Raw genomic sequence first — 144,179 nt, 5'->3', positions numbered from 1 at the left:
TATGAAAAGGAGGCAGGCAATTGATCAGATGTAAAGTTCAAATGGTAATAAGGATGCTCAACAGCATGATACAGGACATAGAAACAATTAAAAAAGGACCAGTCAGAAATGAATAATACAATATCTGAAATGAAGAATACATTAAAAGGAATAAATAGTATATTGGATGAAGACAAGAATCAAATCAATGATTTGGAATATAAAGAAGAAAAAACACCTAATCAGAGCAGCAAGAAGAAAAAAATATCCAAAACAATGAGGATAGTGTAAAAAGCCTTGGGACAAATTCAAGTGTACCAATATTTGCATCATGGGGATGCTAGATGGAGAAGAGAGAGAGCAAAAACTGAAAATCTATCTGAAGAAATAATGACAAAAACTTTCCTAACCTAGTGAGGGATAAAGAAATGCAAGTCAGGGGTGCACAGAGTGTCTCAAACAAGAAGGATCTGAAGAGACCCACATCGAGACTAATCATAATTAAAATGTCAAAGGTTGAAGACAGAGAATCTTAAAAGCTGCAAAAGACAGTTACCTACAAAGGAGCTCCATGAGACTGTCAGCTCACAGAAACATTTCAGTCCAGAAAAGGTATTGACATGAAATACTCAAAGTGATGAAAAGCAAAGACCTACAACCAAACTGCTTACCCAGTAAGAGTACAATTTAAAATTAAAAGAGAAATAAAGAGCTTCCTAGGCAAGAAAAAGCTAAAGGAGTTTGTTACCATCAACCCAGTATTACAAAAATTGTTATAGAGGCCTGGCTGGTGTAGCTCAGTGGATTGAGCGCTGGCTGCGAACGAAAGGGTCGGTGGTTCTATTCCCAGTCAGGGCACATGCCTGGGTTGCGGGCCAGGTCCCCACTGGGGGGCGCATGAGAGGCTACCACACATTGATATTTAAAAAATTAAAAAAATAAAAATAAAATTGTTATAGAGAATGTTTTGAGAAGAAGGAGAAGATGATGAAGATGAAGGACAACAACATGAAAAAAACAGGAAAACATAGTTAAATTAATAAAATGGCAATAAATACATGGGTATGTATTCATCAATAATCACTTTAAGTGTAAATGGCTTAAGTGCTCCAATCAAAAGACATAGGGTAACTGATTAGATAAGAAGACAAGACCCATATATATGCTGTCTACAAGAGTCCTATCTCAGAATAATAGATACACAAAAATAAAAGTAAAAGGATGGAAAAAGATATTTCATGCAAATTGAAAAATCTAGGGTAGCAATACTTATATCTAACAAAAGAGACTTTTAAAAACAAAGTCTATAGTAAAAGATAAAGGACACTACATAGTGATAAAGGGAATAATCCAACAAAAGGATATAACCCTTGTAAACATTTATGCACCCAACATAGAAGCACCTAAATATGTAAAGCAAATCTTGATGAACATAAAGAGGGAGATTGACAGTAATACAGCCATAGCAAGGGATTTTAACACCCTATTGACATCAATATGTATAGATCTTCCAGACAGAAAATCAACAAGGAAGCAGAGGACTTAACTGACATACTAGATCAGAGGCTTTAATTGATGTCTTCAGAGCATTTCCCCCCAAATCAGCAGAATCTACATTCTTTTCAAGCATACATGGAATGTTTTCTAGGATAGTCCACTTGTTAGGACACAAAAGAAGTCTCAATAAATTTAAGAAGATTGAAATCATACCAAGCATTTTCTCTGACCATAATGGTATGAAACTAGAAATCAATCACAAAAAAAACCTCTGAAAAACACACAAAGTTATTGAAGCTAAATAATGTGTTACTAAATAATAAATAGGTTAACAATGAAATCAAGGAAGAACAAAAAGACACCTTGAAACAAATGAAAACAAGAACACAACACAAAATCTATGAGACACAGAAAAAGCAGTCCTAAGAGGTAAATTCATAGCATTACAGGCCTATGTCAAGAAACAAGATAAAGCTCAAATAAACAATCTAACTTCACACTTAAAGGAGTTTTAAAAAGAACAACAAACAAAGCCCAAAGTGAGCAGAAGGAAGAAAATAATAAAGATTAGAGCAGAAATAAAAAAAATCTAAAAGAAGATACAAAAATCAATGCATCCAAGAGCTGGTTCTTTGAAAAGACAAGGAAATTGGGTTGCTGGCCAGGTCCCCAGTGAAGGGTGTGTGAGAGGCAACCACACATTGATGTTTCTCTCCCTCTCTTTTTCCCACCCTTCCCCTCTCTCTACAAATAAGTAAATAAAATCTCTCAAAAAGAAAAGAAAAGCATAGATCAATAATTACAATAGAAGAACCCCCTTTGCAGGCCATTGCAGGTATGAGCAACCACCCTCCATGCCAGTTCACTAGCCATTCAGCAGGAGTGGATCCCAGGTAGCCTCTAAATTAAAACCCTCAGGATTATCATTGCCAGTAATAAAGGCAATAATTACACTCCAATAATTAAAAATAGTATCATAGGTAATTTAACGTAACAAAAACAATGAGAAAAATATAGTCCTGTTGGGAAAGAAAAATCATTTTTGTCTAAATTTCTTCACACACCAGACATTTGCAGAAATGTTTTAAATTGTGTAGACAGTCATTTAAAATGCTCCTTTGGAGTAGGCATTGGGATCAGAGTGCTGCTTAGAAAACCAGCCATTTAGAACTGTGGCGACTTGCTGAGAACTTCCAATGCAGCAAAGAGCCCTCAGTAGTTCAGGTGAAATTCCAGACCTGAGGTCACGAGTGTGCGCTGTGCACGTGGTTCCTGCCCAGAAACAGTCACAGATGCGACACTGTCCTGCCCTTTGCCCAGAGAAGCTGCCCACGGAGTGTGGAGTTTTCTCTTCTCTGGATCCAGCAGAATTCAGTCCTGAGTTCACCTTCATAGGGCACAATAGAGCCTTGTTCAGTGAGTCACAATGGGGAACTTGGTGGCAAACCTCGACATCCTACTGGGGTTTCCTTTTGAAATAGTTTTGGGGTCTGAGACTGAAAACAGGCATCAATGAGATCTCTGGGAGCAGGGGGATGCCACGCAAAAGGCCTTTAGAGACCTACACTTATCTTCGCTGGCCTCCATCTGCACCCTTGGATGCCACAGAGGCTTCTCCAGAAAGAGCATCTGAGTGGCACTGGGAGCCACTATCTTCCCCTTTGTTGTTGTTCCAGCCTGGCCCTGAATTCCTCTGGGCTCAGTCTGAGGACGTGAGATTACCAGCACAGACCGTGCAGTTACCCCTTCCTTAAAGCACATTTCTGTACATTTCCAGAAATATGTTTATATAGAGTTTACCCAAACCATCATCCACTTCTCTATATGTAGAATATTCTGCATCTACTCATGCAGACCTCAAAGACAGATGCTGAATGGTAAAGAACAAGATATCATTTTTTTTATAACCACTCCCTACCTCCAGCCACACTTCACACAAACGTCTCATTCAGAGGACAGCATTCATTCAGCATCCTTTCATCCAGCCGCCTTTTTTGGAGATACTGTGTTAGGCACTGCCAACTCTACCTGGAGGGAAGCCAGCTCTTCGTGAAAATAAGGTCCTGACAAGTTATAGGGTTAAAGGTGCCATTAGTTTATACAGGTATACCTAGATAAGTGTGTAACATATTTTGGGGCAGTAACCAGCTTGGGGAAAAACAGGCAGGACATTAATTATGAAAAAGAATGGAAGCTTTTAGCTAAAGATTGAAGAGCAGTTTTGTATATTTGTTTTTAAGAAACTTGTAAGGTACATATTAGATCCTAGAGACTGAAGCTGGAAATCTAAATAATGGCTTAATGATAATCTAAATGGCTTCATCCCAATTACAAACTAAACAAAACCAAATGAAACTGGAAGAAGGGCATTGAACTTGATATTTTAAAAAGCATCAAAGTTATCCTCATCAAAAGTCAGAGCATTCCCAGTCCTTGCACTGACTGTACTATTCAGTGTTGCTTTTATTTTGCATCACCCATGAGCAGGGAGGGGTGTGGCATTAGGTCCTCTCAGTGACTTGGGGGACTCCTGTGGTCTTAGTCCAGGACCTATGGCAGAGATCTAATTTCAATTCATTGTCCCAATTAGTTAACTAGTTTATTGGATAAAAATATCCACTTCATCAGAATATAAATCCTTCCTTGCTCCATGTGTTGAGTAACAATTGCCAACCTGTTTCTGAGTTCGTGATGAGGGGAAAGAGGGTTTGCAGCTTCAAGGAAAGGCTGGACAACTCAGAAGAACCAGAGTCTCCTGTAGATAGAGCAGAAGTCCTGTAACAACACTTCCCAGCTGGAGGGCTTTATCAGGTCTACAGAGACCCGGCCAGCTGTCAGCCAGCTGGTCACCCAGGAGGAAGCCCAGGGAATAGAGAAGTGAGAACATTCAGCAATGCAACTAAGTGCACAGCCACCCTGACCGAGGCCGGAAAACCACAAATGGAAAAAGAAAAAACTGCCCTGAGAAACCTTTGAGAACTTGCAGTAAGGGCACAGTATCAGTACTAGCACTTGATTTCTTTACTGGCATGCAAACAGACACACTTTTCTTTTTAGTGGCAGAGACCCCTCTCCCTTGCTAGTCCAAGGTTCTGAATCTCACAAAGGGCTCAGTTGAGAAAGGTGAGGTTTTGTAGGTCCCCTTCAGTTCAGTTTTCAGGGAGGATGTAGGTTAGTTTGGTGATTGGTGTCAGCCCAGCTGAGGAGAGCATTGGGGTTCCTCAGTTCTCTCAGCCTGAGACCTAGATTTGTTGTGCTTGTAGATGGGTCCTCTGATTCTGTGTGACCCACCACGCTGTAGAGTGCCCCTGAGCTCAGTTTTCTCAGCTGAGGAAAGTGTAACCAATGGTGGCACTTCTCTCTCAGACCATTGTGAAGAGTAAATGTGATTAGGTCCAAGAAAATCATTTTGAAAAGCCTTAAAGTACTAGTTCATTCTTTGGTTAACTATTACCTAAAAGAATATCTCAGAAATGTCAATGTCTACCTCAAATTAACTTTCCCCCTCTCTTTTCTCACTTCTTCTTTTTCATAGAATGAAGTTACACATTTTGTTATTTGAGTAGGTCAACAAAAGCTCTACAAGGACACTGAGCTAAATAGGTTTGGTTTGAAATGCCTCAAGAACCTTACTATCTAGTTGGGCAAAAATATGTAAACACAGAGATTTTGAAATGATTCTCATGTTAAATTATAAAGCAACAATGGAAGAGATCTCTCTACCTAGTGAATGATTAATTACTCAATTAGTTTGCTGGGGTAGGGGGCTTTTAAATGACAGAAATTAATTTTCTCACAGATCTGGAAGTCCAAAAATCAAGGTGTTGGCAGTTTTCTTCTGAGTCTTCTTTCTTTGGCTAGTAGGTGGCCTTCCTACCCCTGTGTTTTCACATGTTTGTGTGAATCTATGTTCTACTCTTTTCTTATAAGTCCTCTTGGATCGGGGCTCACCCCAATGACCTCGTTTTAACTTAATTACCTCTTTAAAGACCCTCTCTCCAAATGTGATCACATTATCAGGTCCTGGGGACTAGGACTTCAACACACAAATTTTGGGGAACACAATTCAGACCAAATGAATTGTGTAGACTAGGGGTCCAGATGTTGCCAGGGGAGTTCTTGATGAACCACAAAGGGGCTTCTTACCAAAGGCTCAGACAGATCCAAACATGCAAATTACTCTCTGGTTCTTTCAGTGATAGGCTGCTTGCAAATTAGTGCTATTTATCTATCTTCTAGTTAGATAAGTCCTGGTTATTTTCATGTCTCCAGGGTGTTGTATAAAATACACAAATGAAATAAAAATTGAAATAATCATTTGAATAAATGATGATGCTTGTGAAAAACAGTAAATAATTTTGTTGCAATTTATTTATTTTGATCTTTGTCTCTTCTTCTTACTACTTTAGAATGAGAGGGTACAGGCTGTGGTGACTTGTGATTATAAGTGGGCCATGGTAACAACAGAGGTGGATAATGATGCTGAACTACAGGGCAGGAGTGATTGTGGGAAACTTGGTGGTATGGAGCCTCTTTATGGAGGAAGGGGATCTTAATATATCAAAATCAATATATCAATAAATCCAGTTCTACCAGATTGTCCTACTGGCTGCACAGAACTTCACTGTTGAGTTTTACATAGTAATTTTACATAGTTCTGCACAGTTTTAAGTAATATCACTCTGTGTATATGTACCACAATCTATTTAAAAACTCACTGGTTTTGGACACCCAGGCTGTTTTTAGCTCTTTACTCAAAAGAACACTGCAATGAACATCATCAATATGAGTTTTAATTTTCCATTTGAATTTTTACTTTCCTGTAGCCTGACTTTTTTTTAGTACAAGCAAAATTATATGGACCTATAATAACATTCACGGCTTGGTTCTAGTGCTTAGTCATTGGGATGATACTTGGTTACTGAGCTGGTGTGACTATTACACACATTCTTTCTTTCCTCACACACACACACACACACACACACACACCCCAACTGGTTTCTGGCTGGAAGGGGACACAAGCAGAAGGAAGGAGTAACAAAATCAAAGGCTGATGCAACTCTGGAGCCTGGAGTTCAGTAAGCATTGAGAATCTTATAAAGAAAAGCCTTTGAAATTCTAGGCAACATTTAATCTAGTTAGTGTAACCTAGATTGCCTTGCTACCGAAGTAAAACAGAGAATTAAGAGAATTATTTCACACCTCCTGTTAAAATCTTGAATAATTTAGCTGAAGTCTGTAATTTCATATTCTACAGTATCGATTTCAGCTTAATTCCTATTCTAAAACAATTATTTCTTTTCTTTATGAATAAATACTTCAGACAATCATAAGATAGGAGTGCACACTTGGTTGATAGAATAAATACAATACCTTTGTCATGTTTCTCCTTCTTTATTTGGGTTAATTACAAAATATTTACAGATTAAGTTCTGAAATTAATTCTTGACTTATAGCAATACTGAAAAATCAAAATTTGCTATATTAAAATGGAAACATTTATTTTTTATTTATTTTTGTTAACCTGATTGAAATGGAAACTTCCCAAGTCACAGTGAAGCTCTGCCCTTGTAGTTTGAAAGCAGCCATAGACAATATGTAAATTAATGTGCTGTTCCCATAAAACTTTATAGACATGGAAATTTGAATTTTACTTTATTTCCATATGTCATAAAATAAAATATTTTCTTCTTCTTAAATGTAAAAACCATTCCCATCTGACAGGTCTTACAAAAAAAGTGATGGATCAGATTTGGTTCATGGGCCAGAGTTTGCCAACTCCTGAGCTAGCAGAACTGAGATATTTCAAATATTCACCGCTCTCCTTTGGTTAGGTGTAGGAAAATGAAGGACAGTTGGTTCACATAAGTAAGATGAGGTATACCACACAAGGACTAAAGTGCTCTTACTGCAATGATTTCTAGAGACTGGCTTCGGCTATATCGGTTTAGGATTGTGTTCCCCCACGACTCCCAGTTGCACTGGGTGCTCATTGCATGATGGCTTTCATCAAGGGCTCACAACATGTTTTGAATGAAAAACCATCTGCTTACCATGTTAACCAGCCTCAAAGGCAGAAAGCATAGCTAATGAAATCTTTCCATCCAAGCAGGCTTTTCCGGTAGTGAAACTGAAAAAGCAGCAGCATGTACTGATGAATCTTTTCACATTTATACTCAAGAGCACGACACGGTGACCACACCTGGGAACTCTCTTACTCTGAGCTGCTGCACAGTGGACACCAGCTGACTTCCCAAGTCAGGGAGTTGTCTCATGAATGTTTCATGGAGTGAGACCATAACTCCTGTTGGTGTTGAATCCTAGTTGTTTAAGTGGATTTTAAGTCTTATTTTTAAGAGTTGTTTAGGAAATAACAAAAATAATAATTTGTATTTTCTTAGGACTTTCACAATACCTGCAACATTGTTATCATCAATGTCCTCATGATCTCTCTTACACTTTGAGTAAGTGTACTGTCTGGCACAGTGCTAGATGTTGGTTTGGCCAAAAAGTCTGTTTAGTTTTTCTCTGTAAAAAGAAGATATATTTTTCATTTTCACCAATAACTTTATCGATTTGGATATTTTGAGTTTGTTGTCTCTCTCCTGCTATTGGCTTCTAGTGGGTGGAAGCTAGAGGTGCTGTTAAACATCTTCCAGTGCATAAGACAGCAAAAAGAATTATTTGGCCAAAATGTCAGTAGTACCAAGAATCTTTGCAAACCACTTTTGACACATTCAATCAGTCAGAGCACCTTCTCCATACACTGTGTAAATTTTTTTTTTGAGTTTCAGTTGTGTTTTTACCTATCTTAAAATAATAAAGCATAATATGCCAAAAATGTTGCATATTTTCTTCCATCTTCAATATTGAAATGGTTGCACAAAAATTCACCATATTTGATAAGTTTTTAAAAAATGCACACTGATATAACAGCAGTCATAGTACAATCTAAAAAAATTTTTCAAATGGAGTTAAAGACAACTAAGCACTACTAAGCTATCACATGGAGAAAACTAAAGGAACTTTTTGGTCAACCCAACACTTTAAGCCCTACAGCAACCCTGTGAGATCCACTCACCTTCACTTAATAGTTAAAAAGCACAGGAAGTTCAGAGAGATGCTGGGCTATAAACACAAGTGTGAGTGACTCTAAGACCTTTAACCACTGCACTACTGTCTATTAAGTTATCCTCCTGATTATTTTGTGAAGCCAGAATTATTTTCATTTCACTGAACAAAGTGTCAGAGATACTGCATGACTTGCCCAAACTGGATTATATTACCATCTTACGACCACAGGCCCAGTCGTCACAATTCATGATTAAACAAGATGAACAGGAAGGTGAGGGTTTTAAGGTGAGGAACAAGAAGATATAATACCTCTAATATTCATGCCTCTAACTTTACTCATTTGTAAAAAGAAGAAAATTCACAAAATTCTTCAGAAGGTAGTTTTTATGTAACAAAAATGAACTAGCTGCCAGTTGTAAGTGTCATTGTTGAGAGGTCCAGGTGGTGAGGAACTGCAGGCAGCCTCTGGCCAACAGTCAGAGAGTAGCTGAGGTCCTCAGTCCAACAGTCTGCAAAGAACTGAATCCTTTTAATAAAAACACACGTTGGAAGTAGGTCCTTCCCGTTAGGCCTTTGATATGACCAGCCCTTGTTGACATCTTGAATGTAGTCTGTGAGAGACCACGAGTCAGAACACCCAGATAAATCACACTCGTATTTTTAACCCACATAAACTATGAAATAATAAACATTGTTTTAAGTAACTAAATTTTGGGGAAGGTTCTATAAAGCAGGGGTTCCCAACTCCTAGGGCCGTGAACCCGTACTGGTCAGTGGCCTATTAGGAGTTGGGCCACACAGCAAGAGGTAAATAGCGGGCGAGAGAGCAAAGCTTCACTCTCAGTTACCACCTGAGCTCTGCCTCCTGCCCCCAGCCCCACCCACAGAAAAATTGCCTTCCATGAAATCTGTCCCTGGTGCCAAAAAGGTTGGGGACTGATGCTATATAGCAATAGATAACTAATCTAGGCTGTCTGTATTTAAAACCCACCCCTTATCAGCTACGTGATGATGGGCAATTAACTTGAATTGCATGTCTCAGCTAACTCATCTGTAAAATGTAGACAATAGTAATAACACTGTATAAGGTTATTGTATATGTACACACACATATATGTAGAAATTGAATAGTGCTCGAAACACAGTGAATATACAGAAAAAAATAAAAAATCTTTCTCATTAATGCTGTAACAACCATCTTTCTGTAAACTGAGATACAATAGACATATAGCATGGTATTAGTTTTAGGTATACAACATAATGATTTGATATATGTATATATGTATATATTGCAAAATGATTACCATGGTGAGTTCCATCACCACACATAGATACAAAGTGTGATGAGAACTTTCTTTTTCTTTTAATTTTAAAAAATTGAGATATAATTGAATTATAATATCATTTTCAGATGACATGATTTGTTATCTATATATACATTGTGAAATGATCACCACAATAAATCTAGTTAATCTATCACCATAGTCACAATTTTTTTCTTGTGATGAGGACTTTTAAGATCTACTCCCCTAGCAACTTTTACATGTGCAATATAGTATTGTTAACTATCATTGTATATTATAGCCCCGGGACTTATTTTTTAATTGGAAGTTTGTACCTTTTGATCATTTTCAGCCATTTCACTAGACCCCTATCCCTCACCTCTGGAAATCATCAATCTATTCTCTGTACCTATGAGTTAGATATTTTTAGATTCCATATATAAGTGAGGTTATGGAGTATCTGTCTTTCTTTGTCTGACTTATTTCAGTTAGTATAATGCCCTAAAGGAGGTCCATCCATGGTGTCACAAATGGCAAGCGTTCTGTCCTTTTTTATGGCCGAATAATATTCCAGTGTGTGTACAGGTGTGTGTGTGTATATCTCACATTTTCTTTATCCATTCATCTGTCAGTGGACATTTAGGTTGCTTCCATGCCTTGACTATTGTAAATAACACTGCATTAAACACAGAGGTGCAGATATCTTTTCAAGATAGTGATTTCATTTGCTTCAGAGACACACCCACAGGTGAAATTGCTGGGTCATATGGTAGTTAAATTTTACCTTTTTTGAGGAACTGTCATAGTGTTTTTCATAGTACCTGTACCAATTTACAATCCCACCAACAGTGCACAAGTGTTCCCTTTTCTCCACATCCTTACCTGTACTTGTTATCTCTTGTGTTTTTGATAATAGCCATTCTTACAGGTGTGAAATGATTTTCCATTATGATTTTGATTTGCATTTTCTTGATGATTAGTGATGCTTAGCATCTTTTCATGTACCATTGGGATTTTCTCATTTGAAAAAATGTCTATTGAGATGCTCTGCCCAGTTTTTAATCAATTTTTTTTTATTGAGTTTGTATGAGTTCTTTATAGACTTTGGATATTAACTTCTGATCAGATATGTGATTTGGAAATATTTTCTCCTATTTGGTAGGTTGCCTTTTCTTTTTTTTTTTTTTTTTTTTTTTTTAAATGCTATTTCTTTTTTTTTATTATTTTATTTATTTATTTTGTTTTTAGAGAGGGAAGGGAGGGAGAGAGAGAGAGAGAGAGAGAGAGAGAGAGAGAGAGAGAGAGAGAGAGAAACATCAATGTGCGGTTGCTGGGGGTTATGGCCTGCAACCCAGGAATGTACCCTGGCTGGGAATCGAACCTGAGACACTTTGGTTCCCAGCCCGCGCTCAATCCACTGAGCTACGCCAGCCAGGGGTAGGTTGCCTTTTCTTTTTGTGGATGGTTTCCTTTGCTGTGCAGAAGCTTTTTAGTTTGTTATAGTCCCACTTGTTTATTTTTGCTTTTGGCATAAAAATCTTAAAAATCATCACCAAGACCAAAGTCAAGGAACTAGTCTATGTTTTCTTTTAGGAGTTTTATGATCACAGGACTTATAGCTAGATCTTTAATCCATTTTGAGTTGATTTTTTGTATGGGGTAAGATAGTGGTCCAGTTTTACCACCAGCATTTATTGAAGAAATGGTCCTTTCCCATTATATATTGTTGGCTTCTTTGCCATAAATTAATTGACCATATATGTGTGGTTTTTTTTTTAAGATTTTATTTACTTATTTCTAGAGAGGGAAGAGAGGGAGAAAGAGAGAGAGAGAGAAACATCAAAGTGCGGTTGCTGGGGACCACGGCCTGCAACCCAGGCACGTGCCTTGACTGGGAATCGCACCTGCGACACTGGTTTAAAGCCCATGCTCAATTCACTGAGCTACGCCAGCCAGGGCTATATGTGTGGTTTTATTTCTGAGCTCTTATTCTGTTCTGTTTATCTATATTCCATTTTTGTGTCTGTTTTTGTGCCAATACTATGTTTTGATTATTATAGCCTTCTAACAGTGTGAAATCAGGGAGTGGTGCCTTCAACTTTTCTCCCCTCAAGATTGTATTGCCTATTTGGGAGCCTTTTGTAGTTCATACAGATTTTAGAATTATTTGTGTTATTTCTCTGAAGAAGGCCATTGGAATTGTGATAGGGATTGCATTAAATCAGTATATTGCTCTGTGTAGTATGGACACTTTAACAAGGTTAATTCTTCAAATCCATGAGCATGAAATATCTTCCCATTTATTTGTGTTTTCATTTTTTAAAAAAACAATGTCTTTTAGCTTTCAGTATACATATCTTTCACCTCTTTGGTTAAATTTAGTCTCAGGCATTTTTTTAAATCCTCACACAAAAATATGCTTAATGAGAGAGAGAGAGAGATGAGAAACAGTTTTTGGTTGCCTTCTGTACTTCTGTATGAACCTTGACTGGGGAACAAACCTGCAACTTTGTGCTCTGATCAGGAATCAAACCTACATCCTTTTGGTGTGTGGGATGATGCTCAACCAACTGAGCCACTCACCCAGGGTGCTGAATATTTTATTCTTTTTGATGAAATTATAAATGGGATTGTTTTCTTGGTTTTTCCTTCTGATAGCTTATTAGTGTATAAGAAATGCAACTGATTTTTGTGTACTGATTTTGCACCCTAAAACTTTACTGAATTGGTTTATTAGTTCTAACAGTTTTTTGGTGGAGTCTTTAGGATTTTCTATATGTAATAAATATTATGACACCTGCAAAGAAAAATAGTTTCACTTCTTCCTTTCTGACTTGAATGCCTTTTATGTCTTCTTGCCAGATTGCTCTAGCTAGGACTTTCAGTACTATGTTGAATAAAAATGGTGAGAGTGGGCATTCTTGTCTTGTTCCTGATCATAGAGGAAAAGATTGTAGCTTTCACTGTTGAGCATGATGTTAGCTGTGGGTTTGTTATATACTGCCCTTACCATTTTGAGACATATTCTTTTTATATCCAGTTTGTTTTATATCATGAAAACTTTTTTGACCCCTCATTTTCCCTTAGGAATCATAATAACCAATAGTAGCTAGATCTTACCACATGCCAGACACACAGAACACTTACAAACATTAACTCTCATAATTCTCATGATCATCCTATGAAATAGGTGTTACTAGTATCCACTTTTCAGATGGAGAAACCAAGGAACAGTGAGGGAGTCTCTGTTTCTAGACTCATCTCTATCTTGATAGATCTAAGGCATAGAGGATCTCCAGTTTCTTAAGCCTCATTTGGGCAGAAGAACACAGTAATTCTGGAGACAGAGTACTTAGGTTCCAATACCAGCTACCTAACTTACTTACTAGCTCTTTGAACTTGGGATAAATTACTTAGTCTTCCAGTAACTCAGTTTCTTGATTTGCAAAAATGAGCAAAATACCATTTATTTCATGGAGTTCTTATGTATGTTGAGTTAATATAGACAAAGCATATAGAGCAGCCTTTGTCTGTCATGAGCACTGCATTATCTCGTTTTATCACGGTTGGAGTCAGTTGGTTTGCCACCACTGACCTGTTTCCCAACACTGATGATAACTTGTGCTGATTCATCCATTTTCTCAGGTCTGCTTCCTATAATGATCAAAGGCTGGGCTGGTGAGTGGCTTAATGAGAAAGTGATGTAGGTAAGGCCACACTAAAATTCTAGTTGTATAATTATGTAATAAATACTACATGTTGGTGGGTACAATGCATATTTTTATATACATTATATTTTTATTGTTGGTAAAATATATGTAAAATTTAGCATTTTAAAATGTAGTTTAGTGACACTAGGTAGATTCACATGTTGTGCAATCAACAGCACTATCCATTTTCAGAACATTTTCATCATTCCCAACATAAATGCTTTACTAATTAAACAATAATTCCCCATTCCTCCCTTCCCCCACTCCCTGGTAACCACCATTCTACTTTCTGTCTCTATATTTTACTAAACTAATTTTACTAAAACTTTACCTACAAATTCTAAGCACCTGACATAAATGGAATCATACATTTATACATATATAGATTGAGCACCAAGAATTATGTACACGAGTTAGAAGTTATCCATATGTTTTACTTTTTCCGTTCTTCCTCTTATTCATTTACAAAATAAACCATCTTTCTTTGTTTTTTTCATGTGAAAAACAGACCTTCAAAATCTGGGGTGGGAGAAGAGATACCCAGACTTTGGGGCAGGGAAATAATAACAAAGGAGAAGGGTGAGTCTCATAAGAGAGGAAAAGAGGGTCATTAAGACATAAAGATCACCCCTGTAAGAAAAAGAGTAGTATGGCAAGAAAGGTAGAAATCCTTTATCCCTTGGTAAGCCCCTCCATTTTCTCACATTTTATTTTTTATCTACATTTTTCTGGACTCTTTCCATCTCAGTGGAAGTAAGTAAAGCCATTGATAGCTGTCTTTAGGTCTTTACTGTTGAAAGGCAGTCTTATGGATAGGGACTTGATGGCCACTCTGTATTTAACTTGTTTTAGTTGAGATGCCTTCAGTTATAAGAAACAAAAATTCTGACCCAATTGGCTTTGATAATAAAGGGAATTCATTGCTAACATAGAGTTCATCAGAAGTTTGGTTTCAGGTATAAACGAACCCGGGGATTTGTTACTGTGGTTTACTCATGATGACAAGATGGCTGCCTTATCTCCAGGGGCTATAGCTTCTAATTTATCCCACAGTAAGTCTATCTTCTGCTGATGGTAGTAACTTAGGTTGTGGGTCTACTACTAATCCAGTCATTGTGATGTGGCAGACAGTACTATACCAATTGACATTGGCTACACAGGGCACACCCTTAGAATGGAAGTTAGGTCCATGTACTCAAATCACATGGCAGTGAGATTCAGGATCTTTTAGGAATGACTGATAGATTGGCAACCACTAGTAATATCCTCTGTGATAGCACTTGGGTTATTAACACAAAAATATGTATATTGTACTTCACATGGCAATCTAGAGAATGTTGTTTGAGTTTAAAATACTCCAAGAACAACTCGTCCTCATCATCGGTTCACTTGGGGTATTTTAAATCAAGTGCTGACTTGAGAGCTTTTGTCCACTTCCTATGACACAACCCTGCTTCAGTGGCTGAGTATTGGATCCCAAATTACCTTAATAACAAATCTGCTTGTAGAGCTGGACCCTGTATCCCATATTTTGGAGGGTGCCATATACCACCAATACTGATATACTGATATCATCAATACTGATACACTGAAAGGCACACAGTATGTGGGCCTCTGTTGGTACTCTTGCCTTGGCTCCTACAGATGGTAGGGTTCATTGAAACTCTCTCAATCTCTGCTCATGTGTAAGGGGTGATCAGAACTGCCAGACTGGCTGACCAGCTGAGATAGTTAGCTATGTGGAGGTACATGCTGACCTATGAAAGCACCACACACAAAGATTAATTGCTACAGCACATAGTTGCTGCTACCAACATTCTCTGGAAACACACTGACTGCTTTACAGGTTTTGTTTTTTCTAAGTGCCAAACCATTTAGTCTTGATTATATATTTTTTTAAATTTGAAAATGGTTCCCTTATTCAACTGAAATAAGTTCCTTTCTTCTAGGATTAATGAGAGAGAAGCAAGTTTTAAAATTTATCACATTGTAGGATTTCATAATTAAAAAAACTAAAAAAGTGAACTTCAAAAAAATTTTAATGTAAATTTTATAATCATTTGAAAAGTAGTAAATAGTAAAATTTGATCTTTAGAATTCTCCTTTCACTTATGAACAATGAAAATCTGGCAGAGCAAGATTAGAAAGTGAGCTCATAATTGGCACTTTAATATTGACCACATGATACAAATCTCACTAATTTTTTATCACTGTTTTCATCAACAGAATAGGAAAAGTGAATTCACCTTTAAGAGTCCTATTGGATATGAATTTTTCCAATACGTTTAAAGTGTTCATGTAGACTTACTGATGAAAGGGTGTCTGTGGCACATGTAAATGTGTCCTAATGTCGGGTGAGTGTTGCTTTTCTCACGGGCAGAAAGGGGAAATCAATGGATAAGTGTGCATGAGTAGAAGGAGGAAGTATTCCTACAGTGCTCACTTAGGAACACTTAGTGCCTTTTTGCTACGGGCAAAAGGCTCAAGTTTCAAGAAAAAGATGCAGAAGAAGAGATACAAGAATTAGATGTGCTGATTTTGAAACTGATTATGTGATTGTGGGTCAATTTCTCTAAACTGAAAAGTTAGAAGACAATACAAATACTTACCATGTATTGAATGAACTTGCGAGAAGAATTTTTTGTCATCTTTCCAGTTTGAAAGTACGAAGGATAATGACAACATAACTATTCTAGCTAAAGATATATAAGGCTATGGTTAATAAAGGGTTTTTGCATTTTAGCAGAGGTTTTCTGCTCAATGCTTCAACTCAAAGTGGTCTACAAACTGTCACAGGACAGTGTGAAGGGTCTGTGGGTAAGTAGTGCAGGAAGTCACAGGAGTTCGCAGGAAAGAGGGACTGATTCATGGAGAATGGGAAGAAAGGACTGAAAGACCTCCTGCAGAAGCAATGTCTGAATAAAGTCAAGTGAAGTGCCGTGTGTTGGGGGAATATTCCAGCTGAGGGAACAGCCTGGGAAAAAGCAGGGAAGAACTGGGAGCAGTAGCATTAGGTCTGGATGGTAGGATGAGAGGACTGGAGGGTCAACAGTGTGGCTGGGAGATAAGCAGGAGCCATATTCCTCCAGATTTTGTTTGACTCCACTTCTGATTAGCCTGAGATAGATATTAACATTTGGGAAGATGAGGAAACTGTATATCAACATTTTTTTGTACTAGTTTTTCAACCCTTTTGTGACAAATTATTAAAAATGAAAAGTTAAAGAATGAAAGCAAATATCACAGATTATGTACTAAAGTTATACCAATAAGCGAAAATTTAAGTGAATAGATATTTTCCAGGGAATTATAAATTATTTTAAAAACCTTAAGAAGACATTAAAAACTCATATAGAGAGATGATTTAAAAAAATGCTATAGAGCTCCCAGTCAAGATGGTGGAGTGGGTAAATGTTATTCTTGCTTCCTCCCAGGACCACACCAAAATTACAACTAAACTACAGAACAACCATCACTGAGAACTGCCTGAAGAGAAGCTGAACAGAAGTCCTATAGCTAATAATATACAGAAGAATCCACATCAAGACTGGCAGGAGGAGCAGAAATAAGCAGTGGGCTGGTCCCACACCCATGTGTGGCAGTTAAGAAAAGGGAGAGTCATCTTGGCTGTGGAGGTCCCCCCTGAGAAGCCAAAGGTCCCAGCCCTGTACCAGGCCCCTCAGCCTAGGATTCCAGTGCCAGGAATAGAAGTCTCTATAACTTCTGGCTGTGAAAACCAACAGAGGTTGTGACTGAGTGAGACAGAGGGCTTCTGGGTTTCTAGGGGTTCCTCTTAAAGGGCTTGCACATGGATTTACTGCTGACAGATGCCAGAAAAAGAACTAAATAAAGTGGGAACAAGCAATCTAGCAGATGAGGAGTTCACAAGACTGCTTATAAGGATGCTCAGTGAACTTAGGGGAAGAGTAGATGAACTCAGAACTTTAACAATGAGATAGGAAACATAAAAATGGTGGTAGAAAACATAAAAAGTAACCAGTCAGAAATGAATAATATAATGATTGAAATGAAGAATGCATTATGGGGATCAATAGTAGATTAGGTGAAGCAAAGATCAAATAAGTGATTTGGGGGTCAAAGTAGCCAAATACAACTGATCAGAACAGCAAAAAGAAAAAAGAATCCCCTCAAATCAGGACAATTTAAGGGGCCTCAGCTCCAGGACAACATCAAGCATACCAACATTCGTATCATAGGGGTACCAGAAGAAGAGAGCAAGAAATTAAAAACCTATATGAATAAATAATAATTGAAAACTTGCTTAACCTGGTGAAGGAAGAGGCATAGAAGTCCCGGAAGAGTGGAGAGTCCCAAACAAGATGAATCCAAAGAGGCCCATACCAAGACACACTGTAATGAAAATGAGAAAGGTTAAAGACAAAGGGAGAATATTAAAAACAGCAAGAGAGAAGCAGTCAGTTACCTGTAAGTGAGCTCCCATAAGACTGCCAGCTGATTTCTCTACAGAAACTTTTCAGACCAGAAGGGACTAGAATGAAATATTCAAGGTAGTGAAAAATAAGGACCTACAACCAAAATTACTCTATCCAGCAAAGCTATCATTTAGAATCAACAGACAAATAAAAAGCTTCTAAGACAAGGAAAAGCTAAAGAAGTTTATCACTACTAAACCAGTATTATAAAATGTGTTCAAGTATAAATAATAAAATGGCTGAATAAGAAAACAACATCCATACATATACTGCTTACTAGAAAACCATTTCAGATCATAAGAGACAAACAGACAAAGTAAAGAGATGGATAAACATACTTCATGCAAATAGAAATGAAACAAAAAGCTGGGGTAGCAATACTTACCTGAGACAAAATAGACTTTAAAAACAAAGGCTATAAGAGACAAAGAAGGACCCGTCAATTCTGCAAACTGGGTATATATCCAAAGACCGAAACACTAATTTGAAAGGACATATGCATCCCTATGTTTATTGTAGCATTACTTACAATAGTCAAGATAGAGAAGCAACCTAAGTGTCCATCAATAAACAAATGGATAAAGATGACGTGGTACATAAATACATTGGAATACTACTCAGACATTAGAAAGAATGAAATCTTGCCCTGACCAGCATGGCTCACTTGGTTGAGTGTTGCCCTGTGAAGTGAAAGGCCACCACTTTAATTCCCAGTCAGGGCACATGCCTGGGTTGTGGGGCAGGTCCCAGGTGGTGTACCTACTAGAGGCAACTGACTGATGTTTATCTCCCTCTCTTTCTCCCTCCATTCCCCTATCTTTAAAAATAAATAAATAAAATCTTTTAAAAAATTTATAAAAATATAAGTAAAAAGAATGAAATCTTGCCATTTGTGACATCATTGATAGACCTTGAGGGTATTACGCTAAGTGAAATAAGTCATAGAAAAGACAAATATGATTTCACTTATATTTGGTGTCTAAAAACCAAAACAAACACATAGATAGAGAATGTTTTAATGATAGCCAGCTGGAAAGGGAATTGGGTGAAAAAGAGGAAGGTTTTAGGATGTGCAAATTGCCAGATTTGAAAATAGTCTTGGGGGTATATAATACAGTAAGGAGAATACAGTCAATAATATTGTGATAACTATGTGTGGTATCAGATGGGTACTAGAATTATCTGGGTGATTACTTCATAATTACATAAATGTCTAATCACTATGTGGTATACCCAAAACTAATATAATATTTTATTTCAATTATAACTGAAAAATTTAAAAAATATTACAAAAATAAATTAGAAATGCTTTAATCAAAATGGCTTGCTTAAAAAGACACCGGGCCTAATTTTCCTGGAGTTCCACCGTGAGTTCAATGAATAGATACCACTAGAGTTATTTAGGACACACCAAAAAATGGAATACTTTCCAAAGCATTCTCCTGGAACAGCTGAACTGATACCAATACTGGGCAAAGTGCATACACAACAGACATAACTAACAAAACAAGTTAAACTAATCAAGTGAAATATAGTAGTAACTAAAACGATACATTATAATAAAGTAGGATTTAATGATAAAATGCAGATGTGATTAAATAATGTGAAATATTAAAAGTTATTCAGTTCTTTTTTTTTAAGATTTTATTTATTTATTTTTAGAGAGGGAAGGGAGGGAGGGAGGGAGAGAGAGAGAGAGAGAGAGACAACAATGTGTGGTTGCTGGGGGCCATGGCCTGCAACCCAGGCATGTACCCTGGCTGGGAATCGAACCTGCAACACTTTGGTTCCCAGCCCGCGCTCAATCCACTGAGCTACGCCAGCCAGGTCAGTTCTTTATTAAATAACAAAAATTCTAGGAAACAAAAGAATATCTTTAATTTTAATGCAAGCTACATTAACATTTAGAAGTGCTTCTAACTTTTCATTGCAAAATAATAAAAAGCAAAGAACAGGTGCCTTTATCATGATACCATTCCTGTTGGTCCTAACCAATGCAGTATGAAGAGTAAGAATTAAGAGGCATACTATTGTCAAAAAGAAAAACTCGTATGTGCATGTCACTGCCTATTAAGAAATCAAAGTGAATCAACTGAAAAACTACTAGAGCTATTGTTACAAACAATACCTATGTTAGAAAATGTAGTAACAAAAGGATCCCATTAAAAATAAAACAAAAATGTGAAATACCAATCAATAAGCTCAGAAAAAATATGCGAGATTTATTCAGTGGTCCCTTCTTATCCGCAGGGGGTATGTTCAAGACCCCCCATGCATTCCTGAAACCTTAGCTCATCCTGAATACTATGTATATACACATTTGTGTGTTTTCTGTTGGTATCTTCCACCCACAAATGTAATGCCCTTTGCACCTTAACTAAGCCCTTACCATGTACTGTGGCCTTAACTTTTGCACTGTGAGGTGCAACAGCAAAACTAGCATGACTTCCTTTTTCCTCCTTCACAATTTCATGACTAGAGTATTTGCTATCTTAGGTCTCAGATACCTCAGCATACAATTCTTCCCCTCCCCCCCTGACCTCCCCTTTCCTTATTAAGAACTTTAAGCTTTTCACTTAGAGAAATCACTTTTTGGCTTCTATTTGGCACATCTGGACTGCTAGCTTAAACACAAGCACTGTGATACTGCAAGTCCATCTGATAACTGAGGTGGCTACTAAGTGACTAATGGGTGGGGGTGTACAGTGTGGACGCTGGACAAAGGGACGATTCACATCCCAGGTAGGATGAAGGGCATGGCCTGAGATTTCATAAACGCAACTGAAACTTATGCATTGTTTACTTCTGGAATTTTCCATTTAATATTTTCAAACTACTGAAGCCATGCACAAAGAAGGACTACTATACAACTTAAATGATGAACCTTGACAAAGCTGGAGGGACATTATCAAGTCTTTGGACAGGAAGAGTCAATGCTGTGACAATATCACTCTTCTTAAACTAAAAATTTTAAATCCAAAAGGACTTTAAAAATAGAACTTGAAGCCCTGGCTGGCATAGCTCAGTGGATTGAGCGCTGGCTGAGAACCAAAATGTTGCAGGTTCGATTCCCAGCCAGGGTACATGCCTAGGTTGCAGGCCATAACCCCCAGCAACCTCACACTGATGTCTGTCTGGCTCTATCTCCCTCCCTTCCCTCTCTAAAAATAAATAAATAAAATCTTAAAAAAAACCAGAGCTTGATAAACTTAAGCTCATTTAATAAAGTAAAATTACTCAGGAAGAACCAAGAAAATTCTGAGAGACTAAAGACAGGGGGATTCACAAGTACCCACACATCTAATAAAAACTACAGTGATAAAAACCATGAGACACAGGAATGGATGAGTGATCGGTGGAACACAAAGCATTCCTGAAACAATTACACACACACACAGGTTCAATTTCAAATTCATGGAGAAAGGTTAGTTTGTTTAATAGAAAATGATGTAGGAATTAATAATTCATTAGATAAAAATTAGAGGACTAAGACATACATTTGGATAATAAATACATGAAAAAATGCTCATACCTCACTAGTAATCAGAACATGCAAATTAAAATAACTATTGTTAATGAGATTGGTAACACTAAGTGACAATATGCAATGTTTTTGAAAATTTGGGGAAAATTGGCCCTTCAATGAATAGTTGGTGAGAATGTTTTTGGAGGGCAACTTGACATGATATACCAGATAAAAAAATAAGCATGACCCTTGATGAAAAATTCAATTCTAGGAGCCCACTCTACTTAGAAATATACTCAGCAGTACTATCTGTAACTGCAAAATCTGGTAACAATTTAAATGTTTATAGTTGGGTAGTGTTTAGAACATTCTCATACACTTGTACTATGTGACTGTTAAAAATGATAGTGCAGATGTATATGTACTAATGTGGACAAGTTTGTAAGATTCAATTAAAAAATCAAATGTCAAAATAATATAATCATGTTTCATCGCACTGTGTGCTCACAAAGTTTCACTGCACACTGAAGTGTCTTAAATGACACACACTGCACTGTTACCTGTGGTTGCCTTTGGGAAGGGAAATGGAAACATGGGAGACGGGGTAGAGAGCAAGGAGGCTGAGGGTGAGGGTGAGGTTGTTCATTCTTTGAGTTCTTTGCTTTGGACTTAAATTGTTAAAATACATATTCATTTTATTAAAATGGCTTTAAAACATTTTGCAATTTAACAACAAAGAGTTGGACTAAAACAAGGACTGTCAGCTTCTTCACTTGTTTTATCATGAGCAGATCAATGGGCTTTACTTTTTATCAATTTTGCATATTTGACTTCTCGATAAAATTGTATTTAAACACAGGGTTGTATAATAGTTTTTTTTGAGCACTAATAACCTGTAACAGGCTTAAAATCAGTTATATCTGTGTGTGATTTGTGTGCAGGAATATTTAAATCTTGGTCAGGCTTCCTGTTCTACTTGTATAGTTACGTGTGTTCAGGAAGACAAATTAATTTTAGTATTAACAATATGCAAGTAAGAAAATGTATTGTGAAAAAAGTATATGCAAAGTTTAAGTAACAAAAACTAAAAAAATAACCGACTTTGGAAATCTGCATTTACCCTTCACTTCCAACCCCAAGTGGTTAAGTCATGTCATATTCTACTTCTAGGGGCCACAGATGTAACTGTTTCTGATCAATGCTGCCATTATTTTAAAAATGGTGACAATTTTACGATACATATACTAATGTTACATGATAAAAATGTATAAAAACTGAGAACACTGACTTTAATCTTGTAAATAAAAATTTAATTTAATCCTTAATGGTTAGTGCAACTGCTACTGTATTGCAGAGCAATCAGGCCTACACTGTAAAATTTCAAGAGACTAATATTAGCATTGCTTTTCTATTCTCCAACAAAGTGGATGCACTAACTAAAAATAACTAAAGGTGTAGTTATTTTTCTGGTATTTACTGGAAATTCCCCCAATTTATTCCAATTTTCCCAGCTCCATCCCAGCTCAAACCATTTTTGTTTAATGTTTAATATGCTCACACTATTAAAAGACAAAGGGTCTAGATCTCTAATAGCTAGAAATTCTTGTCTCTTCTACCTACTTGTAAAAATGACTGAACACAATTTTAGATGAATAATGAAGCAACACATATTCTTCCTCCTTTCATGGCTATTTTAATAGAAAAAATACAAACCATGATACAAAATATAGTTCACATTCTTTTGTAATGGGCATTTTAAAAACACTAACTTTATAACATAAAAGCAAATTCCAAGTACAGCAAAGACATGAAAACAAGAAAGTCCTAGAAAAAAGGTTGCATAAATGTATTTATATTTTGGGAATGAAAAGGATCTTTCTAAACGGCATAAACCCAAATACAGGGGGTGGGGGGAAGACTGCTAAGTCTGAGTGTGTTAAGATTCAAAACTTATATATGGCAAAAAAAAATCACAAAATAAGTCTAAAAGGCAATAACTGGAAACACATATTTATAATACCTACTAAAAACAAGAGGCTCTTTAATTTACAAAGAATTCATACATATGAATAAGGAAAAGAACAATCCAAAAGAAAAACTGGTAAAAGATAGAAGCTGTCAATTTAAAAGGGAAAATCTATTTTAAAAATACCAAAATATATGAAAATATTGTCAAATCTCATTCATAGTCAAGGAGGCCCCTCACAAACAGTAAGGTACCATTTTTCTCACACAGAAGATGGCAAAGATTAAAATGCTTGATGATGCCTAGAGCTGGGGACGTGGAGGAAAACATGTACTCTAATCACAGCACAGAACAGTCAATGATTGCAAAACAGCCTAAAATAGGAAACTGGTTAAATTACAGCATATGCGGGAGATGAAATACAAGATAGCCACTAAAAGGAACAAGGCAGACCTGTATGTATGCACTGATAGGAAAAGGTCTCTAGGATATACTAGTAAAAAATACAGTAAGTGAAAAAAAGGGGGCAGGGGAGTAATGAACAGTGCGTCATCGAGGGGGAAAAAGTGTATTAGAGTCTCCTGCAATTCCTTTCTGTTTTCCAAAGGAATTTAAAATACTGTTATCTCTAGATAGATGAATGAAGGGTAGGGGTAGAGGGAGGAAGACTTACTTTTCATTTTGCACCATTCTATTTCTCTGTTTCTACCCTTAAAAGTGTAACATTACTTATTTCAAAAGGGGTTAACTGGGTTTTCTTTGTATCTTTCTGTATTTAAAGAAAACCACACAACTGTTTTTTACACAGTCACACACAAAGATGTTAAATCAAAACATACAAAATTAAAAAAAAAATAAAGGCAGAGGCACATACATACAGAGAGCTGCAGGCTGACAGTAAACACAGGAGAAAGCCTACCTTTCCCATTTCAGATACTAACTATCCTAATGTATAATATATTGGGTTGGCCAAAAAGATTTTTTTTTTTTTTTCTGTAAAATAAAACTTTTTTTTTATTTTCACCAGTAACTTTATTGAATTTTTGGAATATGTCACCTATCTCCTATCTGGCATAACGTTGACTGTTCTTAATTAATGTCTCGATTTGATCGCTATCAACTTGAACTGGTCTACCTAACCATGGAGCATCATCCAGCGAGAAAACTCCAGCATGAAACTTCGCAAACCACTTTTAACACATTTGATCAGTCACAGCACAGCACCCCTTCCATACACTGCACAAATCCTTTTTTTTTTTTTTTTGCATTTCAGTTGTGTTTTTACCTTTCTTGAAATGAAATAATAAAGCATACTATGACAAAGCTGTATATTTTCTTCCATCTTCAATATTAAAATGGCTACACAAAAATTCACCAAGTTTTTTTTAATGCACACTGATACGACAGCTGTCACAATACAATCTTAACAAAATTGTTTCAAATGAAGTTAAAGACAACTAAGTGCTACTACAGTCACTTTATGGAAAAAAACCCTGGTGTAGCTCAGTGGATTGAGCATGGGCTGTGGACCAAAGCATTGCAGGTTTGATTCCCAGTCAGGGTACATACCTGGGTTGCAGGCCACAGCCCCCAGCAACCGCATGCTGATGTCTGTCTGTCTCTCCCTCCCTTCCCTCTGTAAAAATAAATAAAATCTAAAAAAAATTTTAAAAAAAATTCATCAGTCTCTATACTTAAAATGGGTGAATTAAAAAAAAAAAAAAAGAAAAAAACCCAAATTTATTGGTCAACCCAATACATAGTTAATGTCACCCAAAAGTCTCTAAGTAGTTCATTAATACTCATCAACCTTCTGTAAGTTTCTGTTTTACATGGTGATTTAAGACAATGGGTACAATGTATATCAGTGCATACACAAATTTCAAGTCTCTCATCTGAATAAGGTTCTGACCACTCATGATCTTTCTGTCCTTGTACCACCTCACAGTTATGACTCAGAGACTGGTTTCCGGATCAGGTTCCCAAAATAAGCAGTGATTGTCTTCAATTTATTATTAAGAAAGTTTTGTTCTATTTCCACTTGCCCTCCAGGCCCAGCTAAGGATGCCACCTAAAAAAATGAGCAGAAGAAAAGTCACACATTCACAATTATGATTTCAAAATAAATTTTTCATTCTTATGTTTCATCAAATAATAAGACAGCTCATCTTTTTATTCAAGTCTATCCAATAAATGAGGCATCTCAAATGTTCACTCTTACTTTCCAGATATTAAAGCACCATGTGCTGGCAGAAATACCTGTTCTTTCAGACACTTCTGATATTACAGGAAAGACCACAGTGCTATGTTATTATATATGACCCAATCTCTCCGATGATGGAAGCTAAAGAACTCAGAGGAAGAGAAAATGAACACATCCTCCCCAAACATCAGGTTTATTAAGATAGAAATTTAAAGAATAACTCACTTTCCTGAATATTTTTGTCCTGTTTACCTTAGCTTTGGCGTCTTACCCTTTCATTCATTCAACAATATTTACTGAATGCCCATGACATGATACTAGGAACAATACCTCAGAGAGCAAGACAGGTACAATCCCACCTTCATAAGTTCTAGTCTCTACTACCTACTCTTTCCTTTGCTAACTGGTCTCTCCCAACCTGGACCACCCCCTCCACCTTTTGTCCTTTTGTGTGTGTATTTTTACCTCCTTCCCATTAAAAAAATATATATTTTATTTATTTATTTTTAGAGAGAAGGGCAGGAAGGGAGAGAGAGAAACATCGATGTGTGCGAGAAACACAGATTGGCTGCCTCTCTCTTTTTATTGGGGTAAAATATAACGCTCTTTTTGAGGTCTAGTAGAGTATAGTCAACAACCCCTTCTTTGGGATGCTAAAAACACCCTCTCCACCTCTACAGAGTTAACATCAAAAGGATGCTTCAAACTAGAAATGTTTTACCCTAAGTTCTTATAAAGTTTTTAGTCCAACATTTATTTATCCAACTTCTTGGGTCTTTTAACTATCAAATATATTGCCTTCTAACCCACCATTACATCGCTGAAGATCAGTTTATGGAGGCAGCAGTGAGGAATAAAGGAAAGGAGAATGCAGTGGGAAGGGCCCTGAGAGTCACTGAATAGAAAACCCTGAGTGGTGGAGAAAGGAAATCACAAAGTACTATCAGGGACAGGTACAAACAATAGGAGACCTGCTTTTCTGTAATTAATCCTGTAACTGAAATTGGCAAAACTGTAGTGTATTTTTGCAGAGATGTGCTGTTGGTCTAGTTGGTTTGGAGGCTGAAAAGATCTACTGTCAGTGGCATTACACATAATATACTGGTCCTGGGCAGAGAAAAGAAGCCACAGATACAGAAATAGGGAAGAAACAACAGGTCAATCTATGGTACATTCTTAAAGGGAAAACAAGTCGTCCCACCAAGACAGTAACAATGCCAACATTAACCTTGGTCTGCACAGGGAAACAAGAGATGGCTGTTTTTATCAATAGAAACACATGACAACAAAAGTCAAACACAGTATCTATTAATAATGATAAAAAGCATATATACATTGTACTATTTGCTAATAAAAATATAATAATTAAAGTAAAAGTAGAAATTAAAAATAGTCAACTCATCTCAGAGTGGCAATTATTAGGAATAATTATTTTCTGTTCTGGCATATTATGTCAGTCTGATTTTTCACAAGGGCAAAAATAATTTTGTCTAGAATAAATGGCATTTTGACTAGTATATCTAAAATATAACTGTTTCACAAAATTTTTCTATGTCTTTAGGTATACACTAAGTACAGCATTCTCCCATTCCTTTAACAGTGATTTACTTAAAGAAGGTGAGATTAGCAAACTGAAGTTCTCTGGAGAGGTAGTAGCAGGGGTTGGGGAAAGAGAGGGGAAGACAAAGGAAAGAATAGGAAGGGTAAAGAGGACCAAAGTAGAGCTGAATCAACAGCAAAACATCTGCTACGATGGGTCTAGCAGGAAAAAGAAAAGTCAGAGGGAAATTTTCATGCCAGTTCCACCAGTGATTTGCTGCATTATGTTAGAAAGCCATTAAGATAGGCTCCAGCTTTCTAAATCTAAAAAATGGGAGTACTACCTATCTCCCTAAAAAAAAGCATTTTGTAAGCCAAAAATATAAAATTACATTAAAACACATCTTGCAAAAGGTAGTTTCTTTTTTTATTCCTCCCTCCTTCCCTTTCCCTCTCTCTCTCCCCCCACCCCCATTATTTAGAGGGTTATTTGAACTTAGGTACTTGGATAAAAAAAGGAATAATGACATGCTTACATGAGAGTTAAAAAATGTAATAAGTTATTGTATTCACGAATCTTACACTCTAGCTGGGAGAGTCAGATAATGGACAAATAAAACAAGTATTATTCCTGAAACTGGAGAAAAAGGTGAATCTATGTCAAAATATAATGAGAAGACATATCTATTTGTGCTTAAAAATAAATTTACAAAAATGTATTTAATGTTACTTTCAAGTGTTCTAATTAAAAATAATGTTTAACTTTAGCCTTTTTTGGTACTTTTTCACATTTTCACAACTACATGTATTTGAAGTTAGAATGTTGGAGTTGCAAAGACTATAAATCTTTATGCAAACTTAATGCCATCAATTTCCAGCTGTCTTTACTTTTCACAAGCAGGTTTAACTGACAAAATGTTATCTGGTTCCTTCCCCTTTCTTAGTTAAAGCTTAATAAATTAGGACAGAAAGAGAAATGGAGAGACGGAAGGTGCGAGGGAAAAGGATAGGTAGGTAAACAGACAAAGATTAGCAGTTCTGGATTACATGCTATGTTTTTGGAGATACACACATACACACAAATTTATTAGATTTATTAAAAGAAATCTCAATTAGTTTGCACTAGAAGTAGCACTAAGAACTAAAAGGACATCGGGTCAATTCTTCTATCAGGCAGTAAAGTTGCTTGGGGAGAGGGTAACAAGAAATGGGTCAAGATCACAATGAAGGTGGTAACTTTAGAAACAGGTAAGGCATAGCAGATTTAAGAGCCAAACATTCAAAACTGCATTGTTCTTCAAAAGCAAACCGATTTAAAGTAAAAATGTATGGTAACTGAATAAATGAGAGAAAATAACTTCAAAACTGGATCTTAATGGCAAAATATATAATATATACAAAGGACAGGAACACTTCGTAATAAAGTGACAGTGTATCAGAGCAATGGAAAAATGTCCTTTCACTACAAGGAAATTACACCAGGTGAAAATGAAGAGTATTTTTTTTATGGGGCCCACAGAGCTGTTAATTACCGTGACAGGAGCAGCAACCATCTGAAATATTGGCTGTGATTAGAAACCTAATGCCAGCTTCCAGTGAAGATGGCAGCATAGGTAAACTGGGCTCGCCTCCTTGCATAACCACATCAAAATTACAACTAAACTATAGAACAACCATCACTCGAACCGTCAAAAATTGAGTTGAATGGAAGTCTGACCACTACAGAATTATAAAAATCACATCCAACCAGACTGGTAGGAGGGGCAGTGACACAGAATGGGCTGGTCCCACATCCACATGCGGTGGATAAAAATTCAAGAGGAATATCTTGAGAATGAGGAGTCCAAGCCCCTTACCAGGTCCCCAGCCCAGGATTCCAGTGCCAAGATGATTCCCCACAACTTCTGGCTATAAAAACTGGAGGAAATTGAGTTGGTGGAAGAAACTTCTGGAGTCCCCAGCAGTTCCTCTTAAAGAACCCACACATGGACTTACTCGGACTCAATCTCTGTGAGCTCCAGCACCAAGGTAGCAGCTTGAAAAGCACCAGTGGCACACAGGGAGAAACTGAAGTGTCTGGCATCAAGGCGAGCAGAGGCCATTATCCCTTTTCTGAGTCCTCCCCTGCAGAGCTACAGAGCCACAGAGCCTGCAGGGTGGGGCCACATCTGAGACTCCATCAACCTGGCTAACACTGTTTGTCCCACCCTGGAGATCCCCAGAGATTCCATTTCACCCAACTTATGGGCCCACCCACGCTGCTGTTACATATGAATGGCTGGTCTTGGACCAGGCTTCACAACTATGTAAATTCTCTCAAACAAGCAACAGCCAGCCTCAGTGAGCCTTCAGCCCCTGTATCTCTTCCTAAGTGGCCCAGGCCTGACACTAGCAGCAGGGAGCCTTGATTCACAGCTTGGCTTTGTCTGGGAATTTCTAAACCCAGCACAAGCAGCAGCCACCTTAGATTACTTTATAGATCAGGCAGGGCGGCCCCAGGCAAAACACAGGTGGGGGCTGACTTTGGCCAGCACCACCCTGAAAACCCCAGGGTAGGTACATCCAATGGACAGCTACAGACCACAGCGTAGCATCACCACCCTTCCCACATACACCTGTTCTTCCAAGGAAGGCAAAGGTTGGTGGTCAGTGGTTACAGCCAGTCCTTGCAGCTGAATGGCCTGGGTAAACCCCTCCCATTGACCTACCAATAGCAATCAAGGTTCAACTATAAGAGGGTATACTCAGCCCTCACAAAAGGCATACCTCGAGTACCCAGCTTGGGTGATAGGTGATGTTGTGCCAGAGGACCCAACAGGACACCTATTACATTGGGCCATACTATCAAGACACAGAGTCAAAGTAGCTCTACCTAATAAATAGAAACAAACAGGCTGCCAAAAATGAGGAGACAAAGAAACATGGCCCAAATGAAAGAACAGATCAAAACTCCAGAAAAAGAACTAAACCAAATGGAGATGAGCAATCTATCAGATGCAGAGTTCAAAACACTGGTTACATCGCTCTCTTAGGGGAAAGCTACCAATAACAAGGTCAAGAAGTCTTGTCCTTTACCTGTTTTCAGAGCCAGATACTAGAAACATGGACAAATGACATAAAACACAACAGACCAGAGTCAGGAAGTCCTTAGCTAATAGCAAAAGTCTTGTATGTAGCACTGTGTGTGGCATCCTTCTATTTTTTATCTACACCATCTACTGAAAGAGTTTACCCAAAGGTGTGAAGAAAACATAAGCTTGTGTTCAGAAGCATTTGTGCCTTTCCAATTAGACTTACAAGGCCAGTTTTATAGCCCCAAGCTGATCAACTGTATCCTTAATTGCAATGTATCATTACACAGTAGATTTACTAAGATAGATGATCTAAAAACCTAGGTACCAGTTATTAGAAGATAAAGCTCAGCAGCAGTTGTCTTTCATTTTGTGTTGAATTTTTAGCCCTTTGTTGTCTTCCTTATCAATCAGGAATATAACAAATTGATTCAACTGAAATTCTATACAATTCTCTTTGCTTCTATTGTCACAGTTTCTATTCACTACTCCAAACCTTATGGTGGGCACTCCGTGATAACAGATGAATCTGTTCCTCACCTCTCCACTCCCCACAGTAATGAATACCTTGTCAGTGGGTGGCAGCAAGGCACTCTAATTATGCCACTGTTAGTCAAAATGACTAGGCAAATCACTAAACTTCCTAGTTTTACTCAATAAAATCAGGCTCATAACCTGACTTGCTTACTCCCAAGTTGTTATGATGATCAACGAGAATGTGAAGAGACACCCTACAAACTCTAAGGATACCATTAAGACAAACATTTATTAGGCTCTGACCTTGTATATAAATGTGGCATACTAGTCTTTTCCAGGATGAATTTACTTTTGAGTTTGCTGAGTTTTAAATGCTGGGTATTTTTCAGCTTAAACAGTTGTAGAATTTACTGTTCTTGCATGTACTGAAAGCCCAATCCAGTCCTTAGCCTCCTTTTTACTCTCTCCTGCTTCTGGTGTCTACATCTGGAGTAAGGGCCCCCCACTTGTTGGGATGACTTTATTACTGAGCACATGGATAGAGTTTTGCCATTAGAGCAGAATTTGACCATGGAAATTTCATTTGGAAAAATTTGACACAAGTTTTAATCAAACCTAATATTTATAAACCAATAAGGCCCTGATTTAAAAAAAAATACTGATTAAATAAATAGTATTATAGGTTAGAACAAATATAGGCAAGGAAATTAGTGGCAAATTTTTATTGTATTCAGCCAAAACCAAACACTAAAAATGCTAATGAACTGAATTTAGTTGTATTTAAAATGATTCTTCCAAATACTATTACCTAATAGTCCCTATATTTAGTTTTCATTATTCAAATGCATTGAATGCATTCTTTTACATAATAACAGTATTCTTTTATATAGTAAGTTTAAGAAATTTTACCTATAAAATAAGTCCCCTCTTTCTCCCTGCTTCCTTAATAATATTAGAAATGTGATTAACTACAATTGGGAACTTTTCCCTCCCTAGTCATTCCACATTGGCTCTAATGGGAACCTCAAGACCTCTACCAACTAGAAAGGAGATATCTCTTGATTAAAGCTAACATCAACTTCTATACTCAAAGATACAACTTAATCACAGGATAAATTTTACCTAAGATATTGGATCAATTTGTAAATATATCCCCACTTTATCAGGAAATAAAATAGGTAGTATTTTGCCTATTTGTTATCATGACACCTATCTGAAGGTGGTCATGGAAGGGTGGGGAGTGTCTACCAGATGAGTGCCAGTAATTACACGCTGCAGGGCCTCCTAGTTAATTTTTCAACACAGTTCTTAGAGATGATGCTCAGTGTTGCTCTGCTCTCTGTACTGGTGTGAATAAATTATTTTTAAACAGGCAATTTGAATTAATTTGACCTGAAAAGTACAAGTATTATCGCTCTCCTGGGGCCAGACATTATAGTTATGAGATCAAACAAGAAAAAGGAGGTACTGTATCAAATCAATCAGGAGTCACTCCTCTCGCCCTTCCCAAGTCTGCCTAGGGACAGACACCTCCTGTCAGAGATTCCATTCACAGGGACTTCATTCAAATATGGTGTCTGGTTACCACTGCTGTGTAGCTTCCTTGGGGAGACTGAATCATTCTACTCTGCTCAGAGACCTCTATCCATGTCATATGTGTTAATTACTCAAAAGAGAAGCTTTCATGGTTGGAAAGCATGATAGATTGGAAGTTAATATTGGCTGTAATTTTATGGCTGTGAAAAGAAAAAATGAGGAAAGACGTTAAGATTCAGGCATCGAGTAGAAAAAAATACATTTACCCTGGGCTCTCTGAATTGAATTTAATCAGTTCCCAACTTTCCATAGTGAGTACAGGGAGATATAACTTCCATCCAAAGAGCCTATTACAAAAAGATTTCTAAATCATTCAACATGTGAGTTTGATATGAAAAGTTTAGATAATAAGAGAGATACATGTCCTCAGAGAGAAAAAGGGAATAAGACATCAAGGTAAGAGTGAACCTAGAAAAATATTTTACTAGATACAGAAAACAATTAGGCTCATCTCCTACATGGAAAGATTGATAGACAAGTTATATTCATAGCATCCAGAGTTGGTATAACCTCCCTAAATATAAATATTATCCAGAGTACAAATCTTCCTGGAGTGGAAACTAATGTTCTTTTTATACATTTCTATGGGAGAAATGTAGCCTAAATTTTAAACTGCAGACTCATAAATTTTGGGAACATGAGTTCCCAAACATGAATGCCATGTTTAAGTTTAGGTTGTTGTGAAATTCTAAATATACTGTAACAAAAAGTTGACTTCTCTGTAACTGCTCTCTCCCACATTTAAAAAATACTACTTATAAGCCCTGGCTGGCATAGCTCAGTGGATTGAGCACGGGCTGGGAACCAAAGTGTCCCAGGTTCGATTCCCAGCCAGGGTACATGCCTGGGTTGCAGCCCATAACCCCCAGCAACCGCACATTGATGTCTGTCTGTCTGTCTGTCTGTCTCTCCCTTCCCTCTCTAAAAATAAATAAATAAAATCTTTAAAAAATACTACTTATAGATATTCTTAATTTAAAGGAAGTTATTTCCTACTGTAATTTGATCCGAATTCAATATAATACACTTGAAATCTCAAGGTTCCTTTTTTACTCTTACTGCAGTATTTTCTAGTGTCATTACGCCCTCTAGAGGTAGGAAATGTGAATGAACCACCAACAGTAATTTGGTAGGCTTTTGAAGTAAATAAAAAACACCTGTCAAAAAAAAGTTAACTTTCTCCTTGGGCTAGAGTTCATTTAGAAAAAAATTTACTTACTGTAACTTTTACAATAATTTCCCAATGTTACTGAAGTACTCAAATCATCCCACCTAATATTTAATATCAAGGTAATATAGCTTCTTATGAGACTAGTTACAGAGCATAATACTTACATATGAGAAAAGTAAGAATTATGGAATCAATGGGTTCATCCTTACCTGGGATTCTAAAATGCATTTCTGAGTCACAGATGTGAGTAGCAGATATTAGGTTTAATATCAAATTTGTTACAAAAGTATATGAAGCAAGGGGCAGTGCTTTTTCTTGTAACTGGTACAACAGATAGTGTTGGAGACACCTAACGTTCAGACACAGTGGCTCATAAACGGGTAACACAGTGACCAGAGGGGAGACGGGAGGGAATTTCAGGGGAAAAAGGTGAGGGGATTGCAAGAACAATTATAGAGGACACATAGACAATAAGGTTGGGGTGGGGGAGAAAGGGAGAAAACTGTACTTGAACAACAATTTAAAAATATTAAAAAAATATAATGATTGAACTAAGAAATACAATAGATGAGGTAGATAATAGAATGACAATTCCTGAGGAACTGTCATATACCCAAGGGAATCATATACTCGAGGAATGACAAGGTTGAGGTAATCTCTCAGAAGGAAAAAGGAGACACAACACCAAGAAATACAGCTGAGGAAGACTAACACTCACAGAAGAGATGTTCCAGAAAAAGGAAAAAAAGATAGTAAGGAGAATATAGTTGAACAAATAATAAAGATATTTCTCTAGAATAAAATGAAAAAGCTCAGAATGACAGGGTTGGTTCTCAGAGTATCAGACAGGAGAGAAAGGAAAAACCCACACCTAGCAACACTTGTAACATGTAGAACATGAAAGACAAAAGATTTGACAGGTGCATTGCACTAGGCAGTAGGTAGTAAGTGCTTATTAAAAATTCAACAAAAGCATGAAATAAAGACATCATCAGATCTTTATGAGGCAGTTATTACACTGAATCCAATTCTATTGGGGAAAAAATATAATTAAAATAAATGATTATGGTAAGAACCAAATGAGGACATTATAATATTAGTCAAGTGTCCTATACCCCAAGACAACCTACCTATAGTTGAAATAGATCCTGGCCAAATGAAGTTTTATCTGTCTCTATATTTCTACTTAGGTAACTACTTTCAGGTATACCTGAAATATCTATTCTCAAGGTAGGTTTCAGTAAAGACAGATCTTGGCTAATTCAGGTGTGCGTGTATGAACACAACACACTGAATCACTCTTTCAGCACACGTTACAGGCCCAGCATGCTGTTTATGTTTATGCATGCCAGGAATGGTGGAAATGAAGGGAATGAAGTAAGTAAGGATTTAACTGGCAAACACTTCTAGTTTTCTAATAATAGTCAGAAAGCCAGGGACTGCTCATAAACACATTCTCAATTAAAGCAATACTCTGTATCCTTTTTTTTTTTTTAAACCCACTCTTTGTAACAGTTATACCAAAGGATCATAGAAGTTTTTCAGTAATGGCTTACCTGGTCAATATCAGCATTTCTTGGAAGAAAATAAACAATATTATTAGTGATCTTCTGGGAAAGTCTGAAAATTTCAAAGGTGGACAACAGTTAAGGAAAAGTGACAAAAACAACAGTTAATTTCTGATCAAGTTATTTTCTTGTATCATAACTCAAATATAGTTTGATTAATAATAAAGCACACGTTTAAACTAAGTAGCTGATTTTGTAACTCAGCAGCACACTATCCCTGACTGGTCAGAGGTTAGAAATTAAAGCTATTTTTCATTTATCTTAGTGGTAGACTACTGACATTCAGAAAATATACATTCTTTCTCCTCCTGCTATTTCCTAGTTTTTGTACAAACAGAACAGGAAAGCACAATACCACCTCTTTCCAGTAGGAAATAAAGATAAATAACTGTTCATTATAGTCTACATTCTAAATTTTAACTAGGAATTTAGAAACATATTTTCTGTTACAGTCAAAGAGAACACTCCTCTGGAGAGCAGAGAAAAAGGGGCAAATAATATAAATGCTATTCTTTATGAAACAAGGGCTTGCTTCAGTGCCTTGGAAGAGTAATTAGAAAAGTTTCAAGATAAACAGAGAATTAGCACAAGTGTGAGTGGAAGAACAGTCAAATAGTCATCCATACTTTAGGAACAGGTCTCCACGAAATTCCCCATTTCCAGACAACAATTCCAAACAATTACTGCTTTCTCGTTCTTGCTTTGTAATTGTAAAAATAGATAGTAACCTAGGGAATATCTCTTACATTTGCTGTAATTTTTGAAGATCCATCACCAGTTAACTTTTTCATATGTGCTTTTTATGTAAAAGAAACTAGGCTCTATCAAATGCTATTAGCTCCTCTCTTCCTTACTAATTTCTCTTTTTCACACACACACACACACACACACACACACACACCCCTTCCTCTCCACAACTACTGTTTGAGAAAACTCTTCCAACTTCCGAAGGATATCCATCAGGAGACATCATTGTCCTAATGTCAAAGGTCTCTGCAGTGGCATAGTCTGGCCCTCCCCAAGGGGGGCTGAGGAACACAACATCGGCTTTTAAATGAGAAGCCAGCAGCAGGAAATCTCCACAGATGAACTCAATCTTGTCTGCGATCCCATAAACTTCTGCATTATTGCGAGCAAGATCAATCTTAACAGGATCAATATCAATGGCAATCACTAAAAATGGACACATGAAAGATAAGTCAAATGATACTGATTAGTAGTTACATGGAATAGTTCACCTTCTGATCAGTGTGTTTATTTAATTATAAGAATCATTTTTTAAAGACAAAGGGAGATTTGGTCTCACACACCAGAGAGCTGCCATTAAGTATCTACTGAGAGACAAATAGGTGGTCAGCACTGTGCTTTGTGCAGGGTATAGGCGGAGCATCAAACACATAGAAAGGCCCCTGACTCTATGTAAAGCCTATAAATGTTAAGATTTCAAAAAAGACCAATCTCCTCAAAATCAGGCAAATACCAAAGAAGACAAATTTGACAGCTTCCACAGAAAGGCAAAATAAAACAAACTTTGACAAACCTCTTTAGCCAATGTATGAAGAAGAAATGTAAAAGTCTGCTGATGACGTTTAATGAGACATTTTAGGTAGAAGGAACAGACAACCTTATGTTTTCACCAAATGGGCTTTCATTTAATTTACTGCAATTTCATAATTAGCAATGCAAACCTAAGTTAAATTTAGCTCATTCATGTCTTGCAGTAAGTGCATCTGTATATGCAGCAGTGTGTCATTTGACACACTGGCATACACCGTGGCATACACCACGGTTGCCAAAGCATAGCTGTTTTCCGGAAATGGTGGTTCCAAATTTAACACTTCTGAGAAATAATGCACAAAATAAATCTCAACAATAAACATAAGCACCAATTGTATGTTGCAAAATCATGCATTTACAATGCTATTTTTGTGTTCTAAATAAACTAAAATTCATATTTATAAGAGCAAAGATAAATATGTCCTTTCCAGCTGTGCAATCTGCTATATTGATAGTACAGACAGGGGGAAAGATGCTGATACTACCAAAAATTCAATGAAAAAATGACTTTCAACATCAAACATATTCAGTTAATCCTCATTTTTATGACTTCCATTGGAACCTGGCTTTGTTTTCAGGCCTGACAGAATGCAAGTGCTCAGTGTTCTCACACATAACTCAGATGCTGACAAATGTTGGATAACACCTAATGGGAGCCACTAGCCACATGTGGCTATTACGTTTAAACTATTAAAATTAAATAATGTTACAAACTTAGCTTCTTAGTCACATGGCCACATTTCATGCCTCTGGGTTGAGGGCTGGCCTGTGAACCAAAGGGTTGCTGGTTCGATTCCTAGTCAGGGCACATGCCTGGGTTGTAGACCAGCTTCCCAGTAAGGGGTGCTTGACAGGCAACCACACACCGATGTATCTCTCTCCCTGTCATTCTCCCTCCCTTCCCCTCTCTCTAAAAATAAATAAACAAAACCTTAAAAAAAAAAGTTAAATGATGTCCCAAGTCATAATAGTGAGTGGCAAAATTGGGATTCCCTGTCTATTCTTTTCTTCTAGAGCACAGTCTCACTATTTTAATGTCTTATTTTTCTGTTATATTTTAATCTTGGCTCCACCAAACTGGAACTGTGTAATTACTTCATCTCTTTATTTCTCAGTTATCTGTGAAATGTACATAGTAAAAGATACACTTCACAAGATTGTTGACTAAATAAATTAATAAATATGAAGCAGATACACTAGTATGATAGAAAGTGTATACTTCATATATGCTATTACTTTTTAAATATTTGGCATTAATTATTAAGTGCATATTAAATGTCAGTAAAAACAAGGTGAAGCAAAATGAAACATTTACTGAATAAATTATATAATTTACTTTTCTTCCTTTGATGGTTTGGCTAATTACCTCTCTTTCCAGTTAAGGCAAACTGAATGGTATTTCCTCCAACTCCACAAAATGCATCCACTACAATGTCGCACTTGAAGGACTGACTGACCCGGCCAGCAATGTGTTCAGCAATCTTTTCAGGTGTAACTGAAAACCAGCCCTCTGCGAAGGAAGAATATTTCTGTCAAGACGTTCAATTTCAAGAAGCCAAGGCAAAAATAAACATAGCAAACATTACCATGTAATACATACTAAAAAAAAAATACAAAAAACCTTTGTTCTCTTTTCAAGACTATAAATAATCTAGTTTTAAAGAAAAGTTCTACAAAGCTTGTTATAAAAAAGAAGTACCATTTCCATTCTCATTTTCCATGGAAAGCAACCACCTTAATTCTGGCTTGATTCTTTTACGATATATTTCCAGTAACTGACTGCAATTCTGATTTTTATGTTTGAAGTATTAACTCCTGACTACTACAGAAAATAAAAAGACATTCTAATTGGCCAACTCCCCAAACTCCACTGAGTTTCCCAATTAATTCATTCTTAATGAGTAAGCAAGGAACCAGATTTGTATTGGATACTTTGGAAAATTCAAACATTTATAAAGGGCCAGGAAAAGCAAGGAGTTACAGCAAAACCTATAAAGCTGTAGGAGTAGCAGAACCAGCATCATTTTCAGAAATGAGGTCCCATGTCCCATTACTGCCCCAGAGGAAAGAGGATACTGCCGTGCTTCTTTTGCAATAGAAGAAATTCATGTTTTTAAGAAAGGTATTTCTCTGATGCATCAATTCTCCTGCTTCTTTTTTCTTACCAAAACGTTAAATGGTTCCTCATTGCTGGAAGGAAAAAAACAGCACCTCCTTTTACAGAATTACAAGTTTTTTTCATTATGTTTATTCACTTTTTAGAGAGAGAGAAAGGAGAGAGAGAAACACTGATGTGAGAGAGAAATATTGATTCACTGCTTCCCATATGTGCTCCAACTGGGGATAGAACCTGCAATCTAGGTATGTGCCCTGACTGGGAATCAACCCACAAGCTTTTAGTGTACAATATGCCACTCCAACTAACTGAGTCACCTGGCCAGGGCCAGAATGAAAAGCTTTCATCTACTCTTATTTGTTCTAACAAACTCCTTTGCACTTTTTTTCAATACATAATATTTTGTAAATAATTATAAGAGGATCACAGACACCCGAAATTCTACCAGTGATCAAGATTTCCCAATTTTCATAGTTAATACACACCTAATTTAAGTATTCCAATATGAAAATAAGCATCAACTTGCAGAATTAAGTTACGTTAGCTATTCAAGGTCAGAATAAGAAAACTTGAAAAAAAAATTCAACATTCCCAGTGTTAATTTATTAAACCATGAGAAGATGGCAGCGAGGTAGGTGGGAGTGGAGCCCACTTCTCCCTGCGCCAAGCTGGAACACGTAGCCGATCTTCAGAGGAACAGAGTGAACAGCCAACAGAATCCCAGCTTATATGAAGTTTGGAGGCAAAATATTGTAGAGGACATTGAAAAACAGACAGTGAGGAGATTGCACTGGGATGGTAAGATCCCTGGGATCTGTGTGGGGACCAAGGCTGCTGTGGACCCCCTGCCCAGTGCCTGCTGCAGGATACAAGGAGGAGAATTAGAGCACCATCTCCCTCCCCTGCCAGAGCAGGGAGGGCAGCCTGGCACCAGGAGGGACCTGGATACTGGAAGTCGCTGGGGGGAACAGAGACGACGTGGGAGACACACAGAGGTGGTACACATCCGCTGGGACTATGGGCACTGGTACAGAGAAATTGGGGTGCCAGGAGACATGCAGAGAAGGGAGGAGTTGGGCTGTGTTGGACCCTGACTTGGATAATCTCCAGACTAGTTGGAAAGTAGGGCTGTGTGAAAAGCTGTGTGCTAGTTGGGAACTGCAGGCAGTGCTCTGTAAGGAACCCTTGAGTAGCAGGCAGTGCGTCCAGAGGGTGATTTCATCTGCGTGTGCCCAGAGAGAGTGGCTGAGCAGAACCATGCACCCTGCTTGTCTGACACTGTGTGCCCAGAGTGAAGGGCTGGGCAGAACCATGCTCCCCACTTGTCTCAGGCTCCGAGTTGGAGATTGACTCACATTGTGAGCAGCTGAGTGGCTGATTTGAGCCTGGCAGCTCATGGAAGACCTGGGCCGGAGGCCAGGAAACTGTGAATATTGCCCTCCAGACCTGGTCTCCATCCTCTCAGAACCAAAGGAAGGGAGAAAAGCAAAGTCCAGCACCCCTCTTCCTATGACATCTAGGAAGACCAGCAGAACTTGCTGAACAGCTTTAAAGTCAGCAGAAGGTTTATTATCTTTTTAATTTATTTTTCTTCTTTTTGGATCCTCTCTCTTTTTTTCCCTTTTTTTTCTTCTTCCCCCAAGTGAGACAATAAGATGTGGAGTTACAAAGGGTCTAGAGACAGATCCAAATAGCGGAGCACAAGGTTAACCCCCAAAACTGAGAAACTGAGACAAATGTCACTTTGCTATCCCATAGAGCTGGCTTTTTATTTTGTATGTGTATTATATTATCTTGTCATTATTTTTACCACTTTTATTTTGTTAGTATTTTTTTATTTCTCTTCCTTATGTTTAGTTTTCCTTGTTTTATTTCCCTGCTTAACTGCATTGTTTGACTGGTCTTCCTCATTTTCTCTTTGCTATATTTTAATTTTCCTTCTTTCACTTCAATCATGTTCCAATTAACACACAACTCTTGATCAGGTACTTTCTATTCTGGTTATCTAAATCATATATTTCTTGTCATGATATTGTTGTTCCAGTACTATTGTAAATAACTGTGGTTCCATACAATTGTACACACTACACAGCAACCTTCCATGATCTTAGCCCACTTCACTTTACTCCTGAGCATTAGTATTGTAGTGGTCAACTCTATTCTCTCTCACACTACGCCTACTTTCTATACTATCCTCTCACTATATCTCATCATCTAACCTTGCACAAGCATTCTGTTTTCTGGATTCAGCTCATAATCCTCCTCCCCTCTAACAAGAGTCTTACCTCTCTTTCACCTTTTATAAAAAGTGGCTAGTTGGGTGAAATTTCCTAGTTAATGATATATTTATCCAAAGAATCTCCTATCTCTTCTCTACTTGCTGGCACTTTAAATCCCATAAAACACTCTCCTGCTGTCTTAATCCATTTTGCCTACCCCCTGCCACTGATCACATAGAAGAATAGGTGGGAGCTGCGAACATCAGTATACCTGCTGGTGTTCGCAGGAGAAAAACCACCAACAAAGGAACCACAAAAAGGTAAAAACCCAAGTACAACAAGAAAGCCCACACAAACAGAAAAAAGGGCAAACCTAGAGCGTCCTGACAAAGAGATCAGAAACTACACCTCTGAACCTTATAGAATTCCTACCATAGAAGTTCACCCTACAAAGAAAACTAGCAAAGTGAAACATCAGGAAGCACAGAAACAAGCAAGAAGAGTCATCTAAAATGGGGAGACAAAAAAAGAACCTTCAATCAAAAAGAATGGAAGACTCCCCACTAAAAGAGCTAAAGGAAATGGAGGTAAGCAAACTATCAGATACAGAATTCAAATGAATGGTAATAAAGATGCTGAAGGAACTCACAGACAACTACAAGGAACTGAGTGAAAACTACATCAGCATGAAAAAGGAAATAGAAACTATAAACAAAAACCAGGAAGAAATGAACAATACAATCTCACAAATAAAAAACACATTAGGAGGAATTACAAGCAGCCTGGATGAAGCAGAGGACTGAGTCCATGAGTTGGAGGACAAGGTAGAAAAAAACACCTAGATAGAGCAAGAAAAGGAAGAGACTCAAAGAACGAACAGATGGTAAGGGAGCTGCATGACAACATAAAACATAACGATATCCGTATAATAGCGATACCAGAAGGAGAAGAAGAAGAGCAAGGGATAGAAAACCTGTATGAAAAAGCAATGATGGAAAACTTCCCTTATTTAATGAGGAAAAAGTCACACAAATCCAGAAATTACAGAGAGTCCCAATCAAGAGGTACACAAAGAGGCCCACTTCAAGGCATATCATAATTAAAATGGCAAAATTCCAAGACAAAGAGAGAAATCTTAAAGGCAGCAAGGCAGAAACAGGAAGTAACATACAAGGACACCCTGATAAGGCTAGCAGCTGACTTCTTAATGGAAATGCTCCAAGCCAAAACAGAATGGCAAGAAATATTCCAAGTAATGAAAGTCAGAGGCCTGCAACCAAGATTACTCTACCCAGCAAGGCTCTCAATTAAAGTGGAAGGCCAAATAAGGAGCTTCCCAGACAAAAGAAGTCTAAAAGAATACACCTCCACCAAACCAGCTCTGCAAGAGATGCTAAAGGCACTGCTTTAAGAAAAGGAAGGAAAAGAGTGAGAGAGAGAGGAACACAGGCATGAAAAAATGGCAATGAATAAGTACCTATCAATAGTAACCTTAAACGTAAATGACTTAAATGTTCCAATCAAAAGAGATAGAGTAGCCGATGGATAAGAAAGCATGACCCACACATATGCTGCCTCCAAGAGACCCACCTCAGAACAAAAGACTTACAAAGATTGAAAGTAAAGGGCTGGAAACAAATATTCCAAGCAAACAGACAGGGGAAAAAAGCTGGAGTAGCAAAACTCATATCAGACAAAATAGACTTCCAAAAAAGGGCCATAGAAAGACACCCAGGAGGTCAGTTCATAACTCTCAAGGGAAGAATCTATCAAGAAGACAGAAACATTGTGAATATGTATATACACCCAACATAGGAGCACCCAAATACACAAAGAAAATCTTGGAAGACTTCAAGAAAGATATTGACAGCAACACAATTATAGTAGGGGATTTCAACACCCCACTGACAGAAGTGGATAGATCTTCCAAACAAAATATCAACAAAGATATTGCGGCACTGAACAATGCCCTAGATCAAATGAACTTGACTGATATATATAGAGCCTTTCATCCCAAAGAAGCAAAATACACATTCCTTTCAAATGCATATGGAACATTTCAAAGATAGATCACATGTAAGGACACAAAACAAGCCTCAAAAAAAAAAAAGCAAGAAAACTGAAATCATATCAAGCATTTTCTCTGACCACAAGGGACTGAAACTAGAAACCAACCTCAAGGAAAAAACTCAAAAACACTCAAACTCATGGAGGTTGAATAGCATGCTATTAAACAATGAATGGGTCGCCCTGGCTGGCGTAGCTCAGTGGATTGAGGGCGGGCTGGGAACCAAAGTGTCCCAGGTTCGATTCCCAGCCAGGGTACATTCCTGGGTTGCAGGCCATAACCCCCAGCAACCCCACATTAATGTTTCTCTCTCTCTGTCTCTCTGTCTCTCTCTCCCTCCCTTCCCTCTCAAAAAAAAAAATAAATAAAATCTTAAAAAAAAATTAAAAAACAAAAACAAAAAACAAACAGAAAACAATGAATGGGTCAAGGATGAGATCAAGGAGGAAATCAAAAAGTTTCTGGAAACAAATGAAAATGAACTCACAACAACCCAAAACTTATGGGACACAGCAAAGGCAGTTCTGAGAGAGAAGTTCATAGCAATACAGGCCTATCTAAAAAAATATAGAAACATTTCAAATAAACAACCTCACCCTACACGTATAAGAACTTGAAGAATAACAATGAAGACAGCACAATATAAGTAGAAGGAAGGAAATAAACAGGATCAAAGCAGAATTCAATGACATAAGGACTCAAAAGCACAATTCTAAGGATCAATAAATCCAGGAGCTGGTCTTGGAAAAGATAAACAAAACTGACAAGCCTTTAAGAAGGCTCATCAAGAAAAAGGAGAGAGGACAACAAATGAACACAATTAGAAATGAAAGAGGAGAGATTACAACTGATACACAGAAATACAAAGGATTATAAGAACTTACTATGAAGAACTATATGCCAAGAAATTTGAAAACCTACGTGAAATGGACAAATTTCTAGAAAAATATAATCTTCCAAAATTCAATGAAGTAGAAGCAGAAAGCCTGAACACACCTATAATAGCAGATGAAATTGAACCAACCAGTAATCAAAAAGCTTCCGACACACAAAAGCCCTGGACTGGATGGTTTCACAGGAGAATTCTACAAAGCATTTAAGGAAGAGCTAACCCCTATCCTTCACAGACTATGCCAAAAAATCCAAGAAGACTGAAGGCCCCCCAACTCTTTCTGAAGCCAGCATCATCCTAATCCCAAAACCAGATAAAGATACAACAAAGAAAGAAAACTTCAGGCCAACATTGCTGATGAACATAGTTGCTAAAATACTCAACAAAATATTGGCAAACCGTGTCCAGCAATACATTAAAAAGACCATACACCATGAACAAGTGGGATTCATCCCAGGGATGCAAGGATGGTACAATACTCACAAATCAATAAATGTAATATATTGCATAAACAAAAGCAAAGACAAAAATCACATGATCATATCAACAGATGCAGAAAAAGCATTTGATAAGGTGCAGCTCCCATTTTGATAAAAACACTCAGCAAAGTGGGAATAGAGGGAGCATTCCTCAACCTAATAAAAGCCATATATGAGAGATCTACAGCCAACATCATACTCAATGGACAGAAACTAAAAACCTTCCCACTAAGATCAGTAACAAGACAAGGTTGTCTACTTTCACCACTTCTATTCAACATAGTATTGGAAGTCCTAGCCACAGCAATCAAAGCAGAAAAACAAATAAAAGGCATCCAAATTGCAAAAGAGGAAACAAAACTGTCATTGTTTGCAGATGACATGATAGTGTACATAGAAAATCCTATAGACTCCGCCAAAAAACTGCTTGACTTAATAAATGAATTTGGCAAAACAGCAGGATACAAAGTCAATATCCAGAAATCAAAGGCATTTTTGTATACCAACAATGAAACATTAGAAACAGAAATCAGGAAAAAAATCCCATTTGATATAGCAACAAGAAAAATAAAATACCTAGGAATAAACCTAACTAAGGAGGTAAAAGACCTATACTGAGAAAACTACACAACACTGAAGAAAGAAATCAATGAATACACAAACAAATGGAAACATATACTATGTTCATGGATCGGAAGAATTAAAATCATGAAAATGTCCATACTATCCAAAGTAATTTACAGATTCAATGCAATACCTATTCAAGTACCAATGGCATATTTCACAGATACAGAACACTTCAAGAATTTATATGGAACCATAAATGACCCCAAATAGCTGCTGCAATTTTGAGAAAGAAGACCAAAGTAGGAGGGATTACAATACCTGATAACAAACTGTATTATAAGGCCACTGTAAAACAACCTGCTATTGGCCTAAGAACAGACACATGGACCAATGGAACAAAACACAGAATCCAGAAATAAACCCAAGTCTCTATGGTCAATTAATGTTCAACAAATGGAGCAGCAGCATAATATGGAGCAAAAATAGCTTCTTCAACAAACGGTGTTGGGGGAGCTGGACAGCTACATGCAAAAAAATGAAACTTAAGCACCAACTTACACCATACATAAAAATAAATTCAAGGTGGATAAAAGATTTAAATATGTCGTGATACCATTAAAGTCCTAGAGGAGAACATAGGCAGGAAAATCTCAGATATCCCATGCAGCAATATGTTCAATGATATGTCCCCTAGAGCAAGGGACATAAAGGAAAGAATAAACAAATGGGATCTCATCAACATAAAAAGCTTCTGCATGGCTAAAGCAAAGAGCATTAAAATGAAAAGAGAACCAGCCATATGGGAAAATATATTTGCCAATGATACCTCAGACAAGGGTTTGATCTCCAAAATGTACAAAGAACTCACATGACTCCACTCTAAGAAGACAAGCAACCCAATTAAAAAAATGGGCAAAGGACTTGAACAGATACTTCTCCAAGGAGGACATACAGAGGGTCCAGAGATATATGAAAAGATGCTCAGTATCACTAGCCATCAGAGACATGCAACTTAAAACCACAATGAGATACTACCTCACATGGGTCAGAATGGCCACCATAAACAAAACAACAAACAACAAGTGTTGGAGAGGTTGTGGAGAAAAGGGAACCCTAGTGCACTATTGGTGGGATTGCAGACTGGTGCAGCCACTATGGAAAACAGTATGAAATTGCCTCAGAAAACTAAAAATGGATCTGCCTTTCAACCTGGCAATTCCAGTGCTAGGATTATATTCTAAGAACCCTGAAACATCAATCCAAAAGGACCAATACACCCCAATGTTCATAGCAGCACAATTTACAATGGCCAAGTGTTGGAAGCAACTTAAGTGCCCATCAGTAAATGAATGGAACAAAAAACTCTGGTACATTTACACAATGGAATTCTATGCAGCAGAAAAAGAAAGGAGCTCCTACCCTTTGCAACAGCATGGATGGAACTGGAGAGCATTATGCTAAGTAAAATAAGCCAGGTGGTGAAAGACAAATACCAGATGATCTTACCTGTTTAAGTGGAACCTAATCAACAAAACAAACAAGCAAGCAAAGTATACCCAAAGATACTGAAAATGAGAACAGGCTGACAGTGACCAGAGGGGAGAGGAGAGAGGATAATGGGGGAAAAGGATGAAGGGTTTACAAGAAGAATTATAAAGGATATATGGACAATAACAAGGGGGCAGGGTGGAAACAAAGGAGGGAGGTGGAGAGGACTGGGGTGGTGGGGAAAAAAACCAGAAAACTGTACTTGAACAATAAAAAATGTAAAAAATAAAAAAATTAAAAAATAAAAAAATTAATTAAATTACATTATTTCTGCACTAGATATATCTTCATCTAATGTTCTTTTTAATATCTTGTTTAATAATCTATCAATTCCTTCTGCTATCTATCCCAAGAAGTTACAAATATACAGATTAAGCCCAAATCTGCAGTTTTAAGAACACCTATATACCCAAATTGAGGACATTACAGATATTAACTAGTTATTATTCTTTGGAAAATGTCAAAGCTCTGAAAGATAAAAAAGGCTGAGAACTATTCTAGATTAAAAAAAACAAAGAAACATGAAACTAAATGTAATACATGATCGTATATTAGAAGGAAAAATGCTATAAAGAATATGATTAGGATAATTGACAGAGCTAGAGTGTGTACTACAGATTGTAATATTGCAACGCTGTTAAATTTATAATTTTACCACTCTTCCATAACAATATCCTTTTTCCTAGAAAATACACAGTAAAGTTTTAAGTAAAAGGTAGGGGCAACTGGAGCAGGAACGTACATACATACATAGAATGATAAAGCACATGCGGCAAAATGTTAAGAAACAGCTGAATATGGGCAAAGAGGATATGAAAATTTTTCTACATTTGAAATTATTTCAAAACAAAGTTAAAAATTACTTGTATATACTTTACCTGTGTCCAGTTTAATCCCATCATCAAAACGGGAGAAGAGTCTGTACCTCTGGGCCCAATATTTTGCCAGCTTAGGAACTGCAGCTATCTCAGGAGGCAGACCAATTACCTTTTTGTTCTGTTTTTTCTTTTTCTTTTTAATTTCAGCTACAATAAAAGAATATAAAGAATACAGATGTGTACTTTGAAAATAAAGGAAATCACTGGTAAATTTATATAAAAGTGTAGGTACATCAAATAATTATAATTTGGGATTGAACTCCAGAATATGTGTGCAATGACACACTTGGAGAAGCAGGAAGGCATAACAGAAACAGTGCTGACTTTAGATTACAGACTTTAGTTTGCTATGTACTGGCTCCCCAAACTTGGAAAAGTAATCTAGGCTCTCTGAGCTCCAATATTTAATTTCTCAAAAGGAATAAATGGCTGAGTAGTATTTTACCTATTTACTTTTAGAAGACATGTACTATTACAGGTATAAAGGTTAGCACTTTTGTTAGGTAAGACAGTGCTTTCATTAGTAAATTGCAGAAATCCAAACATTTCCCTTCCTTTCTTTAAAACAAAATTTCCTAAGGACTAATTAAGCTCTCTCAGATACCCATATTTTTGCCGTGTATAATGAGCACCTTTTATAATGCCCACATTTTTGAGGGAAAAATAAGGATGCCCATTATACATGGGTATAATGACTCCACACCATGAGCATAATAATGTCGTGTATAATGCTCACCAAAACATGGGTGTGTATTATACACGGCAAAATACAGTATATTCGTCCTCTGAACCCAGCCATGACCTAGGACTCATAGTACTCTGAGAAACTGAAATAGAGGTCCCTAGCTCCATTCAATATAAAAATATCTCATTCATTCTGAGACTTTTTCTTAAACAATTTTTATTAGTTTGGTTATTTGGCTTCATTGCTGATGAGATTAGAAGATGACAGCGTTATCATAGCTAAATATAGTAACAAAAAAATGATGTTGACAAATAAAGCTCTATCACATTTAAATGGTCTTCAAAAATGGGACCATGTCTTAATATGATCAGGTGATCATTACAAATAGCTAAAGGGGTCCTCAACAGCAAAATGCAGCAAGTTTCTCGAGAGACACAACACTAACATTTTGAGTGAACAACCCTTATTTTGTAAGACCATCCTGTACACAATTTAGTGTTAAGTAATCCAAAGTACTAAATGTCAAAATTCCCTAGGTCATTCTAACAACCAACACCTCCCAAATGCCCGAGATGGTGGTATCATCCCAGGTGAGAATTACCAACAATGTGACAAATGGTGATTAGGGAAATAGGGGAGGGGTGGGAATACGGGATTTAGGAATCAGACAATTTGGTACTGATTTCTAGCTATGCCACTTACTGACTGTGTGACCTTAGGCAAATTTCTTAATTTCTCTTGAGCTTTATTTTTACTCTCCATATTTATAGAATTGAGCTAATTCCCCCTACCTCACTGGGCTACTGTTCAGATTAAATGAGAATAAGGCATGTAAGAGCATTTCAGAAATCTGCAAGTGCCCCAGGAACACAAAAAACTGTACAATAACAAATAGTTGCTTAATTAAAAAATTTAACTACCATAAGTATGCTCTTTAGAAAATTAAGGAAGTATATAATGTAGATATCATAGGTCTATAACATGCACACACACACAAAGAAAAAACCATAAAGATTCAAATGAGGTATTTTCCTTAATATGAAATTAAGGAAAACCGGAACAGGGGTCACTAGCTCCATTCAATAGAAAAAGATCTCATTCACTCATCACAATAAATAATTATTTCATTAGGCAAATCTGAAATAACTAATCTATAAAACTGAACATTATTTCAAGTAAAATTTCTTTAAAAAGTTTCAATGTTCCACTTGAATATAAGTATTTTTAAACTATAAGAGAACATTTGCTAAAAATAAATTCAAATATTACAAAAGAGCATAAAGTGAAAATGCTACTCTGTTCTCCACTCATTATAGCTAACCAAGGCTCAGGTTCTGGGTTGCTCAACTCCAGTGGCTTATCCCCTTTGGTATCAGACATTTCTTGTAAATACTTTATGTCAATGTACCATCCAAAAACAAATGATCACTACCCACAACTACTATAACAAACAAACAAATAAACAAACAAGAAAGATGATCAAAATATGAAAACCAGGACAATACTAAACTTCAATAGGGATAAAACAGTCTGGCTACCTTTAGCTCAGGAGACGGTGTAGTGGCAAAAACTGATCTTAATGGCACAGAGAGAGGTATTCAGACAGTTTAGCCATATGCTTTACCTTTGATTTTTATCATGCTTGTTCAGCCAAGAGGGAAGTGCATTCTGGGTGCCAAATCATAGCCATTAGCTATTACTTAATATACCTTCTCTCAACTTAAAAATGAGTAGCAGTGACTTCTTAGGTATAGAAGACACGTAAGTGAAAACTAGGGAAAACCATTTTAAAAATGTATTTTAATCTAAATCCACAGTCAAGTTGGAGCATATTTAGGGCTTCCGGCAAGATGGAGGCATAGGTGGATGCACCATACCTCCATGCATAACCAAGATTGGAACAACAACAATTTAGAGGCAGAATAACACCCAGAACTGATAGAGAATTTATCTGAATGGAAGTTGGACAGCCAAGAAGTTGAAGTAGACCCCTTCATCCAGACCGGTAGGAGGGGTGGAGACAAGCAGCCGGGCGAGGATTGCAGCAAGGGTCAAGGCGCGGAGAGCAGAAAGCAGTGGGCGCATAGGGCAAGTAAGGCATCCAGGGCGCGCAGGATCGCAGCGGTGGACCCTGAGTACGCAAGTAGCAGCTGGCAGACCCAGTGAGGCGGCAAATGTGGACCAGGACAGAGCGCGCAGCCCAGGATCCCAGGGAAGGGACTGTGATCCCAGGAGACCGGAGCTACCACCATTGTTCCCTCCTGCTCCCGCCCCCAACAAACAACGTCACAATCTGGCGACTGGGGTGCCCAGCCCCGGTGAACACCTAAGGCTCCGCCCCTCACCATAACAGGAGTGACCAGACCCTCCCCCCAAAGAAAGAGAGAGAGAGAGAGAGAGACAGTCTCAAACAGAAAAACAGATCAATGCCCCAAGGCTCATCCTTTTGAGCGATCAAGAGATAGCCAATCTATCAGATGCACAGTTCAAAACACTGGTGATCAGGAAACTCACAGAATTGGTTGATTTTGGGCACAAACTACATGAAAAAATGCAGGTTACCATAAAAGAGATGAAGGAAGATGCACGCAGAACCAATAGTGATGGGAAGGAAACTGGGATTCAAAACAATAGAGTGGACCAGAAGGAAGAAAAAAATAATCAAACAGGAAAGAATGGAGAAATAAGAATTCAAAAAAATGAGAAGCTTAGGAACCTCCAGGACATCTTGAAACGTTCCAACATCTGAATTATAGGGGTACCAGAAGGGGAAGAAGAAACGCAACAGATTGAACACGTATTTGAACAAATAATAAAGGAGAACTTCCCCATTCTGGCAAAGGAAATACACTTCCGGGAAATCCAGGAAGCTCAGAGAGCACCAAGAAGTTGGATCCAAGAAGAAACACACCAAGGCACATCATAATTACATTAGTCAAGGTAAAAATGAAGGAGAGAATCCTAGAAGCAGCACGAGATAAGGGGACAGTAACCTACAAAGGAGTTCCCATCAGACTGTCAGCTGATTTCTCAAAAGAGACCTTACAGGCAAGAAGAGGCTGGAAAGAAATATTCCAAGTCATGAAAGACAAGGACCTACATCCCAGATTGCTCTATCCAGCAAAGCTCTCATTTAGAATGGAAGGGCAGATAAAGTGTGTCTCAGATAAGGTCAAGTTAAAGGAGTTCATCATCACCTAGCCCTTATTTTATGAAATGTTAAAGGGACTTATCTAAGAAAAGAAGATAAAGAAAAAACATGTATAGTAAAAGGACAGCAAACTCACAATTATTAACAACCACACCTAAAGTAAAACCAAAAGAAACTAAGTAAACAACTAGAACAGGAACAGAACCACAGAAATGGAGATCACATGGAGAGTTAGCAACAGGGGAGTGGGAGGAAAAGGTACAGAGAATAAGTAGCATAGAATGTAGGTTGAAAATAGATAGGGGGAGGGTAAGAATAGTATGGGAAATGTAGAAGCTAAAGAACTTATAAGTATGACACATGGACATGACTAAAGGGGGGGATATGGGTGGGAGAGGGTGTACAGGGTGGAGGGGAGTGAAGGGGGAAAAATGGGACAACTATAATAGCATAATCAATAATATAAAAAAAAGTTGGAGCATATTTAGTCTTACCTTCAGTTTCTACCTGGAGACAGTCTGGTATCTCCTGAGCAACACAACCTTCCTTATCTGTAATGGCTGCTACTGTGCTGTCCCCTTCATTTTTTTCTGTTTCAAGTTCACCAGCTAAAGATATGGCATGACACGGCTCCGGTTCTGGGTTGCTCAACTCCAGTGGCTTATCTCCTTTGGTAACAGACATTTCCTGTTCTTCCGAATCACTGCTTGTGCAAGTGTCTTGCCCATTGTCACGAGAAATTGACTCCTGTGATGCCTCTGCATCTACTGGTTCATTAACCCATTTTAGAAACTTTTCAACCTGAAATTTTAAGATGTTATAAGTATTAACCAATTCCAACTACACAGAATATTCCTACCTGCTTTACATTTGTGACTTGACTGACAAGCTACATCATAATTATTAACTCTGATAAGTACACTATATCATACAAACTAATGTGAGTAAATCCAAGCTAATTGCAATTTCTTGCCTGGACACACCATGACCTTATTAAAGACTTGCTTAGAAGGAAGAAAATATCAGATTATACACAAGATTATGACCTTCCTGTTATCAATTAACACTAAGAGGATAAAGCTAAACTCTTCCAGTAGCTCATAATGGCTTCTAACAATATAACTGTACTTTGTGCTATTACCATTAACAAATGTACCTACCTATTGTTGAGTCATTAATTTTAATTTTTCATATTATACAGAGATTTCTGCAAGGCCCAGCTATTATCTACATTAAATAATACCCAGTACCAAAGAGGAACTCTAAAAAGATTTTGTGCCAATCTTGTCTATAGGAATAAAAGCACTACTATCTTGGAAAGAATGTGAGCTGCCTTTCAATGAAGCAATGGAGTCAGTAAAGAGTCCTAAAAACTAGGTTTCTTCTATTAAATGTTTACAAGGCTCAAAGTCTGAAGATATATACTTCCTTGCTATTTTCATACCAGATATTCTTGATGATCCTAAGAGTTAGGAAACTAGAACAAGAGTGGTAGATAGAAGATGGGCAAGGACAACCACCCAGAATCTTCCTCTGGGGAGACTGTGCCTACATCAGTCAGCTTTATAAGGACACAGCCACATTTTTTTTCCCTCAGTAATACTTAGCATTTATGTTTTTGTTCTTCATCTACAGATAGGTATATGAGGACTCTCATATCTAAAACACTATAAAAAACTCTATAGGACTAACTTAACTGATACTGGAAATCTGTTCCAGATATAACGAGGGTCAATAAAATATTCAAATTATCACTAGCAACCATACAATCTGAACTATGGTAAAAATGAGACTAGCTATACATTTGTAGTATGTTTTGGAAGAATACTGAAGCTGAGAAGAGTAATGTCCACTAGGGGAAAGACAAAGTCCTCATGGGGTCCGCGATTTTGTTCTGTTGACTGAAAAGAGCTGCTGGAGATGTGGCTGCCACAAAGGTTCTGTTCATTGGAAGGTCCTTTTCTTTTTCTACACTGGATAAGAATCATTCATTACAACCAATCAAAAGCAATTTTAATTACTTTTGTTTTCCAGGTAGTTGGACGACAAGTACAGCAAAGTCTAAGAATAATTAACAATGTGAATCACCAAATTCGTCTTGAGTCTCATGTCATTAGGATGAACTTGTTAGGGCAAAATTTAATCAATCACCTTTAGATGACCTCAAAATTAAGGATTACAATAAAAGTAATATCAGACATTGGATTTCCAGGATCCTACTTAGCCTAAAACAGATGAGCCACATCTACTGGTGTTACCACATACATAAGGCAATTTTACTCATTTATCTACCTAGACTCTAATACTTTGAATAGCTTTCAAAATACCCTCTTTTCATATTATCCTCGACTTAATCTTTTTCAAATGTAGTTCACACAGTATATGCCTTTAGGAAGCAAGTGGAAAGGAATCTTAGGTGCCCTTATGCCTGGTAGAAACAGGGTTCTCTTTTAAAAATAAGACCTTTAAGGAGCCAAGCTCACAAGATGAAATTCTATCTATCTGTACAAATAAAACAAATACATACCTTACTCAAAGCTTTACTTTTTTTGAAACATGTTTTTTCTGTGTCTTCAGCAAAGAAAATATGTTTGTTTTTCATATTTATTTGTCTTCTCATGTCCAAGAACTTTGACTTATACTTCACATTCTTCTGTAGATACCTGACCCGCCTACGACTGAAATTTGAAATTCCACCGTATCTGTGACCAAATTAAATGAAGTTTACTCAAATCTTAAGTTCTAGGAGTTTGTTTCTTCATATGAAAAGAAAATAAACCTAATGATTTTGACAATTTTTTAATTAGCAGCCACTATTTTAATTTCACTTTTCTAAATTAGGAAATTATGAAATAAAGTTCAAAATGCAGTTTAAAGTCTAGCTTGAATATAAATTCTAAAGTAGATGTGAAACACTGAAGTTGGGAATATCGACATATATAGAGTGGAAAGTAGAAGTTACATAGTATACATGTAATAAAGAAATAGCAAAAAATATAACACCATTGTAGTTGGTGAGGTGATGCCAAAGCTCTTTAACACATACCTGGATTATGTTCGAATTTTCTTAAAAGTGGCCACTAAATTCCTAACCCAAATCAATGTGAACTCACCAAAGAAGCAAACCCCTGTTAACATAATTAAAGATATCTTTTGATCTAACCATCTACATTTTCCAGTCCTAAAATGCATACACCTACTATCAGACTATTAGGCAAAGTGTAATATATAATTTAGCACTTATATATTCCTCAACAATTTGGTTTTTAAATGCCAGGTGTTATCTTCTAGCTGTATTCAAAACTTCTTTGTAAAAAGTACATCTTATCCATCCCTTTTAGGTAGAATTTGGTGCTCTAAATAGAGGAGAAATAATTAAATCCAAGGCAAGAGAATAAATCTCTGTGAGTATATATCAGCAAGAGCTACCCAAATGGTTTCTCAATCAAACTACATGTGGCTAAAAAGAAATTCTGCCAGGAATTTAAACATGGCAATACCAGGAAAACTCTTTATGTTACTAATCTTTATGATCTTTAGTCTGAAATTATTATATGAACTACATCTGCTTTGAAATACCATATATAGGAGATAACCATTAGTTTTTATATACAACTAGTAGTTATATATTAGTTATATTATATGTTAGTTACATATTATAATATATAATATACTAGTCATATATAACTATATAACTATACATAATAACCATATAATACTCATTAGTTATTAGTTATTCACAGTATTATAATTATGGGCATGTATTTCTGAACTAATTTGGATTCAATTTACATCAACCTATGTATGTCATTTCCTCACTGACTTCATAATGTGTAGGACCCATTAAAATTTCACAACTAACAAAATATGTTTCAACCATTAGAAACCTCGAAGACCAAACATCTTGGTTTAAATCACTGATGCAAATTGACACAAATGGTACGTCTTTAGTATAACTTAACTACTCATGTCATAGATAAAAAACTATTCAGTTTCCTTATTTAATGCTTGGGCATTTAATCCAAGAATGCCAATACTTTCTGTACATAAAAGTTCATAGCAGCTTTATTTGTAATAGCAAAATACCTCACATAATCCAAACGTCCTTCTATAGATAATGGTTGAACAAACTATGGTCCATTCATACAATGGTGTACTAATCAGAAATAAGAAGAAATGAACCAATAGTATATGCAATATATACGTCCTGGGGGTACCTCAAACACATAAGCTTAGATCTTAGGAAACAACCTAGTTGTAGATACAGGATAAATAATTAAGCACAGGGCCCTATTGAAAGAATTAGGTAAATGTATTGATAAGGCAGGTTGTTGAAGGTACACTGCTGAAGCAAAGAAGCAAGCTATAGACTAGGTATAGTGATTCCATTTTTATGTTTCATAACATAAAAATGTGTTATGAATGTGTGTATATGTACATACTCATAAAAACACACATGAAAAATTAGGAAGGATATATGCCACATTTTCCTTATCTCTGGGGAATGAGTTGAAGATACACATTCTTTACTTGTTACTTCTGTTTTGTTTTTAGTTTCATTACTTTTACAGTAAAAATAGAAAAATGGTTACTGGAGATTTGAACTTTTCATGGCATGTCCACTAAACACTTCAGAAATACAAAGAGTTAGATGAGATACTAGGTGAAGAGAGAACCATGCTTAGAATCTCAAAGGCTGGCCTTGAACTCATTCTCTCCAGGAAATAATGTGATTGTGACTAAGTCAAAACCTGTAAGCTGCAGCTGCTTTATTATAAATTGAAATAACAACACTGGATTGCTATGAAGTACAACTGAGTAAATATATGTGAATATATCAAATGTATGGTGATTATCTCTATAATTCTTACTAATCAGAGAGGTTAATGTCTTAACTAAAATATCTCAAAGGCTATAAAATTCATACTCATTATTAGCTATCTGAATATCAGACAGCATTTTTTTTAAAGACTTTATATATTTATTTTTAGAGAGGGAAGGGAGGGGAGAGAGAGAGAGAGAGAGGGAGAGGGAGAGAAACATCAATGTGCGGTTGCTGGGGGCTATGGCCTGCAACCCAGGAATGTACCCTGGCTGGGAATTGAACCTGGGACACTTTGGTTCCCAGCCTGTGCTCAATCCACTGAACTATGCCAGCCAGGGCTTCAGACAGCATTTTTTAAAAAGACTTTATTTATTTATTTTTAGACAGAGGGAATGGGAGAGAGAAAGAGAGGGAGAGAAACATCAATGTGTAGTTGCCTCTCACAGGCCCCTGACTGGGGACCTGGCCTGCAACCCAGGCATGTGCCTTGATTCGGAATCGAACCAGTGACCCTTTGGTTCACAGGCTGGTGCTCAATCCACTGAGCCACACCAGCCAGGGCTGAATATCAGAGAGCTTTAAGGTAGCTGAAATGGTTAAGATTTAAGGATAACAGCATTTACGTATAATTACTTTTGTCCTGAGCCATGCTTGAATCCTAGAAGGGAACCACTGTCATCAAAGTCTGAATCTGGGTCTTCATCAAGGTCCAGTTCATGGCTAAACAAATAAACAAATGGTGATAAGACATTATCTCCAGAACCCACATGTTCAGGTAAATATCAAAAGTATATATAGTCAACTTTTCCATCACAATGATCAGCCATAGTCCACAAACCCAGGAAGAACAGGATTTTCCAAATGAGATAAAGTATCAAGCAGTGTTTAGAACACAGTAATAAGCACCCAAATCTTAAATCCTATTAAGTAATTATCTTTATTCCTGAACATTATAGAAATATGGATCTACCCAATCTCCTTTGAAAAAACACCCGTTAAAAGCTCCAGCCTCAAACCAATCTCCTAGAATGATACCTCTAGAGGTTTTTCTGAAAAAAATAAACAAGGAAACACTTGAGAAATATCAACTTAACCCCCAAAATTACAAAAGAAAATACATACTGTTAAGAATAAGGTTATGATACAAATGATATTAAGTAACCCAGGATCCTCCATCTATTGGGGATAATTCTAATATTCCCTATTATCTGGGGAAAAGTAACAAGTAAATGGAAATGGCAAGAGATTATTCTTGCAAATGAAATTGTTCTCACTGAACACTTATGGTGGACCTATTAGGTAAAATATAAGTAAGCAGACAGTGTGCCTTCAGGTACTAACAAGAACTAATGGAGGATTTAACATGCAATGTCTACCACGCAGAAGGAACACTGGAGAGTCATGATTTTATATGCTAAGATACTGAGCCTCTGAAGCGTGCTTACTATTTTTCTTTAAGCTATATGGAACAAAGAAGTGTTAAATAAAGCACTGTCTGTCCTGTCATGGAAATGAAATGTGTCCAGCTCACATCCAATTTCTGTAATGTTCATTTTTTCTTATAATTTACAGCATTTGCATTTGACCATATCTTACCTTACATTATTCTCTACTTGTTCAATTACATGTATCAATGACACACTAGAAAGAGTACTACTGTCTCTGAAAGAGTTGGACTGGGCTCTAGCTTTAAAGCTGCCATTATTGCTACATAACTCTGGGCAAGGAATTTATCTTTGTTTTGTTTGAGTACTCCTATCAATACAATGAAAGCATTAGAGTTGATGTATCTGAGATGTATTAAAATCCTGTGATTATTCCCAGACTTCTGAAAAAAAATTAGAACTTCTTTGATAAAGATAGACCATGCCTACTTATATAGTACTAGTTGATAGCTGCTAAGTGTCAGATATATTATATGCTAGTACCAGTCTTCCCAATGATCTCACAAAAAGGCATCAAGTCCATTTTATAGATAAGAAATTGTGCTAGAATTGAAGAGGAAGAGTTGGGATTTGACCATTGCCAAAGCCCAGGGTCTTGTTTCTTTTCCTCACGGGATTAGCAGTGCTATAATGGAACAGGCACTTTATAACTCCTCACTCATGGTCAGAGTGCTTATGCTAACACATTCTCAAGAGAAAGGTAATGTATAACTTGCCTCCTCTTGAGTTTGCTTGGCTTATGTTCTGGTGGATCTTCTTCACTGTCATCTCCATCCATACTGTTGGGACGTGGTCTTTCTCTGATTGTGTTTGCTTCTGAAGACTCCTGGGAATCTAAAGAGGCAGTTATTACTGTGGATTTTCATCTCTGGTTTGACAACTCTTCTGCCATTTGCAAAGTCAATCAAAGTATTTCAGTGCCTTTCCTGCAATGAACAGTATGTGTACACAAGACAAACTGCCAGACCACATTTATCTGTTCTGTGTAGATCTACAGGCAGAACTGGAGCACAAAAAAATTGGAGCTATGTCTATTAATGTTTAAAAGTTTCTATGATTTACTTAAAAAGTGAACTAAAACTACTCTTTCCTGATAACTGTCTAACTCCATACATTTTGATGATATTTTAACCTAAGTGACTCTAAAGTTGGCATGATCACATTGATTAAAAAGTTATCTTTATTAAGAAGCTAATATATTTGATGGTCTATAATATTGCTTTTAAAGTAATAACGGAAGTAACAAAAAGAAATACCACCATTTAAAAAAGAGCATTTCTAACTTTTAGCTCCAACTGAGGTACATGCCTGTCCTTGTTCTCTATTTCTTCAGACTGGCACAAAGTAGGTGGGTGAGACTAAAAGTGGAGAGGTGTCTGCAATGTAGACAGACAGTGGGAAGCTTTGAATGTGCGGGGACAGACTACTGCAGAAGAACACCCAACCACAAACAGTTAAAAACATACTTATAGAAAAATGCAATATACACCTTGTGTTTTGATGTCAAGGGTGTATCTAAAACAAATCAAAATCTAGAATTCTTAAATTGATCCTGATGGCAGTCCCACTACAGCTAATTACAGAAATGAGCAATTATATACATAAGGGAACAGGCAATAGACATGGTCAATCTATACACACAGCTTAGGAAACAGGTAAGAGAAGGCAGAAATTGTGAGTTTAATAGGTTTGACAAAGGGAAAAAGTAGGAAGGAAGGATAGTAAAAGGGAGTAACACAAAGCGGTAACATAGGGGCCAACATATTGACCAATATACATAGTTCAGGTTTTATTGTCAAAATAAGCTACAGGGAGTAATTAGAAAAGTACTTGAAGAATATCAGAGACTTATATAAAATAATCACATAAAAATTTGATAACAACAACAGAGAAATGACTGAGAATATTGTAGCAAATTAAGCTCTATTGTAAGAGTACAGAGAAAAGAAATAAAAAGTAGATAGAGTTCTTTGGTAACTCTCTAAGGGAAACTCTCAACTAGATGAAGTCCAGCAACCTAAGATGAGTAAAGAAAACCTAATTGTTAAATGTGTGTAAAAGGCCAAAACCTTTCACTTCATATATGAATAAGGATGAGAAGAAAGTCCCTATGAGCCAGACTTTTCCAGTACCAAACATCAAGGATGCCAAGATAACGTACATGTTAGTGGGCTTCAGGAAAAACCTGAAAGTTCTATAAAGTTCCTCCTCACTCATTTTCCTGCTGCCATCAGTTGGTAGTACCTTTTTCCCAAGCAAGAGCATTCTTCTTATCTAGCCTACTTTTCCTTTTCTTAACACACTTCTTACTGGCTTTCTTTAGTCTTGGCAGTGGCACCAGTCTGCATGACAATGAATTTTTCTTAAATCACTTAGGCAGGAATTAACCAAGTTCTTATCTTGGGTATTTTATGAGAATACAGAAATCAACCCTTCCAGTTATAAATGAATACAATTTCTGTTTAGATTCTCTTTATAGCAAAACCTCACTTGTTTCAACTGAATTTCAGCTATGGCTCTCATTCAGATTTGCCTAATGTCAAAGGTGTTCTCAATACCTTTCTTACATGCCTCCTGTAAACTAATTTGTTCCAGAGAATCTTGGACATTCCAATCAATTAGATTTCTGATTTAATTAGGAATTTCCAAGTTTTAATTTATTTGCCACCCAAGTACAAGAGGAGGAATGATACTTTGGAGAACTCTGTGCAAATATTCTTTTTTATTTATATAAAAGGGTAATAAACAACTTGTGATATAAAAATAAGATTGATTAAATAATTTCATTATACTACAAAATGTAGTAGGCATTATTTAACTCTACCATAAAGGATTAGTGTTAGTTATCTTGCTAAATAGATTCATTTAGTTAACTGTTCCTCAGTAGAATAAATCTTGGTCAATCTTACCCTTAGCCGATTGGTTCGTGCTCCTATTCCCAGACAAGTTGCTTTCCTTGGTTCCTTTACCATGAGGTTCACTTTGGCCAGAAGCAGGGCATTCTCTTCTGCTGTTAACTTCACTTAGCCACTGATGTCCATCAGAACTTACAATTGAATCTAACTGGCTCTCTTCTGCTTTCCCTGACTTCAGCCTTATGTTCCTAATTCCATCAAGTACTTCATTATGATCTTTATCACTAGAACTGGAACTTTCATTATCAACTGATGAAGATGGAAATAATTGTAAGTCTGCATTCACACAATTTTCATCTTTCTCACTGTCAACTTCTGTTTTAGACCCACACGTATTTGTATCACAACTTTGTGAGTCACCAAAAGTCCAACCCTGAGCTTCCCAATACTGAAATTGTTCTAAATAATACCAATAAAGTTGACTATAGTGCTGTTCCCATTCTGCCTTAGTATCAGGAATGTTCCAAGGTTCAGAACATAGTGTTTGATCTGAATGTTTTTCTTGCCAGCTTTGCCACAATAGTCCTCCACCATATTCATTCCAGTACTTTCCCCATTTCTCTGTAATTTCTAGCTTTGGAGACAATGTATTTTCAACAGAAAGATTTTCAGTTTCAATGTCTTTTTTGGATCGAAGTTTACATGTTCTGGTGTTCTCATACTGTTCAACTGAGGATGGATCATCTGAAGCCAAAATGTCATCTTCTTCACAGTCTTGTCTCAAAGATTCTTTAATAATCTCATCTAAGTACTTCTTTTGATGCTTTTTCTTTTTCTTTTTTATTTTAACTTTATTCCTAGAATTCATAGACACCTACATAAGATAAATAACTTGAATATAAAATCCACTTCATAAACTAAAAGAGAAAGTAGAACCCAAGTGTACTTTGACATTAAATTAAACAAAATACCCTCAATCCTCCTCCACCACCCTGGACTTTCAGTTATACAAACAAGTGAATCTTGTTACCTAATTTTCCAAGAGCAGAAAAAAATCACATGTGGAACGCAACACAACTTACAGTTTTGGTTGATTTATTAAAGTGTACATCAGAAAAGAGCTGGAGCGCTCTAATTCATAAATGCATTAGATTTGGGGTTAAAAAATCCCATGTAATTTTACAAAGAAAACTAATAAATAGAAATAATAAAAGTTAATACTTACTTCAAAATTCTTATGTGCAGCCATCCCACCAAATTGAAGTGGCAGTCCCATACTTCTCATGAGTTCAGCCTCAGAATCAAGTTCACTTTCATCTAGGCCTATTCTTTTGCTATCACATGATTCTTTAGTACTGTGGGAATTATCACCTTCTTCCTCTTCTGTAGCTTGGTCTCCTACAGATAGCATTTGTTAGCTTAGTTTGAGAAAAAATTTAGATGCAGGTTTTATCATCATTTTAATGAAGAAAAACTTGAGACCAAGAGTTATTACATGACTTGGCCCAAGTAAAGGTGAACAAATGTTACAGTTTTTAAGGATGGAAGAAAAAGGGAATTTATGGTAATCTGGATTAGTAAAAAAATGGCCAACTAAGAATCAAGAGACAATTTGTAGTCTGTCTCTAACTGCCATTACCCATCCAGCTGCCGATTTGACTTACACAGACTGACCATCTCCTCTATGCTGTGCATTGTGCAAAAAGTATGGAGCATGTAAGAAGGAACAGAATACAGTAACCATAAGGCAAATGTTTACATTTTAACATTCCTTATCTGCAATATTTCTAGATCGGTGAATTTTACATGACTTGTGGAGTTATTTTAGAAGCAGTTAATAAGAGAGGTGAGCCCTGGCTGGTGTAGCTCAGTGGATTGAGCTCAGGCTATGAACCAAAGCATCGCAGGTTAGATTCCCAGCCAGGGCACATGCCTGGGTTGCAGGCCATGGCCCCTAGCAACCGCACATTGATCTTGCTCTCTCCCTCCTTCCCTTCCCTCTCTAAAAATAAATAAATAAATCTTTAAAAAAAGAGAGAGAGAGGTGAGAGCATGACTTCTAGCCCCTCCCAGGTATTTCAATGACAACTAGAGTTATACCCTGGAACTCTAAGGGAGAGTTGGTTTAATAAAAGGGCTCTGCTATTAAATGTCTGAAATCCACTAAATTGGAAGATCCTTTCAAGTGCCCAAATTCTAGTTCTTATAGAAAATCTGTTTTATTATAACAAAACAAGTTTTACTTTATCCTAATATGTTTATCTAAGTGGATCAGACCACTAATTGGACAGATGTCATTCGAATGCTCTATTAACTGTTTAAATGAGAGATAAAAATCACTTTAGGTATCAGCACATTCAATTAGGACTGGGCTGCCCTCCAGATAAATGATTTTAGGCAACAGAACAGTGAGTCTTAACACAGAAAAAAAACTGACACTGAACAAAGAAAGAGAAATCTTGTATGTGCAAATTCTACTATAAGAAAAAAGGAACAAAGATATCTATCTAAATAATGAAGGGGATTCCATTCACCACTTCATTCAATGAACTTATGAAAGCTCAGGAGAGAGCAAGATAGGAAAAATGAAACAATTAAGTTTTATGTTCCTTTCATGGTATACATACTTTGGAGTTTGTTGTAGTCTAGTATTGAAATAAATTTTATTTGTACTAAATAGCACTGAGAAACAAACCATTTAATCCAGTATGCAACTAAAGAAACAGTGATTTGTTTAACCATTATGAAAGTTAAAGGATTTTCAAGGGTAGTATGACACGCTACCTGTGCTGGTTTGAGCCCAGAGCTTATGCTGCAGTTTTCCCTGTGTGCAAAGAAACGTGCAGGACTCGTGTGGAAAGGACAGGGAAATGTGAGAGAGACCAAGATAGTTTTCAGGTAGCTGGGCAAAGGTCAAAGTATTGAAAAAATACTCTTTGTTATTTGGGAAAGTTAACCCAGATTGTGGTCCTTTTACTTCAGGCAAGACTATGATGTTCACTTGGAATTTACCCTTAATCACTTATTTAAACAGTTGTTAAAGTAATTAAACAAGGGGGCCCTTAGATGAGATGGCTCTAATGCCTTAGAAGCCAACCCCCCAAAATCAAAACCTAAGCCAGAGTCAATGCACTTGAATGTGAGAAAATGAAATATAAGAACAACCAATCACAGCCAACTAAGCTTTCCCAGTTAAGGCTACAGCTTAATATATGGCCAATCAAATAATTTGTTTGTTTTGCTTCTAAAGCTTCTCTACAAAAATACCCCTCCCAGTTCCTGTCTGTAGAGTGATCCTAACCATCTTTGGCTTGGTACTGCCCAATCTGAATCATTGTATGCTCAAATAAACTCTTGAAATTATTTTAATGTGGCTCTGGATACCTTTTAACGCCCGATAAAATTTTGCAGAAGAAACTATACGTTCTCCACTTTTTCAAAGCCTCAATTTTCAGGTTGCTTTTATCTAATGGTGACCACTCAGGAAGGAATGCTATACAAGGTAAGGGAGGCTACTACTTCAAGTCCACATAGGAGCTTGCTATAGGAAAAAAAAGTTCTGCTTTGATAAGAATTCTAGAACCATGTTATAATAGATAAGAAGGACTGTCTATTATTACAGAATTTTTTTTGCCACTATATACTATGCTAAGAAGTTAACAGAGTAATATAACAAGTTATAATACAATATTATGGTTAATTTTAGCAAAAAAGAGGGTTATATAGGTTTATACTGTTTACCTGCATTGTTGCCATTGCCTTTAACATAGTAACCTCTTAATCCCAAATTGCATAATTTTCGATCCCTGTGAAGCAAATTAAACAGTCAATATTGGAAAAAAATTAAATTATAAATTTAGAGGAAAAGAGTTCAAGGCAGCATAAATTAATAATAAGGTTAAGGAACAGAAAAGCAACCTGTTAATACATTTTTCCTCATCTGTAACACAGGAGTAGTAACACATATCTCAGGGGTTGCTTTAAGGATTGACAGTAAAACATTTAGTATACACCTCATGGCAAGCATGGGTAATTATAACTACTAATTATTAAAATTAAGTGGTATTCTGGACATTGGGGGAAGAATCCAGTCCCCCTTATGCTACACTAAAACAATAAAATGCCCTCCAAATTTGCTGTACAAGGGAAGCACAAAAGTGGAAAAATTTATCTGACACTTATATGAAATCCACATGCAAACCCTAGGCCACATGAAAATAGGCCAAATTATTGACTTCATAGCAGACAAGATATTCACGGTACAAGTAAACATTGTTTTGGAGACTAATATAAAATGAAGTTCTTATTTATATATTTTGTCAAACTGAAACATAAGTCTGAAGAAAACAATCCAGTCTCATTGACTTTTGAAACAATGAATGGTTAAACTTTTCTTTAGATACCTACTTCTAATTTTTTCTTTATCTACTAAGACTGGAAATTCTGTAAACAAAATAAACCTAACAGAATACTTTAAAAAGCGGAAGAGGAGGAATTTTGCTATTATCATTTTAGCAGTAAATTCTGCTGTAATAAAGTCCATCATATCTGCCATATAATAAGGCCATCTGCAAGGCTGATAATACTTTTCAATGGAGCTACAGTAAATTCAACAAAATGAAATTTGTGTGTACTTCATACATTTCATATCCTGTTTATTTTTTGATAACTTAAAACATGAAACAGGCAGTGACTCACAGTGTGAGAATGAAAAGAGGGGAGGGGGTCCTGGCTGGTGTAGCTCAGTGGATTGAGCATCGGCCTGAGAACCAAAGGGTCACCAAATGATTCCAAGTCAGGGCAAATGCCTGCACTGTGGGGCAGGTCCCCAGTGGGGCACAGTTAAGAGGCAACCAAACACTGATGTTCCTCTCCCTATCTTCCTCCCTTCCCCTCTCTAAAAATAAATAAATGAAATCTTAAAAAAAAAAAGAGGAGGGGTGGGAACGAGGTGCAAATGTGCTTGGGTAGCATGCTGCATGCCCACTGGCCAGTCCCCAAGAACATGGACACTGATGGGGTGGGTGGAGCTTCAGCCACAAAGTGGACATTAATGGCGCTCTTGCCAGCACCCAACGACAGGGTGCACCAAGGTGTCCAGTGGAGGAAAGGGCCAAGATGGTTGCAAGACTGGTTACACTGAGGAAATAAGTAATGTGTTGAAGATAATGATTCTCCTACACACACATTTGTGATGTATGTATACATCAGGTCTTCCAATAACATTCAAAATCATTTCATTCATTTTATTATAATGTTGATGCAATGCCACAGGAACTTAAATTTTGTTTATATTAATTAACCTAAGGGAAAATTGGTTTCACTATACTTCATTTGCTTATGTTGAACCTATCAACGTTAAGTGAGGACTTACTATATGTACTGACTAACTCTGTCTGCTGACAGGGCTTGTAAGCAACAAAGATCCAGGATTAACGAGCACAATGAGCAACTGGGTGTTGGTTTCTAAATACTATTCTCCACTAAGAGGAACCTGGGTACCTTGGAAAATGGCAATCCTAAACTGGAGCATGGACTGTAAAGGATATGCCTCGGTCATCTTATTGTGCCAGAAGGTTAGGAGGAGCTCAAATAATTCCAGGGATACATCAAAGAATACAGGAACCATCTCAAGGGCCCCCCACCAGCCAAATCTGAGACAATAATAATAGTAACAGAATATAACCTATAACACTAATAAACCAGAGTGCATGTTAATATAAATAAAAGAGTAAACAAATACATGAGGAGAGAGGGAAAGTGCTCCATATAGAATGCTAACTAATAAACGTAGAAGGAATGATGGAGACAAAGAATCACTCTTTGGCAACATTTAGAGGCAGTGGATTCAGGCAGGAAATAGGGCACTGATACAACACTGGGATACCTTCTTACAAAATATTGATCCTAATTCATAGAGAGAGCCATCATTGTGACTCTCAGTGGAAAAACCTGGGAGACAGCAACATGATGACAAAATGGAGGTCAACATCACCAGTGGTGGGATGGGTCCACAAAAAGTGCCTCATGAAGTGAAGCTGAGCACAGCACGCGGTAATTTCTAGGGCATTCTTGACAACAAAGCATTGGCCTGGCTCTGTTCCTGTTGACATGTCAGACAGACCCAGGTAGAGTAAGGTGATTCTACAGAAGGCAAGGCCTGAACTGTTTAAACTGACGAAGACATGATGGGGAGGAAAACAAGTGAGGAATTTTTCCGGATTGGAGGAGAATGACAAGACATAAGTAAATATAACAGGTCCCTATGTAGAATCCTGGATCGCAAAGGAAAGAGAAACAGAAAAGTTGGGAAATTCGAATTTCAATCAACTACAGCAGTTATGCAGGAGAATATACTTGTTTGGGGGAAACACACAATAAAGTGTTCAGTACTAATGAAGAATCATGTCTGCAGCTTGTCAGTCCTAATGATGGTGTGTGTGCATGTGTATACTTGTTATGGAGAAGGAGAGATGGAGCAACTGAACAGTTGGTGAATCTGGGTGAAGGGGATGTGGGAGTTTTTTGAACTATTTTTGTTTCAAATTATTTCAAAATTAATTATTTTAAAAAATAAATAATTAATGCCTGTTATTTATAGCACATACAACTTTCTACCACTCCATCCTTTTAGCATGTTCTATTCTAAGCTTTGTACGTAAACACACACAACTTTTATATAATTGTAATCACAGGGTAGGTATTTTGTATTTTAATATGTTAACAAGGATTTTTTTCATGTTATTACAGTCACTGTAATGATTATTTTTAGAGCCCGATAACACTAATTATGTCTTTTTCATATAAATAATGTATAGAAATTGAATGTGTAGATGAAACAGAATGATTACTTCAATAATAAAGTATATAAGGCAGTATGTTAATATAGTGTCCTCAGAAAACAAGAGTTAATTCTATTTCCTGTCTTTGAGGGGAGACCTACAAAATATCTTATTTAGTTCTGCTACATGGTACTGATCTTTCAGTTTAATAATATATTTTAGGATTTTGTCAACAATCAAATCTGTGTTTTTAGATTTTTAAAACAGATCTTTTCCCTACCTTAAGAGTCAAGGTTACACTTACAAGTCTGAACTTCCAGCATGTCTCCCACTCCCAAGTACTTCTCAATGGCTACTGGCAAACAATTCAAGATCTTATCTCCAAGTTCTTTTTTGTTCTAAACAATGATAATTAATCTGAGCATAAAATGATCTAAATGAAAAAAGCCATTCTTTTCTCTTATTTTGAATTTAAAATGTAGTTTCTAAAAGTGAAGTACAGTTTTACTTTTAAGGTTTTAAGAAGATGTATGAAATTAACTGTAATGAAAAGAATGCATGTTTTAGTTCAAAAATACTAAATTCAATGTAATTGGTGATTTATATATATAATAAATAACTGTGTTTTAACATTGCTTTAATTGAGATACAGTCAAAAGTTTCTACAGGTACAGCTTGAGAATTTTTCTAAACTTTTTATATTTTATAACCTTATATTCATCCCTTTGTTTTTCTTTTTGGAAAGGAGGCTTCATGAAGAGAGCATCAAGACTCCAAAAGGCTATAGGCTAAAAAATTGGTACCATATGTAAGTTGACTCTTCTTTTTTGGCCTGTACATCCCACAGTCAGGTAGTCTCTTCTGGTGAACTCCTTGGCCCTGCCCACAGTGCCAGATTGCACGCTTTCTGGAGAATGGGCAAGCCTATCAGGTCAGGCCAGGTCCAGAGGAAGAGGCCAAAAAACACATCTTCATGGGTCAGAGGTGAAAAAGGTGTCCAAAGTTATTACTAGTATATCCTAAGTGTACTGATAATCTGAGGCATAAATATTAGCAACAAGACCCTGCCCAGGTAGCTCAGCTGGCTAAAGCATCATCCCTATACATCAATGTTGCAGGTTCAATTCCCAGTTAGGGAACATACAAGAATTATCCAATGAATGCATAAATAAATGGACCAATAAATAGATTTTTTTTCTTTCTCTCACTCTAAAAACAAATTAAAAAAAAAGACTAGCATCGAGAGAGGAGATGTTAACTCTTAAATTTTTATGAAAACTGTTTCCAACTTAGGGCAACTTTCAATAATATCCAAGAGCATTCATCCCTGGGAAAGATGTATTTCTGAGGCTTGGTATTTGAAGAAGTTCCTGTCATACTTCCTAAGTGTTCTCTATAAAGTAGTTTTTAAGTTTCATCAGTGTAACACATGTCACAGAGCAAAATGATTCTCAGTGAGTATCTGGACCTGGCACACTGTAAAAACTAAAGAAACCTTAACCATTGACTAATAAAATTGGAGAGCAGACCTGCATTGTAGTGACCCCACTAATACTGCTCCCTTAATAGTCCTGATTAAGCATCGTTACACCTTTGACTACAACAATCAGCACTACCATGCCTAAGTCATCCTTTTACCAGAGTACCTGATACACAGGTAGCTAAAATGCATGCTGAATAAGTGATTCTTGGAAATTTCTCAAGTACAAGTAGCAACTTCTCTACTGCAAAGTGACTGTGGATTAGTTTCAAGTTGAAAAGGGAAAAATAAGTCCTAAGCATATCAAATGATTTTGTTGTTCTGTACATAAGAAAACACAGACCACCAGAAAGTATGACATTGACATGATCGGAGGTAAATACAGGCTCTTCAGTTTTCAGAATAGTTCTCTATCTCAACTAAAGTGCATTATGTTAAAGTATTTTAACAAGTCACCAGTGTTCTAGTGACTTTAGACCACTTAAATACCTCAGTCAGAAAGATTCAATAAAATCATGTGTTCTAGACTAATTAGTGGGATAGTGGCAAGGCTGTTAAGTCACACAAACCTCCACTTACCTGGCTATGTAATTATTTTTTTTTAGGCCATTACTGAAACTCATTTTTCTATTTAATAAAGTAAGGATAACTTTACCTCAGAGAGGCTGCTGGAATGCTTAAGTGGGGGGAAAAGTGTGAAGTGTAAAAAACAGTAAGTAATCAATTTGGTAGGTTTAAAAAAACATTGTCATTTCTAGTGGATATATTTCAGGCCTTGTTTTGCTTGATGTTGTAGCAGCTTTCCAATGTACTCCTTCCTTCAAAGGTTTGGTGACAGTATACTTGAGTTTGTCTTCTACATCTTTTTCACTTAATACATCTCTTAATCTTAAAAAAAAAAAAAGATTGGAATTCCTCAAGAATAGACCCCACTCTGATAGGGGAACTCAAGAAGTAAAGATTTTAGCTTTAGTTATTACAGTTGACAGGCTTGCGTGATTATTGCATGTGGAAAGCTGTTGTTCTAGGAAGTGGAACATGTGACCTACAGGCCCCCAGGAGGTCCACAAGCAATCAAGGTGCTTTCTGAGCCATTCTGTTCCAGGGAGGCCCACAATTAAAGAATTGTTGATCAACAGAAAAAGAAATACTAGGAAAATCACCACTGGACTGCAGGTTTTGCCTATTAACCTTTTTCCAAATCCCTTATCTACCCTTTCTTCTTCTCGTTATAAGTTCGGCTTGAAATGAAACATTAAGATGATTTTTGAGGGTGGATAACCTGCTGTCTTTTCAGATCACTAGCTATCTGATTAAAGTGCCCATAAAGATTCAATCCTTGTCTCTACTTATAGGTTCTGGTAGTTAGAGGCAACACGAATGTCAACTTTTCTGGTTTCAACTCTCCTGCAGCCCAGTACTAAATCAATGGCTTCAATTATTATCTATACTAGAATGGCTCAAGTTTTTAAGATGAGCCTAGGCATCAGCAGAGCTTCAAACCAATATATCTAACAACCTATAATATCTGCCCTTGCCTATCTCATAAGTACTTGAAAATCAAAACTACAAAATTGATTATCTTCTCATTGCTGTCCCAAAATAAAAACTCATGTTTCTCCAGTGATCCCTATCACAGTGAAAGGCATGATAAGCCAGAAACCAAGCCCTGGCTGGCATAGCTCAGTGGATTGAGCTCGGGCTGCAAACCAAAGCATTGCAGGTTCGATTCCCAGTCAGGGCACACGCCTGGGTCGCAGGCCATGGCCCCCAGCAACTGCACATTGATGTTTCTCTCTCTCTCTTTCTCCCTCCCTTCCCTCTTTGAAAATAAATAAATAAAATCTTTTAAAAAATCTTAAAAAAATATAAGCCAGAAACCAGGGAGTCACCCTTGAATTATTCTCCTCTGAGTTACCTTTGGACTATTCTCCTCTTAACCATCCTTTATCTTTCCTTCATTCCCTCACATCCAATCTAATTCCTTAAACTCAACAGTTTCTCCCCTATATTTCCTCCTTTCTCCTTTTCCACTGCTACCACCAGAATCTGTTGCCTGGAAAATGGTTAAGTGGGTCTCCTCCTCTCAATTATCCCTCAGGCTGCTGCTGTAGCTCAGTTGGTTGGAACATTGTCCTTACATGACAAAGGTGCAGGTTCGATCCTAGATCCTCGGGCAGGGTACAGTATCAACCAATGAATGCATCAATGGGATAGAATGGCAGGTCATTGTCTCTCCGCCCCCCACCTCTTCCTTTCCCTCTCTAAAATTGATAGGGAAACTTGAGAGTTAAAGATTTTAGCCTTGGCTGACAGGCTTAAGTGATTAATACACATGGAAAGCTGCTGTTCCAGGAACTGGAATGCATGGCCACGACACTAGGAGGTTGAGAATTCTACCTCTGTGCCCCAGGAAGGCAAGTGATGGAGATGGTATCTCAGCCACTGTGTTCCAGGGAGGGAACAGTTTCAGTGATGCAGCTCAAGAATTGCTGATCAACAGATACAGAAGTACTAGGAAAATCACCACTGGACTGCAACTCTTACCCAATTAACCTTTTTTCCAAACCCTTACCTACCCTTTCTTCTCCTTTTAAAAAGGTCAGCTGGAAATGAGATGTTAAGATGGTTTTCCAAGGTACATAACCCACCATTTTCTCAGATCACTGGCCATCTGAATGAAGAGCCCTTTAAGACTCAATCCTTTTCTGTACTTATTGGTTCTGGTAGTGACAGGCAGTATGAGCACTGACTTTACTGGTTTCAAAATCAATAAAATTTAAAAAAAAGAAAAAAAGAAAATCTCATCCTGTCTTCCATAAAATACTCCCACTTTTTTATCCTGCCTACCTCACCAACTCTATCTTCTGTCTTTGCCATTTTGCTTCAGTTTCATGAACTTGCTCCCTGAAGGCTTTAACACAGAGTTCTGCTTGCAAGAATGCTTCCTCCCACTCAAATATACCCAGTTTATTTCCAGTCACCCTTTAGACCTCTTTTCATATTCTACTTCCTGAAAAAAAAATCTCTGATCTGTGGAGAAAGGTTAGGTTTTTGCTATCATAGCATCCTGTACTTCTCTCCCATAGTACTTACAACTTTATTTAACCAAATAATTGTATAATAGTTATCTTGATACTGATCTCCTTTGCCAGTAAGTATACTCAAAACATGTAGAGGAAGGCTGTGATTTATACCCCAGTGCCAACTAGTACTTAATACAAAGGGGCACAAAAAGCATTCCTTGAATGAATATATGATATATGAATACAAAAATAATACTTTTCACATTAAACTTAACATAATTTTTCATTTCTTTTCAGATTAATTTTCAGATTACTCCACAAAAACACATGATGACTAGTAAGAATTTCTTTAAACTAAAACTCTACTATATTAAAAGTCTCTCACATAAAATTTACTTCCACGAGTTAATCTAGCAATAAGCCTGTGAGCTGATTATGGTAAATATACCAGTTTTAGACATGAACTCTCACATGTAATATAAAGAAGGCCATCCCTAGAATTCAATTCTTTAGGCACTTTTTTCCCCCATCCACTAGGTATCTTACTGGTACAGCAATTTTTACCCAAAACGGATATTTTCCAAAAATAAAAGACAGCTCAAAAACGGATGTATATAGTAGTTAAACCTTCTACCTCACAAGTTCTATTTATGTGCATTTGTGCTTTAATAAATTTTAAGGTTTTAAAAAAGATATTGACCAAAACAAGTTACTCATTTTCAAAATTTCACCTTGTGATGTCACAACCATTAACGAGGTTTCATTTTATATTGCACTTCCCCCAATTCTTGTGTCCCCTCAATTTATAAATATACAAAAACATATCAGCTCTCACTTTTCATAACAGCCTGCAAAGTAGATTTACTCCTTCACTTAATGGCTGAAGGCCACCACTCCGTAAAGTCTAAGGTCATTTTTCTCCCTTTTTCTTAAACATCACCTTGCCAAAGGGTCAAACACTATGGCCGTAGTTCCATGCATCCATTACAAGTAGTCTGCACCACTTACGTTTCTGGAAAATGATCTTGCTAGAGAGGATGAGCAAAGTTTTTACTTACTCCACAAACGCCCTGGAGCACAGGCAAAGGATCTTATTATCCTCCTCCAGGTCTTCAATGAAGAGAAACATTTCGGCCACGCGGCTCCACTTCTCACAGCACATTTTCCCACCGCAGAGGAGGCAGCCCGGACCTAAACGGACCGGACTACTGGAGACCGAAAGGAGGACTTGCCGGCGTGCACTTCGGATGATGAATTAAGTACAAGTCCCGGGCCGCCTCAGAATGGGGCCAGCTGCGGAGACTCGAAGGAAGAGAGGAAGCCGCCACCGGAAGTGGTTCCGGAAGGCCACAGGAAGGGACCTGGTGGCGGGCGGTGTCACACTCAACATCGCCCCGGCTGCAGACAGTTTCTGGCTTTTTCCTCTCAGGGTTGCAAGTGGGAAATCGGCAGCTCAATTTCTCTGCTTCCCTCGGCTGCTAAGCCACAGAAGAACTGCTTCTACTGCTGGAGGGTGAGGGCGAGCCTCCATTCCCCTCCTTCGCCGAGGTGCGTCGGTCCCAGTCTTGGTCTCCCGGTGCTTCTCCCTGCACTGTGCACGGGGCGCGTCAGTCCCGCCAGGCGGCGAGCTGCCAAGGCCTGGCGTCTGGTCCCCCGGGCCGCCTCGAGTTCCTGGGTGGGGCGCGCGGGCGGGTTGGGCTTTCCGCCAGACTTGGCCTTGGGCTCTGGCATGGAGTGGCAGGGAGGGGAGGTTCTGCTTGGGTCACAACGAAGCCATTCACCTCGCCCCGCATCTCAAAACCCCCCAATTCGGCGTGTTTCATTTCTTAGTGGTGGGGCGGGGTGTCTCCAACGTCATTTGAGGCCTCTGCGCTTGCCCAGTGACTTCTCTGATTCTGGGATCTGAATCGACCCTAGTGTGTGTAAAAGCTAAATACAACTATGTGGTGGTCTGGAGAATGTAGTTGAGAGCCGCATGGGTAATGGTAATAGTGCTCGCTTTCAGACAAGTCAGGCTTGGAATCCTGGTTTACGCTCCTTTTACTAAATGTGTGACACGGGCAAGCAACTTAAACTTTTGAGCCTCATTGTGATAATCTGTAAAATAAGGGATGATTAATAGTACCTGCTTCCAAATAGAGACAGGCTCATAGAGAACAGGATGACAGCCAAGGAGGCGGGGAGGGTAGGGGATTGAAGGATTGTGCAAAAAGAAAAAAGAACTCATGGACATGGCAACAGTGTGGTGATTGCGGGGGAGCGGGGGAGGTTGTGTAAGGGGACTAAATGGTAATGGAAAAAATACAATAAAATAATAATTAAAAATAGTGCCTGCTTTCTAGGGCTACTGAAAGGACTGCTGAAATTAAATCATCAATGAAATACTAAACCAGATCTGTCATATGTGCTATTAGTAGTTTGAGTGGTACATACTTTGTACGGGGTGCAGGGCACTGTTTCAGTCCCTTGGGTTTACAGCTTGTAAAACAAAGTCTCTGTTCTCATGGTGCTGATTAATTAAAAAAATGCATGTGTGCATAATCAGGATGTCAAAAACTGGAACACTGTTGCCAGGTTTGTAAAAACCAGTCAGTGTTTGGTGTGGGGTGCTTGGTTGAGACTGCCCAGGCAGCTCCCTCAAGGAAGCAGGTCAGGACTTGAAGGTTGTTGGCACCCTTAGGACTTGGTCTGTGTTATTGATGCTGAGATGGCATTGGTGTTTTTTTAGAACAGTGGTTTTCAACCGGTGTGCCTCAAGAATTTTTAAAACATGCAGTTATTAAAAGCAACTGTTTTGTCAGGAGCACTGACCTCTTTTCCCTTAGATTATCAAATAAAAAAAATACAACAACCAACATAACAATAGCCATCTGGTGTGAATGAATCAAAATGATACCTAATTTTTTTTGTCAGATCAACAAAAACTATAGTATATTTTTTGGTGTGCCACAGAATTTTAGTAATTAGTTTATGTGTGTCATGAGATGAAAAAGGTTGAAAATTACTGCTTTAGAATATAGGAACTGAGGTAAAATCCAGGCATTTAGAACATCACTAATATTTTGGTTGCATTTACTCGTGAGTGGAAAGAGAAGACTAATTTTCACATGAAATGTTTATTCCCATATCCTTACTACTGCCTTACTTTCATGTCAGAGATATGCTTATTATTTTGGTGACTTAGGGGGGGGTAAGTCACAGATACAGATACATCAGCGTAGATGTGCAATATTTTTGAGGTAAGGATAGATTTAAGAAAATAAGGGTAGAAATGTAATTATCAAACAGAGTGGAAGATCTTAGCTAGAAGTTGAAGATACTCTAGAATTAAAAAAAAAAAACAAACAAACTACAACCTTGAAAGGTAATTCAAGTTTGAAGATTGAAATCTAAAAGGTATTGTTTTAAAGATAAAATGATTGGGTTTGCTGGGAGTCTTAACTGAAATATTAGATAAACTTCAGCTTTATTGATTATTTAAAATACAATCCTTAAGTACTAAAACTGAGTACTGAACTGTTAAACCATTGTTAAATATGCAGAAAGGAAAAGGGAAAGTTAAATTATATTTCAGTGAGTGTTCCTTATCATTGGCATTTTTAGCATATCTTCAATGTAGCTCATATACTAAAAGTAAGAAATGGACCTGCTACCATCCATGGTGGTAAAAGTCCTGGTAGTGTTTAAAAATAAACATATTTCCTTAAGTTTTTGTAGAAAACAAATGAAAACCTCTCTGTTTTGATTTATTAGTTTTGGAAATAAAGTCAATTATAGGAAATGTTCCTCATCAGTATCAACGTTGGTCATTGGTGATATTTCAGCTTGTTAACTTTTTCTTACAAGTTACATTAATTCCAGATGGGAAAATTAAGGTACTTTATATGTGGTGCATAGGACTGTATTTTATTGTAGATTTTTTTTTCGGATAGGAAACAACCTGGAATTTCTGCAACTAAAACATTATATCTACCCCAAAACATCTTTTAACAATTATAGTTTTTATTTGATTAAAATAAAGTGGTAAAGAGTCATGTACAGCAGAAGTAGACAGACATTGCAGTCTAAATATTTCAGCATATCTGACAGCGGGGGAGAGATAGAGATAGAGATAGGGATAGGGATAGGGATAGGGATAGATTGATTAAAGAAAGTGTAATGAAAGCCAGAGTGGGAAGTAGAAGAACTGGGTTTTAATTCTAGCTCTTGGTCCTTCACTGAATTAATTTAGTAACTTTGGGCAAGTCAACTTGGCCATTTTGTCATATTATCAAAAATAAAGTATTTTATCAACTCGAACTTGTTATTTGAACTCCTCTGATAGCTCTGCAGGAGCAAGTTTTAGGACTCTGTGCTGGTCCACATTTTTGTTACAGATTTGGATAAACACAGTTTAGATCTTTACATAGGTAGCAGGCATTTTGTAGGTGGTGACAACTATGTGTGAGTCATACTATTCTCAGTGATTTATTTTTCTCATAAACTAAGTGATATGTTTTCTCATATGACCATCTATTTTGTTTACTGGTAGATCCCAGTGTTTAGAATAGTATCAAGCACAAAATATTTCCTTGATAAATATTTATTGAGTAAGTGAAGTAATAACCCAATTATGTAGTTCTTTTCTGGGCCATCCCCTTTCTTGTGCACTGTATTCTGTCCCCTCTGGCTTAGTCAAGCATTGGATGCAACAATTATATTCTTTTCTGATTCATCCACTTTTCACTCTCTCATTGATGCATTATCGTTGGTACTAAAAATTGCTGTATTTTCTTTTTAGCTTAAAACAACAAACTTGATCTACATTACCCTCTAAGATACCCACCTGTTTATCTGTATACCCTTCCTGCAACATTGTTCCTCTGAAGAGTCCATATTTGCTATTTTCCAATTCATTTACTTCCATTTTTCCTTGATCTTAATCCACCTCATTTTTATCCCCATGGTATCAAAACATTTTTTATCAAGGCTTTCCAGTACCTCCTTGTTGTAAAAATCAATTATTTTGGACTTTTCAGCATCATTTGAAACACCTGAATACTCCTTTCTTCTTGAAACACTTTCTTACTTTGACATCTAGGGTGCCACTCCTGGAAGGAGGAATCCTGGTTCCTCATTGTCTTCCCAGCTTCTAAAATATTGAGTGCCCCATGGTTCAGTCCTGGAAATTTTCTTCTATTTTACATCCCTATAGGGATGCTTAGTTTAATGCTTTTCAATACTGTCTACATGTTGCCAATTCCTAGATACATTTCTCTAGTCCTGATCTTCCTGCTTCACTCTGCTTATATCCACTGCCTATTTAATGTCTTCACTTGGATATTCAATAGAATCTTAACTTGTTCAAAACTGAATTCCTGATCTTCATCCCAACCCCCAGAAAGAAACCTGTTCTTTCTGGAACTCCATCTTTTCACAAGCAAGCTGCTGCTGTTGATAAGAATACTACTTAGTGCTTGTATAGTGGAAGGGACTCTTCTAAGCTTTTTTTACATATAATCTCACAGCAGTCTTATTAGCTAGGTACTGATCTTATCCAGATAAAATAAAAATATATCCAGAAACTGATTTATTTTATGGCCTTCACTCTGCCACACTGTCTTAGCCACTTTTACCCCTTGTCTTGATTTTTGTAAATTTGCCATTTGTTCTTTGTACGGTATATTCAGCAGTCATTTAAAACTCATCAGGCAATCTCACTCTTCTGATGCTTCTTCATCTCCCTCAGATAAAAGCTAACCAACAGGGCTACCTCTCTCTGCCTATTTCTGACTACCCTCCTTATCTTCCTTAGCCTATCTTGCTGCTTGTCAGACCACACCTTTTTGTACTTACTGTTTGTTTAGTCAGGAATTCTCTTTCAAATACCCACGGGGTTTGCTTCCTCACTTCCTGAGGTCTCTGCTTAAATGTACTTAGATAGGCCTTCCCAGACTACCTTCTATAACTCCCTCCCCTCATTGTACCTCCTTGCCTACTGTACATCTCTGTCGTCTTCTTACCCTGCTGTGTTATTTTTCTCTCTGGATGGGTGGGTTACTGTCCATGTTCTTCTCAATATCGGATAATGCGTCAATCACGGGAAATGACCTGAGTGGTGAAAGGTTATCTGAGATATGGTTGAAAGGATTAGGATTCTGACTAGAAAAGGATTTCACAGCTCATGATAGCTGTCCTGAAAAATGAGAGGTTGTCTAGTGGAAGAGATCCTACAGTACAGAACTAGGTCCAGTATGGAAAAGTTACATTGAGGAAAGTGTAAGGAAGATTTTTTAGTACTATCATGGATGGTTTTGAAGTTGGAATGGAACATCTTTTAAGTTTTCTATACTGAAAGGGTTTAAACCAAAATCAAGGATGACCATTTGTGGAGGAGGTTCATGCGTGCTGCCCTGGGGCACTCTTAAGGGACTGCTAGATCTCATACAAGTTTCCCTGTAAACTCTCAATGGGAATCTGTCTGTGTACTGTCCCTCTCTCCTTTACTGTGTGTGTTATGTATAATAAATCAGAATGTGATTGAGGATAAGAGGTGTAATTCTATTACCAATTTGGGCTGGGGAGTTTTTAAAGTCACAAGATTTTACAATCCTATTAAAAATCGTACGTGAAACTAGATTGTTGGGGACAATTATGTTAAGCAGTAAGGGTCACATCGTCAAAACAATTGGTTTTTAAGTCTAGGAAAATCTTTTAACATATTTGAGAGGCTATCATAAATTTTGATATATTAACAATAATTAAAAGTTCTTTTTCTGTTTAGGTATAATTTACCATAACGTTAAAAATGTACAGCTCAGCGGTTTCATATTCACAAGGTAGTAAGACCATCACTACTATCTGATTTGGAACATTGTCATTATCTCCCAAAAGACACCTCTGTTTCTATTAGCAGTCACCTCTCATTGCTCCCTTACCCAGTGCCTGGCAACTACTAATCTTTTTGTGTCTGTGGATTAACCTATTCTGGGTATTTCATATGAATAGAAATATATAAAATGTGGCCTTTAGTATTTGACTTTTCTTTTTTTTTACTTAGTGTGATATTACAAAGGTTCATGTATACTGTAGCACAAACCAGTACTTCATTCCTTTTTATGCCTGAATAATACTCTGTTATGTGGTGTAGCACATTTTGTTTGTTCATTCATCAGTTGGTGGACACTTGCTTTGTTTCCACTTTTTAGCTGTTATGAATAATGTTCCTGTCAACATTTGTGTACAGATTTTTGTGTGAGTGTGTTTTCAATCTTCTTGGATATAAACCAAGTAATAGAATTGCTGGGTCATATGGTAACTCTATGATAACTCAAATTTTTGAGGAGGTGCCAAACATATTTCCACAGTAGCTGTACCATTTTACATTCCCACCAGCAATGCGTAAAGCTTCTAATTTCTTCACATCATCATCAACACTTGTTATTCTCCATTTTTTTTTATTATAGCCATCCTAGTAGGGAAAGCTTTAAGTTTAAAAAATAGTAAGTTTTTCTATGTTGGATTCTAAATGATCAAACACTGGTAAATTATAGTGATTTGACTCTTTAGATGGATTGATTAAAATGTGATGTAAATAAAGGCCAGTCTTAACATATGCTGTGTTTACTTCTATTACCATAATAGGCCCAGGTTTTCTCACAAATAAATGCTTACAGGGAAATTAGACTAAGTCCTTCATCTTGGGAAGAATAAGTCAAAGTGTATGCCCTGCTAATAAGCCAGTTAGCAAGATAATCTTGGCATAAAGACAACATATAATTGCTTTTATATTTCTTTCTGTCTCCTCCATCTCTCTTTCATTTATTTCCTGTTCATCTGCAAAGGTTTTGAGATCATTTTCATTATGATTATATTAAATGGAATAATGATAAAATATCTCTAAGAATAGAAGGCAGTCTTATATAGGAGATCATGATTGTAAGGGCCAGCATAAATGTATTATTAAATATCATGTTTGATGATCAGCTTATTATCTGACAAAGTTACTAAAAAGAGACATAGTCACTTACACATCTGAACTTCATACTTTTTGTCCGAAGAAGCAAAGTTTTTCATAGCTCTGAATTAAAAAAAAAAAAAAAAGCCTCAGCTGGGACTTTAAATAGTAGAACAATGTATAGATGTGTCCTCACTAACATTGGTAGAATATAATTTTTAATTGTGATACACTAATATAGGCTATATTCATATTTTTCACACATTTGTGCATGCCTCTTGCTGTTTAATGAAAATTCGAACTCTAGGTATTAATGATTATCTTTTTAAAAATATTTTTCTTTTATTTGTATACTGTGTTTTTTAGATTACATATGTAGACGCTTGGGACAAGATATTTATCTACCATAATTTCTGGTAAGTTAAGTGACTATTAGAGAGTTACATAAAATAATTGTATGTCTATGTTTTAAGTCACTTAATATTTAAGAGAAGTTTTAGTGACTATAAGATAAAAATGATACTGATAAATTTTTATTATTACATATGACAAAATAATAAAGAACTTTTCTGTAAACCTGCTTGTAAAAGAACTTTTCTGTAGACCTGCTTGTGAAAGATAATATCCAAAAATGTATGTCTTCATTTCCTAAAGATTTGGATACTTTATTGAATTAGATATCGATGTTATCTTTTGTGAAAAACAGAGTTATCTCAATGTGGTATAAAATACTAGCATTAGGTATGATCTGCTTAAGATAAAAGTCAAATTATTAAAATCAATCTGAAATTTTACTCTTCATCAAGCTTATTTTCCTCTCTCAATTATAAGTTGTGAGTTATTTTCAAAGCTAAACCCAATACACTTCATAAGTGGACAAATGAAACCTTATAATTTTTACATCTAAATCTGCAACAAAGTTAACCATTAACAATTTACTCATTTTTGGTATTAGTGGTTCTAGATAATACTTATGTAGACTAAAACATTTAACTTCTTAGCTGTTAAAAGAATAACAATGGATTATTTTTCCCTTCTAGTGGCAAAATTAAAGACTTGTCATGACAATGAAGAAAGAGACTGAATTTGTCATTTTCACCTAAAGAAAAATGATAGACAAAAATCAAACCTGTGCTACAGGACAGGATTCTATGCCCTACATGAGTTGTCTGATTCACATATTTGAAGAATGGTTTGGAGTGGAGCAATTGGAGGACTATTTGAATTTTGCAAACTATCTATTATGGGTTTTTACACCACTAATACTTTTAATACTTCCTTATTTTACTATTTTTCTCCTCTACCTTACTATTATTTTCTTACACATTTATAAGAGGAAGAATGTGTTAAAAAAAGCCTATTCTCATAATTTATGGGATGGTGCAAGGAAGACGGTAGCAACTCTGTGGGATGGACATGCAGCAGTTTGGCATGGTAAGCAAGATTACTTTGATCTCTCTGTGTTGCTAATTGTATTTGTGGCACAGAAACTGTATCATTCCATTTTATTGATTGAGAAGATAATGAAAAATAATGGAAGAGATATTAACTATTTCTTGTTATGTATTTGCATGCATTGTGAATATATATCTTTCTTAAAATGATTGTTTCCAAACATACTAGTTCACTAAAACAAGAACTACACAGCCATTAGACTATTACTATTACTATAAGTTAAATATAACAATTAATATTTAAGACATCTAAAAGGGTAAGAGACTATTTAAAACAATATAGAAAACTGTTTTGAAAATACTTTAATTATTTATCATTTACTTACATTTTACTTAAGATAAGTTTGACTTTCCCAGTATAGGGATTTTTAAAAAATGAATATTATATGTAATTTGTAAACCAAAATTTATCTTTTTTTGATATTATTCACTTTAGAGGTCATTATACTTTTCTCAATAAATGAGAGAGCAATAAGTTTCTCTTCAGGATGTTCATCCTTTTCTTTGTTATTTCAGAAAATGTGATTTTTGTGCATGTAATGATTGGTGGTTCTTTATTTGGCTTTCACGAAAATTGCCTTCTAGTAGCCTATTTTCAAGAACTTGGTGTTTACCAATATTTTTACCTTACTTGTTGGTTTCTTTTGTTTTGGACTATTAAAAAGTACAGAAGATTGAGTAGGCTTGTAATAAAGATGTGCCTTCTGTAGCATGTTTTTGAGCTTTGAAGTTTTGAGCTTTGGTTTCACGGAAAGAAATGAAAGGTAGCACAAGTTTTGAAATAGACACTTGAGTAATATAAATGTCAAATCACTATGTTGTACACTTGAAACTAGTATAATATTGTATGTCAGCTATACTTCAAAAAAATAGACCCTTAAGGATATATAAGGCTGCTCTTACCAAAGATCACCAGTAACATGCTTATTAGGTTAATGTGTTGTCATTTTAATACTACATACATTCTTGTAAGTCTTTTTTGAGCACTTAACTATGCAATACACTGTAAAATGCTTAACAAGCATTAGTTCTTTTAAACCTCATAACAAAATAGATAGGTTCTGTTACCTCCATTTTACAGTTTTCCCATGAGGAAACAGGACCAGAGATGTTATTTGCCCAAGACACACTAGGAAGCTAGGAAGAAGAACCAGAATCCAACCTCACATATCAGGCTCTAAGATGTATACTTTTGTGATCTGTGCTGTGTGGTAAGTTTGTTCCAGGTTGGGAGTTCAGGGTCAAAAGTGGTATTCAGCAGTTTTGCAAACAGGAACTATATATCTTTGATGGACTGAATTCTTAATACTTACCCATTTATGCTAATGTTCTTGCCAGTCAGTACAACTCTTCTACTCTCTGATGGTGGTTTAACATGATGAGCCAAGGCAATACTTCAGTGTTCCACATGTGTGTGTCTGCAGAGACTGCATCTATGTGGACTGCTGTTGTTTTTTGTCTTGAAAACAGTTATGTAAAAATTCAGTGACATCATTTACAATACTCATTGGGAATACTTATCTTCCACATACATCTCTCTCCATATTTCAAAATAACATACATTGTAAGGAATTATAATTTATTTGTATTTCAGGTGACATGATTTAATTTGGATAAATTCAAATCCTGAACTTTGTAGCAGAATATGTAATTTTGAGGTATCCTATTTGTTGAAGTATTTTTAAATATGCCCTTATGACTCAAAAGAGGATATATATATATATATATGCGTATATATATTTTTTACTCTGTTTTAACATATGATAACATATTTTATTAGATAACTGATACTTTAAAAATGATTTTCTTTACCTTGTTCTTTAGTGACATATATAAAAGGCATTTCTGTGCATGTTTGGATTTTGTATTGGTATCAGGTTAGTTTTAATCATGCCTTTAAAGAATCTTCAAAGGAATTTTTTAACCAATATAAATATTCATTGTAAAAAATGTACCAAATAAGAAAAATAAAGAAGAGAATAATAATTGCCTAATATTTATCGTATATTTGAGTCTTTTGAAATTGTAGTGTGTTAATCATTTTTTATGTGTGTGGGTAGACTAGTATTTTCAATGTCACAAAGCCCTTTTAGTGACTTCTAATGACTATATGGAACTCTGTAATTCTATAATTTAGTTAGTTACCTATTGAATTATCACTTATTTATAAATTGTTTATCTTTATATAAGAATCTATCGAATGTTTTGTCATGAAGTTAAATTTTATCCTCAACTATATATAATGTAAGTGTACTGTCATTTTTCAAAAAATTCTCTGATTCTTATGTGGTGTTCCAAATAATGCCAAATTATCAAGAAACATCAATTTAATGTTTCTTTAAATACCTACATTTATAGGTAGTTTGCTTGGTGATGATGGGTCAGTGACTTTCTTACACTCAAGTTGCTTATATAGTCTTTAAACTCTAAAATCATGACTTATTTTTTTTAAAAAATTCCTTAAAATGTGAATGATATTTTAAAGAGCTGGACTCTTAATAGTTAATGATTTCTCCTGACAATTAATTTGATGAGGAAGAACCCTCGAGATGTTTTCTGAGAAAATTAAAAACTATATTTTAGGATAACTGTGAAGGTAATAAGGAACATAACTGTCAGTTTAGGGAAGTAAGGAATATTTTATTTTGGGGCTTTTAGTTGTTTGTTTTGTCTTGTGTGTGTATGTATTGAAGTGGTTTTTGTTTTACAAAAGCATTTACTACATTGTCTTATGCTTACCTAACACCGACATACCTGGTTTGATTCATTTTCAATACAAAATTTTGGAAAAATGCAACAGTTTGTTTAAGTAGTACTTCTCTATTTCTGTTGGATAAGAGTTCCCTTTTATCTCCTCTGCCTTTCATGTACAGAAGGACTACTCAATCAGACTGCCTGAGTTCAGAACCAAGCTCTCCTCAATTTCTGGCTGGGTTACCTTGGCAAGTTATCCAACATTTTTTTCTCTCTTCCCCCTTTACTCTTTTTTCTTTTTTTCCCTCCTTACCCTCCTCTTTCTGCCCCCTCCTCCCTCCTTTTTGCAACAATTATGGTTTTTTAAAACTTGATTTTGGAAAAAAACTTAGAATCACAGAAAATTTGCAAAAATACTATTGAGAAGTTCTGTATATTTTTCACCCAGCTTTCCCTAATGGTAACATCGTATATAACCACTTGTACAATTATCAAATTAACAATGATACAATACTATTAGCTAAAGTGCAGATTTTACTCAAATATTACCAGTTTTCCCACTATTATCCTTTTATTGGGATCTGGATACTGCCTTTAGCTGTCCTGTCTTGTCCAGTCTATGATGGTTATTTAGTTTTTTCTTTTTTGTGTTCCATGATTGTCACAGTTTTAAAGAGTATTGCTGAGTTATTTTGTAGACTGTCTCTCAATTTAGATCTAATGTTTTTCATAATTAAATTGAAGTTACACATTTTTGACAGGAATACCACAAAATTGATGATGTGTTCTCAGCACATTATATCAGAAATTCATGATGTAGGTATGTTTTATTACTGGTGACATTTACTTTGGTCATGTGGTTAAGTAGGTGTCTGCCAGGTTTCTCCACCATAAAGTTGCTGTTTTTTACTTCATAATCAATAAATATCTGGGAGCTACTTTAAAACTATGTAAGTGTAAGTAACCCATCTCAAATGAGATACTTAATTTTTCTGAATCTTATTTTCCTCTTCTGTAAAATGAGTTGTTGTAAGGATTTAGTGAAATTTCATGTAAAGTATTTAGCATAAGTTCTATTACATACTAATTGTTCATTATAATCATGTGCTGCTTAATGATGGGGATACATTCTGAGAAATGCAGCATTAGGCAATTTTGTCTTTGTGCAAACATCATAGAGTATACTTACACAAACCTACATTGTATGGCCTACTACAACCCTGGAATATATCTACATGGTATATAGCCTGCTCCTGGACTACACACTTGTACAGCATGTTACTGTACCAAACAGCACGAGGTTAACCTAAGCACAAGAGAAAATGATGCAATCAAGAGATGCAGTGAAGATGAGGTATATGAGGTTGCTGTCAGTGTAGTATGGCATATTGTTTTATAGAAAAGTTTTTTTAATAAGTAGGGTATACTCTAAAATAATGATAAAATTATAGTAAATACATAAGCTAGTAACATAGTTTATTATTGGTATTAAGTATTATGTACTATATATAATTTTATGTGCTATACTTTTATAACCAGTACCATGGTAGATTTGTTTACATCACCCACCACAAATGTGAATAGTGCATTATACTATGACATTATAATAGCTACAGCATCACTAGGCAATAGGAAATTTTCAGCTTCATTATGTATGGGAGTATGGGACCACCATGGTATACATGGTGATACATACATCAGTGATCTCTGGATAGGGAAATAGCTAAATTAACTGTGATAGGGACTTATTATGGTATGCTTTATAGCCATTAAGAATATGATCACTACTTGTTCCTAACAAGGGAAGATCTTCAAGGACATTTGTTTTTGAACAGAAAAAGTAAGATTCATAACTGCAGTCATAGTAGAATATCATTTATGTTAAAACACACACATATATACATGTATACAGCAGTACTAAATGAAATGTAGGGTGTATTCAGGACCAGGAGATGAATCATTCGTGGGTGAGAAGTATGTTGAATGATGAACCTGGAAAGGTAAGCTAAAGTTAGCTTTGAAGGATCTTGAATGCTATACTCTATTTTGTAGGTAGTTTGCTTTCCTGAGGAGGACCCCAAAGGATGCACTGTTAATTTACCATAGTGTGTAGGGTTTTTGATGACAAATTTAGAAGGGATCTAGTGAATATTAATCCATTATCTGAATTAATGCTGCTGATGTCTGCAGCCAGTAGGCAGTTAACTCATTTACCATAATAAATACTGCTGTGGAAATGAGACTACTTGAACTCCAATATAACCATCAAATCCTCTCTCTGTAGGCTAAGCTACATGGAAAGCCAAAAAATCAGGAGAGTATTTAGTGAGCATGGGGTTAGAGTAGATAAGGTAAATAAATTTTTATTTAATAAAATTTTTAATTTATTTAACAAATCTTATTTTATTTATTAAATAAGAGCCATATTTATCACAGAATAGGGATGTTTTTATTAATGGAGCCCAGACTACTCTAAATTTGCATATTGAAGTTTTTTCTCACTGGACAGTGGTTGGAATGGACAGTGAAATTTGTGATTGGTTTCTCTGCACTTCTGTTGTTCATCAGATCCCCTTAGGATTGGTGGAGTATAGACAGGAGATGATGGGCTTGCACTTTGAAACTAATGTTGGGAAGAAGGTGTGATATGAGAGATTTCAGAGGTAAAATACATAGCAGTTGGTGACCAGGTGAATGTAGAGTCTGAGAGAGGGGGAGTTGAAGTGCCCTAAGGTTTCTACTGCTGCTAGACAGGGAAAGATTGGGCAGCAAGTGTTCCATTTAAATGAGCAGAAGCACAAAGGCGGGAAAACATATTTAGGGAGCCACCACTAGTCCCTATGATTCATGAAAGAATCTGAATAATATCACTTGATCGACAGTCGGGATCTAAAAGGCCTTGACAGTGTTGGACTACAGTGATAATCCATTGATGCTTTATGAGCCAGGAGTGGTATGACCACATCTGTACTTTAACAGTGACACAGTTAAATAGTATTTGCATGTAATGTTTAGTGGCACTGTGGTGAACTATAGTTTCTGTAAGTAATTAAATAGATTAATTGAATTTTTCTGCTGTCAACTAGGTGATTTGGTATTATCTAAGTAGTTTGATTTTTTCGTAATTATTTAAAAAAATATTCTGGAAAGCAAGAGAAAACTTCAAGAATATTTTGTATAGACTCCTTAAAGTAATCTTTATTTCTCAGAAAATGGGACAGCTGATCTTTTTGGTAACTTCAGATAACCTCAGTGATTGTTCTGCTGAGCTTAAGTAAATCAAATTACTTGAATTAGAATTAGGTAGTTGGAAAGAAATGTTAAAAGTAGAGAAACATGAAATCTTGAAATACCATTAAATTTAATTTTTAAAAATGTTAATTCTCTAGTCCTGAAACTAATATAATATGAAATATCAAGTGTATTTTAAGAAATGAAAAAATTCTTTTGTAGAATTGTGCACTTGAAATCTGTATTTTGTTAACCAGTGCCACCTCAACAAATTCAATAAAAAGGATAAGAAAGGCAAAACATAAAAATAAGAATTATTAAAAATCATTCTCTTGATTCCATTTGAAATATTACCAAATAGTTCATGCTTTCAATACTAGAATTACAGTTACCACACTTAATTTACTCTGTTTGGTAAAGACCTTATAAACTACTTTAAAAGTGAATTTTCTGTACTAAAATTTATGCTGAACTTGCTTTCTTTTTCTGCTATAGCCTTTTTTACCCTTTTTCTTTGAGCTTAATTATGCTCTTGGCCTCTGGATTCTTGCCTTGCCTTGTTGCGCCCCACCCTGTGCTGCCTCTGCCCACACCCTTCTCTTTCCCTTTCTTTGGAGAAAGACTTCCAAAATAATTTTATTTAATTGATTGGAGTATAAACCAAAAGTAGTATTCCTTTTGTGACATGAAAAAGTAATAATAACATCTTAAGTTATGTATTTATAATTTTTTATTGAGACCTAATGGACATATAACATGAATTTCAGGTGTGCAGCATAATGATTTGATATTTGTATATATAAGAAATGATCACTACAATAAGTCCAGCTATCATACATCATTACTATTTTTTCTTGTTATAAGGGCTTTTAAGAGTTACTCACTTAGCAGCTTTCAAATATGTAATACAGAATTATTAATTGTAGTCATCATGCAGTACATTACATCCCACATGACATTTATTTTGCAACTGAAGTTTCTATGTAGTATCCCCTTTATCCATTTCACACCCCACCCCACCCCTCCACCTCTGGCAACCATGATTCTCTTCCCTGCATCTATGAACTTGATTTTGTTTATTTTTTGTTTTTTTAAATTCCAGATATAAGTGAGATCATATGGTATTTGCCTTTCTCTGTCTGAATTATTTCACCTAGCATAATGCCCTTTTGGTTTATCCATGTGGTTGCAAATGGCAAGATTTAATTTTTTATGGCTGAATAATATCCAGTTGTGTATGTGTATATATATCATATATTCTTCATTCATTCATGTGTGGACACTTAGGTTTTTTCCATATTTTGGCTATTGTAAATAATTTAGCAGTGAACATGGGGGGGGGTGTATTTTTTGGAATTAGTGTTTTTGTCTTCTTTGAATAAATGCCTAAAAGTGGAATTGCTGGGCCATGTGGTGGTTCAATTTTTAATTTGTTGAGGAACCTCCATACTGTTTTTTAGTTTGATTTTAGTTTGATTTAGTTTGATTTTGGTTTGATTAGCATTTCTCTGATGATTAGTGATGTTGAACATTTTTTTTAATCCTCACCTCGGGTTATGTTTATTGAGAGAGAGAGAGACAGAGAGCAGGCTGCCTCCCATATATGCCCCAACTGGGAACTTGAAACCTAGGGTCGTGCTCTGACCAGGAATAAAACTTGCAACCTCAGTGTATGGGATGATTCTCTAACCAAATGAACCATTTGGCCCTGGCGATGTTGAACATCTTTTCATGTAACAGTTGGCCGTTTGGATATTTTTGGAAAAATGTCTCTCTGTTCGGGTCCTCTGCTTATTTTTTAATCAGATTTTTTCCCTGTTGAGTTGTATGGCTTTTTAAATATATTTTGTATATTAGCCCTTTATCAGAATATGGTTTGGAAATATTTTCTTCCATTCAGTAGCTTGTTTTCTCATTTTGTTGATTTCCTTTGTTGTGCAGAGGTTTTTTAGTTTTTATCATCCCTCTTTGTTTATTTTTGCTTTTGTTGCTTTTGCTTTTGGAGTCAGAGACGAAAAATCATTGCCAAGACTTATGTCAAGAAGCTTACTGCCTATATATTCTTCTAGGAGTTTTATGATTTCTGGTCTTACATTCAAGTCTTTAATCCATTTTTATTCAGTTTTTGCATATGATGTAGGCCAATAGTCCAGTTTCCTTCTTTTCCATGTGTCTGTCTGTTTTTCCTAACACCATTTATTGAAGAGGCTGTCCTTTCCCTATTTTATACTCTTGAATCCATTGTTGTAAATTAATCGACCATAAAAATGTGAGTTTATTTCTGGGTTCTCTATTCTCTTCCATTGATCTGCTTTTTGTTTTTTTTTTTTTTTTTTTTAATATCAATGTCATACTGTTTGATTACTATAGCTTTGTAATTTTAAAAAATCAGGGAGCATGATGCTTCCAAGGTTTGTTCTTTCTCAGGATTTTGTTGCCTATTCTGGGTCTTTTGTGGTTTTATACAAATTTTAGGATTGTTTGTTTTATTTATGTGAAAAATGCAACTGAATTGCATTGCATCTCTAGATTACTTTGGATAGTATGGACATTTAAATATTAAGTATTCCTACCCATGAGCTTAGAATATTTTTCCTTTTATTTGTGTCTTCTTGTTTCTTTTATCATTGTCATAGTTTTCACTGTGCAGGTCTTTCATCTCCTTGGTTAAATTTATTCCTAGGTATTTTATTCTTTTTGATGCATTTGTAAGTGGGATTTTTCCTTAATTTCTTTTTCTGATACTTTGTTACTAATATATAGAAATACAAGAGATATTTATATAATATATTGATTTTTTTAGCCTTCAGCTTACCGAATTGATTAGTTTCAACAGGTTTTGTTGTGTTTTTTTTGTTTGTTTTGTTTTTGGTGAAGTCTTTTAGGGTTTTTATATATAATATCCATGTAATCTGCAAATAGTGACAGTTTTACTCCTTTCTTTACAATTTGGACATCTTTTTTTTCTTTTCCTTGCCTTTTGTTGCTCTGGCTAGGACTTCCAAAATTATATTGAATAAAAGTGGTGAGAATGGGCATTCTTGTTTTGTTTCTGATCTTAGAGGAAGAGCTTTCAGTGTTTTACCATTGAGTGTGTTAGCTGTGGACTTGTCATGCATGGTCTTCATTATGTTGAGGTACATTCCGTCCATCCCCCCTTTGTTGAGAGTTTTTGTCATAAGTGGATGTTACAGTTTGTCAAATCTTTTTCAGCATCCCTTGAGATGATCATATGACTTTATTCTTCATTTTGGTAATGCAATTTAACACGTTGATTGATCTGTGAATATTGAACCATCCTTGCTTATCTGGAATAAATCCCACTTGATTGTGGTGTTTATTGTTGAATTTGGTTGCTAATATTTTGTTGAGGATTTTTTTCATTTGTTTCTCAGGATATTGGCCTGTAATTTTCTTGTGGTGTTCTTTCTTGATTTTGGTATCAGGGTAAAGTTTGCCTCAGAAAACAAGTTTTGAAGTGTTTCCTCCTCTTCTTTCTTGGAAATGTTTAGAAAGAATTGGTATTGATTGTTTGAATGTTTGGTAGAATTCATCAGTGAAAGCCATCTGGTCCTGGACTTTTGTTTGTTGGAAGGTATTTATTATAGGTTCTATCTCCTTACTGGTAATCAGTCTATAGTTCCTTGAGGTATAAAGTTAGGCTGTTTTTTTGAAATTTTTCTTGTTTTTTGAGGTAGGCATTTATTGGTATGAACTTCCTTCTTAGAACTGCTTTTGCTGCATCCTATTAAGTTTTAGTGTGTTGCATTTCCATTTTCATTTGTCTCAAGGTATTTCTTTTTATTTCTCTTTTGATTTCCTTATTGACTCATTGGTTGTTCAGTGTTTGTTTTCGTGTTTGTTTGTTTGTTTTGTTTTTGTTATTTTGCCAGGACCAGCTAAGGCTGTGCCTGACTGGTGAGATGGGGAGGAAAAGCAGTTTTTATGACTAGAGCCATGATCACAGTACACCTGCTTCTTGGAATTTCTGTTCCCAACACCTGTGATAAAATTCTCAAGAGCAGTTTCCTCTGAAACATAGGTGGAGCTCCCTTAAATCTTTTCTATTTCCCCACAGTCCACCAACAGCACAGGATTGCTATAAAAAATGTGTTGGTGTTTGGTAGCAGTATGGAGGACAGTAGGCAGATTAATCTCTTCAGCTGGCAGAGGAGAAAAAAAGGTAACTGCCAGGAAGCCAACCTTGAACTGAGGTTAAGTTAAAAGAAAGCCTAATTCCCCTATTCCTACCCACCATCCTTTTTATTCTGTCATTTGCTTCCCTTGCTGAAACCCTTGTTCCTGTTAATAGTGACTTGGAATAGGCTTTACAGTGTAGCAGGAAGAAGAGAAAAGAATGGCGTGGGCCTCTAATTTTATCTGTATTACTAGAGAGATGTTTTCTTCACATCCAGTTCAAATCTTTGATCACAGTTTTCCCCTGCTAATGTAGTAGTTAGATTCAATAACCTAATTTTTGTTTTTCAAGAATAAAATAGTGGGGGATTTCTAAAGAGTTAATTCGTGAATGAAATAAACATGTAAAAAATTTACAGCATTATTAAGTTATCCACATGTATATAATATTTTAATGGTGTTTTATTTTGCATTGGGTCACTCTTAAAAGTTTTCCTACTTTCATCAATGAATTATTTTATGACTCTTAAATTTTACTCTAGTTGTGTTATTTCATAGGGAAGTTTTAATTTATTTGATGTCTCTTACCCTGGCTCTTGTCACCCACTCCCCTTTACCTCCTCATTTCCTTATACCTTTCACAGCCTGCTTGTAATGAGTAGAATCCTGTACTCCTTTGCAGCTACTGTATATCAGACGCACACAGGAAGGTCCAGATTGTTTTTTAGAAGCTAGCAGATTCAATAAAGTGGGCTTGATGCTTCAGAGATGTTTGATTCCTTGGATAACTTTGATTCAACCAAAAATAGTCTTAAATTCTGATGATTGTTTGTTACTTTGGAACCTGAAAGTTCTTTTTACCTTATAGCTTCTATGATTCTCTAATTTTACATGATTTTTTTCCATAAAAGATAATTTTTTATTCATATACTTTAAAAAAATTAATATCACAAGTATTGTACAAAAAATTTATTTTCTTTAATTATTTGACTATTAAGTACCTACACTGCCCTCTCTTTAACACTTTTAGCGTGTTTTCTATAAATAAAGATATCTATTTAATACCAATAAAACCATTAAAATCAGAAAGTTAACATTGATATATTACTACCATCTAATCTTTAGATCTCATTTAAGTATGTAGCCTTTTTATTTGACTCATTGTTTTTATATATTTTCCTTCTATATGCTGAAATTTCAAATCCAGTTACATGTCCTCTTTTTCCACTGGATCCCTTAAGAAATTAACCATAATCATTTTAAAGTTACTGTCTGATAATTTAAACATTTGAGCTTGGTTCTCTTGATTAAACAATCTCCCGACAATGGATTTTTTTCTTATTATTTTCTATGTACCACAATTTTTTTTTACTTTTCCCCTGAGGATACATTTATTGATTTTAGAGAAGAAGGGATGGAGGGAGAGAGAGACAGAGACAGAAACAGGGAGGGAGGAACATTGATGTGAGACAGAAACATTGATCGGTTGGCATATACCCTAACTGGGGATTGAACCCACAACCTAGGTATGTGTCCTGACTGGGGTTGAACCTGCAACCTTTTGCTGTACGGGACAATGCTCCAACGAACTGAGCCACACCGGCCAGGGCCATGTTCTACAATTTTTAAAATGAACTCTGGGCATTGTTTGTAAAAATAAATAGATAAACAAATAACAGTTGTGAATGAGATAATAATAAATATTTATCACTGAAAATTATCCTTTCTTCTGTTAGGCCATTAATGAATGGGGTTGGGTGTTATATCCACTCAGTAGTTGAACTGGGGTTGGGTTTTGTTGTAAGTATAGTTTCCTTCAGTTCAGTACAGACTTCAAACTCCTGCTGCTGCTACCTTGTGCATATATGGAGCCTAGAGTGCCAGAGGGTTTTTCTTGATGCTCCTGCTGCCCCTCAATCCTGTATGCCTCTTCTACACAGAAGGGCTCTCTCTTCATGTTCCTGCTTCTTCCTCAAGAAAAGGTTGCCTTTGTTTATAACTCCATGTGAGGTGTGTGGTGGGGATGGGCATGGTGGGGGCACTCCTTGATATTTCTGTTGTAGCCAAAATCTTCCACAGGCCTTGTATGTCTGGGTGTCAAGTGTGATGCTTTCTCAGTGTTCCTTTCGCTCTTCTGTGGCAAGTAAACCTTGTCTTTTGTAGGTAGGGGTTTGAGGTTGGTAGCAAGTTTCCTGCCCCTCATTCCAGTGGTAGCACTTCTCTGCTTTATGTCATTTCAGGACTCTGGGCCTACTCTATACCTCCCAGTGGCAGATGCTTTGGCTTCTACCCTCCCCTAGTCATAGTGAATTTTTGCCTGAGACTAGGATGGTGGGGTGAGGCAGGAGAAAGGAGGAGGGAAATGAAGATCTGTCTCTTCCAGCATCAGATGGCTCTTTTATATATATACCCTTTCTTTAGAAGGGGTGGCAGGGTTTCCTGCACCTCTCCCAGTGTCAAGTTTTGCTTTTCCAAGAAAAGTTTCCAGGAAGTGAGTGGGGTTTTGGTGTCTGTCCCATTAGCAGGGGCTCTCCTAGTTCTCTTGCTTGCCTTGCCCTAACCTTTTTTTTTTTTTTTTTTTTAAGATTTTATTTATTTTTTAGAGAGGGAAGGGAGGGAGAAAGAGAGAGAAACATCAATGTGCAATTGCTGGGGGTCATGGCCTGCAACCCAGGCATGTACCCTGACTGGGAATCGAACCTGTGACACTTTGGTTCGCAGCCCGAGCTCAATCCACTGAGCTACGGCCAGTCAGGGCCAGCCCTAACCTTTTTTGAGAGGACCCACTGAGGCCTGTGGAGGAATGCCACTGAGTGTGGGCCCTTGTTTATATCTTGTGTGCCCAGGGAATGTACACTTAATGCTTGCCCACAGCTGGCCTTTAAGTATTTGTTAGTATTCCAGTTGTATTTGTCTTACCCACTTCTGCCACTTCTTCCCATACTCAGTTTGTTTTTGTTTTTATTTTTGTTTTAAATCTCGTTAGATGGGCTTGTCACCATTTGGAGCTCAGTTCACCTGATTAAGAAAGTGACCTCAGTTTTTTGACATGCTGCCTTTTCTCATTCTTAGGGTGGAGGTGAAGTTTTCTTACTACTGAATTTATTCATATTTAATCCTGTATTTGCAACCACTTTCTCCAACAGTGAGAAACCTGGCTCACATTTTCCTTAACATGTGGACATATTTGGTCAATTTCCCTTGTGTGTAACCAATCTCCCATCACTGCCACCATCCTCTACCACTCATGGACACCATCTTTTCCCCTCAGACCGTCACACCCTGAACCAGGCCACTTGTGAGTCTGGATGCCATTCTAACTTCACTCGGGATCTGACCCCCATGTTTGCCCACTCTTGGCTCCTCTCCTTCTCCCACTCAGGCACCAGCAGCCTGTTCTGGCTCTTTGCCTGTGTGGGTGTTCTCACGACTGTACTTGGACTTTGAATCCTCGCTCTGGGCCACCCTGTGTGGATGTTGTCCTCACCCTGTCTGGACTCCAACACTCACTCTAGGTCTCCCCTACACACAGGGACTTGCTTCACCCTGGCCCACTTAATGCCTGTAGGACAGATTTGTTCAAGAAGGGAAAGAAAGGAAAGCAGAAGTCTCATGTCTTTTTGTGAGAAAAGACTGAGTTTCTGAGTTGGTAACCATCCTTTAGTTTAAATAATTAATAAATATATTTTAAGTGTTTGTATTTTGTCTTCCTAACAGGCTATGAAGTTCATGGAATGGAAAAAATACCAGAAGGACCAGCACTTATAATTTTTTATCATGGAGCTATTCCCATAGATTTTTACTACTTCATGGCTAAAATTTTTATCCATAAAGGCAGAACCTGCCGAGTAGTAGCTGATCACTTTGTCTTTAAAATTCCAGGTAAACTTTCACTGGAGATACAATGTTAATTAATACAATCAAATTCTGTAATAATCTGTATTTTTCACCTCTCTAGTATCAGCTGGAAAACCTTTTTGCCTTTTAGGTAACACACTTGGAACTCCAATTTAGGAGCATGTAATTATCCTGTTTAGATACTATATTTAAATACAAAAACATTATGGCCAAAGGTTATCTGATTTCATTCTTTATTAACAGGTATTTTAGTCATTATTTTCCAAAGTTAAATCCTGAATTTTTACTTTAAAAAATAAGTTATAATGTTTGCCAAATAATTTGTATTTTGGTAGAGAGTCTATTATGTTGTTTTATCATACTTCTTTTTTTTAGAGGTTTTATTTATTTATTTTTAGAGAGAGGGGAAAGGAAGGAGAACGAGAGGGAGAGAAACATCAATGTGTGGTTGCCTCTCACATACCCTCTACTGGGGACCTAGCCTGCAACCCAGGCATGTGTTCTCTACTGGGAATCGGACCAACGACTGGTTGGTTTGCAGGCCAGCACTCAATCCACTGAGCTACATTAGCCAGGGCTTTTTATCATTCTCCTTGACTTGCCTGGTAGACTTATATAACTCTTATGATTGAGGACCACATTCTTTTTAATCTGTTCATAAAGACTTTGTACCTTTTTAAAAAGATTAATTAGCCAAATAGTTTCAAACACAATAGTTTTTTTTTAAACCTTTATAACATAGATTCATTGAGATTTAATCTTATTTTCTTCTGTCACTAAATCACCAGAAACAAGTTAAAAAGTTTATAGTATGTTCTCCGGAAAATAAACCACACAGACAAACACCAAATGGTGAATTAAATAACAATCTACTCAGTGCCTTTTATAGATATGGTTAATGTTTTGGGTGTCCTTATGTCACTAAAAAGTCATTTGTACTTTGTATATAAACTAAATAGTCTATAAAAGGTTTTTCTTTAGAAAGTAATAATGATCACTGTATAATAAAATTTTAAAATCAGAGAATAAAAGAACATCAGTATAACCTTGCCATCCTAACATAACCAATTAGCCTTTTGATTTACTTTATTTTATTTGTAGTCACATATGCACATATTATGCAAACTATTTTCTTTTTTAAAAAAATTTAACGTTAGCATTTACCATTTTACCATGTTTTACGAAGAATATTTTTTAAAAAAATTTTTAAAAACGAATAGTTTTCATGGGTGACTAAAATATTTACTTATCTAGTTTTATCTTATGGAACACTAGGGTGCTTCCATTTTTTTCTTTTTATATATAATAGACTATGAATTTTTTTATTTAGCCTTTGGCTTTTAAAAATTTTTTACCATTTGTTCAGGAAACCTCCCCTGTTCATTCATTTATTATGGAAATGCCTCTTATTAAGTCGGTGGGCTTCTCATTTAATATAGGGTAAAGATTATTTCAATTTTAATAATATTTATAATCTTGCTTCAGGTCCTTAAACTTAGGAGAAGTTTGGCCAGTCTGCACAGCTTTCACTACCCATTTCCCTTTCACAGCCTTGAGGAATAATGTATACTACCATCAGTCATCTAAAGTTCCAGTTTAGGATTTGCTTAAAATACTTAATCGCTTGACAGGATTATTTTTTTTAATCCATAAATAGTTGTAGTTTAAAAATTTGTATAATATTAATACATGGAATTAGCTATTCCTGAGTCAAACATTCAGTTTATTGGAAACTCTTAATGATTTTGCTATTATTGTTGGCATAAAAATGTAATTGTGGAATTACCATCTAACATTTAATTTCAGTAGTTTCGATTATGGCTTGGCAATTTTGGTAGGGCTAAGCATAGTCAGATTCACACACTCTTAAGTGGTTTTCTTTCTTATAGGGTTAATGAAGATTGGATTTGTAATTACTGATGAGATATAATTTCCAATTGCTCTAATAAATACTATAGACAGTGTTTAGCCATGAGATGCAGCAGGGGGAACTTTGAGTTAGCTGACATCTGGACCATAATCTGTGCCTTGCCATTTGCTTGGTGTATGACTTTAAGCAAGCTACTTACTCTCTGAGCTGACTTTTCCTCATCTGTAAAATTAGGATAAGAATCCCTGTTTTCCAAGATTTTTGTGAGTTTTAATTAAGAATTGAATATGTAAATTGGCCAGAGTAGTAGATGATCACTAAGGAGGTGATTAATAGTTGGTGATCAGTAAGACATAGCTATTAATTTACCAGCAGTATTAATCTTATGTTAACCTGAGAGTTCTTGTTGCTTTTTAAAAAGTAAAAAAGAATTTACTGATTTAAGTATACATAGTAAATTTTGTAGGTTGTGGAGATGTTTGTTCTTGAAGAATTGGACAAGAAGTATTAACGATGTATATTCATGCTAATGTTTCTTACAGGGTTTAGTTTATTGCTTGATGTGTTTTGTGCTCTACATGGACCAAGAGAAAAATGTGTTGAAATTCTGAGGAGTGGTCACTTGTTAGCTATTTCACCAGGTGGAGTTCGAGAAGCCCTACTTAGTGATGAAACCTACAACATCATATGGGGTAATCGTAAAGGCTTCGCTCAGGTTGCAATTGATGCAAAAGTGGTGAGTTGTATAAAACTAATTACTAAAGTAAAGCTAGGTTGAATTTATATTAAATGCTTAAATAGCGAGCCAAAATATGTAACAAATTATGTAATGTCATTGAAGTACTTTAAAAATCAGTGTAGACAACTTTTTTTTAAAGATTTTATTTAATTTATTTATTTATTTATTTATTTATTTTTAGAGAAGGAAGGGAGGGAGAAAGAGAGAGAGAAACATCAATGTGTGGTTGCTGAGGGCCGTGGCCTGCAACCCAGGCATGTGCCCTGACTGGGAATCAATCCTGCAATGCTTTGGTTCGCATCCCGTGCTCAATCCACTGAGCTATGCCAGCCAGGGCGACAACTCTTAAAAAGAGAGTTAACTGTAGGGAAATGTTCCTGTGGATGGCAAATATCCAGCAAAATATTATCTTACATTTCAAAATACAGTGTCTTAATCAGATTTGTAAAATTCTTTGGACTCCTTTAGATATAATTATTTTCATAAATAATAAGCAGTCCACTTCTGTGTATTTTAAACCTTTTGTGTGATTGAGTTGGCATATTTCAGTGATAGTTATTGGTTGGTCTCATTGCATTTCTTTTTTCTGTGACCAATTCATATAACAATAAGACTCAAATAATATGTGATTCATCATTTTGAGTCATATAATATGCAACTCATCATTTTTATGTCAGGAAATGTGATAAAAATGTCATAAAACTATCTAATAGTATGAATAAAACTGAGAAATAGATATTGGTGTAATTTAGATTTTTAAAAAAAGACTTTACAAATGAATTTGTCAGTAAAATTAAATGTTCCTCTGGGATTCACTGTAATTATTCTACTTAGTAGACTGAAAAATGTGAATGCCATTTTATCCATTTCCTTTGCTTTGGAAAGTATTTCTCAGCTTTTTGGTCTCCATGTTGTACTTTATTGTAGGAAACATTTATTACTTATGAAATGTTTCTTCTTTGTTTTCTGTTTATTTTCAATTTAATTTTTTATTATTATTATTTTTTAAAATTTATTTATTTATTTTTAGAGAGGGAAGGGAGGGAGAGAGAGAGACAGAGAGAGAGAAACATCAATGTGCGGTTGCTGGGGGTCATGGCCTGCAACCCAGGCATGTACCCTGACTGGGAATCGAACCTGCAACACTTTGGTTCTCAGCCCGCGCTCAATCCACTGAGCTACACCAGCTAGGCTATTTTAATTTTAGATTGTCTATTAGAAAAAGAAATCATAGTACCTTTGACAAGGTGTGTTCTTTTTCTAGGCCAGTCAGTTAGTTAGAGACAGCTGCCAGTACATTCACATTTCAGTTTTTTGTACCCACTGCTGCCACATAAAGAAATCAGTCTACACTCTTAGCTTGCCCATTCATCTTGCAAATACAGATTGTTGATTAAAAAAGTAAAACATAATGGATAATTTATTCTAACCCAAGATCAATATTTGAAGAAGAGTGAAAGTTTTCTCTACATTTTTAATTGCAGAATTGCAGTAAATTCAAATGTATTGAGCTCTATTCTCTCCTGTACACATGTATATGTAGCTCCTAGAAGTAAGTTATTGCTGTATAGTACTTTAATAACACGGTCCTAGTATAAGAGTTAATGGACTTGCCCAAGTGTTTAATAATACAAAACATAAAAACTGAAGTACTATTGTCCTGTAGTAGATTATAAACTTTCTGAGGACAGGCCATCTTTTTATATTCTAAGTCTCTAGTATAATGACTGGCACTGAGTAGGCTATTTGTATTTGTTAAATTAAATTGATTTTTTAATACAATGTTAAACAATACCAGAAAGGAACCTTTTTTTAACATTTTTTTATTGTTCAAGTACAGCTTTCTAGAAAGGAGCCTTCTGAATTCAATTTTATGTTAATAGTATCAGTGATATAGAAAATTAATTTATAGCACATTTTATTTTCCAAAAATTCATAAGTACTAATGTAGAAAACAAAACCTTAGGCTATATAAGTAATATAGAATACAGAAGGATATATACACAGCTATACAAAAATGAAGGATATATAATATGTAATTGAGCAATGATAAAAGCTAAACTCTATTCATAAATAGTTCAATTTTCATGTTTATATTTTGCAAGAATTATTTCTTCTAAGGTTTAAGAGAAAAATGTCAATAGGTTTGGAATTACATAAATTGATCATGGGATTCTAATTTCTCATTGTTAATAGTTTTAAAGAACATTGCCTGGAAGAAGGCCTGAAAGAAAGAAATTATGTAGAGAAAGAAACTCTTATTCCAATCCTTGAAAGCATTTCTAGATTAAGATAATATAGATAATTTAAAGTTTTTGTATGAACCTTGAGAAAATTTAAGAAACAGCCTTTTACAAGTTTATAAACAAAAATCTTTAACACTGCTGATTTACAAAAGAGCATTGTAAGTTTGTTAAGTTTTGTACCACCCCAACCTTTTGTAGTGCTTTTAAAGGCTTTATGTTGGTACTCCTGTATAGTAAGTAGGTGACATGTAATTATTCCAATGTTGCAGATGAGGAAACACAGGCACAGAGAGATGAAGGGATGGAGGGACCGGGTCACACAGCAAGGCAGAAGCAGAGCAGAACACGCAGTTCAGGACTGCAGGCAACCAGTGCTGTTGCCATCACTGACTGCATTTCACAGTGAGTCTGCTGACCTTGAGATTAGAGGGGCCTTCCCCATACTTGAGGGAAAGAGAACTTTCAATTATATATGGGTATAGTTGTCAATGTCATAAGTATCCTGCCTGGAAAACCCCTCCATAGGCCTCACAGAATTATCATAAACTTTGGCCAAAAATTTAAGACTATTATTGCAGTATTAACTACATTTAAATTGTGACTTGTGACAGAAATTAAAGCAAAAAAGCTTAGATCGTCAATGTAAGCTCACAAAACATTATTTAGAAAATACTTAAGGTTCATTTGAAAGTTACAACTAATAGTATAAATCACTCTTACTTTGTGAATTCCTCAGAATTATGACTTGAATAAGAATTTTTAGGTAATTTCATATTCAAATAAGTTGGAAAAATATTAGCCTGTTTAGTTGGAAAACAAATAACAGATATAAAAGGAAATAAACTGAGTAAAATTTTTTATGTGTAGTATTTCAACCTATTAAAAAAACTCTTTGAGATATGGTAGTTAGTAGCCCCATATTAACATGAAGAAACTGAGAGTTAGACATGGTAAGTAACTCGTCCAGTGGTTCCCATTTTTTTTTAGTGGAAAAGTTAAGACTCTAAGACCATGAGACTGGTTCTCCAAGAACAATTTTAACAAAATACACGTTCTCTTTTGTACATGTGTGCATGTGTTACCGAGCACAAGGAGAGGGGGGACCAAGGCAATGTACTAATACCTGAAAGGAATCCCCCCGGGTTCGTTATGTCTGCTGCCAAAGGAAAGACATCTCTTAATGCCAGAGATTCGTGAAAAGGAAAGGAAATGTTTATTTAATGCTATACAGACTTAAAGTAATACCTAATGTCTTCATCAGAATCCCAAAGTCCCTTAAAACACCCACAAACACACACGGTCCTTCCTTCCCCCACTCTGCCCAGGCTGGGGTACCGTATCTCAGGGAAAGAAATAGAAGCCTGTGGCTCAGGCAGCCCCCTATTCTTCCCAGTAATCCATCTCGGCTGGTAGGCCTTCCTTGGTTCCCGGCATCATCAGCTGTGTCTCTGGGATCTCTGCTAAAGCCGGGTGGTGGTTCCCCCTTCTAAAGCTGCGGGGGGGTGGGGGCACTCTGGCAAAGCGGAGTGGCTCTCCTTTCTATTGCCACAGCCACGTGGTCCTCTCTGCACTATGGCTGCAGGAGTCTCCGCTCAGCCAAAACTGTGTGGTTCTCCTTCCTCAATGGCTGCAAGGAGGGGGGTCACCACTATGCCAAAGCTGAGTGGCGGTTCTCTGCTAAAGCTGCATGGTGATTCTCTCTCGCAGGGCTGCGGGAGTTCCCATTCTAATAAAGACTGAGTGGTTCTCTCCTTAATGGCTGCTGTGTCTGGGTTTAAATCTCCGTGCCAGTCTTCCTCTGCAGCCCCATTTGCGATTCCTCCCACCATCAGCTACACTTGCTAGCCCTCTCATATCCTTCCAGCTTTACTGGGCTGCCACTGTGAGTCGGGGCAGGTGTGATCCCATGTCACGGAGCCAGTCTTCTCTAAGCTCCCATGTAGGCGCTGTAACTTGAGGACCTGCCCCCCAGTTATGTCTTGTTGGGGAGGTTACTTCCATTTCTTTGACTCAGAGCATGGCCACAGCTATTTAACATATCTATGTAACCAGTTAAAGGTTATAGATATGTTAAATGACCGTGCCAGAGGTTAGCTGCAAAGCTGTTGCTATGCAAAACAGCTCTCAATGGCCCTGCTCCATTTGTCCCTTCCTCCAGCCCACACCTGGAGGGGGGGGGTGCGGTGAGGACATCCTAATATTTCCTGGATACCCTGAGTTCTGGACCCCATTCCAAATCCCTATTTGGGGTCCCCCTCTTGGCTGCACCCTGTTACACATATGCATCCATAAAGAGACACATGTATATGTGTAATCAGAATGTGGTGCTAGGTTATTTATGCAACTACCTTGTATACAAAGTATGCACAAGGAAAGAAATGAATAATTGTACTACAAGATCAAGTTGTAACAAGGTGACATTTGTAGTTTTAAGGCTGTAGCTTCAATGCAAATTTAGGGAAAATGTGCCCAATATGTAGCCTGGAATACTGAGCCTGCTAGAGTAAACTTTCTCCTGTTCAGTAGGTTCTAGAAATGTCCAGCTTCTGGAAAGTTAGCTATTCAAAGGATGATATGTTACCTGAAGAGTGTTTAAATAGTGCATACCTCAGTACAAACTTTGGGGTTCGTCAGTCAGGAGACATAAATCTAGCAGAACTGGTTAGAGAAGGCAAAATGGCATATGTATGAGCTGAAAGGTTGCTGTTCCTTAGGCATTTTAAGTTCTTAATTCTAACATCATAACTACTTAAGACATTAAGATTTCAGCTATCATTTTATTTTATGAAACTATTGGTGGTTTTCTAGATCAAAATGTGCATATTTTACAACAGCATCAGTGTACTGTGTCTCATATGCGTGCTTTGTGAATTAACTCCATTGAATTTTAAATCCTTCATCTGACTTCTTTTCTTTTATTTAATTTAATCTTCATTACATTTTTTTCCATTTTGTTTCCTTATACTCCTCTCCCCCTAGCATTCACCACATTTTTGTCCATGAGTCCTTTTTACTTTCTGCTTAGTCCCTTCATCCCCTAATCTCCCACCACCCTTAGCTGTCATCCTGCTCTCTATCTATGAGTCTGTTCCCATTTTCCTTGTTAGTTCAGTTTGTTCATTAGATTCCACATATGAGTGAAATCATATGGTATTGTCTTTCTCTGACTGGCTTATTTCACTTAGCATAATGTTCTCTGGGTCCATCCATACTGTTGCAAAGGATAAAATTTTCTTCTTTCCTACAGTTGACTAGTATTCTGTTGTGCAAATGCCCCGTAGTTGTTTTATCCACTCATCTAATGATCGGCACGTGGGCTGTTTTGATATCTTGCTGACTGTAAATAATGCTGCAATGAACATAGGGTTGCTTATGTTCTTTCGAATTAGTGTTTTGGGTTCCTTTGCATATATTGCCAGAAGTGAGATAGCTGGGTCAAAAGGCGGATCCATTTTTAATTTTTTGAGGTATCTCTATACTTCTTTCCATAGTGGCTACACCAGTCTGCATTCCCACCAACAGTGCAAAAGAGTTCCCCTTCACATGTTACAGAACAGACCCAAGGGGGGGTGTAAGATATACTATTACCAAAAGGACCCCCCACTAGGTTCTTTATGCCTGCCACCAGAGGAAAGATGTCTTTCAATGCCAGGGATTTGTAGAAAGGAAAGGAAATATTTATTTAAAGCTATACAGACTTAGAGTGGTGACTTACTGTCTTCATTAAAATATTAAAGTCCTTTAGGTTACTCCCAATTACATCTTGGGTGGAAGTCACTTCCATTCCCCTGGCTCAAAGCATAGCCACAGCTATTTAACATGTCTATGAAACCAGTTAAAGGTTATAGATATGTTAAATGACCATGCCAGAGGTTAGCTGCAAAGCTGTTGAAAACAGGTCTGAATGGTGCTGCTCCCTGTGTCCCATCCCCCAGCTCAGCCTGGTGGGGGTGAGGACATCCTATATATATTTTTCTAATATTTCCTGGATACTTTGAGTTTTGGACCTCATTACAAATCCCTATTTGGGGCCCTCCCCCTTGGCTGCACCCTGTTATACACATACTGACTTTTCTTTACATGACTTCTTTTTCCTAACTGGTGTTAAGATTACTGCTGCCTATATCTGACCTTTTGTATTCAGAGAATGGACTAATATGTTGAAAGCATTGTCTCTCTGTTCTGTTTATCTGTTCCTTCCTTAATTCATCCATCACACTTCCTTTTAGCACCCACTCTGTTTCAGGTAGAAACAAGGTCCTGGGCCCATAAAATAAGGTGGAGGACCGGCTTCGGCCTGTGGGCCTTGTGTTTGCCACCTGTGTTCTAGATGCTGGGACACAGCAGTGAACAATGTCTGTGCTATTCAGAATCCTTCTTGGGGAGGGGAAAGATACAATAAATAAAAGGTCAGTTAGTTATATGTGAGATAATAATTTTATGAAAAAAGCTGTACCTATAGTCTCTTTCCTTCAGTCCACCATATTTTACTCTTTTCCAAAGCTGAATAGGAATGGCTTTTTAAATGTCAGCTGATTTACATTATCTCAAACCCTGCTCACCAAGGCAAGTATTTCTGTATTAAGCAAATACAGATTGTAAGTCAAATGACACTTGCTGTCTCCACAGTTTTTTCTATTCTAAAACCATTTTACTTGGTATATTTTGTGTATGCTTTAAAATGTTCAGTTTTTCATCTGCGTCAGTTTTACTGTGGCATCACCTCCTCACATGATCCTTTGCTCCTTCACCCATTGTTTTATGGCATTTTGGTTAAGGTCTTCATTTTTAAAATTATACTTAATTATTGACATTCATAGAAAACTGAGAACCATAAACTTGTAAGAAGTCCTCTAAAATTAATGATGTGAAGAATTTTTTTATATATATGGTTTTCCTTTTTGTGTGATGAGTCTTATCCTTACTTTTCATTGATGTTGAAGATTTTTAGATTTAATAAGCTCACAAAAATAAATGATGTTTTACTAATTTTGTGACAGCATGTGGCCAAAACTTGTCATTTAAATTTATATAAATTTCCTAGTAGCAAGACTCTTTGTCTTCTTTTTCTTCAGTGAGCATAGCATTCAGAAACCCACTAAAATCAATTTAACTTTCCACATTTATTTTATTAATTTATTTCTACAAATGACCAAGTTTAGTCTAAGCAACCTAGTGATAAAAGTATACCTTTATTTTATAAGTACTTTATTTTCATAATCTTAAACAGTCCCTCAAAAGTTTACATTAGTGACTCAATAGAGACATTGAATGGATTAATATATTTACTTTTTAATTCAAATTTTCTCTTTAGCCCATTATTCCTATGTTTACACAAAATATACGAGAAGGATTTAGATCACTTGGAGGAACAAGTAAGTTCTAGTTCATATGGTTTTTAATGATAATGTAATATTTATAATACAATATTTTATCTTTTCATTTCTTTTTTAAGTTTTCATATGTAATATTTTAAATATTTGGGCTTTTGAACCCATGAAGTGTTCAAATTGTAGATGTTTTCCTATTTAAAGGCTAAATAACTGGTTCTAAGAAATGTCAGTCCTTAGATGTTGGGTTTTTGCCTCTTAAACATACTGAAGCTTGTTTTTCATGGACTTTTTAAAATTACAGAGCATTATGTAATTTACTTGTATTAAAACATGTTGTTGAAGGTTAGGACAGATTTACATATAACAGACCGTCTTCCTAACTCACTCCCGAAGAAGTTGCAGCTTTAACAATGGATGACAATATGATACTGAATTAAGGTGAATAACCTAAGGAAATATAATTTGCCTTGGTTTTATTTCTTGATTTGTTACTTTTTTATTTGTTTGTTTTAAAATATTTTGAACCATGATACACTTGCTTCTTTTTGCCTACCTTTAATTGAGTGGTAACAAAATAAGCTCTGAATCTAGTTATAGGAGTGCTTTTCCTTTGCAATATGTCTGTTTTGTTTCTCTTTTGAAATTTTCATACTATTATTTTTCTACTGTAAGCTTTATACATGACATTTGGTTGACTGTATTTTATATCCCTAACATTATATTATTAGTGTTTATATCCTCATACAAATCCTTTCCTGAAGAACTTTAAACTTCTGTTATTTCTTTTATGTCCAACATTGCTTTATTGTTGATATTCCATTATGTTTTATAGGTCTTATTCTTTTTCTTTTTTCTTTTCAAATTTAAAGCGGAAAGGCAGGTTGATGAAACATTTAACTTTTGTTGTTTAACAAAAGTTATTTATTATTAATTTTAATTTCTCACAGATCATTCTTCAGAATTTAAGTTGCATACCAGAAATTATTCCTAATTTTGCTTCTTTAATTGCAAAGTGATCTCAAAATCCTTTTATACTGCTTTGATTTTTTTTTTTTTTTTTTTTTTTGCTTTGGTAATTGAATATCAAAAAGTAGTGCCTAGTGACTTTTTTTTTAGTTTTACTTTGGGTCTTACGGTGTTTCCATATGTAAACAGTGATTTAAATTTCCAGTACACTTAATGATTATGTATTCCATGTTGCTTACCTTTTTTAGATTTATTTTTTTAACTTAGTCTTAAAGTCTATCAGTTTATTTTGTATTATTACTACTTTTAACATTGCTAAATTGTATATACATTATCATTAGCAATTTTTTGCTTTGTCATGTTTGCCCTAATTTACAGTAATATTTTAGTTTTTATGTAGTTTATTGATGCATTTTGGTCTCATGTTTGTGAATTTATTTTATGCTTCCATTTTTTCTTTTATTCATGTAAATCACATATATTTTTTAAAATCATGCTTAGTTTTTTCTAAAAATAGATTTTTTTAAATCCTCACCTGAGGATATGTTTATTAATTTTAGAGAGAGTGGAAAGGGGAGGGAGAGAGAGAGAAAAAAAATGTTTATGTGAGAGATAGATTGATTGCCCCCTGTTTATACCTCACCTGGGAACTAAACCTACAACCAGTGTGCCCTGATGAGGAATCGAACCTGCAACCTTTTGGTGTATGGGGCAACATTCCAACCAACTTCTAATTAACTGAGCCACCTAGCCAGGGCTAAATTATGTATTTTTGAGTCTCTAGACTTTTTAGCTTCTAGTTTTTGGTTTCAGGCTTTACACTTTGTTTTGCAATTTAGTACTTTGCCTTTAAAATTCTCATACTTTTAAAAGCTAATTTAAAAAAACCAATAGGCCTTTTTTAAAAAAATGTTTAGGTTTACAGAAAAATTGAACAGAAAGTACAGAGTACCCATAAGCTCCCTCATTACTCTCCAGTTTCTTCTGTTAATTTCTTGCACATTTATTACAACTGAGGAAAAGCTCAATTAAAAAAAAAATTACCAAGAGGTGATAATTGTTTGTCACCTTCCTCTAAACCTTACATAATTAATTTGAGAGTTTGTAGTTACATGCTCAGAATATGTAACCAATTAAATGATTTTGTTTACCTTAAAACAGGGTTATTTAGGTGGCTTTATGAAAAATTCCGCTATCCATTTGCTCCAATGTATGGAGGTTTTCCAGTGAAGTTACGCACCTATTTAGGTGATCCTATTCCATATGACCCAAAGATAACCGCGGAAGAATTAGCAGAAAAGGTAAATTATTCTTTCTTTCTTAGTCCTTTGATAGACTTTTTTAGTTTTAATATTATAATAAAAATTCATTAATTTATTAATTTATTTTACAAGCATGCTCTAGATCAGTGGTGATTTCCTTCCTAGGGAACATTTGCCAATCTGGAGACATTTTTTATTGTCACAGTGGGCAGGACTTGGGAAGTGGTGGTGGTGCTACTGGCATCTCGTGAGTAGGGGCCACAGATGGTCATAAACATCCTACAATGTACCGGACAGCTCCCCACAACAAAGAACGGTCTATTCTAAAATGTGACAATTAAAAACAAGTCTGTAGACATTGTCATATGTCACCTGGGGCACAAAATCAACCCTGGTTGAGAACTGCTATGTTAGAGTATTATGGAAGCACAAAGGAAAGGTATGTAAATTATTGGGTTGGCCAAAAAGTTCATTTACTTTTTTCTGTAAATGACACATTTTTCATTTTCACTAACAACTTTATTGATTTGGATATTTTGAGTATGTTGGCTATCTCCTTCATGGTATAACATGGAGCATTCTTAATTAATGTCTCAATTTGATCACTATCAACTTAAATTGGTCTGCCTGACCCTGTGGATCATCATCCAGCAAGATGCGTTTTAGTTGTGTTTTTACTTCTCTTGAAATAATAAAGTATAATATACCAAAAATGTTGCTTATCTTCCTCTATCTTCAATATTAAAATGGCTTCACAAAAATTCATTAATTTCAATGTTTTTTTATTTTAATTTTAATTGTTTTCTGCCTTTTTGTAAAATGCAAGCTGTTGTGGCAGATGTCATAATGCAATCTAACAAAATTGTTTCAAATGAAGTTAAAGAGAACTAAGTGGTACTAGAGCCATCTCATGGAAAAAAACAAATGAACTTTTTGGCCAACCCGTATTAGGTTTGCATTTAGAAAGATTACTAGAAGCAATATGAAGGCTGAATTTGAGTGAGACTAGTAAAACTCCAAAAGGATAGTGACTGCTTTATAAGTTCAAAAACTAGAAAACTTTTTAGAATGAGGGCATTTGAAAGGTGGGCATGTCTTAGATGTGTGGACTTGAGGTGGAAGGTGGAGTATGAACAAAGAAGCAGTGGTAGGAACTAAACTGACTACATATACCAATAGTTTTGAGGGGATGTGATTACAACAGGGAGGTTGGGAAAGACTGTGTAGTAAATTCTCCTCTAGAAATTTTGCAAAGCACATTAACATATTAAAGATTTTAAGAAACCCTGCAGTAAAGTGGTCTGTTTAACTTTGTTTCAAAGAGCATTTTCCAATCTCATTTGACCAAAACCTGTTTTTCCTTGAATAGCACTTAACAACAGCTGTGGAATAAATTTGGGTTCACTAGCTTAGTGGGTACAGTTTGGTCGATGAAATTGAAAAAGTAAGTAGGAGCTACATTTTTAGGCCCTTAAGTAATCATACCAGGGAATTTGTCTATTAAATATATTTAAATTAGGATAAACCTCTATTTGGAAATGACTCATATCAGGTGCTCTCAGATTTTTTTGGCCAGAGCAAGCAGATGTATAATCTCTTCCTCTGCAGTGGTTTGTGATGATGCTAGCAACTGTGATAACTTAGGACATGTAAATTAAAATGCCCTTTTTCAGAGCAGAGGTTATGCTATGAAATTTTGTATTTCTAGTTGCTAGTACAGTATTAGGTAATTAGATCTGAGTAAGTGTTGGATGAATGAATGAACTAGATAATGATCTTATCTACTTGAAAGGCAGAGCAAGGTACAGATTTGAGAGATTGTACAGAGACAGAATGCACCAGACTTGAAAACTAATTCTATATAGTTACCTGTACAATAGCTATGTATACATTTACAAGGTCTGTCCAGAAAGTTTCCAGCCATGTACTATGAAAAATAAAAACGTTTATTGGAGAGGATACAAGATACAAGAAACATTGCACATAGGACAATGATACCTCTGTCCCCTTTAAAGTAGGCACCTTGGGACCTCACACAGTTCTCCCAATCATCATCAGCTGCCCTGTCATATTTTACTAAATTTCATCATGGTCTGAAAACTTCCCTTTCAAAGGTAGTTTTAATATTGGGAAAAGGCAGAAGTTGCAGGGTGCCAAATCTGAGTGATAGAGGGTCTGAATCACCTGGGTGATTTGATGTTTTGCCACAAAACTCTGCACGAGATGTGATGCATGAGTGGGTGTGTTGTCATGATAAAGCTGGCAATTACCAGTTGTCCACAGCTGTGGCTTTCTGAATCATGGGAATAGTTTCTGTGGAACAATGTTCAAATTTAATGCAAAATTTGATGCAGATTTGTTGCTCTACTTGCTCAGTCATTTTGAGTGGGATAGCCTCACAGTGCACATGCTCACTCAACAACATCTATTGTCCACACTGACTAGTACAGTAAAGTCACCATTGTTCACACATGTGCATTCCAGTCCACTCTTCTTGGCTACCAGGTTACAGCAGTGTTGTGCAAATCATTCTTGTTATATTAACAATGCTTTGACTTTTTCTGGACAGACCTCATATATACGTAGGTTTTTGGAAATATTTTATTCAAGTTTGGGAAAGAAGTTGGAACTAGTGATGATTTGTAAGTCATTTGCCCTGACATAATAACTGAAGCCATGAGCTATCCAGGGCGAGTTGGAGAGGGAAGACGACTAAGGACAGATTGTAGAAGATACAATATTTAAGGAATAGGTGATGGAAAACAACCCAACCTGGCTAAAAGGGAAGTAGCAGAGAGGTAGGAGAACAAGTAAAATTATGTGAGAGAAGTCAGCAAGTGAGGTTTTTTCAAAAGTGGGAATTGTCAGTACTATTTGTTCCTGCAAAGAGATAAAGAAACATGAGATAAGACCCTCAGCTTGTAATTATACTTTTCTGAGAGTATGAAACTACATAAATAACAATAAATGTTATATTATTGAAGCTGCTAGGAAATAAGATGAATGTTATGCTTTTGCTTAACATATGTTATATGTTATGCTTTTTTATATAGATAGCTTGATTTCTTTAAATCTTTTTTTACATTATAAAAACATATAATGTAAATTTATCAACTTAACCATTTTTAATTTAAGTGTATGGTTTAATAGAGTTAAATATACTCAACATAGTGCAAATGATCTCTAGAACCTTTTTATCCTGCAAAATTGAATTTCTATACCCACTGAACACCATCTTTTTTTCTTTCCTCCTTCCCTTCCCTTCCCTTTCCCTTTCTTTTCTCTTCTTTCTTATCATATATATCCATCAACACTTTATTCTGGTTCATGGTAATGGACTACACAATATTTTTCCCCCAAGCTATATTGAGATGTAGTCAAAACATAACATTGTGTAAGTTTACAGTGTACATTGTGAAGATTTGATACATGTATATATTGCTAACTGATTATCATACAAAGGTTAACACATCCATCAGCTCCATAATTACCTTTTCTTTGTGTGTGGTGAGAGTATTTATGATCTATTCTCTTAGCAACTCTCAAATATGTAATACAGTATTGTCAACTATAGTCACCATGCTATATATTAGGTCCTCAGAACTTAATTTATCTTATAGCTGAAGTTTGTATCCTTGACTAACAGTTCCCATTTCCCCACATCCCAGCCTCTGGCAACCACCATTCTATTCTTTGTTTCCATAAGTTCAGCATTTTTAGATTCCACATATAAGTGAGATCATATACCAGATCCTCATTTATCTTCCCCCAAGTCCCTGGCAACCACCATTCTAAATACCTTCTGTTACTATTTTGACTACTTTGAAACTTCATGTAAGTGGAATCATACATTATTTGCCGTTTCATGATTAGTTTATTTCACTCCTCAAAGTTGATTCATATTGTAGCATGTGACAGGATTTCTGTTTTTTAAAAAGCTGGTTAATGTTCCATTGTATGTATATCCCACATTTTGTTTATCTGTTTATCCATTCATTCACTGATGGACAATTTGGGTTGGCTCTTGTGAATAATGCTACAGTGAACATGGGTGTGCAAATACGTTTTCGAGATCCTGCTTTGAATTCCTTTGGATATCCCCTCTACCCAAAATGAGATTGCTGTATCAGATGTGTATAGGAGAAACTCTAGTTTTCCCTCCTGTGTAGGGAAAGACTATGACACCAAAAGCACAGGCATGAAAAACATTTCTCTCTTTCCTGTCTTTCTTTCACCTGTGTGTACTCTTGCACAGAACACTTCTGACACTCGTCACCAAATGTTTGGAGGTTCTCCCTGACATGAAGCAACTCTCTGACGCCAGCTGGATGTCTTATAATTTAACTCAATTCTGACACAATTTACCTGGAGATGCCAATGGAAAGTAGTAGGTCCCTAGGTCACCTACAACTTCTGTCCCGTTTGGCTACAAATTGGAAGTTCCTATGACTCCCTTCTCAGGTTTAATTAATTTGCTAGAGTGGCTCCCAGAACTCAGGGAGACACTTACATTTACCAGTTTACTAAAGGTTGTAATAAAGGATACAGGTAAACAGCCAGATGAAGAGATACACAGGGCTAAGTCTGGGATTGTCACAACTACAGGAGCTTCTGGTCCCATGGAGGTGGGTGCATCACCCTTCTGGTGTAGATGTGTTCACACACCTGTAAGCTTCCTGAACTCTGTACTGTTGGGATTTTTTGGAGGCTTCCTTACATAGGCATGATCGATTATAACCTCCATTTCCATCCCCTCTCCCTTCTCTGGAAAATGAGGAATGGAGCTGAAAATTCCAACCTTCTAACTATGACTTGGTCTTTGTGGTGACCAGCCCTCTTCCAGGAGCCCACCCACAGTTGCCTCAATAAAACAAAAGACACTTCTATCACCCAGAAAATTACAAGGGTTTTAGGAGCTCTGTGCCAGAAACCAGGGACAGAGATCAGGGTATATTTTCTATATCTCACAATATGATAATTCTATTTTTAATTTAACAAAAATTTTAAAAAGATTTTATTTCTTTTTAGAGAGAGGGAAAGGGAGAGAGGAAGAGAGGGAGAGAAGCATCGATGTGTGGCTGCTTCATGCATGCCCCCAACTTAGACCTAGCCTGCAACCCAGGCATGTGCCCCAATTGGGAATTGAACCTGCATCTCTTTGGTTCTCAGTTTGGTACTCAGTCCACAGTCCACTAAGCCACATGAGCCAGGGCTTTATTTTTAATTTTTTGAGGAACCTCCTCCATACTGTTTTCCATAGTGGCTATGCCATTTTACATTCCCATCTATAGTGCATAAGGGTTCCAATTTTCTCACATCCTTGCCAAAACCTGTTATTTTTTATTTTTTGTAGTAGCCATTTTAATAAATTTGAGATGGTATCTCGTTGTAATTATAATTTGGATTTCTCTAATGATTAGTGGTGTTAAACATCTTTTCATATGCTTAGCCACTTGTATATCTTCTTTGGGGAAATGTCTGTTCAAATCATTCACCCATTTTCTAATTGTATAATTTGGGGTCTTTTTTGTTGTTGTTGAATTGTGGACTTCCTTGTGTATTCTGTGAGGCAAATGTGATAACCAGTACACTACAGAAACTCTTTATATTCTGGATATTAATTTCTGGGGTGTCAAACTCATTTTCAAATCAGCCTTGCACTTGCCTTCAAAGGGCTCAATGTAATTTTAGAACTGTATAAATGTAACTACTCCTGAAAGGTTAACTGAGAGCTCTGCACTGCCTCAGGAGAGAAACAAGGTGCCGGGGCAGATAAAACAAGGTTCGGCTCTCGGACCTTGTGTTTGCCACCTGTGCCTTATCAGATATATGATTTGCAGATATCTTCTCTCATTCCATAGGTTCCTTTTGACCCTGTTGATTGTTTCTTTTGCTGTGCAGAAGTTTTCCACTTTGATGTAGTCCCATTTGTCTATTTTTCCTTTTTACATCTGTGCTTTCAGTGTCATAGTCAAGAAATCATTGCTAAATTTAATGCCATGATGCTTTTCTCATTTTCTTCTATGAGTTGTATAGTTTCAGGTCCTTTTTTTCTACTTTATTTTTTATTTTTTTAACGATTTTATTTATTTATTTTTAGAGAGGGAAGGGAGGGAGATAGAGAGAGAGAGACATCAATGTGTGGTTGCTGGGGGTCATGGCCTGCAACCCAGGCATCTACCCTGACTGGGAATCGAACCTGCGACACTTTGGTTCTCAGCCTGCCCTCAATCCACTGAGCTACGCCAGCCAGGGCTATTTTTTTATTGTTGATTGTACTACAGTTGCCCCAGTTTCTTTCCCTTCCCCCACCTCCACCCAGCTCACCCTTCCCTCCCACAGTCAATCTTCTCTTTTGTCCATGTCCGTTAATCATTCATACATGTTCTTTAACTAATCCTTTTCCCTTCCTTCCACCATTTTCCTTTTCCCTTCTGTCTTCCTACAGATACAGTCTGTTCCATGTTCCCATGTCTCTGGTTCTGTGTTTCTCATTAGTTTATTTTGTTCATTAGATTCAGTTTTAAGAGAGATCATACGGTATTTGTCTTTCACCATAAAGTATTTGGCTTATTTCACTTAGCATAATAGTCATCAATTCCATCCATGCTGATGCAAAAGGTAGAACTTCCGTCTTCCTTTCTGCTGCATAGTATTCCATTGTGTAAATGTACCACAGTTTTTTAATCCACTCATCTACTGATGGGCACTTGGGATGTTTGCAGCACTTGGCTATTGTAAATAGCACTGCTATGAAGATAGGGGTGCATAAGTTCTTTTGAATTGGTGTTTCAGGATTCTTATGGTCTATTCCCAGCAGTGGAATTGCCGGGTCAAAAGGCAGTTCCATTTTAAATTTTTTGAGGAAATTCCATACTGTTTTCCACAGTGGCTGCATCAGGCTGTAATCCCACCAACAGTGCACTAGGGTTCCCTTTTCTCTATATCCTTGCCAGCACTTGTTGCTTGTTGATTTATTGATGATAACCATTCTGACAGATGTAAGGTGATATCTCATTGTGGTTTTAATTTTCATCTCTCTGATGGCTAGTGATGTTGAGCATTTTTACATATGTCTGTGGGCCATGTGTATGTCCTACTTGAAGAAGTGTCTGTTAAGGTCCTTTGCCAGTTTTTTAATTGGGTTGTTTTCATAGTGTTGAGTTTTATGAGTTCTTTATCTATTATGGAGATTAAGCCCTTGTCCAATGTACCATTGGCAAATATGTTCTCCCAAACAGTCTGTTCCCTTTTCCTTTTTAATTATGGTCTCTTTAGTCGTGCAGAAACTTTTTAATTTGAGGTAGTCCCATTAGTTTATTTTTTTCCTTCATTTGCCTTGCCCTAGGAGATGTATTGGCAATAATATCGCCATGTGGGATATATGAAAATTACTGCCTATGTTTTCTGCTAGGACTTCTATGGCATCACAACTTATATTTAAGTCATTTATTCTGGTGTATGGTGTAAGTTGGTGGTCTAGTTTCATTTTTTTGCACATACCAGTCCAGTTCTCCCAACACCGTTTACTGAAGGGACTGTTTTTACTCCATTGTATGCTGATGCCCCCTTTGTCAAATATTAATTGACCATTGAGACATGGGTTTATTTCTGGGCCCTCTGTTCTGTTCCATTGATCTATGTGTCTGTTCTTATGCCACTATCAGACTGTCCTGATTACAGTGGGTTTGTAGTATAGTTTGATATCAGGTATTATCTCTCCAACTTTGTTCTTCTTTCTCAGTATTGCTGAGGCTATCTGGGGTCTTTTTTGGTTCCATATACCTTTTTGGAATATTTGTTCTAGATCTGTGAAATATCCATTGGTATTTTAATAGGAATTTCATTGACTCTATAAATTGGTTTGGGTAATATGGACATTTTGATGATGTTAATTCTTCTAGTCCATGAGCTCAGTGTATGCTTCCATTTATTTGTATCTTCCTCAGTGTTCTGTGGTTTTCCCAGTACAGGTCTTTTAGCTTTAGGTCTTATGTTTAGCTTTTTAATACATTTGGGCTTAACTTTTGTATGTAATATAAGGTCCAACTTCTCTTTTTTACATGTGGATACCCAGTTTTCCTACTGCCTAATGAAGAGACTGTCGTTTTCTCATTATGTCTTGTCACTCTTGTCAAAAGAACATTTATCATACATGCAAAGGTTTATTTCTGGGCTATTTTGTTCCATCAGTCTGTGTGTCTGTCTTCATGCCAGTTTTGATTAGTGTAGCTTTGTAATATGTTTTGAAATCAAGAAGTATGAGGCCTGCAACATTGTTTTTATTTTTTCAGTTCAAGATCATTTTGGCTATTCAGTGTCTTTTGACATTTCTTACAAAGTTTAAGATGTCTATTTGGACAAAAATGCTGTTGGAATTTTGATAGGGATTGTGTTGAATATGTAGATTTCTTTGGATAGTATGGTCATCTTAACAATATTAAACCTTCCAAATCCATGAATACAGGATAGCTTTCCATTTATTTGTGTCTTAATTAATTTCTTTCAGCATTTTTTTTATAGTTTTCAATGTATACAATTTTCTCTTCCTTAGTTTACTCCTAAGTATTTTATTATTTTTGATGGGATTGTTTTTTGATTTTCTTTTTCAGATTGTTCATAACTAGGGTATAGAAACACAACTGATTTTTGTGTGTTGATTTTATATCCTGCAACTTTGCTGAATTCATTTATTAGTTCTAATAGTTCTTTGTGAAATCTTTTGGATTTTCTACTCATAAAATCATATCATCTGTGAACAGATAATCTCACTTCTTCTTTTCCATGTATAGTCTGATTTAACCCTCACTTTAATTTTCTAGGGTTTTCCTTGTTATCACTGTTTTACACATGGGAACACTGTATGATTTAGTCAGCTTTGCTGGGTTATGCCGCAATAACAAACAGCCATAGAATCTGAGAGGGTTAGGACAGTAAACCTTACTTTTTATTCATGTTATGTTTCCCCTGAGGTCCATGTCTTCTTTATCCAGGGTTCAGGCTGAAAGAACCCTGTGTTGGATGTTGCCATTTCATGGCAAATGGAAAACATCAGGAATGGAACCATAAGATGGCACTCAAAGCTTCTGTTTGGAAGTGACTCATGCACTCTCACTGACATGTTACTGGCCAAAGCAGTCACACGGCCACACTGGATTCTAGTGGAATAGGACCTGGGCTCCTTCTACAGATAAGGCCCAGAATAGGTGGTAGGAATGAATGCATGTGTTATAGTCTGACTCAGCAAAGTTAGACACTTAGAAAAGGATGAGTAGCTGAACCAACTATATTATATTAGATGATACTATTCAAATCAAATAGCTGATATATAAGAAGTATCACGAAGGTAATGGTAATGGGCCTTGTCTATGAACTTGTCTATTCTTAGAAGACTTACTTCCAATTATTCTAATGGTTCATTAAGTACACTCACAGTTTATTGCTCTTTTTTATTTTGAAAGTAAAACTTGATGACACTGATTTTTAGGATTAGGACATGCTCTCTGCAAAGCATGGCTCCTTTCTCATCCTGAAGCGATGCCTTCCTGAGATAGCTGCAGGAGTCCTACACCAGGCTGAGACCCCACCCTGTGACATCGCTTCTTTATTGTTAACATAGCACATTTCTTTGCTGTCCTCTAACAAATGCATTCTCCTTTAGGATATAACCGAATTCTGTTTTGTTCTTTTTCAATTTTTTCCTGCCTATCTATTAGGATTTCAGTGGGTCAGAGCTAGTTAGGAACACTTTACAGATGTTGTCTTTTTTTTTTTTTATGGTGAAAATAGAAGCTGATGGAGAGAGAGGGAAAGAAAAGTCTGACCTTATTTCAAAGGCTTCTTTCAGGTTTGAAATTAAATGAATTTTATTCCTTTTCTTTTCTCAGTTAAGGAAGATGTATTACTGATAGTTGAATTCCAGTGACTTGATTTTTTCATATGAAAAAAATTCTCTCTCTCTCCATATATATATGTGTGTGTGTTACATATATACATACATATATATAAGTTTCACACATATATAAGCTTCACCGTGTGTGTGTGTGTGTGTGTGTGTGTGTGTGTGTGTAGGCTTCACCAATTCAAACTTAGCAAGAAAGGAAATGTCTTTCTGGACCATTGAAATACCTTAGTTATTGTCTCCAGTTACTTCATGTACTTTATTATCAGTACTTAAGTTAGCAGAAGTAGTTGACTAAAGCATAGTTTAGTAGAATTTCTTGAGGGAATTTACTTAAATATCTTGTTGCTCCATCCATATTTTTTACTGTTAAGTTGTCATTATTGAACTAAAGTGTACCTAAAATAAAGAATACTTAGGCCCTGGCTGGCATAGCTCAGTGGATTGAGTGCGGACTGGGAACCAAAGTGTCCCAGGTTCGATTCCCAGCCAGGGTACATGCCTGGGTTGCAGGCCATAACCCCCAGCAACCGCACATTGATGTTTCTCTCTCTCTCTGTCTATCTCCCTCCCTTCCCCTCTAAAAATAAACAAATAAAATCTTAAAAAAATAAAGAATACTTGAAATTTTCCTTTGTAAATACATTGTTATGATTTTCTAATCTTCATTGTTGTTAATATAATTATAAACTAGAACATAATGATCCCTGGATTATTACAAATTCAAAATGACTAGCATCCAAACTAATGTGGAAATGAACCTCATTTTAAAAATGGGTAATAGACTATTCAGGCATTTGATTGTCGAGAACCATTTTGTAAACACTACATCTAAATTAAAATCTATTGCACTAATACTGAAGAAGACATTTGGGATATTTCCTTAAAGTTCTCTCAGTCTTAATTTCTCCATTGTTTTGTTTCCGTGTTTACAATGTTTGTTTCTGTCTCTATGCCTCTCACTCTACATTCTCATACTCATATCCACATACACATCTAAGTACAGATTCACTTACATGTATGTATGTTATATGTACGTGTATTAGTAAGGTAGAAAGAAGATGGGGAGAAGTGGACCGATCTGAGTAGGATTGGGGAGGTGATACTAATGGTTGCTACTGATAGAATGGCTGTTGTGAGTGAGAGGCAGTTTTGAGGATGACTCTGGGGCTTCGGCTTACCTGGCTATATTTATGTGAGTGTCATTGGCTATAATAGGGAGGGAACTCAGGAAAGGACAAAGTATGAGGGGGAAAGAATGTTAATTTAGTCTTAAGCAGGTTGAGTTTGAGATGCCTTTAAAACAGTCAAGGGAAATTATATTGAACATTGCTATTTGAAATTGAGTGGCCTGGAGATATAGATTTGGAGTCATCAGCAAATGGATGGTAATTAAAGCTGTGGAAATGAGTAAGATTACTGAACCTTTGAAGAATAAATCTGTGCTTGATTTGGGGGTTATAAATCTACAAAATGAGATTGTTCTTTATTGTTAATATAGCACATTTCTTTGCTGTCCTCTAACAAATGCATCCTCCTTTAGGATATAACCTAAAAGCCAGATGAAACTAGCTTTTCCTCTCATACGTATATCAGTAGTTACAGAAATAAGATCAAGGGTGATTGACAGGTCAAATAAGATTAAAAGAATGTTTATTGGATTTAGTGACACAAGGGGATCATTGGTGATCTTTGCAACAGTTGTATTTTCTTAATACATAGTCCTTATATTTCTTCATCCCCAAATCCTTTCTTGATCCCTTAGTTCATACTAAACAAAATCTATACTTTTCCACTTGGTGTTTAACTCCCTTTATGATTTAATAGAATACTAATTTTAAAGCCTATGCCACCCAGCTTATGAGCACATACCTGAAACTCTAGCCAAACTCGCTACCTTGCCATTCCTTCTACAGTTGTTTTCCTGTGGTCTCTTTTCTCATGCTTTTTTCATTCACTGTTACTGAAATGTTATTGGTCTTTGGAGACCCAAACTAAACCTCGTTGATGTGTTCTTCCCTGGTTGTTGCCCACCAGATGGGCTCACAAGTCTGAACTTCCAAATACTTTCTTTTCACATCTCAGATGATACATGTCACAAATGATCTTACATTTTAAATACTTTGTACTTGATTATGCGTATTATGAGTGCCTTGAGATTTGAGCTTTTTTTCGCTGATGTTATAGCTTCTAAAGCACCTAATATTTTTTGAGTAAGTGGATAAAATTTAGAATATATACTTCATAGAATACAATCTATATGTTACTCACCTGAAGACATAGTTTCAATTTCTTTTAGTCCTTATAATAACTGTATGAAATAGTTCCATTTCATAGATATGAAAATTTGTAGTTTATAGAGGCATATTTTTAAAATTCATCTTTGGGCTAGGGTTTATTACTTATATTTAAATAGAGGGATTCCCAAGATTTTAAAAAGAAGGCTCATTGAAAGGTTAGCATCTGAAAGGAAGCATGTACATGCATGCATGATATATGTGTGTAAACTTTTTTTTTTGGACAGCCACAATTGATTTCAAAGTAAAAATTGTTAACATTTGTCATGGATTGAATGGGAAACAAATAGTTTTGATTTCTTGAAATATCCTAATTGACTTTTATATTGTTAGGATTTAATTTAAAGTCTTGTTAAACTGTCTAGAAATTTAGGTAATGAACTAAAGTATATAGGCTCATTCATTTATAGTTTTCCTCACTTTTTCCTTTTTCATTGCCTGATACAGTTTTTTGGTGTCTAAGGTGATGAAAGAAAAGTATACAACAGTTTTTAATATACAGCAGTTTACTGTATGTGAGGCATTGCTGTACTCAGTGCTGTAGAAATGTTAGGATATATCTCTGGTGTAGAAAATATCCAAGTGGACAATACTGTAATTCAAGCATAATAAAATAAGTATAAGAAATATACTATGGGTGTTCTGAGAAGGAAACCAATAATTCTGAAGAGAGATGGGTGCTAAATTAGGGAGGATTTCTTAAAAGTAATAGTACATTAAAATCTTTATAAAATAAATGATCTCTATTGAGAACTAAAAGAATAATGGCTTTACTTTTATTTTCTTAATAGACAAAGAATGCTGTTCAAGCTTTGATTGATAAGCATCAAAGAATACCGGGAAACATTATGAGTGCTTTGTTAGAACGTTTTCATAAAAGTTAAAAGATCCACTAGAAGGTGATTCAATACATTTATATTAATATGTTTGTGTCTATAGTATTGTCTTCTAAATTTTGTAAGTTTTATAATCATGTATTATTGTAAAACTTGTGTTAATAAGCATCCTTTGCTGAACTCGTTTAAATTGTAAATTTTGTTTTATTTAGTTATGTCAAATTTAATTCATTACATGCCTAATAATTCTGAAAATTATGTTTCCTTTTATAAATTCCTAATAATGTATGATAAACGTATAGATTACTAGAATTAAGTTTATTAATAATAGCAATTTCAGTTAAACAAGCACTCCTAAATAATATATCTAGTTTCTGTAGTTATTGCGCTGAGCTAATTTTGCAAGACGCCATAACCTAGGGTTAGAACAGATGCTTAAGTTAGTAAAAAAGTGCTTTTTTGTCTGCCTTTCATTTCTTTCATGACCTTGGGAAAATCACATAATGTTTTTGTGCCTCGAAAATTCACTTTTGAAAAACATGTTTAGACTGTGGTAAGGAATATTATCTTAAATTCTTTGTATTTGCTGTGATTGTTATAGTAGAATTAAAATTATGATTGAATTAATTAAACAATACCAAGATCTTTCATAAGTTTATGTACATATTTTGTTCATAGGATGGATATTTGAATTACTCCTTCAGGTATGATGTGAAGTTGCCAAGCACAATGACAAAGATGTTCTATTATTCAAATTGAATAAAAAAGAAATTAAGAAAACAAAATTTTACAATTATGATTTTTAATGAGACTGTAAACAAACAATATAATGTGTGTTGTGAATTGTCAGCCCTATAATATGGCATTAATAGCGAGAAGTTAAAAATCACTGTAAGGTTAAAAGTCACTGTCATGCTCTTCCTTTCATGTCAGAAGTTGATTCTAGGCTGATGAAAGCAGAGTTAAAGAAAACTCTGCCTTTGCTTCATATCATGGCTTATTCATTTTGACTTTGCAACAAGTCAAATGGCTTACTGTTTCAACAAAAATATAATTGAATGATGAATTTTTGTGAAGGTAAAGCTTTCTGAAAAATTAATGGCTTTTGATTTGTTGTTTCCTTCAAATCTGAATTTTAAAAGTATTGAACAGAATAGTACCAGTAATCAAATGCAATATCTTCCTCTCCAGTTGGATTTTTTAAAATATATTTTTGTATAACAAGTATGTATATATGTGTGTATATATGATATGTGCAATATAAATAAACAAGCTACATAAAAATAAAAAGCTGAATTGTAATTCATTTTCTTATGAAATTGAATATGTGACATTTTCTTATTTTAAATGAATTTATTTCTCACCCACAGTCATATTCATTTATCTCAACCAGAATGAAAACTTACTTTTTAATGTAATAAATATACTTTAATTTCAATGAAAATAGTCAATTAATGATTTTTTGAAGCTTTTTTTCCTTCTAAGTAGTACACAATATTTGTTTAAAATTGATACATATTCCCAAAATGAATGAATAAATGAACATAGAATGAATGAGGTGATGTTTTGGGGTAACTATTTGGTTTTAAAAACTGAAGAAAGAATAGCATTCATTGATAATGCAGCAAGTTTTTTTAAAAACAGTATTTAGGTTTTACAGCTTTATTTAAAACTTTTTGTTCCCTGATACTGAAAGTAATAGAAAGGTTTCCTGTCCTGCTTAATATAAGATCTTTATCATTGGCTATTTGAATTTAAACCCTAGTTAGAAGAATGAGGGAATATGACTGAATATTGAAACATAAGTAATAATGGAAAAAAGATGTTCTTGACCTTTTGAAGGAAGTGTTCACAACTTAGAATCTGATGAAACTAGGACTCTCTCCATAAACATGAACGTGGCACACTTGTGTGGGAAATCTTTCAGATTCTTTTTTAAAAATCTTGCATTTTGAAACTTTCAGATTTACAGAAAATTTGCAATAACTGCATAGTACTCCCATATACTCTGCACTGAGTTTCACCAATTGTTACGGCACATTTGGTTTATTCTCTTCGCATACTTGTTGTCCTATCTCTCTGCACGTACATATCTGTAATCTTTTTCTCCTGAACCTTGTATTAGAAAATTGCAGATGACATGCCTCTTACCTTTATCCTAAACTATAAGACCTTCCATTAACAGAACAGTGATCAAAATTAAGAAATTTATAATCCATGTATAGTATCATCTGATCTAAAGATGATTCAAATTTCGTGTGTTTCAACAATAGCCTGTATATTGATTTCTCTTTTTGATCCATGGTTCATAGCAGGACCATCCATTGCATTTAGTTTTTCTATCTCTTTAGTCACCTTTAATCTGGAACGATTTCTGAGACTTTCTTTTCTTTAATGATAATGAGATTTTTGGAGTAGACAGATTATTTGTTTTATAAATAATCCTTCAGTTTTCCTTCATATTTCACCATGGTTTAATTCACATTATGCATTATTTCAGAAGTACTACATAAATGATGCTATGTTCTTCCTAGTGTGTTGCATCAGGCAGCCGATAACATTGATTTGTGTTGTTAGTAATGGTAGTAACTTTAATCACTTGGTTAAAATGACGCCTGCCTGGTTTCTGCCCTGTTATTTTTTGTTGTTTGTAATGGATGAATATATGGAGAGATACTTTGAGACCAGGTAAATATTTGTTTCTAAACAAACCCTGTGCTTTAGAATTGACTATTGCCTGAATAAATTACTACTATGAGGTTTTCAAACGTGTGACTTTCTAACTTTTCTACATTTGTTAGTTGGCATTCTACCATAACAACTTTCCAATCCTCCCTCACTTATTTATTATTAGTATGGACTCTAAAATTCACATTTTGTTCAAAGGATTATGAATATACTCTTAAGTAATTTATAGATAAAAACCCTCTGAAGTTAATAACATTTATGAACCATTGAAATAATAGATGTTTACAGGAGTAAGTGGGATGAGTTTCTGTATTTGTGTATATGATTACTATTTAAAAATATATTTTTGTAACTTATTGTGATAAAATGTACATAACAAAATTGACCATATTAGTTCTTTGTAAGTATACAGTGTACTGGCATTAACTACATCCATAATATTGTGGAACCATCACCACTATCCATGTCCAGAACTTTTCATTCCAAACAGAAACTGTGTTTATTCAACTTTGTATCCATTTCCCACCCACTGGCTCCTGGCAACCACCATTCTACTTTCTGTCTCTATGAATTCACCTGTTATAAAGAGTATCATACAATATTTGTCCTTTTGTGTCTACCTTATTTTAGTTAGCACGATTATTTAATGTCTTTCTGACACCAAATGACATAGCTCCAATGCCATTTCTCTGATTCTCTGACACCAAGTGGGTGTCCTACAATTCCATTTGGCCCTGACACTAACTACTGGAAGTAGCACAGATGCTACAGGGTAAGGGGAATGAATCAATTCCCACAAGATTGTCCCATTCAGATGCCAGTTCTCCCTGACCTAGTGCAAATTTGAAGGTTCCCATGACATTCCCACCCTACTCCCACTGGGAAAATTGAGTAGAACAACTCATAAAACTCAGCAAAGTACAATACTTACAGTTTCATTATAAAGAATACAACTCAGGGATGGAGAAATGGAAGAAGGTGAGGTATGGAGGTGGGTTGCACAGAGCTTCCATGTCCTCTGTGGATGCACTACCTTTCCTGCACACCGATGTGTTCACCTGAGAAGCTCCTCCAAACCTACTTGTGGCCATGGATGAATTGAGCTCAACCTCTATCACTCTATACCCCAATGAGTCATCCCATTAGCATACAGGAGGCACTCAGGAAAATCTAATGTTTTACGAACTCAGTACCAGGAACTGGGAACAAAGACTAAATACATATGGGGGTGGGCAAATGTAGGTTTACAGTTGTAACATTCTTCTGAGCTAATAAAGCTATTGTAATAATCATAACCTACATGTCTTTTTCTATATGAACTACTGTAAACCTAGTTTTGCCCACTCCTGTATATGTAATCTACCATAATAATATCTTCAAGGTTCATCAATGAATTTCATTCCTTTTGAAGGCTGAAAAATATTCCATTGTATGTATATGTTGCATTTCCTTTCGTGTACTCATGTATTATGAACATCTGGGTTGTTTCTACCCATCATGGCTATTGTGAGTAATGTGAACACTGGTGTACAAGTATTTGTTTGAGTCCCTGCTTTTAATTGTTTTGGGTATATACCCAGCAGTGAATTACCAAACTTTTCCACAGAGACGGCACCATTTTACATTCCCACTTGAAATTCACCAGGGTTCCAATTTCTCAGTATCTTTAGCAACACGTTATTTTCAGTATTTTTGACAATAAAAATCGTAATGGATGTGAAATGGCATTTCATTGTGATTTTGATTTGTATTTCCCTAATGACTGATGATAATCCTTCCATGTGCTTATTAGTCATTTGCATATCTTCCTTGGAGAAATGTTTATTCAAGTCCCTCACCTATTTTTGAATTAGGTTTTTATTGTTGTTGAGGGTTTTGTGGTTTTTTTTTTAGTTCCTTACATATTCTGGATATTAATTCCTCACTAGATACATAATGTGCAAATATTTCCTCCTGTTCAATGAGTTGCCTTTTTACTCTCTTCATAGTGTCCTTTGATGCACAAAAGTTTTTAATTTTGATATAATTTATCAGTTTTTCTTCTGTTGCTTGTACTTTTGGTAGCAAAAAAAAATCATTGCTAAATCCAATATCATGAAGATTTTCCTCTATGTTCTCTTTTAAAAGTTTTGAAACTTTAGTTTTTAAGTTTAAGCCTTTGATCCAGATTGAGTTATTTTGTGTATGTGTATGGTTTAAAGTAAGGGTTCAACTTCATTCTTTTGTATGTGAATGTCCAGTTTTCCAAGAAGCATTTGCTGACAAGGCTGCCCTTCCATTTTGTGGTTTCGGCACTTTTGACAAAAATCAACTGACCGTAAATTGTAAAAGTTTACTTCTGGCCTCCTTTGTTCCATTGGTCTACATGTCTGTCAGTAGGCCAGTACCACATTGTTTTGATTACTGTAACTTTGTTGTATGTTTTGAAATATTGAAATTTGAGTTCTCCAGCTTAGGTCTTCTTTTTAAAGATTTTATTTTATTAGCTATTTGGTGTCCTTTGAGATTCTATGTGAATCTTAGGATGGGTTTTCATATTTCTGAAAAAAACCACAGGAATTTTGATAGAGATTGCACTGTATCTGTAGAGTGCTTGTGAAGTATCGTCATCTTAATATTAAGTCTCCAATCCATTAACAAGATTAAGTATCTCATTCATTTATTAATGTTGTCTTAGATTTCTCTGAGCAATGTTTTCTGTTTTTGAGTATAAGTTTTCTGCATCTTTGGTTAAATTTAATCTTAAGTATTTTATTCTCTTTTAAGTGGAATTGTTTCTTTAATTATATTTTCAATCGTTCATTGTTACGTAGAAACAAATGATTTTCTGTGTTAATTTTGATTTGCATTTTCCTAATGACTGATGATAAAGTCTTTTATTTGTGCTTGTTCTTTGTATATATTCCTTGGAGAAATGTTTATTCAAGTCCTTTGCCCATTTTTGACTTAGGTTTTTATTGTCGTTGAGGATTTTTTTTGAGTTATGGGTATTAATTCCTTACCAGATATATGATTTATATGTATTTTCTACTGTTCAATGGGTTGTCTTTGCTGAATTCATATATTAGCTCTAATAAGTTTTCTGGTGAAATCTTAAGAGTTTTCTGTATATAACATCATGTCATTTGCATTTGCAAAGAGAGAGAGTTTTTGCTCCCTCCATTCCAATTTGAATATCTTTTATTTCTTGCCTAATTGCTCTGGGTAGATCTTCTGACACTATATTGAATAGATGTGGAAAGTGTGCATTGTTCAGAGATGTACCCAAAAGAATAGATGTGAATTTTCATCTCTTCCATGTTGTACATGTTCATTTCTACATATCAGGATGGTTTGTGGTATTAGAGTTATTTGGCATTCTGGATGGCTTTATGGTAGTATTTTATATCATAAATCAATATCTGTGGAACATTTCTCTATCTGGGTCATCTCATTTAATTTACCCAACTGTAGCTATTTACTTATCCTATTCTTACTTATATTGATATAATTATAAATAAAAGTAACAAGACTTTTTGTGGTGATTATTTTGTATTGTATGCAAATAATCATTATGTTGTACACCTGGAACAATATAATGTCACTTGCCAATTATGCCTCAATTTTTAAAAAAGTTATAAATTTCTAAGCACTACTTTAATTGCATCTCACATATTTTGATGTCATTCTTTCATCATTCAATTAAAGACATCTAATTTTATATGCTTTCTTCTTTGTTTTTTAAATTTCCTTCTTTGATACTAGAAGTATACTAGAAGAAGGATCCTAGAAGTAACTTAGAAGTATATTGCTCAGAAACTTAAAAATATATTGCTTAATTTACAAACATTTAAGGATTTTTTTCTTTTTCATTGTTTTTAGTTGATTTCTAGCTTAATTTTACTGTAGTCAGTGAACATACTTGAATGATCTCAATTATTTATGGTCCAGCATATGGTGGATATTGACTAAATGTTCCATGGGCACTCACAAAGAATTTTAACTCTTTCAGTCTTGATGAAGTGTTATATATATGTCAATTAGGTCAACTCTGTTAGTTTGTAATTTTATTGTTATTCAAGTATGATGAGGCCAGCCATTAAAGATCAGAAGACAATTGCCATTGAAAAGATAGGCTGTGACTTTGGATTTCAAATAGAAGGGGACACCACACTATACAGGGACACAAGAGGAAGAAGCACCAGGATCAGTCAAGAGTAGAGGGTTGGAATCTTTGGGTGAGAGGATCCCCCCCACCCCACTGTTTGCAGGAAGGAATAGAAAAGGCAGGGTAAGCAGATATGAATAGCTTCAGTGGTCTTTGGGTAATAGGAAATATCCACAATGTCTAGGACCTGGGTCTGGTAATTAAGGCAGCTGGATGGTGGCCCTGCGTGTGAGGTAAATAGAGGAGGTAGTTGAGGGTGCAGGCTCTAACAAGGATGCATTTAAAATGTGAGCTCCAGGCTAATTGTTATTTCTAGAAGCTGGCTAGCTCTTGCAGGGCCAGTCCTTCAGAGCCAGCAGGATTGTAAGATGCCTAAGCATCAGAGCACAGAAAATAAAAAGTTATGTTTAAAATGGAGGTGGGAGTGGGGGGATATGAATCCACATACATGTGTTTAGTTTTAGATACATGTGAGTCTGTAAGAGGAGATGTTTACAGGTGGTTAAATCCTCTTTTTCAGCTGGAGATTTAAATTTGGGGACAGCCTATTACAAGTAGTGACAACCAGGGGTTTTTATGAGAATGTAGGAGAGGAAAAGCGCAAGTACCAATAGTTTAGGAGCAAAATTGAAAAGCAATCCCACAAAGGAGACAGAGCAGGAGAGAAGCCACATGAGAGTGTGTGGCAGATCACTGAAGGTGACCCCACACCAGGATGCAGGCACACATGAGATCCTGTCTTCTTTCATGAGGAAGTGGCAGAGGGAAAGGAAATTAGGAGCGTGACGAGGATATTTCTGCCATGGCTCAAAGCCTACTTAAGTGCAACCTTTTAGTAACTAATCCTCACACTTTTACCTGGTCACTGCATTCACTGGAACCCTCTCCACTCTTCTACTTTTTTCCTTTTTGAAGATTTTATGTGCTTATTTCTAGAGAGAATGGAAGGAAAGGAGAAAAAGAGGGAGAGAAACACTGATCAGTTGCCTCTAGGGTACATGCCTAATCAAGGACAGAACACACAATCCAGTCATGTGCCTTGACTGGGAACCAAACCTTTCGCTTTGCAGGATGATGCCCAACCAACTGAGCCACACTAGTCAGGACATTTTTTTATTTAAAAAAATTGTGGTAAAATAGACTTAACATAAAAATTACCATTTAACCATTTTTAAGTGTATGGTCCCGTATTGTTAAGGATGGTCACATTCTTGTACAACCCATCTCCAGAATTGGTTCCAAACTGCAGCTCTGTAGCCATTCTTCCCTCCCCTCCCCAACCCTTGTCAACCACCATTCTACTTTCTGTCTCTGAATTTGACTGCTATAAATACCTCACATAAGTGGAATCATATGGTATTTGTTCTTTAGTGACTGCTTATTTTACCTAGCATAATGTCTTCAACATTCATCCACATTTTAGCATGTGTTAGAATTTTCTTCCTTTTTAAGGCTAATATTCCATTGCATGTATATACCACAGGTTGTATATCCATTCATCTGTTGTTGGTTGTGGGGTTGCTCTCTCATGTTTGGTGATTGTGAATAATACCACTATGATCATGGATATACAAATATTTCTTCAAGACCCTGCTTCCAATTCTTTGGAGCATATGCTCAGAAGTGGGATTGCTGGGTCACATGGTAGTTCTGTGTTTAATTTTGGGGGCAACTACCACACTATTTTCCTGCCCTTCTACTTTTACAAATGGCTTGACCAGAAAAGATGTTTTAGAATGTAACAAAGAAAATGTTTTGATTTTTCCAGAGGACTGAAAGTAAACTTGGCAAAGGGAAGGTACAAGTGGATAAAAAGTCAAGGCAACTGTTGAAGAGAATGACACATGGACAAATAGGAAAAAGTAAGGGAGCAGATTCAGAGGAACTCAAGGTGAAGAAAAACATTCTGTTCTAGAATGGAAGAGATACCATGGTGGGAACAGAAAGAGAATGCTTTCTAGATCCCTGTGCTTTGAGGGAGCAAAAGCAGAATTAATATGTGAGACTTTTAAATAAATGTATTGTCACTTATCATCACACATAAATCTTAAACAGTTGCTGAAGTTACAGAATTAAAATCACCAAATTTTGAATTCTGATGAGGGCCTTCACATTTCCCAATCCAAATGCCTTTCTGGGTAGGGATTTTTTTTTTGTTTCGTTTTGTTTTTCAAAAGGTTAATGGGAGAGGCCCTTGCTGGGTAACTCAGTTCGTTAGAGCATCGTCCTCATATCCCAAGGTTGTGGATTTGATCCCTGGTCAGGGCACTTAAAACAGTCAACCAATGAGTGCATAAATAAGTGGAACAACAAATTTCTTTCTCTCTCTCAAATCAATAATTAAAAAGGAATATTTAAAGGTTAATGGGAGAGTGTGGTGTGATCTAAAACAATTAGGAGGTACAAAGTGGGAAAAAAGGAAATAAACTATGTAAAATTTATGGGACTTATTCCAGACAAAAATTTTGACAAAATACATAATAGTGTTTGTCAAATAAAGGGACAAAGGCATTATGTTTCATTCTGTAAGACATTTTAAAATAAATTACTTGTTTAATTATGGAAATGAAAAATAAAGGTTTCTAATATGGGAAACTTTGATATAAGCATAAATAAAAGAATTTATTAGCCTTTAGACATAAATCCTTGTATTTTTTAAAAGATTTTATTTTATTTTTAGAGAGAGGAGAAGGGAGGGAGAAAAAGAGGGAGAGAAACATTGATGTGTGGGAGAACATCCACCAGTTGCCTCTTGCACATGCTCCAAATGGGGCAGAGAGGGTGCTTCAAGGGTGCAGGTCAGGGCAGAGAAAGGTTGGAAATGAACACAGGAGGCATAGGGTGGGGTTCAGAAGGCAGTGGAGTCAACAGTGCAGGACAGAATTTGCTAGCAGAAAGTGGAACAAAACTGCTGACTCTTCTTAGTCCTGAATCCTTTAAGATAGGACCATCACTTTTAGGTATCCTTTTCAAGCCAGCCCAGTGGTAACAGTCCCTAGAGGGCAGCTGAGAGGTTAAGGACGAGTGAAGAAGACAATCCATTCTATCTGGATGACACTTCTGGCACTCATTCAATACTTATTAAGCACTTGATGCTGGGCTACGGTGATTTTGTTAGTCTGAGCTATGGGTGCATGCTGCTGCTTCAGGACAAATCAACCTGTGGGTGTGTTTTTCAATTTTTTTTATTTCCAAATATCAATTTTGGTTGCTTTAGGTGAGCCTGACTTGTAAGTCCCATGGCTCACGTCTGTCTCAGACCAGCCTGGCTCACACCTGCCTGCCCACTGGCATAAGAATGGAGCCAAGCTGGGTCTTGGTTCCAGAAGAAGTTATAAGTATAGTTTACCTTCCACTAACCTCTGGTCACAATGAGTGCTTGGGCCAACTCTGGATGAGTGTAGACAGGTCCTTTCAAACTGGCTCAAGGCTTCTAGCACTGGCTCTTCAGGAGGCTTTCCTGCCACTGCCTGCCAGGAACTGGCACCGTGAGGCTGCTCCTTGAGTCCTAGTGGGAGTCCTGTTGTCCACTGTCCAGCGGGCCCACACTGCTAAGTGAGAACTTGAGTTCCTCCACGTCCCCCACACTGCTGCCCCACCCACACTCCAGCAAAATCTGGGGAAGGGCTTGGGTTTGGCAGAGAAGTGTGTCTGTGGACTTTGCTGCCATTTCTAAGTGGAGATCTTGGATTTGCAGAGAGAGTCCTGAACTGAAATGGAATTTGGTCAATGCGGGTGAAAAGAGCTGAAATGTTCAGCCTAAGTCTGGAAGAAATCTTGTTTGTTATGCAACATTTGCAGGAAAAATACACACACAAAGCCTACTAACAATGGTTATGTTTGGGGAGTGGGAATAGCGAGAGGGAAACTTTTATGTTTTGTATCCTTCTGTACTGGTAATGTATTTTTTAATAATAAAGGAAAGCAAGAATGTTCAGTCGTTAATTTTAAGGTTCTGTAAAAGAAGTAAATCCTGTTTATGTCTTTAAAACTTTAGTAAAGGGCCTGGTGTGAGAATTTGGGGGTTGAGGATGAAGGGGTTGTTTTTCTATGGAAATCAGGGAAAGGGACCAGGATTTACATCCAGGATTTATATTTAGAGACCATAATAACCAAGTAAACATTATGCTTCTGGGAATTTGAAGAATTTGGTTTTACTTAATTTTTCCAGCAATTCTGCAACATAAGGTATTATCAATAGCCCCATTTTGTGGATGAGAAGCTGAAGCTCATAGTTTACAGAAATTGCTGAAGTTCAGACATGAGGAAACTAGAGGAACTGGGATTGAGCCTGCTGAATCCGCACTCTTATGCCTGTGCTGTACTCACACTTCCTCTACGGTCTCTGTTGAAAATTCCTCTTAAAATGTAACACCTGAAAGTGATGCAATAATTCCAGTATGACCAAACTAGTACTGGATACAACAAAACTATTCCTTCTTTTGATCTGGGCACTCTTTTTAATGAGCTCAAGATTACATTAACCATCTTATACATTTGGCTCATAGTGAATACTTTCTCTCTGGTTCAAACCTATTTAAGTTGAATTTTTTATTACTTTCAACTTACATATTTGGACTAAGGTAGGGATCAAATGATACACCCTATACTTTGTTTTTGCTAGTTTCCTTTCTATGTAAATGTTGGAGGGTAGTGTGGTGTGGTGCTCATGTATAAGAGCTTTGGATTTCAAGGGTCTCAGATACTTTCCTGGGTCTACTGACTCCCAGTTATGTGACCTTGGACAGAATTACTTACCCCCTAAACCAAAGTTCACTTCTACAAAAAAGCAAGGCTAATAAAAACTCCCTTCTCACAGGTTTGTTGAGAGTATCAATGGAAGTCATTCCTCTAAACCATTTAGCACTTTATGGCATCTAGGTGGATAATATGTAAGGCACCAAGTGTAGGGCCTGCCTCATGATTAGGCACTTGGTATTCAGTAACATCTGATATTATTCTTGATTTTCCTGGGGTATGTGCAATTTCACTATTGGACCTGTAGTGGAAATGTCACATGTATCCCAGTTAAATTTTATATTCTTTATGTCACCCCATCATTCCACGTTGTAGTGATCTCTTGGATTCTATCACCCAATATAATGATAGTTCTCTCTTTTAAATATTTATTAATTTATTTAACAGCTTTGATTCACCCCGAGATTTGAAATGCCAGTTTCCTCTTGAACTTAATCCAAGTTGTTACTAAGCCTTCCCCTGCCACTAGGACTTTTCTCTGAATTATTCTGACCCGACCTCATTGCAAGCCCCCATATCCTAGTTCTCTCTATTGTCCACATCACCTGATTCTCCCTAGCAGATTCTACCCTTCCTGACGTCCAAAAGAGAAGCAAACTAACACTTATTAAGCACCTACTATTTGCTGGGCTTAGTTCTAGGTGCTTTATATTTTATGCCTTTTAATCTTCACCCTGTGTTCTGTAAATACAGAGGACACTGGAGGCTCAAAGAAGTAATAATGTGCTAGTGAAGAGCTGATCTGCCTGCAAAAGTCCTTAACTTTTCCTTATCTACCACTGCTGTTTCCTATTTCAGTTGTGCTTGTGGTCCAGGCTGGGTGTGGGTGATCTTCCTTGGTGTTGTAGAGACCCAGCAACAGGCCAGGTGTAGTTGGTACTGTGTACACCACCCACCCCCCTTCCAGAAAGAGGTGCTTTTTCCCCAGCTGCCAAAGGCCCAGAGCTGGGCATCTTTATACTTTGTGTTGACATTGTGAGGACTTACATTTTGGATCCCTTATTCCTCTCAAGACATCTTCCTTTGTTAGAATCTCCAGATACAGAAATGTGCCTATTTTTATTTAAACTCGAGTGCCTATGCTCAAAATTCCCTTGCTTAGGTTTAAAGATACCATTGCTTTTCACCTTGGTTGTCCACTGCTAGCATATCTCATACAGACTTTATTCTTCAATAAATATTTTTGGTGATTACATTAAGTGAAAATGAAAATAATATTCCCTCATCCTCTGTGAGCTTTCTGAAGTGAAATGAGGTCCACCTGGCTGAATGTTTGAGTGATATTTCTGGTGCCCAGTGCTCAGTTCCGGGACGATGGTTTCTCAGAGTACTTTTAAATTAATTTTATTTTATTTTAAATTGACATACAATTCATTCCTTCAATGCACATTTTTATAACATTTGAGTGCATCACTATGTGTTCACCATCAGAGTCAGGTACAGGACTATTGTGTCATCTACCCCCCAAATTCTTCATGTGCCCCTTTTGTAGTCAGCCATTCTCCAACTTCACCCCCTAGTAACTGTTATTCTGCTTTCCATTCCTAAAGGTGTGCCTTTTCCAGAATGTCCTCTCAATGACATCCTACCCTATATAGCATTTTGGGTCTGGCTTCTTTCACTTACATACATTTGAGATTCATCCATATTCATTACCTTTGTTCATAGTTCATTCCTTTTACTTGCTGAGTATTTTTCCATTGTTTGGCTGTCCTACAGTGTGTTTAAGCACTCCTCAGTAGAGGGACATCTGAGATTTTTCCAGTTTCTGGCTATTATGAATAAGGCTACTGGAAATATTTTTGTAAAAGTTTTAGGTGAACATAGGTTTTTATTTTTCTTGGGTAAATACCTAGGGATTTCTGGGTCTGCTAGTTTCCTGGGGGTGCTATAACAAATTACCACAAACCTGGCAGCTTAAAGCAGTAGATACTTACTATTTTACAGTTATATAGAGTGGGAAGTCCAAAATTGAAGTGTCAGCAAGGCCACACAAGGGAAGAATCTGTTCCTTGCCCCTTCTACCTGGTGGTTGCCAGCTTCCTTGGCTCATGGCCACATCCTTTCAGTCTCTACCTATGTGCATTTTTTCTCTTCTGTCTCCTCTGCTTGATCATATGCTAGCCTGGGGGCTCCACTTTGGACTCCAGGTGGCAAAGAAACGCATTTAGTTTGCACACAGCTCCCTTTGATGCTTATCGATAGAGCTGAGCATGTGTGTGAAGCCAGGTGTCACTCCAGGAAATGTTATTTTCTTTATGGCTGTTTCTTGAATCCTGTTACTTCCTTCATTGAGTTCATTTTCTTTTTCTCAAGTCAGTGTTCTTGGTTGCCAGCAGACACTAATCCTTTTAATTTAAACAGAAGAAGACTTTTTTGTAAGGATATTGGGTAGCTTGTATGGTGAATGGAAAGTCTACATTCCTGGGCTTCAAAAATGCACAATAACCAAGAAAACCTACTTATGACGCTGTTGTCCCTGGGCTGCTTCTGTGTGTTTCAGGATTCTTGGCTCTACCATCCTTATCAGTAATAATCTCTGCCTCATCCCCTTTATATTATCTCTCAAGTTCTAAAGTCCTAGGTGGAAACGTCCTTTTGGATAGTTAGGACCTGTGGTCATGCTTTATTTTTGAGGGAGTTGGAAAGAAATAACTGTTACTTCATATTAGCAGCTCTACTGGGAGTGTCTTATTTCTAGGACTTTGGTTTTCTCCAAAATAGAAAGTGTGCTTAGCTTCCAGCTAGCCAAAACAATCCCCAAACCACAAATGTTTGCTACATACACTACATAGTTTCCTTGGTTATTTTCAATAGGTATGATTAAGTGTTACTCTTTTATGTCTAGTCTTATAGAGGATGAATTCATCTTAATATTGTAACCTCTATCACTGCTTGGTTTGCAGCTGAGGAGGAAACATAAAACTTGACTTCACAGCATTATCTTTTTAAAAAATATATTTTTTAATTTTTCAGTTACAGTGAGCTACAATATTATATTAGTTTCAGGTATACAACATAGTTATTAGACATTTATATAACTTATGAAGTTATCACCCAAATAGATCTAGTATCTGCCTGAGAACATGCATAGTTATTAGAATATTATTGATGATATTTCCTATGCTATATTTTACACCCCCATGGCTATTTTAAAATGACCAATTTGTACTTTTTAACTACTTCCTCTTTTCTATCCATCCCCCAAATGCCCGCCCATCTGGAAATCATCAAAATGTCCTCTGTATCTATGAGTTTGTTTCTGTTATGTTTTTTCATTTATTTTTATTTTTTAGATTCCACATGTAAGTAAAATCATATGGTATTTGCCTTACTCTGTCTGACTTATTTCACTTAGCATAATTCCCTCTAGGTCTATGTTGTTGCAGATGTCAAGATTTTATCCTTTTTTATGCCAATATTAATTCCATTGTATATACAGACTGCTTTTTCTTTACTTGTTCATCTATTAATGAACACTTAGGTTGCTTACCTCTCTTGGCTGTTGTAAACAGTGCTGCAATGAACATATGGATGCATGACTTTTTGTATTAGTTTTAGGGTCTTTTTTGACAAATACCCAGAAGTGGAATTGCTGGATCCTTCTTTGTCTCTTGTTACAGCCTCTGTTTTAAAGTCTATTTTGTCTGATATAAGTATTGCTACCCCAGCATTTTTTTGTTTTAATTTTCACAAAATAACTATTTTCATCCATTCACTTTAAGTCTGCATGTGTCTTATGATCTGAAGTGAGTCCCTCATAGGCAGTAAATGTAAGGATCTTGTTTTCTTATCCATTTAGCCACCCTACATTTTTAAAAAGTATATTTGATTGATTATGCTATTACAGTAGTCCAATTTTCCCCCTTCACTCCCCTCTGTCCAGCACACCGCCTCCCACCAGCATTCCCCCTCCCACCAGCATTCCCCTACCTTAGTTCATGTCCGTGGGTCATACATATAAGTTCTTTGGCTTCTCCATTTCCTATATCCTCCCCCTGTCTATTTTCTACCTACCATTTATGCTACTTATTCCCTATACCTTTTCCCCCACTACCCTCCTCCTCTTCCCCACTAATAATGCTCCATGTGATCTCCATTTCTGTGATTCGGTTTCTGTTCTAGCTGTTTGCTTAGTTTGCTTTTTTTTTTTTTTAGGTTCAGTTGTTGATAGTTGTGAGTTTGTTGTCATTTTATTGTTCATAGTTTTGATCTTCTTTTTCTTAGATAAGTCCCTTTAATACTTCATATAATAAAGGCTTGGTGATGATGAACTCCTTTAACTTTGCCTTATCTGGGAAACACTTTATCTGCCCTTCCATTCTAAATGATAGCTTTGCTGGATAGAGTAATCTTGGATGCAGGTGCTCACCTTTCATGAGTTGGAATACTTCTTTCCAGTCCCTTCTTTCCTGTAAGATTTCTTTTGAGAAATTGGCTGATAGTCTGATGGCAACTCCTTTGTAGGTAACTGTCCCCTTTTCTCTCACTGCTTTTAAGGTTCTCTCTTTAACCTTTGGTATTTTAATAATGATTTGTCTTGGTGTGGGCCTCTTTGGGTTCATCTTGTTTTTGGACCCTCTGCTCTTCCTGGGCTTGGATGTCTATTTCCTTCACCAGGTTAGGGAAGTTTTCCCTCATTAGTTCTTCAAAAAGCTTTTCAATGTCTTCCTCTCCCTTTTCCCCTTCTGGCACCACTATGATGCAAATGTTATACTTAATGTTGTCTCAAAGTAAAGGTCCCCTAAACTATCCTTATTTTTTTAGATTTGTTTTTCATTTTGCTTTTCTGTTTGGATGTTTTCAGCTACCTTGGTTTCCAAACCACTGATTCAGTCCTCTGTTTCATCTAATCTACTGTTGATTCCCCTTAATGTGTTCTTCATTTCAGTTATTGTGTTCTTCATTTCTGACTGGTTTTTTTTTATGTTTTCTATCTCTTTGCTATCTCTCAGTGAAGTTCTCACTGAGATCATTGAGCATCCTTATAACCAGTGGTTTTAATTCTAGTTGAATTCCAGTAAGCAATCCAGTAGATTGTTTATCTCCATTTTGGTTAGTTCTTTTCCTAGAGTTTTGTCCTGTTCTTTCATTTGGGACATCCTTTTTTGTCTCTGCATTGTTTGCTTCTGTGTATTTGTTTCTGTGTACTAGGCTGAGCTGCAGTGTCTCCTGGTTTTTGTAGTGTGGCCTTATGCAGTAGGTGCCCTGTGGGGCTCAGTGGTCACCTGAGCTGAGTGCTTCAGGTTTGTCACTTTTTGCGTTGTAGGTACCTTCCTCTTGTAATTGAGATTTGGGTGCTGTTGGCATGTCAGTGGTAGGGATTGACCCTCAGGCTGATTGGTTATGAGGATTAGCAATGACTACAATAGAGGAGCTATTGTTCAGGCACTGACCTCATAGAGCAGAATTTGCTTTTGCAGGGTTCTGGTGCTTGCTGAGTCTGCCCTTTGTGTGTGTCCTTTGTGGAGGTGGTTGGGTGGTGCTCTGGTGTGGTCTGAAGCTACCCACTGAGTGTGTTAGCTTTTGGGAAGGGCTTTTGTGCAGGCCAAGATCAGTTGCTGTCTGTGTCTAACCTGGGGCCACTTCATATTAACTACAAAATGATCTGCAGTTGATTGCTCCTCGTGCTGGGTTTGGAGGTGCCTGGGACAAGCACCTCCAAGTTGCAAGATGGGGTCAGCTGCCATTAGTGTTGGGCATGAGGCTGCTTTGTAGGAGATATGGGGCACAGTGAGGCCAGATGCTGCTTGTCTGGGGTTTGTGAACCTTTGAAAAAAATTTAGGAAAGTCTGCAGCACAAACTGAGATAGGCAGTTTGAATGAAAAAGCAACTGGAAGTGGCTTTAGTGGACCAACATGTTGGGTGGGGCAAGATCTCGAGGAATCACCAGGGTAGAGCTAACACTGTTAGGCAGGCTGATGGAGACTCAAAGATGACGCCTGTCTGAGTCTGTAGGCTGGGTGGGGGAGGGCTCAACAAGGAAACAATGGCTTCTGTCAGCACTTCAGCCTTAAGAAAGCTTCTCCTTCAGCTCTTACCCTGAGCCAGACAACTCTATTACTCCTTGTATGTTCTTGGGACCTTATAATTTGCTTCTCCATCCCTGGAGCTCAGAGTGATTGAGATCCTCATGAGTATGTCCATGCGTGGGCCCTTTAAGGTAAGTGCCTGGGATTCTAGAAGCCCTCCATCTCACTCAGCCACAATATCCGCTGGTTTTCACAGCCAGAAAATACAGTGATTTCTCCTCCAGGCCCTGGAATTTTGGGCTAGAGGTTCTGGTGTGGGGCTGGGACTCCTGGATCCTTAGGGGTAACCTCTGCAGCTGGAATATACCTTCTGATTCTTAACCACCACACATGGGTATGGGACCAGTGTCTCTGCACCTCCTGCCAGTTTCAATGTGGCTTCTTCTGTATATCCTTAATTATAGACTTCTGTTCAGCTAGACGCCAGACAGTTCTGAATGATGGTTGTTATGTAGTGTAGCTGTAATTTTGATGTGTTTGTGGGAGGATGGGAGCACCACATTTACCACTGCCACCATCTTGACCAAAAGCTGATGTTTTTCTTATAACATGTCCTTGAATAGAACTTCTTGCACTGTGCAGATTTGTTAGCTAATGTCTATGACTTGGAAAACCCCATTTACTCTATCAAAAATGTCATCAGAAAAATTACTTCAGGACTTCAGGACCTCCAAGATGGAGGCATAGGTAGACACACTGTGTCTCCTCGCACAAAAAAAAGAAGGACAACAATTTAAAAACAAAAAAAAAAACAGCCAGTACAGACAGAAAATTGAACTGTATGAAAGTCCGACAACTAAGGAGTTAAAGTAGACACATTCATCCAGACCGGTAGAAGGGGCAGAGTTGGGGAGCCAAGAGGGAGAGGGCTTGCAGCAGGGCAACTGGCGGACCCCTGATGTGCAAAGCAGCAGCAGGCAGACCCAGCAAGGTAGAGGGGTGCAGCGTGTCTGGTCCCACATTTGCGTGCAGGTAAACCAGGTGAAACTGGGGAGCAAGACAGATCATCCAACCCAGGGGCCCAGCATGCAGAAATAAAGCCTCAAAACACCAATTGAAAGTACTTGTGAGGGTTGAGGTGCCAAGAGAAATTCCCAGCCTCACAGGAAAGTTCATTGGAGAGACCCACAGGGTCCCAGGACACACACAAACCCACCCACATGGGAATCAGCACCAGAAGGGCCCAATTTGTTAGGGGGAAGGGGGGGAGTGACTGAAATCCAGCAGAGATCAGAGCAAGTGCCATTGTTCCCTCTTGGACCCCACCCCCACATACAGCGTCACAACCCAGTGACTGGGTTGCCCTTCCTGGTGAACACCTAAGGATCTGCCTCTCACACATAACAGGCATGACAAGACAAAAAAAAAATGGCCCCAATGAAAGAACAGATCAAAGCTCCAGAAATAATACAACTAAGCAATGAAGAGATGCTAACTTATCAGATGCACAGTTCAAAAACACTGGTAATCAGGATGCTCACAGAATTGGTTGAATTTGGTCGCAAATTAGATAAAAAAGTGAAGGCTACACTAAGTGAAATAAAGGAAAATGTACAGGGAACCTATAGTGATGAGAAGGAAACTGGGATTCAAATCAATGGAGTGGACCAGAAGGAAGAAAGAACATCCAATCAGAAAAGAATGAAGAAACAAGAATTCAAAAAAATGAGTAGAGGCTTAGGAACCTCCAGGACATCTTTAAATGTTCCAACATCCAAATTATTGGGATACCAGAAGGAGAAGAGGAAGAGCAACAAGTGGAAAAGTTATTTGAACAAATAATAAAGGAGAACTTCCCCAATCTGGCAAAGGAAATAGACTTCCAGGAAGTCCAGGAAGCTCAGAGAGTCCCAAAGAAGTTGGACCCAAGGAGGAACACACCAAGGCACATCATAATTACATTACCCAAGGTAAAAATGAAGGAGAGAATCCTAGAAGCAGCAAAAGGAACAGAAAGAGTTACCGTATCTACAAAGGAGTTCCCATCAGACTGTCAGCTGATTTCTCAAAAGAGACCTTACAGGCAAAAAGGGGCTGCAAAGAAGTATTCCAAGTCATGAAAGGCAAGGATCTACATCCAAGATTGCTCTATCCAGTAAAGCTTTCATTTAGAATGAAGGGCAGAGAAAGTGCTTCTCAGATAAGATCAAGTTAAAGGAATTCATCATCACCAAGCCCTTATTATATGAAATGTTAAAGGGACTTATCTAAGCAAAAGAAGATAAAAAATATGAACAGTAAAATGACAGCAAACTCACAATCATTAATAACCACACCTAAAACAAAAAGAAACTAAGCAAACAACTAGAACAGGAACAGAACCACAGAAATGGAAATCACATGAAGGGTTATCAGCAGGGGAGTGGGAGGAGAAGAGAGGGAGAAAAGTTACAGAGAATAAGTAGCATAGATGGTAGGTAGAAAATAGATGGGGGGAGGCTAAGAATAGTATGGGAAATGTAGAAGCTAAAGAACGTAGGACACATGGACATGAACTAAAGAGGGGAATGTGGGTGGGAGAGGGTGTGCAGGGTGGAGGGGAGTGAAGGAGGGGAAAGGGACAACTGTAATAGCATAAAATAAAATATTTTATTTATTTTATTTAAGTAGCAATAAAATATATTAAAAAAGAAAAATTACTTCATAATTTTTAAAAGCAATTAAAAATATACCAATGGTACAGATAGTTTAAGCATATAAGTTAGCATGTGGCTCTATAATAGGATAGAAACATTGTCCCCTTCCTGAGACTCCCTCAAAGCCTTCTCCTTCTTTCTCCCATGGTTGGCATGCTGTCTGCATCATGTTGCTCTCCTAACTTTGGACGTTGTTAAAAGTATACATGGAAAAATGTGCTACTTGCCTTTGGGCTGGATGATGCTACCTGGGTAAGTGAGAGAGTTAGCCCCCCTTGAAGTGGATCCTGACAAGGGGGAACTGAGAGTTAAGTGGAAGCTGGGCACCTGCATTCCCCTCCTCTTGCTCTGCTCTGGGCTACTCTGAGATGCAGTTCTTTGCAACCCTACTGGAAAAGTATGTGTGATGAGTAAACATACTGCTGAGCAACCTGCTGTTTTATGTTGTCACTGAGTGAAAAACAGTAGCTCAAGCAGTAATGCAAACACATATCTTTACATTGCATCACAACTCTGCTTGTTTCACTTCTCTTTGTACTTCACCTTCACTGCCCAGGGCTTGCTTTTCCCAAATAAAGTACTAGCATCTTAATCCTTCCCTCAGGTTCTATTTTCTAGAGGATCTAGGCTAAAAGAAAGGCATAGATTTTAAGCCAACAAGTCTTGTGGACTTACTCTCTCCACAATTACTGAATGTGACTAGTGTAGGGGCTATTTCAGTATCCATCCCATCCTACAAATCCAAGGAAGAGGTGGGGGAGTTTGTCTCTATTCTAACAGACATTCAAAGCAAATCTTATCTTCCACAGCATATAGTTTTAATGCTATAAATTTATCAATCTGGGCAGCAATGGTAAATAAAGCCATACTTCTGGTACAGCCTACTTCTGGTACAGAGGCCAGACAAAGGAGAAAGAGGGGATTTAGTAATGTTAACTAGATCAAGAATAATATAAATGACTGTTAATTGGCTAGAATAGGGACAGACAGTCCAATGTGGACACCAACAACTAAGGAGCCTAAGAAGACTTCTGCTTAAAAATGTGCTAAAATAGTTAAATACCAAGCAACACATTCTACTAGCTAGAAAATTAGCATCAGTTCCAAAATGTTTTTCTTTATGTATAAATGAAAAGAACCTGATTCCCCTAACGATTAATGCTCAGGACTACACTGAGCCTTGAATGTAGAGATAACAAAAGAGATTTTCTCTATCAAATTTATTGTATTGAGTTTTCTGCAAGTTGAATCTAGGAATTGCTTATTTTTATTGATTAGCACTGCCATTATGAAATGCTATAAAGAGGTATCTTTTAAGTGTTCCAGGATACAATTAAATAGATTTTTTGAAATCTATGCGGAATAACATTTGGAAACGAACAATTGTATTTCATGTATGTTTAAGACTGAAAAAGAATAATTGGCCTTAAATTTAGGCAAGCATGGTATCGATTAAGTTTCTTGAGCCTCATGGTGACAAAGCAAGGTAAATGGCTCAGCAGGGATGCTGTGAACCTCAGAGAGTGCTAAAAAAAAGATAATACCACATAAAAGACATATTTCATCCATTTTCTCCTGGAAAAACTTTATTTGACTTCATTCATCAGAGTCACATTATTTGAGCATGCATTCTCTCATCTCCCTCTCCTACTCACTAACATTGAAGATGTTAGTTCTTATGAAAAAGTTTGGTTACAAAATTATGCACTTCACAATGACATGCCTGCTACCACTCCTGGCCATTATCTGCCCATTTTAACCAAACAAAAACAAAACCCTCTTTTGAGGGTCCTTTCTTGTGCTGATAGCATCATTTATGCATCTTCACTGCTGCTGTCTACTGACCTCCAGATGCAATTTACAACCTTGTCCCCCAAACCTCCCCCCATTGTGATCCTAGTTTCCCTATGATGTCCTTTGGATGAATCATCTAACATTACAAGTTGCAGCTGGCCTTGACTCTTGAGGTCCACTCAGCATCCTGAAACAGCCATTCCTGTATCTTCCTTGCTGAAGAGCCATGCTTTGGTTTGGGTGACAATATGGCACCTAGAGAGTTGCTGAGGAGTCTAGGACATCCCCTTCTCCTTGCCAAAGACTTGTTTAGGAGTTGGCATGTGATCCATTTTGGGCCAAAGACCCTGGAGGATAACTCTGTTGAGGCCTGTAGTTAACCCTTTCCTCACTGCTTAGGAGTGATAAATATGAGAAGAAATGGCTCCTTGTCTCCCTTGCCCATTGTTATGTCTGGAGCATAACAGGGAAACCATGGTCTTGCAACCACAGGGAAGCTATACTGACAGGCTAAGGATGGCAGAATGAAAATGTACAAAAAGAGAAACTAATGATGGAATGGTAAATTAGATAAACCTGAAGCTGCCCTACCTCACGGTTAAAGAAGGGGGTTTTCCTTGTTGAGAGCTTGTTGAATTGGGAATTTATTATTTTTAAAATGTTATTTATTTTATCCTGATATTTCCTCACAATTAAGTTAGGCAATGCATTTATGGCAAAAATATTGCTGAAGTGAAGTGCTGTTCTGTTTTTCTTTGTGTAGCTGTCAGGATGTACAGAGGTCCCTTTCTCTGAATACTGGTGAGGCCAACGTGATCCTTTGGTTAAGGTGGTCTGCCTGCTTTCTTCACTCTCAAGTCACTGTTTCCCTTCTATTTGTTAGTAAGTATCTTATGGGGAGTACTTTGATGCTCCCCTTCTTCACTGAACTTTTACTCATTAGTATTTGTAGCCATTGATGTTTACATCTCTTATTATTGTGATGGTTGCCAAATGGTGTATCCAATGATTTTTTAAAAGTTGTTTCTTTTTAGATTGTAGTAAAATATGCATTACATAAAATGTAACATTTTAATCTTCCTTAAGAGTACAGTTCAGTGGCACTGAGCATATTCACCTTAGTGTGCAACCATCACTATCAATCTCTAGAACTTTTTCATCATCATAAACTGAAACTCTATAGCCATTAAACACTAACTGCCCAGTCCTCCTCCCCTCAGTCCCTAGTCACCACTGTTTTACCTTCTATCTCTCTTTGACTGTTATAGGTGCTGCATATAAGTTAAATCATGCAATATGTCTTTTTGTATATGGTTTATTTCATTTAACATAATGTCTTCAAGTTTTATGTTGCATCATATATCAGAATTTTATTACTTTTTTATCTTTTTAAATATATTTTATTGATTATGCTATTGTTACAGTTGTCCCATTCCCCCCTTCACTCCCCTCCACCCTGTACACCCTTTCCCACCCACTTCCCCCCCTTTAGTTCATGTCCATGTGTCATATTTATAAGTTCTTCAGCTTCTATATTTCTCATACTATTCTTACTCTCCCCCTGTCTATTTCCTACCTACAATCTATACTACTTATTCTCTCTACCTCTTCCCCCTCTCTTCTCCTCCCACTCCCCTGTTGCTAACCCTCCATGTGATCTCCATTTCTGTGGTTCTGTTCCTGTTCTAGTTGTTTGCTTAGTTTCTTTTGTTTTTGTGTTAGGTATGGTTGTTAAT

The 144,179-nt window shown here is 36.5% G+C and overlaps 2 protein-coding genes and 1 long non-coding RNA gene across 8 annotated transcripts; 2 read left to right on the top strand and 1 right to left on the bottom strand.

Annotated features, from left to right (window-relative positions):
* Positions 1 to 24,300: 24,300 nt before the first annotated feature.
* Positions 24,301 to 72,942, bottom strand: TGS1 (trimethylguanosine synthase 1). 2 transcript variants are annotated; one of them, XR_004904347.1, is made up of 14 exons: positions 72,686 to 72,942; positions 64,081 to 64,145; positions 61,565 to 61,737; positions 60,394 to 61,213; positions 58,201 to 58,318; positions 56,673 to 56,759; positions 53,742 to 53,916; positions 51,709 to 52,015; positions 47,379 to 47,525; positions 37,978 to 38,121; positions 36,011 to 36,227; positions 35,043 to 35,121; positions 25,307 to 25,500; positions 24,301 to 24,313 (listed from the first exon to the last, which is right to left on the bottom strand). XR_004904347.1 is itself a non-coding variant. In XM_028533964.2 (13 exons), exons 1-13 carry the CDS (start codon positions 72,787 to 72,789, stop codon positions 25,378 to 25,380), a joined length of 2,559 nt encoding a protein of 852 aa, XP_028389765.1. In that variant the 5' UTR covers positions 72,790 to 72,942; the 3' UTR covers positions 25,176 to 25,377. The 2 variants fall into 2 exon arrangements, 1 of the variants encoding a protein (XP_028389765.1); XM_028533964.2 differs by lacking the exon at positions 24,301 to 24,313 and having other exon boundaries at positions 25,176 to 25,500.
* Positions 72,943 to 72,978: 36 nt separating this feature from the next.
* TMEM68 (transmembrane protein 68) lies at positions 72,979 to 121,154 on the top strand. Of its 5 annotated transcripts, none has more exons than XR_003686101.2 (9): positions 72,984 to 73,175; positions 79,930 to 79,979; positions 80,604 to 80,997; positions 94,797 to 94,961; positions 97,350 to 97,543; positions 100,062 to 100,194; positions 105,107 to 105,167; positions 107,253 to 107,392; positions 120,343 to 121,114. XR_003686101.2 is itself a non-coding variant. In XM_036031117.1 (9 exons), exons 5-9 carry the CDS (start codon positions 94,814 to 94,816, stop codon positions 120,433 to 120,435), a joined length of 636 nt encoding a protein of 211 aa, XP_035887010.1. In that variant the 5' UTR covers positions 73,026 to 73,175; positions 79,930 to 79,979; positions 80,604 to 80,997; positions 82,099 to 82,228; positions 94,797 to 94,813; the 3' UTR covers positions 120,436 to 121,154. The 5 variants fall into 5 exon arrangements, 4 of the variants coding, with proteins under 4 accessions (XP_028389719.1, XP_035887010.1, XP_035887011.1 ...); XM_036031117.1 differs by lacking the exon at positions 100,062 to 100,194 and adding an exon at positions 82,099 to 82,228 and having other exon boundaries at positions 73,026 to 73,175; positions 120,343 to 121,154; XM_028533918.2 differs by lacking the exon at positions 100,062 to 100,194 and having other exon boundaries at positions 72,979 to 73,175; positions 120,343 to 121,154.
* LOC118501706 lies at positions 117,869 to 120,186 on the top strand. The gene is made up of 2 exons (XR_004904349.1): positions 117,869 to 118,735; positions 118,798 to 120,186. It is a non-coding gene; the product is annotated as an uncharacterized LOC118501706 (long non-coding RNA).
* Positions 121,155 to 144,179: the final 23,025 nt, after the last annotated feature.

The sequence above is a fragment of the Phyllostomus discolor genome, chromosome 7 (genome assembly GCF_004126475.2).
Source record: "Phyllostomus discolor isolate MPI-MPIP mPhyDis1 chromosome 7, mPhyDis1.pri.v3, whole genome shotgun sequence".
In the NCBI taxonomy this organism is placed as follows: Eukaryota; Metazoa; Chordata; class Mammalia; order Chiroptera; family Phyllostomidae; genus Phyllostomus; species Phyllostomus discolor.
The sequence above is the reverse complement of the archived record's forward strand: the minus strand, read 5'-3'. Positions and strand labels throughout refer to the sequence as shown.

What these genes read in the sequence shown, in the direction of transcription:
- TMEM68 (XM_028533918.2), top strand. Translation starts at nt 80,673, where the DNA reads ATGATAGACAAAAATCAAACCTGTGCTACAGGACAGGATTCTATGCCC. An exon ending in ACATGCAGCAGTTTGGCATG is followed by an intron (nt 80,998 to 94,796) that starts GTAAGCAAGATT and finishes TCTTCCTAACAG; the next exon opens with GCTATGAAGTTCATGGAATG. An exon ending in CGGAAGAATTAGCAGAAAAG is followed by an intron (nt 107,393 to 120,342) that starts GTAAATTATTCT and finishes TTTTCTTAATAG; the next exon opens with ACAAAGAATGCTGTTCAAGC.
- TGS1 (XM_028533964.2), bottom strand. Translation starts at nt 72,789, where the DNA reads ATGTGCTGTGAGAAGTGGAGCCGCGTGGCCGAAATGTTTCTCTTCATT. An exon ending in AGGCAATGGCAACAATGCAG is followed by an intron (nt 61,738 to 64,080) that starts GTAAACAGTATA and finishes TGCTATCTGTAG; the next exon opens with GAGACCAAGCTACAGAAGAG. An exon ending in CCAAGCAAACTCAAGAGGAG is followed by an intron (nt 56,760 to 58,200) that starts GCAAGTTATACA and finishes TTATTTGTTTAG; the next exon opens with CCATGAACTGGACCTTGATG.